General features: G+C 40.8%; 5 protein-coding genes across 10 annotated transcripts; 2 read left to right on the top strand and 3 right to left on the bottom strand.

Annotated features, from left to right (window-relative positions):
• Positions 1–836: 836 nt before the first annotated feature.
• Positions 837–16,320, bottom strand: gtpbp3 (GTP binding protein 3, mitochondrial). Of its 2 annotated transcripts, none has more exons than XM_079158077.1 (11): positions 16,183–16,320; positions 14,994–15,262; positions 13,185–13,271; positions 12,287–12,369; positions 11,449–11,568; positions 7,803–7,875; positions 6,799–6,942; positions 5,071–5,236; positions 3,576–3,706; positions 2,955–3,141; positions 837–1,547 (listed from the first exon to the last, which is right to left on the bottom strand). In XM_079158077.1, exons 2-11 carry the CDS (start codon positions 15,103–15,105, stop codon positions 1,316–1,318), a joined length of 1,335 nt encoding a protein of 444 aa, XP_079014203.1. In that variant the 5' UTR covers positions 15,106–15,262; positions 16,183–16,320; the 3' UTR covers positions 837–1,315. The 2 variants fall into 2 exon arrangements, with proteins under 2 accessions (XP_079014203.1, XP_079014202.1); XM_079158076.1 differs by having other exon boundaries at positions 16,014–16,308.
• A 2,896-nt stretch (positions 16,321–19,216) lies between these two features.
• On the top strand, positions 19,217–53,715 carry ano8b (anoctamin 8b; the record flags this gene model as incomplete). Its single annotated transcript, XM_079157515.1, has 20 exons — positions 19,217–19,388; positions 36,148–36,258; positions 36,841–36,973; positions 40,290–40,428; positions 40,526–40,622; positions 41,020–41,136; positions 41,333–41,460; positions 41,558–41,719; positions 41,805–41,957; positions 42,286–42,412; positions 42,599–42,654; positions 42,761–42,835; positions 43,010–43,144; positions 45,771–46,018; positions 46,473–46,632; positions 46,792–47,193; positions 47,987–48,178; positions 48,433–48,564; positions 49,426–49,536; positions 49,991–53,715. The coding sequence occupies 20 exons, from the start codon at positions 19,217–19,219 to the stop codon at positions 50,720–50,722; spliced, it is 3,582 nt and encodes a 1,193-aa protein (XP_079013641.1). The 3' UTR covers positions 50,723–53,715.
• Positions 53,716–53,963: 248 nt separating this feature from the next.
• dda1 (DET1 and DDB1 associated 1) lies at positions 53,964–57,638 on the bottom strand. Its single transcript, XM_079157534.1, has 5 exons — positions 57,338–57,638; positions 56,643–56,723; positions 56,408–56,459; positions 56,155–56,216; positions 53,964–56,021 (listed from the first exon to the last, which is right to left on the bottom strand). Exons 1-5 carry the CDS (start codon positions 57,344–57,346, stop codon positions 55,917–55,919), a joined length of 309 nt encoding a protein of 102 aa, XP_079013660.1. The 5' UTR covers positions 57,347–57,638; the 3' UTR covers positions 53,964–55,916.
• Positions 57,639–62,377: 4,739 nt separating this feature from the next.
• On the top strand, positions 62,378–65,522 carry abhd8b (abhydrolase domain containing 8b; the record flags this gene model as incomplete). The annotated part of the gene is made up of 4 exons (XM_079157917.1): positions 62,378–63,174; positions 63,992–64,162; positions 64,717–64,933; positions 65,244–65,522. The coding sequence occupies 4 exons, from the start codon at positions 62,378–62,380 to the stop codon at positions 65,520–65,522; spliced, it is 1,464 nt and encodes a 487-aa protein (XP_079014043.1).
• A 2,729-nt stretch (positions 65,523–68,251) lies between these two features.
• On the bottom strand, positions 68,252–87,471 carry ptprc (protein tyrosine phosphatase receptor type C). 5 transcript variants are annotated; one of them, XM_079157647.1, is made up of 32 exons: positions 87,398–87,471; positions 87,176–87,285; positions 83,788–83,808; positions 81,495–81,677; positions 81,229–81,348; positions 80,962–80,991; positions 80,539–80,793; positions 80,201–80,431; positions 79,994–80,110; positions 79,556–79,690; positions 79,289–79,432; positions 78,702–78,851; positions 77,516–77,715; positions 77,352–77,412; positions 77,090–77,198; positions 76,814–76,851; positions 76,372–76,481; positions 76,053–76,143; positions 75,540–75,616; positions 75,280–75,316; positions 75,095–75,192; positions 74,367–74,492; positions 74,013–74,170; positions 73,169–73,304; positions 72,030–72,179; positions 71,794–71,884; positions 71,513–71,649; positions 71,073–71,207; positions 70,822–70,944; positions 70,523–70,683; positions 69,408–69,543; positions 68,252–69,107 (listed from the first exon to the last, which is right to left on the bottom strand). In XM_079157647.1, exons 2-32 carry the CDS (start codon positions 87,237–87,239, stop codon positions 68,799–68,801), a joined length of 3,933 nt encoding a protein of 1,310 aa, XP_079013773.1. In that variant the 5' UTR covers positions 87,240–87,285; positions 87,398–87,471; the 3' UTR covers positions 68,252–68,798. The 5 variants fall into 5 exon arrangements, with proteins under 5 accessions (XP_079013773.1, XP_079013774.1, XP_079013775.1 ...); XM_079157648.1 differs by having other exon boundaries at positions 79,994–80,107; XM_079157649.1 differs by lacking the exon at positions 81,495–81,677.
• Positions 87,472–107,352: the final 19,881 nt, after the last annotated feature.

The following is a 107,352-nucleotide window of genomic DNA, read 5'->3' as shown; positions in this document are numbered from 1 at the left end:
CTGTCGTCAGAGACTGGGCGAGAAGAAACCAACTGGGGAAGAAGGGTGAGGAGGTCAACAAGGAAACATAAATATTTGATCGAGGCAAGATTGACATGGGAACACAAGGGCACAAAGAGCATTGCCTCCAAAAACTGTTCCTTTCCCACAGAGCAGGAGGAGAGCTGGGAAACTCTGGTTTTCTCTACATACTATACTGTATGTGTGTATTACCTGCTTTATGGCCAGAGATGGACTTAAAATGTAGTTTTCATTGCTTTAAATCAGAGCACATTCTTACTCGTACTCAATGTGACAACAGCTACAGTGTAGCAAGAAATGAAGGTGTTATGAACACATGAAGCGCATAATGTGGTATGGTACGTCATGAAAGTGCATGCAATGAGGTGCTTGATGTGCCTTTATTAAAGCCTTCATACATTCATTTCAGTTACAGTAACAACCTGATGCATCTTCACACATTTAATGACATGTAAAAACTTAAACACGATGAGAACATTGTTCCCTTTCTGGTGGATATGTAAATAGGCAACTAACTCATTAGTCGTAACAACTGTAAGTTGATGTGTTTACAGCCTGTTGCACTACCTCCTAGCTGTGAGAATAAATGAATAATGTAGGTTTAAAGGCAATCAGCCCTTATTTCTCAGATTTCTTCTGTGGTCTCTGATTCATGACGTAAATTTGATTCGGTACGAAAACACACATTATCCCAATTGTTACACATAAATGTGAACATAATACAACAAATAGTCATTTGAAATAATACAATTTATCTCACACACACACCTACACCCCCCCCCCCCCCCCACACACACACACACACAGCTGTAATGATATCTGCTCCCAAATAAAAAAAAATCGTCATTGTCCTGCAGGACAAGTAAACATCCATGACCTTGCAGAGGTCTGCAGCTGGCTGTATTTGAAATGATCTTGGCTGTTATGTTGCGACCCAAGAGCCCAATGTTCAGCTATCAAGGCTTTCCGAAGCTATTTTTAAAATAATGACTCAAGATTTGCAAAACTCTTGTCCAGCACACGGGGCCTCCGAGACACCTGTCCTCTTGTGAAAACTATTTCAGTCTTCTGAAGAGCATCAACAGAAAACAAATAAAAAAGAGTGACCCTGCAGCAAAGAACACACATTGTATTCTTTTCACTCTTGTTGGGCCTCGAAACCTGGCATAATGACGTGACGGTGCCCTTTCTTTACCGATACTGTGGGATCAAACAAGAATGCAGCCTTTCCTTTCTGAGCAGGCGAGCAGACTAATATTACATGTATTTCATGTTTTTGCTGATACTCAACTGACTATTTTCCAATGCAAAAGTCTTTGAAGATGATATCCAGGATCTCCTCTGCCCCGACATGTCCAGTGATCCGGCCTAGACTCGTGAGAGCCAACCGGACACCCTCGGCTGCCAGAGCGAGGTCAATGTCACGATATCGCTGGTACTGAGCCAGGGCTGCAAAACACTGCTGCAGGTGGGCCCTGTGGCGGGCCTGGGTCAGGGTGGGGGCACAACACAGAGGGTCGCCACACCTAGAGAGGAAGTTAAATAACAAAACGATTGAAATAGAGTTGTTATTTTGTTCTTTAGAAAGGATTACAACTTTAAATGACACCGTGGAACGATGACATTGTATTAGGACATTTTATGACATACTATAATATAACTTTTTATGACATACCATACTATGACCCTTTATGACATACTATACGTTCCCTTTTTAGGACATACTACACAATTACCTTTTTAGGACATTTTTAGGACATACTATACTATGACACTTACTATTTGATGACATTTTTTTGTACTATACATGACATTGTATGACATACTATACTATGCCTTTTTAATGAATTTTTTGACATGACATACTATGCTTTTTTTACACCATACTATACCATACTATGATATTTTTATGACAAACGTAACATTTTTGTGACATACTTTTTATACATTTGTGATTTGCTTAACTATGAAATTCTTACAAATGAATTTTTTATGACGTACAATACTATGACTTATTTATGAAATGTTCATGACATAATGTACTATGACTTTTAATGACATGTTAAACACATGCTATATTATGCCTTATTTACAACGTACTATACTATATATAGATATATACTATACTATATATATTATTGACATACTATACTATGACTTTTTATAATTTTTTTCGACATATTATACTGTCTTTTTTATGACTTTGACACACTATACTCTTTATTATAAATACTATACTATGGGTTTTCATACTATAATATTGCATTTTTTCAATATACTATACTAACACTTATTTTTTTTCGACATACAATACTATGACTTTTATGACATAACACACAATAAATTTGACGTTCTATACTGTCTTTTTCATACATTCTATACTATTTGTTTCGACATACCATAATTATGACATACTATACTATGGTTTCTTTATGACGCTTTGCTTCACAATATACTATGACTTTTTTCAACATACTACACCATAACCTTTTAATCTATTTTTTTGACACACTATACTATGGCTTTTCGACATGCTATAAGATGGCTGTCACACTATACTGACATGTTAGTCATTCTATATTATACCTTTTTTATAACTTTATTTCCACATACTAATGTGTAACTTTTTAATTTGTTTTAAAAATACTATACTATGGCTTTTTATGACCTTTTTATACACACTATGGCTTTTTTAAAACTATTTTTGACATACTACACTATAACATTTTTATGTATTGTAAATTGTTCATGTACTGTATTATGACATTTTAATGATTTACTTTTTTCACCATACTCTGACTTTTCATGGCTTTTTTCAACATACATTTTGTTACAAATAAACAAATCAATCTTTTTGATTCAATACAACATTTAAGTGAGATGTGCAGTCTTTGCTTTGGAACAAGAAAACATTAGTAACTGTAGAAACTCACAGAATCTTGACACTGCTGTGCAGCACTGCAAGGAAGTCCTGCAGTCCCTCATTAGTGTAGCAAGAAATCTGACAAACAGGAGGGAGTCCAGAGACTCGTCTCAGCTCCCCGTCCAGCTGCAGCCTCTGCTCCTCAGGCAACAGGTCAGTTTTATTTAGCACCAAAAGAAACCTGTCTGCAGGAAATACTGTGGCAATAAAGGAATGAAGAAAAAGTTGATCAATTACCAATGATTCAACTATTACTCTTTCAGGCACTGACATTTCTATTTAAATGGTCTCAATGACTATAAACTCTCTTTCAAGCCTGTACACTCTCTAGAAACCTGCTAAATTTCCACCTGCAGTAATCCAAAGTAAGTAGACGTCGAATTAATCTCTGGCACCATTTAATAATGCATGATAAGCTGAAGCTATAAGTGAACAACTGGTGTCACAATAAATGTAATACTTGTGCTTAAAAGCAAAGAACTGAGGTTGTTTGATGGAGAACATTTTAACTTTGCTAGAGTCTGTAACTATACCATGCATATCTACTTCACTGTGCTTGAAGTGACTTGAAAATATGATTCCAAACATCACTGACAGTCCAGGTGAAGCAGGTGAGGCCAAGATATCATACCTGGCTCAGGCTGCTCCTGAGTGGGCAGGACACTGCTGAGGTGCCCCTGAAGGAAGGTTACAGCTTGCTTTGCATCAGACGGTAGATGAGCACAATCCACAACCACCAGGGTCAGATCCGCCTGTTCCACTCTGGAAAAAAGGACCTCAACTTTTGATCTTGAATTATTCATATGATCACAACAGCATTTTGTCATATAGTTTTTTTTACTCGTAAATTCACATGGTTAGCAAACCATGGGCCTCTCTCTTGTTTTGTTTCAGAAACAATACAATGTGGCTCACAAATACTGTGTATATTAGCAGCAATATTTATAATTAATTCATCCAAATGGTATTCACTTTAAGTACTCCTGCATCTTAGTCCCACTGTGCAGTTAGCAGCACCAGCGGATGCTTGTACTGACCACATCCTTCCTATAGTGACCCAGGTCACAAGCCTCTGACCTGCTCCCTGCACAAAAAGTTCCCCGTAGAATACAAACTGCCCACCCTTCCTAAAGAGCCAACAAGGCGCCCAAACAACTTAAACAAACGGTTAAGGAATTACAGAATGTTTGTTTTGAAAATAGTATTTTTGTAGTCACATCTTCATCTGTATTTTCACTGATGTGCTTGGTGACTCATTTCCTGCAGCATGAGCCAACAAGTGATCTTTAGATTGTCATTTTGTAAATACATTTACTGAATGAAATACACTTTCAACAGTACTCTCTCAGAGTGACACGGTGTGGCAAGTCCCCTTAAATGTCTAACAAATTAAATTGATATTAGTCACATGTAGTGATGTAATATCTAATAGATGTGTCAGATGCTTTATCCCCCTGCCAAGAACTCCAAAATCATGTCACAAAACACGTCTGTGAATAAGAGCTGATTTAATACCGTTTGTATGTGCTAGCGTTCCCATACGTCCGATTGTCAGTTTGCCTGTTTGTATATGATAAAACAGCGATGACCCGCGCTGCAAGTACGGCCATTCTTCCCTAGTGTAAATAGTGGAAGCAGCTGTCACGAATTGCCATATATGTCCATTCTTTACACCACGCATGAAGAACCTCTTAATGGCAAATACTCTACAACACGGAAAGGAGGCTCTTCATTACGCAACCTCCTGAGAGTGTTTGTCCCATGTATTTATAACTATGGCTGAGCAATAATATAAACTCTGGAGGTTACATCCACATTACAAAAAAATATAGCACGATGTACAGGGGAAAAGCAATGACTTATTTCTTCCTTTCTTTGTTTTCAAGGACATATTCCATTGGTCCCATGGCTAAATTGTTTAGTGTTATATTAGACACAAGTGACACATTTTACACATGATGTTCTCTACGTGTGTCACTATACTGTAGTTAAAACATTCTTAATACTACAATAATATTTCTTAATATTTTTGCTCTGCCTCATCACAATTTTAAACGCAGGAAAACTGAGCAAAATTCCTTCAAAAAAAAAAAATGATATATATTAAAAGGGTTTTCTCCCCCTACCTTTCCCGAGCACGGCGGACGCCCTCTCTCTCCACCAGGTCCGAGCTCTCTCTGAGGCCGGCTGTGTCACTCAACAGGACAGGGAACCCACCGATGTCCAGTGCCGTCTCTACTATGTCCCTGGTGGTGCCAGCAATGGGAGACACAATGGCTGCAGGTCTCTGGCCTGGGGATAAAAAGGTTAAGGGATAAGGTTGGTATTATTGTTTATTTTCTTTTTGTCTACAAATCCCATGAAGAGACCAAAACTAACAATGTTAGACTTCCTTACCCTGTCTGTGTCAGCCCCAAGCCTAAAGTGTTTCTCCTAAAATATTATAAATAAAATGATTGGACAGGCTTATTACAGTCCTGCAACAATTACCAGATTTTTTTTCACAGCATTTGATTTATTAATTGCTGTCCTGCTGGGATATAATGAGAATTGGCACAAATATAACACAAATTGTTGAAGAACATTTCCAACCCTAGCATTAAGATTTTAATACCCGACAGTATAGCTGTGGTGTCTGCAATCCAGGATGAACTATTTAAAACATGACATTATTTGTAAATGTTTTTTCTACATCACACTGGATTATTCTGTAATCAAATATTTAATCAAATATATCAACAGTATTTATCGGCCTCAATTAGAAAAATCGATACCTACTAAAGTTCTGCATTACGCAAACAAAACGGAAGATATTTTGTCATAATTTCTCTTTTATCTTTTCAAGAACTTGGCAGACATCCCCAATGTATCCCATGTGAAATAACACTGCCAACTCATGAATAGTTGTCTATGCTGACTGGGGGGGGGGGGGGGGGGGGGGGGTATAGAGGGAAGACTAATCACAAGAGGAAATGATAACAAGATTTTATCTGAAGTCTGATAAATATGTCTATTCTTCTGATAGGAAGCTGTGAGGAGACCCTGCCAAGCCCCCTCTTTAGATAGTTTATATAGAGTGATTGTAAATGATTAAGGATACCATATCCTAAACAAACATAACCTTAGACCATAAACAAGGGATTCATTAGGTTGCCACCAAGTGTGGATAAACATGGGAAGAACTAATTTAGAGGGAGATAATTGAAAAGCAACAATTTAACTGTTTATCTTTATAGGTATTTCTTTATTAATCGTCTGGAGCACGGCCAGAATCTAAATTGGAAGCAATTCAATCTGTATCTGGAAAAGTTGGACTATTGTAATTCATGTGTGCCAGGAGCAGGAGCTACGGTTCACAGATTGTGTATTGTGGTGATTATGAGATTACATTCCTGCACTAAGGAGAGACTGTTATTCAAACTTTTGCGAGATCGTGGAAAAACAAGCATGACGTGATGAAAATAACAAGTTATGAATGTTTGTAGTTATTTGAAACTGAACCCTGGTTGTTGGAGTTAAAGGCCACCGTTTTCATAACGCCAACCCCAAAATCTACTTTCATGCTGCTTTATTTCAAAGTCAGAATGCACAAAATCCCGTCTCGTCAAGGAAAATTATTCTTCTCACTTTCTGTGCATGGAACACAGAATGTGTTTGTGAATGAAACACATTTCACAAAACTTTGCGCGTCCATGCTGCTTATAGGATGACAGATGTTGCCTTCTTTCCCTCCCAAACCATGGCTGACAGCGGTATGATTGAACAGTAAGGTCTGTATCTAGATGATAGTAAGTCATACTTTGTGTTAATCCCTTCGCGCTGTGTGTATGTGCTGGTTTTCTTGGTTCTCTTACAGAGTTTGTTCAGGAGGCTACTTTTCCCTGCATTGGTGGCTCCTGCGATGACCACCTGGACTCCGCTGCGTAGCCGCTCGCCCCTCCTCTCATCCTGTAGGTGGCGCTCCATCTCTGCTTGCAGATCACACACCCATTTATCCACTGTGGGAGTTGAGGAGATAAAGACAGAGTAAGAAACGGGATGTCACGAAGTTTTCGTAAACAACTTCACTTTCATGGCCTTGTGAAGGGAATTTCTGTCCTTTGAAGGACAAAGGCCTGTCTGGTGTCTGACACCATTCGTCTGGACGAAAAATGGGTCATGGACATGTCTCTTTCCACACAAAATACCTACAGTACCTACATATAATTCAAACAATTTTGATTGACTCAAGCACATTCATTCATCCAACTTGGGATGACTTGAGAAAAAACAGGAAAGAACTTCGGATATAAAGCATGTCATTTGCTGTATGTCTTCAGATGGTAAAGTACTTATGTCAGGTTTTCTATTTTTGGAAATTAGTCTATTATTATTTGCCACTCTGAGGCGCAAGTCCACATTCCGTGCCACCAAAACAAACGAGCGTTCCCAGGCTGTATTGTGTCGAAAACTCTCAACATCCGAGGCTTCTGATGAGCTTTGCCAGTGCCAGATAGCAGGAGACACACTAAGGGGGGACATCCCTTGAGAAAACACACACACGGACTGTAAGTTGCTGCTGACAGCACTATTCCTGTGAGATTGGCTTGTCAGGTTGGCTTTGAAGGTAAGACGAATGCCTCTACTGTCCCTCCGGCCTTCTCTCCACACTTCCTAAAAGGAAATCGTTTTTTAAGCAGTTTGAGGTCTACGCTTCTCCCTACAGTGCAGCAAACACACCTGATGGCCAGTTGGCGATCCAAACAGGAAAGCCAGCCGGACCCCTCTCTCTTCAGACAAACAGACCCCTCTGAAAGCCCAAGGGGTGACTGTTCTGTTATTTTTCTCCTGTAAAGAGCAGGACAAAGTGTACACATACCTTGGTTTAAGACCCCATCCTCAATGAGCTCATCCTCACTGAAGTCTATGAAGGCCTCAACATGAGCCAGACACTGTGCGACGCACAAAGGAGAGAGGAGAGAAGGGAAGAGGCCGAAATCAGTGTGTGAAATTAACACCTTGGATACCCTGAAAACATCAAAATCAGCAGTTGGGGGGGGGGGGGGCCTCAAAAGTTGAGCTAATTTTTTTTTTTTCAATGATTACGTGAGTGACGGTAAACAGGGAGCCAATGTACAGTTTATCTTGCTGGTGCTGCAGCTGCTTACATGGATATATTATTGTGCAATATGCTATTTTCATCCAAAGAAGAGAATCAAAACAATTCTTACACACCTAAACAAATAACTGAAAAATCACTCCACATATTTAAAACATTTTCAGTAACATTTGTAATTTTTCTCATGGCATATTTCATTAGTGTGGTGTTGTAGTATAGCTATGTTGATTTAGGGAAACAATTAACAGTTTAACAATTTTTCTGAATTATTTTGTTTGAAAATGTGAAGGAGCTAAACAAATGCAAAGATCTGTTAAACAGTGTTCAACCATACATTGATACAGTGTATGTATAGAAACATTAGACACTAACATTAAAAATGTAAATGGCCTCCTCTGTCTTTTTCCAGGACTAGTCTTACATCAGGTGCAGTAGGTCATGTTTCTACTTCACGTCATTGCCACAAATTTGAAATGTATTTGAAACCACGTAGAACACAGAAGGGGGGGGGGCTTCAGTGTTTCCACAACAGCACCGATCTGTATCTTGATTGACAGGCGGAACATTAACACAATAGTAGTACAGCTGCACAAAAACAGGAAGCGTCAGATTCCCATACTTTAATACATTCCATAAAGTGGGAAGCCAACGGTTAAAACAAAACGGCATTGTTTTGGTGTCAAATGAGGGTTTGACCCCTTGCATCATACAGATGGTATACGTCTGATTAACAGGATTCCCAGAGATCGGACTCCAAACTCGAGGCTCGTTCGAATTGATTCTAGGAACTGTCCTTAGAAAGATGTCGACAAGCAGCTTAACAGAGTTTCTCGAGGGAGATCACCTGGACCGGTTGGTCAGATCTGGTGCCAAAGTATTGAAAGAGCCCTGGTCTATATTCTTCGAAACAATTGACAGTAGAGGAGGGTTTGGCCCGCATCCATTAAGCTGAAGTGTTCATCTGCAGTCAATGACCTGCTGCTCTCACCCACCTCAACACGATGTGAAAGGAAAACTAAGCATCTGTCAGGATTAGATTCAAACAAGACAGACATAAGAACATATATACTACCATATCATGGTGATAAGCTTATTCGGAAGCCGTATCAATGAACGTAAAAATGTGTACTACAAGTCAGGTGTCTTTCCCAAACAACTTATAAGCAGAAACCTAACACACAATACAGACAGGGCTTTGGATGACTACAAAGCAAAAAACAAAGTTGCCATTTACTCTAACAGAAAGTTCAACTGCATGAATGTCTAAACTTTTTTACAGTTGGTTCAAATATAAAGTGGCGCATTGACTGACGATGTTTTCCTACCCTAAGCGACCGTATCACAGTCAGGAACACTGTCGGCATATATTTAACCAGTTATTGCAACAAATGGAAATACAGTTATGCTTGGCGCTGATGGCTCTGCTCTGAAGATACTCCCTGGATTAGCAAGGCAGCATGCTAAGCCAAGACAGGGAGCCCAATGCAGAACCAAAGATGTTTCAGTACACATATAAATTAATGTGTACTGAAAACCTCTAACAATGTGTCCTGGTGAAATATGACACAACCTACCATCAGCAAGGTCACTAACCCCTGTTTTTACAGCTGCATTGATTCTTCCTCCGTTACTCTACCCTTATCTGTATGATTTGGTACACAGTTCAGAATAACATTTAGATAAGAAAAATACTGCTGCCCAGAATAAATCCTGTCTTCATTGTGTGCCTGTCTTAATACATACAGCAGCTGTGCGTGGTATAATTCATCTTTAATCCATCCAAAACAATACAAAGCCAGATGTGCCGAGATGGGAAAACATAAAAAAAACACTGCTTTTCAAAAACGTCTTGTTCTTAGAAAGTCAATAATCAAAAATAGAGATGGGCCTTTGAACATAACTAGTGGTATAGTATGAATTAACAGCTCAACGAGGTCGCTCAGCGGTACTGACTCAGTTCTGGTGGCAAACAGTGCAGGATTACACGTTTGTATTAACAAAGCTTTTCTGAACAGCGAGGCGATGATATAATATTAATAATATGATCAATTACATTACCTTCCCAACTCATTTAAATGATTAGGTTGCGTGAATAGAGTATTGTACTTCACACAGGATCATATTTTGATATTGTTATGTTTCTGCATTGGGGGCGGTCGTGGCTCAATGGGTAAGGAAGGTCGTCCGGCAACCGCAAGGTCCTTGACTGCTACGAGTCCTGTGCCGAAGTGTCCCTGAGCAAGACACTGAACCCCTAACTGCTCCCCGGGTGCTTCTCAGCAGCCCACTGCTCCCAATAAGCTAGGGATGGGTTGAATGTAGAAGTTACATTTCATGTATGTGTATATCTATATGACTATTGTAATAACATTTCGGTTTGTTTTTGTTCGTTTTTTGTTTATCAGATTTTTATACACAAATATCATCAGTTATTATCCCTGTTAAACCATTAATTTATTTACCTGCATCAATAATTTAGCAATGTGTTATCTTAAATCCAGGAAGAGTTTCTCTTCCATGAAGTCAAATGAAACCCAATCTAGTCAACTAATTATTATGCAAGGTTCTCTGTTTTTTTCTATTCCTATTTACAATGAAAAATACATTTATACATGTGCCATACAGATAGTATTTAGATTCTCGGTATTGTGCTACATGTGCCACAGCAACATGAAAACAGGAAGTCTCAGATTCCCATTAATCCATCAATGGTGGTGTGTTGAAAAAGCAGCTGTGGTGATACAAAAAAAGAAAGCATTGTTTGGGTGTGAAACTATTGAGGCCTGACCTACAGCACAGTACAGACAGATTTTTTCCAAAACACTGTTTTCAGAGAAATGTCAGACATGAACATGCACAATGTCTCTCCAGGGAGGACCTCCACGAGCTTGGCTTGTTTTTGCTGGCATGCTTACTCAGAACAACAGACTTTCTAAAAGGCCCCCTGTTCACCTGTCACTTTAAATAATAGGTCTGGTTGGGTTGGTCGAGGTCCAAAGGTGGTTGAGATCAAGTCAAGTTGAAAAGCCCGTCAAATAAAAAGTCTGATTACACTATTCCAACATCCAAACTGATCTTTGTGTATAAACTAGAGGATCATTACACAAACAGGTTTCTATAGTACAAATTAATTCAAACTTAAATGAAATCTTTAATCTTCTATTATTAGGAGAAAGGAGGAGGAGCAGGAAAAACTCAACCTCACACCTTGTAGCATCGGAGACGAAGGTGAATCCAAAAAGTAAGAAAAGTGTTCAACACTGATTTGAGACCAGACTACACTTTCTGTTCCTGCCACACATACTAAACCGACACCTTTAAGCCCTGGGCTCTAGTCCAGATGGAAACATCCGTTTGTCATCCTGCTTATTTTGGAAACCACTATCTGTACCAGTGAGTGACCTACCCGTTTCAGTTTGTGGCTCCAGTCCTCATAAAGGCGTCCCAGCTCTCCTGACATCTGCCTGAGAGCCTGTCTCCTCTGAGCCTCTGTCTCAGCATGGATCAGATCCCCGAGCCCCTCCACCTGCAGGGAGCATTGCACAGTTATGATTGCCGCACATGTTTTATTTATCCATTTCTTGCACTAATGCTTTAATGCTGTTAACACTATGAATCGGACATGTTTCCCCATTATGTGATGCTGTGTGTAAGATGCACAGTATACTGCCACAGTACCCTGCTACTGTTAAGGACAGCGTTTGCATTATGTTGTGGTGTTGCAGCTTTGACGTCCAAATTCTTCTCAGGGACATCTTTTCTCATTATCACACTAAGATGAGATTTCTTTTGACCAAAGGAAGTCTTTTGTTTCCTTGATGGGACTTTAAGAGGCATTTTCATAATTTCCAAGATAAATATTACCAAATTGTGAAAAAAACATTTGCATTGCAAATTATTCAATAAATATTTTACTGTATGCTGCTGAAATTTACTCTATCATAATAGACTGTAAACAGAATATCCAGAAGAGCCCCTTTCAATATTGGAAGGCTGCATATTTGGCAGCGTTTTGAAGAAAATCACCATCTACAGAGGCCCAGTAGCTTCACCCGTACATAAACGTTTGACAGCCCAATGAAAGATGTGTTTAAAGGGAAATATATGTAAAAAACTTGAAATCCATGTTCATTTCTGACCCTGTTTATTCCACATTTACCCTGAAAATTGCTCTGAAATGCTCTTTGTATGTAAAGCTGCACATATCTGTCTCAGTGTGTTTTTAAATTCTCGTCTTGACCTACCTCCGTTAAACCCAGCTTCCCTGCTTGAAAGGCCCTCCGTGTGAACTCTCCAGCTTCAGCAGGCCTCATGCCAGGCACGCTTCCTGAGAAACACACACACACACACACACACACACACACACACACACACACACACACACACACACACACACACACACACACACACACACACACACACACACACACACACACACACACACACACACACACACACACACACACACACGAAGAAATGATTGAGGCACGAGTTGGGCATAAATCATGCACACAACTCACACACACACAAACAGGAGGATCAAACGCAAGGTCAATCTGTCACTCAGGGTTCACTTGGAGGCACAAGAGGGAAGGTTAAAGCGGTGAAACAATTTTCATTGTTTTCATGACCATTTTTCAATCTCATCAGGAGGAGACATTGATTATAAATAATTTTGTAAATGTAGGTCATGAGCAACATCATGTACAACACTGATATTCTCCTCTCTCTTACTATTCCTGATTAATGATAATCTTACATAATTGGTGACAAGCTTTCATTAACATTTTTAATTTATACAACACTGCCCCCTAGTAGAACAGTGAGAGAACTGCAGGTCATATTGTAATATTACTTGTCAGTCCCAGAGGGAATGTGCCTTGCCACGCTTGCCAATGCACATTTTATAAGTATCTTAGAAATAAGAATATTCTCCCTTTTAAGTCACAGCGATGGGCAGTCACATGACTCAACTAGTTACTGTGTTGCAGGCTTATAGCTTTGGAAGTCAAAGCTGTGGAGACACACATACCAAACACCCTGCAAAGTGACGGTGCACCACATGACACTGTATGTATGTGTGTATACTGCATTATATGAAGTTGTATGATATTGATACTCAGAAAGATAGCTGTATTTTACCTAGAGCGTGTAAGACAGCAGCAATGACAGCAGGACCGCCGTGGATGTGGAACTCCACACTGTCCTCTCCTGTGAAACTGTGTGGAGCTAAGGACATGAGCACAAGAGACACAACAACTCAATATCATTTAGTCAATTAATATGCACAGGACCAATATGTCAAGGAACACTTCATTAAACTTGGGCTAGTACAAGTGGCTGATACTGATAGAACTTCAGATATTCATAAGAATAAATACTGTGATGAGTTTGTATGTAAATGACTCCAAATGGCAGCAAGAGAAAATTGTTTAAAAGGCATACTACGCAGGAATTTAAGCTTAATGCCTAATTCACACAACACGACTTTAGCCCATATTTTCCACTCCCAGACAGTTTTTGGGGCTCCCAGACAAAATCCGCTCACACATCGGCCCCTGAGCACCATGCGTGAACTGTCCAAAGATGCGAGCCGAGAGTCTCGTTGGTGCCTCGCAGAAGTATTCCAGATACCTGGCATGCTAAATATCTGAAGGAGAGTCTTTGAGAGGGATTGTTTTTGTATGGGCCGACACATTGTGTTTTAGGAAATCCTGTATAGTATACCTTTAAAACACTCTGAACATGAGAGATGGGACTTGACATCAATATCTAGCAACCAAGAAGCTTAAAAGTGACCCTGGGTGCAGGAAGTGACCCGATTAGGGTATCTTAACCCACATCCTATGGTACTTTCCCAAATATTTATGATTGTATCCAGAGAATTGTTGGCGGGGAAGTCCCTTTTACAGTCGCTTATCTCTGTTGGGGAATCCGTCCACCCTGAAAGACACAATTCCCTCCATCCATTCTGAATGGGTCCAGACCTCTAGTATGTTGGCAAGGAGACTGCTTGACCAACAATCGAAGTCAGCTCATGCACTATCAATCACCGACTGGCATAATCTGCTTGCCAGGGTGGCTCAATATGAACAGGTATCATTCTCTCTGATGGGCAGTATAGAAAGGTATTGTTTGTAATGGGTCTCTTCACTACATTAATGGCCCTTAAAGACAATGCTTAGGTCCCTTCCATGTAGACAACTACAAGACAGCCACAATGAATGTCTTAGTCCTCTATTTTAAGTTATGTATATAACGTCCTTTAATCCTTGTTTTATGTTTGTGTATATTCCTAGGTCTTTCAAAAATTCAATAAAATGTCAATGAAAGAAAAAAAGAAATCTAGCAACCAAGCTGGTTTGTCATCACTTTACACCAAAAGATACAAAATGTAAGATATGACAGAAAAAAAAGACTGCAGAGATTTGACTGAAACAGGCGCCCATCAGTGTTGTTAGTGGAATTGGGTTTGTATGTTGCTCCAGAAGCACCATAGCACACGTTTTGGGGAATTCATTCCCTCTCTTGCAGACAGAATATTTCAAGTTTTAGCCCATTTACTAATAATCAAAAGATGCTTTATATTACTGTTACATTAAGAGTGGTATACAACTTGCAGACACTTTAACATTAATGTTTCCCTTAACAGATAAATATCTGATGCAAGACGAATTCTAATATTTGACATGTATTTTTGCACTCTTTATTAGCATTTTCTTTCCTTGTACTATATCATATACCTATATGCCTTGACAGGAGAAGGGAACCCACACATAGTGTGTAAAAAAAGACTACATCCACATTACAAATCACAGAAACGTGAAGGTGTGTGTGTGTGTGTGTGTGTGTGTGTGTGTGTGTGTGTGTGTGTGTGTGTGTGTGTGTGTGTGTGTGTGTGTGTGTGTGTGTGTGTGTGTGTGTGTGAGCATGCGGTCAAAGGGAACAGACCTGGGAACCAGAGGACAAGTCCGCGGTCCAGCACTTCTTTGGATTGGGGGTCTGTGATGCTGCGTACCAGGGCCTTGCGTGGAGGGGGCCGGCTGTGTGTGAGCCCGGTCATACACCTCAGAGCTGTGGCCGAGGCTGGACCACTGGCTCGTACCACAGCCACTCCACACCTGCCGTGGCCCGATGATAATGCAAAGATGGTCTCAGCATCAGCCAGTCCAACTGGGACTCCATCACAGGTGGACACTAATCTGCAAGCTGGAGTTCCTCTGCAGGAGATAAGTGAATAGTAAGACACCTGTACCTTCTGACTTTAATAGACTAATGAAGTCTAATAATCTAATAAGCTATTTATTTTAGTCCAAACAGACATGCTGTATATTATTTTACATCAGGACAAACATATAGCCTATATTCTGGAGCACCAAAACTGACAAAAATTAATACAAGGTCGTTACACAAGTGCAGCAAACTGAAATTGTCAGAAAATAACACTTAATTAAAGGAAACGAGAAAGCTTTGTACTTGCATGGGGAAAGGGAAGAGATAATAAATTATATTATTATAAAATTGTAAAAATTATATTATAAAAATAATAATGTTCTGTGCCATGGCAAAGAAAGTTTAAAAACTAGGGAATCGAAATTTAAATTAGCTAATAAAATATAAAAAGAGAAACTGGAATTAGGTTTTCATGTATTTAATCAAGTGGTAAAGGAAAAATACAAATCGTTTCGCTTTTTTTAACCAACTGATTGAAGGTTAAAGTAAAGGTATAAAGCTTTATATTCATTAGAATTGATTTATGTGTTCAGTTACATTTTTGCCTCATCTGAAAATATTGAATTGCCTTTTTTTGTCTTTTGTCGGTTTCACAACATGTATTGTAACATACAATAAAATAAATCCCGTTTTCAACAATTTACATAGCAAGATTCAAGGAAAAGACAGGTTACAGAGTGGCAGTTTCTGCCTGAATGAGTAAAATACAGAAAACGAGGTTGAACTTTGTTAACAAACCTTATCCTAAGATTGTGGACAGCAGCTCTCCATATCCCACGAATCATTGACGGCAGCATGATCATATTATTCTGACAACAAACATTTCATGTGCGGTTTCTGGTGTGGCTGATTTTAGAGACTGATGATGCAAAACATGCTTTATCTTTGACGAACTCATTGTGTTTACCTTATTCCACTGTTAGCTAATGTCGGAGAGACCTGTGAATGTAACGTTAACTGGCAAATGGACACATTTCATGAACAGTAACTGTTTTCAACTAAAGCTACATTAACAGGATTCTACTGCTGCTCCTCAACCGTTTACATTTACCACGATGTCTGTCGCTCCCTTTGTCGATTATGATTGGACGACGTTTTCCACAGCAACGACCGTTCTAAAATCTCATTCGTTCAAGACCTGTCAATCTGCAATAAGTCCCGCCTACTGTGCGCCATTTAATTCGGTCCGTGTAGCTACCGTTGCCCTCTACGGGTGCTCTTCACCGTACATAGCTGACTATCTATCTATCTCTTATAGCTGAAATGACTAGTTTATTAACCCGTTAGTCAGAGACAGAAAATTGATTGATTTTGTCAATCAATTCATCATTTTCAACTTTAATCATTTGGGTAAGTTTTCATGTCAAAATGCCCTATCATTTTGGAAAGTAGTTTTTCAAAATAAAACTAGGCATTCTGTCGCTATAAATTTCACACAAAGCAACTTCCCCTCATATCTTTACTTATGCAAACATGTATTTAGATTACAAACAAGAAATTGTTCCTCAACATAGTTGGAGATCTGTTCATTTCGTTGTCAAATCATAAAAAAAAAGAGAAATGAGGAAAATCCTGTGACAGATCATGACTCAACTGACTCTCTCTGAGGAAACAGTGATGATAGTTGTGGTGCTTTCTGAAACTGTCAAATAACAGGCAAATCCAGTTGGATTAAGGATTAGTATTTTAGGTGGAAAAAGGCACAAGCATGGGAAAAATATGTTTCTTCAAATACAAAATTGATCATCTACACAGCAACATGTTTGTTTCATAAAATGGTTACTTTTGGTTGATTTATTTTTGTTATTGAAGCCCATCTTCAGTAAATAAAACTGGTAGGTGTTTCTGACTGCATAACATAAAGAAGGTTTACTATATAGAGAATATTAGAAAACACCTCTGAACAATCCAACAGCACCACAGTCTCTGAAATGACCTCGAGTTGAACCAGCACCTCTCTTAAACCTAAACTAAAATTGAGCATTAATTGTATCCTCAAAGAAGGTATGAAGTTATTGTAGGGCTGTTGTAAAAGGTTGCATTAGTTCTGGCTGGATGTAACTAATAAACTCTACAGTGTAACTCATATTCTCTATCATCGTGATCATTTTCACATGGTTGAATTACCAAATGTTTCTGTATTTGGAAAGTAGGATTTATTAAAAAATATTGGTGGTGTGGTCTAGTCCTTCATCATCCATATCAAAAAATATAAACAGAGTAAAAGCTACGTGCGTGTGTGTGTGTGTGTGTGTGTGTGTGTGTGTGTGTTCCACTGCAGCTCCTTGCAGCTGTCAGCCCAGAGGGTGGTGAGTAAGCAGAATGTATGCTCGAAGACGAGGTACTTCTGAGCTGTGAGCCGTACAAGGGGGACGGCTGCCTGCCTGCCTTCTGCACAGTGAAACATGGTATCCAGGAGGGCTGGCAAAGGAAGTAGATTGTGTACATACATGCTGAAGAGACCTGGCCTGAGGCCCCGTCTTTAATCTTTCACAATTTCACAACGCAATAATTTATAGGCTGCTCTGTGTGCACAAAGCATGACAACTGCCACCTTACAGCTGTTGTGCACCATCAATGGACAAACATCTTTGTCTCTTCTGAACAAAAGGAGACATTTTCTTTTTTGGGAACATATTTCCTCTCCTGACACACCTCACACACGGTTTAATAGCTCTTCCACTAGTTGTAAAACTGCACATGACCGTTTATGATAGAAACATACTGTATATTTCACCAGTACAGAGGATCCACCAACTGAGTCTGCACCATCAGTGTTTGTTTTGAAGGATGTGTTTGGGCGTAGGCTCGCTTTGACATAGGGTGACTATTGTTTGCCCATTATAAAAAACATATAAGGCAAATGTGAGCACACATGACAACACTATTTGTTTTGTAAAGTAAACTAGTTTGTTTATGTGAATGGTGTAGAGATTAAATTATGACTTTTACAGCTGCTGATAGAGAGTATCCAGTGGATTAAAGTGAAGAGACATACTTGTCCCTACCTGAGTGTCACTAAAATTTTAATCCATGAAGATATTTTTTGCATTTATGAATAGGTCATAGTCTATCAAATCTTCCAGGACAGGGTATAGTGCATTCTCACAAGACAGCAACCTGCTGGACAGCAGGAACCACCTGCCTGATAGACCTGCTGCTGAGAGGATTATTGTGTTGAAATTAAAGGTGGCAGGTACAATTTCTTAAAGAGCATGACAGCTCAACAGCATTTTTGATTTCACATAAAAATTATCAATATAAGCCATGCATTTTGTTTGTCTGGGTTTTGCCTTAATGAACCAAGCAGATTCTATTTCTATCACCAATTTCAGGCCTAGCTGCTGGAAGACAGAGGTCACTGTAGGGCAATAACTATAAATTTATCCTGGAGAATGGCGAGGCGACACTGCAAGGACATGCGTGTATGAAAGAAAAAAATATGTTATAATAAGTTATGTTCTTAAAATATTTCTGTGGGATTATAAAGTCTTAAAGTGAGCTGTGCACGAAGTGATTTTGTAATAATAACCAGATTGCTTAACCTGACTTTATATTGGAATTTCTCATGACGAAATTTCTTAAAATTTGCCTGCTGAGACAATCTGGGACATTACTCATATAATCATAAGGCTGCTATGGTGAATTGTTGTAAATTGTGTGTGTATGTGTCTGTGTCGCCCAGCCCCCCTCCCCTCCGCCCTCCCTCTCTTTGTCCCTCCTCTATAGTCGTCGGAGGAGAGCTCTCCATCTAGCCGCGCATCCTGCTCCAGAGTACCGACAACCTTCACTTCACTTTCGCACTCATTTAACCCCTTCACTCGGACACCCGCCGGTCGCTGCGCTACACCCATGCGTTGCCCTCCTCCTGAGATGCGATACTATTGTACAATTTCCCGGAGAATATCTTCATCTTCCGTTGCTCCTCGCTGATAGAGAGCATGCCCGGCACGGGGTCGGCAGCGACAGGCGCTGCAGCCGCGGCGGCCGCCAGTGCGACCGCCGCCGGCGACGGCACCGAGAGCTCCCGACACCGACACCGAGCACAGCAGGGAGAAGCGGAGAGGCCGGAACCGGGCGCTGCCCCGTCACAAAGCTCCTCTGGTGTGCTGGGTGAGTCGAGTATTGCTTATTTCGCTTTGGACGATGCGGTTTAGGAAAGCGCATAAAGGAAGAGAGGACAGGTGGACGTGATGTTGGGGAACGAGACGAGTACCGCACCATCATACACCTCGCGGCACCGTTCTTTTGTCTCCACGAGGGCGTCCCAAAAGTACCACTTTATTAGACTACAGGCCTGTAAATAATGGTTTTGACTTGTATTGCATGTCTGTATGGAAGTGGCTTTTTAAAATAGCCAATGATATTATATCCTCTCTCCAGGAAAATGGCTACATTTGGTCACATCCTAGTGTCTGGTTTTGACCTTATTCTCGGTTACCTCTAGTCATGACATGCCTGTTCCCACATCGGTAGCCTAGGCTACTTGTAGTTATTTCTGCTATATTTTTTTCCCACTGCAGCTTTATTGGCTGCTTGCAGGCTACCATTGGCTGCTAGTTGTTTTTTATTTATGTGGTGTATGCGTCTTCCGTTTAGTTCTGTATTATGTGATCTGCCAGGTAACCACATGTTTTTGAACTTCATGATGTCATCCAGTGATTTCTAAACTACTGTAGCCTGACTAGACGGTCGCTGTCTATTTCCCCGTTATTGCCTCACTCAGTTGCCATGCTATTGGATGGGGCAGGTGCAGGTTTTGTCATTTGGGGGTTGAGCCATGAAGGCTCTCACAATGATATTGCCATAACGTGGTGCCATTGTATGTGTGGTTTATACCCCGGTGTCATTCCTGTATTTTTCTTGAGGGAGTTCTAAAATTGTAGTATTATCTACCTATTAACAGTGTAAGCATAACACACATGCTTTCTGTGTACTCTCCATGACCCTGATAGTGTGTCAGAATAGAACAGATCATAGTTGTCTTGTTGCGAGAATTGCAAGTGAGGCTATTTTTAACAGTATTAGTCGGTGTAGAGAGAGCCCCAGCTGCCGAGCCAGCGTTGTTTTCGTGTGTGGGGTGCAGACTGCCTCAGCTCCCTGCGTGTACTGCTGCAGAGTGATGCAGTGGAGCAGTGGGCTGTGAGCCGATGAGCGCCCCTTTCCACACTTGGTCAAGGTAACTTGAGCTGCCGACTGGAAGAGCAGCCTGATGCACCCAGCAGTGCCTCCTCGGGGTCCCGAATGGGTTTCAGGAGGGTCAGCAAAGTGAAATTGTGTTCAATGTTACAGCTACTTCATCAGCTTGAGGCAATACTAGAGGTAAAGAGGAAGACTGGGAGTCTAAACCTGTAAGGGTAGAGGCAGATAGCAAACATCTACTCTCACGTAAGAGTTTACTGGTTCCAAACACTTAATAAATGGGGGTCAGTAAAATGTGTAGGGTTTAGTATCAAAACTGGATACGTTATTGATACTGACCAAGATGTATCTGTAGCATCAAAACTGTCAAGTACTGAAAGCTGCATCGAATGCTAACCTTGTTTCCTTAATCTTTGATCAGATAGTTTGTGATCTGAAATCAAAAGTTTGCCAATTGTATTTAGACAACGGTCCACGCACGTTTAGACATTTGAATACACCTATTCTGTTTAAGGAGGAAAAGGGTTTATAAAAAAGAGACTTATTTAAATTTCTTAAAGTAGAGTATCAGTAAGATATTGTTTGGGTATCAGTTCCGAAAAGTCAGGGATTGTTTCATTGTAGAATTTCAAATGATAGCTTAGTCATCCCTATATACACGTTTCTTCTTGGGTTTATTTGACATCAGTAGGTTTGAGACTGTGTTATAGCCCACCACTAAAGTTAGGGAATATTATATCCGCAAGAGAGGTAATGAATCCCCCCTGAAAAATCAAGGCATGTCTGCTTTGTTAAAGTAGCCACATTATTACAAACAAGACCAATGCACTTTGACTGCAGGGTCGAACAATCTCACGCACAAACAAGGGGATATGTACAAGCTTCAGTCACTCATGTGAGAATTTACAGCCACACGCTGCTCCCTCATTATACCTGTAATCATTCAACGAGTGAACACTGTCACAAAGATGAAAGAACGCATTTAGGTTTTCTTAAAAGGGTACTTAACTAATACAAGTAAAAGAACCCCAACCAAAAAGCATAATTTGTATAAAACTGGGTACAAAATTTCCTTTTTTTGTGGACAGAATTTGCCTCCCCATGCCTCAGGACCACCTGCTTTGTGTTAAATTGCTGTAAAAAGCCTGTTTTTGCTTTTGTTTGGTGAAAATATTATGTCTGACAGCGAAAGCATGAACAACAGCCTTAGGGAAGGTAAAAAAAAAAAGTCTCAGACAATAAAAAAAATACTTTTCAGTTATGAAAAGTATCAAAGGCTGGACTGGAGGGTCTTGCCCTCTTGGAACCTCCTGCCCCCACTTGCCTGTATATTTCCTCGCATTGGTCATGAGGCAGAAGGATTGGGTTTGGGGACTTCAGTGGGATTACCGTGATATCACATAAACGCCCTCACACGTGTCAGTGTCAGTCAGCACTCAGCGAGCGCAGCCGCAAGTGAGGATGATTTCTCCAGTTGAGATTTTGGTTCCAGCCTGAAAGGATTTTCCTCGCTGGAGGCTTGGATGCTCGATTGTCTCCATGCCTGCACCATATTTTCCTAATCCCCCCTCAGTAGACTGGAATGACTTTGATCCTCTCAGCCATCTTCCTTTGTAACTCCAACACTCTCTAGCCAGCGTTTCAAAGATTAATCAAGCGCCCATCATTAGAAAACGCGACGTAAAAGTCGCACCAATTAGTTTGTGTTCCCTTTGAGGCCAGTGTTGATAAGATTCTGTGTTATGGAAATCAGGTCATGTAATTTGCGGTTGCCAAATCAGCCAGCGCAGTGCTTTAGGATTTAGGACATTTGTTAGGATATAATGTGAGATTCTCGATATGGAAATATTCAGTGTCTCTGAATATGTTCCCAAAAAGCTTTGTGATTTGAACTCTCTCTATTGTACTACAAATGCCATTTGTACTTGAATTCTGTTCTTAATCAGGTTTAAGTTTTTTGTTGTGGGCTGCTGAAACTTGGGGCTTAATAAGATGTGTAGGTGACAACTAAGTAGTTTCTCTCATCAGGACGTTGTCTAAAATACTTCAGTAATTAATGCATATAGCCACATGCATGGGCATTCACATTTTTGTCTCATTATTACAAAATATCTAAAAGTGTGCCGGTTAGTAAAGTCAATCTAAAATCTATTTTTCACCCATGTTCTGATCCGATAGTGAAGGTCTTTTCTGAGGCAGTCGAGGGAATCTGAAGGGCTGAATGTTCGTTTGTTTAACTCCATCCTTGATGCTTGGCACGATTTATGTGCACTTTACAGTCTGCAAGATGCTTGAGAAGAATGTATTAAGCAGGGATATGCAGTCGTGTATAGACCTTTAGCCAGGGGTCTGCTCTCTCGCTCTGCCTCGTAAGTCGGTAGAATACCTCAGCTTTGCTTCAGACAGATTTAGTCAAGTTCAGTGTCACACAGGTTGCTTTAAATACAGCAGTGTTGGGAGGAAAAAGCGTCACACTGAACTCCTCGAAAGAAGAGCTGTTTTTCACAGCAGCAGACAGACTGAGCCATTGGTTTTGTGCCCTCCCACAGCGTCATTAGTGATGAATGTAATGCAGTGTGATATAATGACAGCAGTGTGTTGTGCCTAATGACTCTAAACGTAATGCCTATATCGCTGCATCTCTTTGCCCGTCTCACTCGTACTCATTGCATGCTTCACAGAAATATCTTCTCCTCTCCCACTATAAAATAAGTACTGAGCTGCACATTAGCTGCATTAGCGAGTGAGGAAGATCGCCTCTATGCGGGGTGACCTTGCTGCTTGCAATGTTGGAGCGTTATTAACCTTACCTGATCGGTCAAACACACCGCTGACAGATTACTCTAGTGAACCAGCTCTTAATGGGGAAGACATTTTATGATAGAACTATAAGCAGACCATCAGGCTAACTATAAAACTAAGTGTCTGGCTCCTTACTGTGATAACACTTTATATTTATTATGGGCTTGCCTTAGAAAGGTCATTGCAGTGAAGTAGCTGCTGGTCAGATGAAGGTAAACATCTGTGCTTCAGTCATAAAGTAAATCGTTTCATTGTCTATTATAAAGCATAGTGGCTGCTTCTGCTCAAGCAAACTACCCAAACTCATCTTTCTGCTGCAGTGAACACAAAATCCATCACTTCTTGTTTCTGTGAGGATTAAGGATGCATCAATCCGATACTGACCTCATGCATTGGCCATGATGTGACCGATCCATATTAAATACAGTTTCTTCATCAATGTCAAAATTCTGTGATTCCTCCATCAGTTACAGTAATTCAGTCATGGTGGGCAGTTGACTCCGTTTTTTGTTGTCACAGGAATCCCTGCCTTCATATTACATTACATAAAAATGAGTCCAATTAGTTCCCCACTTTGTGATATTCAGATTTAGACGGCATAGTGTTCTCTGCTGGTACCCTGAGTCGAGGCATCGAAATCGGTATCTGGAGAAAACAATCGGTATTTTCTTTCTAGAAAGGCCGTCTTGAAAAGCCAGCTGGTTGATCTTTTTGTGTCCGTCTGTTTTGTCACTGAGGAGGGTATGTTTGTTGCACGGGGCCATGTGCTTATTAGCCAGTTCTGGAGATGATCAATATGCTTCAGAGTTGCCATTATGCGTTTAAAGAGTCTTTCTTGCATCAAATCAATTCTTAAACAAACTGAGAGCAGCACGATCCGTTGATTTCCATCCGTTTAGTGACAGATCAATGTGGCCGCACCATCCGACCAACAGCTCAGTGTGCTTTTTGTTATCCGAATCTTGTTTCCTGTATCCTCAGTGTATGTCCAGAGCCATAGGTATGTTTTAGGAAGTCCCTGTCCCAGAGTTGTGATAAAGCCGCAGTCTTGCCAGTGGTGATTCACTTGCCCTAGATTCTCAGGTTTTCAATGGCTTAATCATATCAGCCATAATGCATCTCTGCCTCTAGCCAACCAACTTCTAAATCCCCATCCAGGCTCTCTGAAAATGTACACTTTTTCCATTTATAGCCATGAAGATTATCAAACTGTAAGCAGAAAATGATAATGCACACTCCAGAGCTTAATGCACTCCAAGCTCAGAGAGAGAGAGAGAGAGAGAGAGAGAGAGAGAGTCGCCTAGTGTGGATGCAGTGACATGTCTCAGAGACCTTATCGGGGAGTTTAGGCTCCATTCTCTGGGATCAAAGCAGAGTCAATAACCAGCCTCCTCCTGTGAGTAACTGATATTGCATTCCTGAAGGGAAAAGTAGTGCATTTGGTCACCCTGTCCTTTATTGTCTCTGACTATACTGACAATGACTGGATTTGATTTTTTTTTTGTGGCAGTTGCTAAGCAAACAATGACAAAATACAATCACGATGGTAAAGAATGCTGTTTTTAGCCTCAGTCGTAGTAATTGCTCCACATTAGCCACTTTGCAGCCCCTAGAGAATGCTAAAGGGCCACGAAAGTGTAACATACAACACACGGGGGAGAAAAGCTCTTTCTCCTGCAGTCCATGTTCAGGTCAGAGCCAGTCAATGAGAAGCAAGGGAATCTTTAAGCACGCTCAGTCTGTATTGCAGGTCTTCATCATGTCTATCGTTCTTGTTTCCCTCTTAACTCTCTCCTGTGACTTGTGTTATTTACCAGCTATATTTTTACACTGCTAACCTTTTTTCCTGTGTGGCTCTGTATGTTTACCTTGTTCAGTAAATTTGAGGGACAGGAAGGGAGCTTGTTCAAAGCATATGAGGAACAGAATGAGTGCTCATCGGCCTCTAACGTTAATCTCCGTCTGAAGTGTTCAGAGAAACAACACTTTCTGCTCATATATTAGCATAGAGCCCACAGCTGTAGATGACAGATAAGAGCTTGGCAGAGGGTTCTCACCTCAATATTTTCCTTTTTCTGCCCTTCCTTTTAATCAGTTTTCCTTGTTGATGTGGAAGATATATATATAAGAGAATCATTTCATTTGTAGTCTTGCCAGAGGCAACATCTGTCACCAAGGCACTGCATTGAGCCAGGGACCAAGCATGCTATAGTTTGAACAATTACATCAAGTAACAATGTCAAATAAAGACCATGTAAAATGTATATCTTCTGTATATCCTTTGGTTTCTTCTCTATTGTTTAAAATACCCATTTTCAACCTACATTAATAAGTGATATAAGTGATGTTGCTAAATGATGAAATGAGTCTGTTAGATTATCCCTAATCTACAGATTTTACTTTAATAATAATAATACAATAATACATTTTATTTATATAACACTTTTCAAAATTTTCAAAGACACTTTACAAACATTCAAATCATCATAAAAAACCTAAACATTAACTTTCAGGTTATGTAACAGTATGACATATATATTCTGTATCAGCTCTTCATTGAAGCCTCTTCATATTTACACTGAATTAAGTATTTAAACACAAGACTCCATGTTTTAATGACGTGGAGAGTGGAAATATTCTTCAAGTCTTGTGCATCATTTTATGTTTCCCATTATTCACCCTGACATCTTTGGGAGCTTTGGGGTTGTCATTAGAATTTAATAGATAAAGTTCTGTCGGTTCAAACAAAGCTTTCCTGCTCAGATTGAGTTTGCACTGACTGGTCCGATGTCAGCGGGGTAGAAGAAGTTGGAGTGTGTGATTATTAGTACTGGGGTAGTTTTCACTCTTCTCCTTTTTGTTTAGTATACATTTGCATCTTTTGCTCCTCATCTGAAAAGTCCAGTCAGATTTTGGCCCCTGCCTTTAATAAGAATTTGAATGTGGTGAAAGCCTTTTCACAACCAACATGCTGTTCCTGCTCATATGTTTGCACAGTGTCAATGTTTACTGTTGAAGGCTTTCATCAGTCAAGTACAGGCTTTCATTTAGCTTCTCTCTGCCTTTACCACTCTTTTTCCTCCTTTCTCCTTATCTTTTTGTTTACTGTTCAGTCCACACCATATAAAGTAACTTGTTGGCTACATACCTCATGTGCTTGCTGCAGCTTTTACTCCTGTCATTTCCCTTAGAGAATTTCTATGAGAAGGCTGCGATTGTGCATTGTCTCTGAAGAAATTGGTTGTCAAGGAATACAGACAGCATTGCCACATCCTTATTTGCATTTGAGAGCGTAATATCTCCAGTTTTTCACTTTTCTCCAGTATTTCTATGGACGCATACGAGTCAACAGCTTGTTGTTTGTTTGTTGTTTGTATGAAGGTTTCTGAGTATAACTGTCTCCATTCACATAGAGAAGAGTAATTCATTTGCCTCTCTTTAAAGAAAAAACTGGGCCGGCTTCGCCTTAAAGATGTAGCGAATTTGAAAAACTGTAAAATTAGTTGAATGTGCTCAATCCCGCACTAGTTTTTGATAAACCAGTTATTATAGATTTTAATAAAACAACCATGTTACACTTCCTATGCTGCTCCTTCAACAGCACTACTCGTGTTACATTCCTCCAGCGCTAAATAAATTAGAATGAAATGCTGCCTAGATCTTCCTCAAGCTCTTTTTTTGAAAGGCACAAGAAGTCAAAGCATCATTCAAGATGTCTTCCTCTGCTTGTCTTTGAGTGGGAAAGGAAATGGGAGGAATGGTTTAATGTACAATAATCACTGGTTCCTCTGGGTATTGATTGGACTCGGAGCCTCCCTCCCATCTTTCCTGTCCAGGAATAGAATATCGTACCATCATAAAGATCAGTTAACCCACAGCCATCCGACTGACTGACTCACTCCTACAGTATCTTTTCTGTAAATTCACTCGTTATTATCCTTTCCTCTTCTATTGCCATAGTGCCCAGCATCATTTCTGGCATGAATAGAAATACTTAGTTTGCCTGATGCTTATTGGATTGTGTCACCACACTAGAGTGGCTGATTATCTAATGTTTGTAATTATGAATGACCTCCTGGAAACTAGATCCCCTCAATTTTAAAGAAAGCAATCTAATTTATATATTTCTTCCCATAATTCAATTAACTTTCACAAGATAGACGTACTACAACTTTCCTAGACAAAAGGTTGCCAGGTTTGAGTCCGCTACAGTCAGTCAGATGCACAGTAACAGGGCTACATCAGATGCTAATGCCCATTGTTAAAGCTCTTTAAAAATGTATGAGTCTGTTTTCTCTAAACGCCTCAGTCGTTGGGTCCTCCACATGACCCTGTGTGTGCTCTGAATAAAAAAAATGTTTGCATCATAGTGATTACATTTGCATTGCCATGCAGCAGGCCCCCCCTCCTAAAACTTTCAAGTTTAATAGTAACATATTTTGGGAAATATTTTATGTATTTTTCTTGCTCAGAGATACATGAAAAGATCCATACTACTCTCATGTCTATTCCAAATGAAGCTGCAGCCGATTAGCTTAGCAAAGCATAAAGCCTGGAAACGGGGGAACAGCTAGCATAGTCTCGCATAGCCAGACCTTTCTGCACAGAGCTGTGTCAGCACTAAAGAAAGGGCTCCGCACATTATCATTCTGGTATGGGGTGAAAAATACTTTGGCTTGTTTGTATTTCTTTAAACCAATCACAATCGTCTCGGGTGGCGCTAAGCACAGGATGCAGCAACGTAGAAAACAGAAAGCAGAAGTCAAACTACTGCTGTCGGATGGTAACCAAGCCGCCTTCCAACCCCTCTAAAGCTAAATTATTATCCCGTTATTTGTTGTTTGTTAAATATGTAAAAACACACGCACACAACGCTAGGCTAGCTGCTTCACCCTGTTTCCCATCTTTATCTTAAGCTAAGCTAACCAGCTGATGGCTCCAGCTCTATATTGAAGCCACAGATATGAGAGCAGTATTGATCTTAACATCTAACTCTCTACAGGAAAACAACAATTTCTTAAGGACTATAATATCAATTCCAATTTTTCCAGGTATTTGGCCATGCTGTGGTGCTGCAGGGATCCTTAACCCGCTCCACACAACACAGAAATGACCACTAGGACATGTTTGCATTGTTGCTGTGTGTAATCCTTGTCCCTTTGTTCTGTGTGTTAATCAGAAAACCCTTCCTTCACTTTGGCAGTTGTCCACTACTCAACAAGGAGGTCTTTTTGCTCCACAAAGGCTGCTATTCACCCCAACTATATTCATCATCACCACTCGCTTATTCATAATTCGTAATCCCCCCCCTTGACAATGCTCAATTCAGCCAGTTAGATAACCAGCCTGTGGTTGTCTGAGGGAGAAGTCTGCATCAACTGGCTTCTATTCATGATTGTTACCTGACTGAATAGACTACATCAATTTGCCCATTTAACACTACCTTCACAGCTAATATGACAGCTCATTCCCTGCTTCTTCACTGAGGTGCTGTAACTCATCCAAATTAACCAGCTATCCCAGAAAGACCCACCACAGAGAGTAGGAAATGAAGGCAGCAAATTAAGAGAAAGAGAGAAAGAAGCTGGGATGGGGGAAAAGTGATACTTCAACTATTCTGCTGTGTGAGCACTGTGGCTCTTTTCTGGTCTTCTCTTGTCCTTCTCTTGGCCTGCAGCCACGGGCGGCTCCAGTATCACATGTAATCATTGTTATTTTGAGGCCAAGGACGAGTCCCTATTATCCTCCATGCGCCTGTTAATGAGGAAACCAGAGTTCTGACATCCACCAGCATTGACATCTTCATCCCATTTGTCACAAAGGTGGAACAGACACCTCCTATCGCCCTCTGAAGAAAGACGGCTCTAATCTCAATTACATCATATACAAGTTATTTTATCTAAGAGCAGGTTTCTCTGGTGATGGTAGCAGCGTGGTTCTGGGTATGACTGAAATTATCTCAACAATGAATGGATTGCCATTCATGAGGCCTACTGATCCCCTAACCTTTTGTCTTTTCGTAAACCATGAGTTTAACATTTTAGTTTTTTAGTGAAATGTCTCGACAACTATTATGATCCCTCGACTTTTCATCGAATGCCAACATCACTTTTAATTTCTCCAATACTTTGGTTTGTGACCTAATACCTGCAAAACTATGGACATTCCCATCAACCTCAGCAGGAGAGCTGAGAGATAAAAAGAAAGCATGGAGAGAAGGAGGGACTGAGAGATTCTGCCCAGTGGGGCTAAGCAAGATGATTTGGATGAAAGAAAGAGGCAGGGATGATAGCAACAAAAAGATATAGAGAGGAGGGAGAGAGAGTGAGAGGTCCACGGTGTAGAAGACGGGAGCAGACTTAGGTGAAAGAAAGCAAAAAAAGACATGTGGAGTGCTCTGCTGCAAAGGGAAGAGGGGGCTTTCATATATTCTAAAACACATCTGTGTGTGCAGCTGCCAGTGAAAATGAGAGATGCAATGTGGAATTGGGAGTGTTTGTCAATTTGGTGCCAAAATGTATGCAGACTGTGTACCTTGCATTGGGAGGGTGCAGGTGGCCGTTGCGACAAGCTAGAGAGCGATTCAGTGTTTGGAAGTTGGAGAACGCAGGAGGGAGGGAAAAGTGGGAGAAGGAGACGGGGACAGATAAAAGGAAAGGTGAGTTATGGTCTGCTTTTTTTCTCTCAAGACATGTAGGCTGCAGTTGCAGAATCCACAGCTTGATTCACATAATCTTCACAGGTGGAACGGTCTGATTTGATATTTATTTCACACATTTTAGCTGCATGATTTGATGACTCAGTATGCACGTCGTCGTTGAACTTCTATATGTACAGTGATGTATGTGTGTGTGTGTGTGTTTTACTGTGTATTTTCCTCTCTGTGTGCTGTGTGTGTGTTTTGGGAGTTAGGAACCGGTTTAAAAGGGCGCTGTCTATCGGTGGCTGTATGACTGGGTGTGTGGACTCTGTACAGGATGGCGATATACAGAGTCAAGGCTGGAAATGATTCTAATTAGGGAAATTGTTGGGTGATTGAACTTGATTAGGCTCTCTGTCCCACTTGCTGATGCAATCGTTCTAATAGGGTCATTTGTTGCATTCACACACTCAGTGGTTGTGATAATGGAAATGTTTTCTTCCCGACTTATTTTTTATAGCTACATTCCCTCCTTGTCTCTGCGGAGTTCAGTCAGTATGTCTGGCTTTTATTACATTACGTCTGTTTGCGTCTCTCTATCTGCCTCTCTGTTAGACTGGCTCGATAACAGTCCAAATGACTCGCTGCTGAAAAGATAGAAATCCTGTTCTAGTCTCCAGCCTTCCAGGAAATACACACTGTTGTACAAATCCTCAGCATCACATCAGTGCGGTAAATTTACACTGCAGGCCTCAGAAACTGAGAAAGGGGGAACATTCTGTCTCTTAAATGATTCCAGCTGTTTGTATGCATTAAGGTGCCTGCTGGTCCATGATAGGCAGCAAAGGAAAAGTATTTTAGTTTATTTTTATATGATGTCAACCCAAATTAAAGTAAAACTCTATTCCACATTTGCTGCCCACATACTGCTTTTGTGTTCTCTTTTTTTGTTTCACGTTAATGCTATGTGTACAGTTACTAAGAAAGGCTTTTCTCAGGTGAAGTGATCACCTGATTACTCCTGTAATTATACACCATCGGTGGTGACTCAGCAAATATCTTGCATACTTGGTTAAACAAACAAGGGACCTTTATGCCCAGTCTAAATCCAAACATTGATAATAGGGTGGCTCTCAAGTATAATATTTCATAAAGAACTAGATGCATAGGATAAATTCCAATATCTTACTGTTATTATCCTATTACTGCTAATACCATGTGTGGTTCCAGGGGGAAAAAATCCTCTAATCTGTTGAAAGTCATGTGTTTTACATCTACAACAGCAGCGTGTTAGGAACAAATGTACAGTATGAAGAAGCTGCACTAAGTGTCACCGAGTGGCCCCTATGCAAAACACTAACGCAATTACTGCTTATCGCTGAAGCATCACTGCTTTTTCTATATGAAGTGGTAAGATTTATATAGAATATTTATATGATCATGAGACCCTTAAGTTTTCGCCTTAAGCTTTCCTTAAAATGTTTAATTAAGTATTGAAGTAATTAATGTATTATATTTAAGGAGTCCCTTAAATTTAGTTAAATTGTTGCACAAAAAGAAACCAACCTTAGAAACCAAAATAAGAAAAACAGATCTTAAGGTAAACGAAATATGGTTTATGGTGATACATGAAGAACGCATCCCAAGAAGAGTGTTTCACGGCCAGTAGAACCCAATGGATGCGCTTAACAATGTTGACTTCACACCATAGATTTTACAGTTAATTCAGGATTTTTTTGGCCGTCTTGGATTCCACAGCTGTGCACTTCCTGCTTGTTTGCAATTAATGATTGCTCTACTATGGTTTCATGCTAGGGTGTCTTTCCAGTCAGTAATAGGCTGGTATTTCATGTCAACGGTGTGCCGCGTCATTCACCTAGTTGCAAACGCCCGTAACCGTCTGCTGAACAACAGTTTCCATCAAAACAAGAGGAGAATGAGATAACGGCCCCACATTCACTGTTTTCTGTTTATTTGTGGATCAAACTAACTTTTTAATATATGCTTTCATTCATTGTATTCCTCCAGAAGGATAATATTTCCCTAATCTGACCATTTTGGTTTTCTTGTTTTCTTTTCTCATGCCATTTTTTTTAAAACTATCTATAGGAAAATGGTCTCCATGGAAACTGTTGACTATTATCGCTATAAAATCTCAATGCGGTGAAGTCCTTAACTAAGGAAATCTTTTAAGGGGTTCTGTGCAACACCCTTAAGTAAGAAATTCAGCCTTTAGTGTCATATTTATGGATAAAATACAAGGTGTTTTGTGCTACCAGCCGCTGAGAGTTATCCGAAAAGTCACAAAAGCAGCGAGGACAGAGTAGGCTATGCATCATAAAGTCTTTCCTTTAGTGTCTGTGACCTTCACGTCTTAGTGCTTCACCTGAGTTTCTATTAATCTAGCACTTTATACACATGCAAATAGACAAATACCTGTGTGCACACACAGATAGATAAACACCCCACAGAAATGCTTCAGAGAGCAACGCAGATCACAGAAAGACACCCTGCTTGTTATTACTGCCTGGCTGCTGTCTGATAAGTGCCAGCCCCGAAACAGTCGTTGCGCTGTGAAGGCCGTAAGTAATACAGGCTTTATATGTATCACTGCTAGTTCTGGGCCAACGTGCTCAACGGTGCCCTGGTTTCTGTTACGGGGCCAAAAGGGGTTTTCAAACTCAGAAATTATTTCATTTTGCGTAACCGCTATATTATATACAGATTACCCAACTCGGCTGTAATACAAATATTGAGAAAACTTGGTGCAATTTTTAAGGATTTTAAACTTTGTACTCAACATTAACTCTAACCATTTGAACGCGAATGTTTGTCAGTGTAAAATCTGCACGTGCACATTATCTGTAGCACTCAGTCTATTCCAGAACACTGATGAGGTAAAACCTCAATTGATTACCTGCGTTAAATCAATCGTAGAAGGGGGAGATGGGGATAATGAGAAGCAGATGAGTTGCAAAAAAAGGATTGTTAATGATGGGCTGAGACTCAAAATCAAGACGGTGAGGATATTTTGTGTATTCAGTGAACTGCATGTAGTTAAATCAATATTTTATCATCGACAATGTATCACATCACTATATTTATGTGAAAAGGTTCTCTCGCAGTTACAAACTACATGTTATCACCTGACTGCAGCTCTACAAAGCTATATAGCTTCTTTCAGCTCATTGTTTTGGTTTCCGGGACCACAGTTTACGTTACTGTTTTGGTTCAGTCCTTCTGTTCTCATCAGCATCATTTTCAGCTTCCTGCTCAGAACCAAACTGAAAGAAGAAATACATTTCCCTCAGGAGCTGGTGGAGACCAAAAACAGAGCTAAAAAGCAGAATGAATATCTGACTTTTATTAATCCGGTGGCCAGAAACGCATTATTGATTGCCAATGTTTTACTTAACAGTGACCCTGAAAACCCTTTCTGATCCTGCTAATAAACAGCCTAATGCTCTGCTCAACTGGCCATCGTTTCATGTGTGACAACAACCTTTTCCATGGCAGCTGAGAGGTGGTTTGTTTGTGTGGTGCAAAAACACACTTTTACACAGGCAGACTGTCAGACTGGCCTGGACTGAGCAGTGAAGCCGTGGTGGCTGTGTAAGAATCAATGTCTATCTTCAACCAAATACAAACACACAAATGCATGCAAACGATCTGAACACATGCTCAGTATTGGGGCTTGTAAACTGAAGCATTGTTGAAGTGGTGAGACCAATCTGTTGGCTGTACCGGGAGTGAGTGTGTGTGTGTGTGTGTGTGTCTGCTGTGTGCGTTGCCCTCAGCGATGAATACAGGACTCGATTAGAATTGCTGTCATGTCGCACCACTGCCTGCAGCATTTCATCTAAAGCACAGCGGAGCGGGCAGTCAGATTTCAGTATCTAGGAGTACCACTCCAGATTAAATAGTCAGAAATACCTTGCGCTGTTTCCTTTTCAGCCCGTTGCGATGTTTGAAAATGTTCTTCAGAGGGGAAGAGCGTTGTGGAACCAGATTAAGTTGTCACAACCTCTTTGTAAGTACTGAAGAGGGATCCTTTGAATAGTAATGCTGTCTCTAAGTCTAGGTCTGTTCAAGTTTGTAACTCTAATGTGTTTTGATTTCGAAGAAAATGTCATTTTCTGCCAAATGTGTTTTTAATGGCATCCTCTCTGTATGTCTAATGACCTTAAAAAACATTCTAGGTGACAACCAAGGTGCTTTAAGAGAAGACATGGCGAACAAAAAGAGCATCAAGATGAGGAGATAGGACCGTTAAAATAGTATTATAGCTAAGCCATGATACTAGGCTAATAAATACAATCTGAGTTAAAGCTGCAATAGTCAAAATGAATTTCCATTAAGTATGGAGGAACGCAACAGCAACATGATCACATTATAATAAAATTGTTTTGGTGAATGTGTTAGCAAACAGTTGACTATCAGCAGACACAGAGCAACATTTCTCTCCTTTTACTGTAGTTCTGGTTTGGGCTCCACAAACCCCTGAGGGAAATGTATTACTCTTAAGCTGCCAAATCCTTCATTTTATTCACCAGCTAGTTGCTAAATGTGTGTGTCTGTGGTTTGTAATAGACGGGTAGCTTACAGTGGGTTTATTACAGCTTTTTATCTGATAACAGCTGCGTACATTGGCTGGAAATGAGGTGGAGATTACGGGCCAGAAAACCAAATCATTGATCCGAAATGGATTAAAGGCTCTGTTGGAATGACAGTTACTGCTGAGTTGGGTGATAATTGGTTCTTCAATACTAGTAGTGACCCCTTTCAATTAATTATACTTAGTAAGTTGCAAAGAAAATGTATAGGGACTATGCAAGTAGACCGCATGTTGGTGCAGTGCTTCTGTTTATCCAGTACAGCAAACATGGAGAGAGTATATTCCCTGGGTTAGGGTGGTTTCTGGGAAGCTCCACTATGTATCCCTCTCTGACACCACTCTGATCCAGGAAGCAGAGGGACACACGGAGCCGCAGCACAATGATGTTTTTATGTGACAGGTGTTTATTGGCTCCACAGAGTGCGCATAGGCACTGTGTGATTTATAGCGTCATGCTAGCAGCGGTGATATCATGGTTACATTTACAGCCTGCCATGACCCCGACCTTTGTGAGGGTGTATGTCTTTGCATTCACTTTTGTAACCATGTAAGCAAAACGTGAACCAGTTCTAGGATGTACATTGACTTCGTGGTAAAGTATAGATGATATGTAGATTTTATATTTTGGTCTCTTTTTTACTGCTTTCAAATACATAAGAATAAACAAACAGTATATTATTGGATGAATTATGTGATACTTAATATATTTGCGTGTGATCTCTGGAAAGTGGCCCACTGTCCAGCTCTTCTGCTGCTCCATGCCTCAGTGATCACAGTGCTGTTGTGGGACAGGCATTCTCTCCAGGCTGCTGTCATTATTATTCAGGACCCGGGAAATGGTTTTCACAAACCGTCCTCTGCCAGCTGAGCAGGGTCTGGGGTTAAACTGGTTACAGAATCACTTGGCGCTGCTGCCCTTCGGAAGAACATATCAGTGGGAATATGAGAGTGTGTCAGTGAGAGATAAATGAGGTGTCAAAGATATGGTTCATTTGAGCCTGGATACAAAAATTCCAGTTGTTTTGAAAATGTTTCCATAACGTAACTGTATCCACCCTAGAAGAAATGTGTTATTTTCATTCAGACTGCTGCATTAAGGGCGACTGTGTCATAATGTGACACTACTGGGTGGCTACAGTGGAGCAGTTTTTGGTGTACTGTTGACCACAGGAATAGAGACAAGGTAATTAATATTAAATAACACAGGAGGCTGCATATTCATAGTCAAACCTTCTACGTATTCTTTTACTATTCAAGGCTTATATCTGGGCGTTCCTGAGACTCACAACATATGACAACACTGAGAATTAGCTTCACTTGCATGTGTTGAGTTGAGTTGAGTGTCTGTGTGTGGATGTGACAATTCAGAGAGTGTGGACAGTGTGTGGCCTCTGGTCTTGGCAGGGCAGGATTAGCTCCGTCAGTCTCATGTTGTGAGGCGAAGGGGCGTGACATTTAAATCTGTCCCTTCAAGAGGGACGATTTTGTGTGCGTCGGTGTGTTTCTTTCTGTGTGTGTGTCTTTCTGTGTGTGTCAGGGCAGCATGGGTAAGAGTTTTGGAGGAGGGGTTGCAGAAAATGTAAGAAACGTTATTGCTCCTTAAGTTTTTAAAAGGTGACTCTCTCTCTCTTTCTCTCCCGCTCTGTCTGTCTCTCTGTCTCCCTCTTTCTCAGATAAGTTGTTTGGGAAGCGGCTGCTGCAGGCTGGGAGACACATCATGTCTCATAAGTCTTGGATGAAAACGGTGCCCACGGAGAACTGTGATGTCCTCATGACATTTGCAGGTCAAGCACTTACACACACTCACATGTTTGTATTTCTATACTTGTGAGGACTCTTGTTGACATAATGCAACCCTTACCTAAACCTTAACCACCACCAAACATTCTTAAGGTCAACCCTTACCCTCACCTAAACCTATGTGCTACTAACGTATATTTTCCCTGAGCCCTGAGCCCAAAGTACTGTATTCAATACAGAGTCTTAAACCTAAAACGGCCCTTTGAAAAACTGAGGACCGGCCTTAATGTCCTAACTTTCCAGTGTCTTCCAGAGAACTTTAAAATGTACTCGTAGGGATCAATACAGTTATATACTGTTGATAATGACATTGATCACTTGACTTTCTAAGCCATAGCCTGAAGGTCAGAGAAGCCATTTTATGACTTTGTTAGAATCTCTGAACCAGCTAAGAAAGCAGAGAAGAAGAGTCATTCTCGAGTGTTTGTTAGTACGACTCTTAACCTCCTGCTGCTGCTCAGGAATAAATAGTACAAGACTGTGGGAGTACTCCCGGCAGCTCCCGTGTACAGTAATGCGTGAGTATAGTTGAAAATGTATTTTTATTTTTTCATTTCCTGTCACAGACACTACAGATGACCACACGTTGCTATGGCTACTGAACCACATCCGGCTGGGAATCCCAGAGCTCATCATCCAAATACGACATCACAAGCACACGCGGGTCTACGCGTTCTTCGTCACCGCTACATATGAAAAGTAAGGCCTCGCTCCAAAGGTTGCAAACACATTTTAGCAAGGGTGTATTTAGTCATTCATTTATATATTTGCTTATTATTGAATGTACGGCTTCAACTGAGTCGTCATTTTATTGTTGATGAATCTGTCAATCATAGTTTTTTTGATTAATCAAGTATTTGTTTTTGTCAATTGAATGTCAGAACAAAAGAGAAAGTGTTCATAACACTGACATCTTTAGATTTTGTTTTGTCTGATCAACAGTTCAAAACCCAAAGATGTTCAATTAACAATTACATAAAACAGAGAAAAGCAACAAATCCTCACATTGGGAAAGTCAGAACAATGTAAATGTAATTTTTATTGATAAATGACTCCAAACAATGGTTAATAAATCAAAACACTCTCGGCATGAAAGTAAATAAATCTCAAAGTATTCCTTCAAACTGATTAAAATATTTCCAGATTTGTAAAGACACTTTCTTTTGATAGCCCAATGCTGTTAGCATTAGCTGAAGAATATGCCAACCTTGCAGAACATCAAACCAGTGTGATTTCATCCTTGCTTACACAACCTGCTACAACACTACTGTTTAAACTGTAGCTGTGCCAATTAATCACCTTGTCACCCTAGAGAAAACACAGGGAAAACAGCTAAAGCAGCGACTTTTATGAACAGAGACAGAAATGCCAAATGAATAATATGGTATACATCACTGCTTCCTGTAGTAGGTTTAGTTATTTTTAAATGTTACTACTGGAGTTGGGATATTTTAGACACACATGTTGTGTATGTTCTTTGCTGGTGTAAAATGTGTTTATTGTGGTATTATATTTAGCTGCAGCTATATGAGGCACAGTAGCTCGTACACAGTGAATCGTTAGTGAGGCTGCCGTGATGCCTGGTTTACTGTATCAGCATTGCTGCTCTGCTTCTGGCTGCAGGTTATTTAAAGTTTTGCAAAAGGTTAGAGTCAGGCCAAACAGTATGGATTGCGTTTGCTCTGATTACACTACCCAGACATGGTCTCTTGTTTTGAAAACATCTCCAGGGAAATCGGGGAAGAGCCCAGGGTCATTTTAATCTAAGCATTGACTTTGGTATATAAATACTGAGATATACAATCCAGGGGATCTGGGTGACACTTGCTGTTTCATACTGCATTTCACCTCTTGACAAATGTAGAGTCAACCTGTTGACTGTGCATGTAATAACAGGCCTCTTGAAAAACCCTGAGTGTCTCAACCAAACCTTTTACCAATGAATGGAAATAAACAGATGGCCTGAAGGAACGAGGAAAGAGAGCCAGATAGAAACAGATGCAAAGAGAGAATAAGAGAGAAAGAGAAGGAGTGAAGCAGAAAGACAAAGAGAAAACAACAGGGAGGGTAATATGGTAGGAGGATGGAGAGAGTGCTTTCTGAAAGTGTGCCAGTGGGTTTCAGATGAAATGCTCAAGTAAAATGATTGCTGTGTGACTAGAAGACTCCTCTCCTCTCTCTCTCTCTACGCACACAAACCTGCTGTCAGATGGGTTGACCTACATTTCATGTGATAGAAGAGATAACCCAGCAAGTATTTCATCCTCCCAAACTCACCTTGAATAGTCATTCCCTTTGCATACTAAAGCGGTGAGAAAGCCTTCCTGCGTGATACCAGCAGAGGACTCTAGGCTTGTTTTTAACATTGCTTTTTTTTGTGTAGATGATCTTGGTATGAGATCAAAACAGCTGGGGTCACAGATTCAGTGTGTTAGTTTCCAGTTATTGCTTTGAAAACAACTATTAGCAGACAGTACAATTGTAGCAATTAACATCCTTAAGTGTGTTATACAGTTAATGTCTTCCTCCTTCTCTTTTCATAGCTCACATACCATCCACTACTCACGTCTCAGCTCTGACTAGGCAATTTACAGCATGCCGTCCTGTTCTGCTGAGTTTCCATATTACGTCTGATAGATATTTGCTATATTAGCATAAACCTTACGTGCAGTGCTTTCCCTCGGCAGTGTTCTGCTCTTTTACAAGGTTAGCTTTGTCCACACATTCCCTTTGACTGTGTCTCCAAAATAAGACTCCTTTTATTTGGGGAGAGAAAGTGTAAAAGGCGACAAAGTTTTAGATTAAATAAGAAACGGGAAATCTTATCCAAATTCACGGCAGCAGCAGAAGCTGCGCACCTCTCAAAGCCCTCGCAGTTATTGGCTTAGATTACTAAGCAGTTGGGTTAAATAGATACAGCCTGTTTTTTTTTTCTTAGACAAGGACTTTTGTTGTGATGGTGCTGCGCACTAAGCAGTATTCAGCGGTGATACAGAAGCTTACACCTCACATTTCTGTTGTAATCCATCATGGTGCTGATCGTACCTCACTGTGCTGCTCCTCCATGTGCCTGGAGCTGCATGATGGATGGATGTTACAGGCCCACCTAGGCTGCAATCCTGCATGTGTGTGCATAAACTTTATATACATTATGTATATGTACATGTGACAGAGAGAGGTGAGCTGACCGCCTGGAGGGTACAGAGGGCGTGGTGTTGCATTATTACCGCGATTTCAGCACAAAGCCGCTGGGAAGGACAGAAGGGGAGGAGGGGATGATGGAATAAAGTAGGAGGAGTAGGAGGGGGAGAAGGAGACAAAGGACAGGACCGTGCATGGGAGATAGAAAAGGATGAAGAGAGAAAGGTGGATTGAGAGAGGTGGGGAGAGTAGACAGAGTTGCTGTAGAAAGGAGGAGGGAGGATGAGAGGAGACATGGAGGAGGAGCTGATGGGAAATGAGATGATGAGAGAGACTGATGAGGTTAAAGCATTAGAGGAGGGATCGGGTGACTTTAACACTATGAAGGACAATCCTTCTCTGCTAATGTCATTGTTTGCTGTACTCTGCTTAAATTGATTTTCATAGACATTTGTCCAGCTATCCACAATAGGATTGCAACTGTTCTCCTTGTTATTCATAAGCTGATGATTTTTTTTAGCAAATATATTAGTAGTTAATGTGGAAAAAATGTCAATTGTCAACATTTTTCAAGAGCACAAAGTGAAATCTTCAAATTGTATCATCCAACCAACAGTCCAAAGGCCAAAAAGATAAAATGTACAATGATATAAAACAGAGAAAAGCAGATCCTCATATTTGGGTAGTTGCAACGAGAAAACGTTGGATATTTCTACTTAATAAATTACTTAATCAATTATCAAAATTGTTATTAATGAATGCCAACATTAAACTGGAAATGAGTCAAAGTCAAAGAGCAAGTGTTCAACAATCGCACTGGGAGAAGACATCTGATGCTCTATAACACCATCAGTCTCGCATTGTTGTCCCCCAGTTTGTTGCGAGGTGCTGAGGAGATGGGATTGAGGAAAGCGGTGAAGCACGAGTATGGCGGAGGAACACGAAACTTCTCCTGTGAGGAAGATTACATCTACGAGAACATCGAGATCGAGCTGTGTTTCTTTACTTCACAGGTCAGTCTCAAAACACGCAAACTCACACGCATATGCAAGTAAATATGCTGTCAAGGCATTGCCTGAATTTACTCTCCCGTCCTCTCGCTCACTGCAGGAGAGGCAGAGCATCATTAAATACTGGCTTGACAATCTACGGGCCAAACATGGGGAGGTGCTTCATAATATCAACTTCCTGGAAGGCCAGCCAATTAGTAAGTTGCATCCTTTTACAGTATACTATGTGATATTTGTCTTAAACAGATGGAACTTCTTTGGCAGCTTTTGGTAATAATCCCTCAGTTGGTTTGGTATTAAAACTATTAGAAGCATAATTATCATGGATTTGATGGTTTACTGTATTTAGATATCTACTCTTCTTCTGTAAATGGCAAATAGACTGTATTTATATAGCGCTTTCGTAGTCTTAGCGACAACTCAAAGCTTTATAGCATAAGCCAGCATTCACCCATTCATGCACTGGTAGCAGAGGCTAACCATATAAGGTGTCCCCCTGCTCATCAGGAGTGATACACATTCACACGCACACTTAGAAGCATTTTCTGGTTTAGTATCTTTTGAACTTACTTGATGCTTTATTCTTCTCTGCAGTCCCGGAGCTGAGTGCACGAGGTGTGATCCAGCAGGTATTTCCTCTCCATGAGCAGAGGATCCTCAGTCAGCTGATGAAGTCCTGGGTCCAGGCTGTTTGTGAGAAACAGCCTTTAGGTCAGCAGAACAAAATACTCATGAACACGAACATACTGTACAGTGTACATAACACTCTAGTAAAACAACAAGACAGAAGAAAGTACTTTTGGCGTACTGTGAATTACCTTCGCCGCTCATGGTTCCTTGTTCTATCCTTTAACTATTATAATAACTGTCATATCATCCTTTTAATTTCCCATACTGGTGTTTACAGATGATATCTGTGACTACTTTGGTGTGAAGATTGCCATGTATTTTGCCTGGCTGGGATTTTACACCACTTCTATGTTATATCCTGCTGTGATCGGCTTCGTGCTGTGGATGCTCACTGAGTCAGATCAGGTGAGGAGAGACGCTATCGTAGCATAACGCAACTTAAATCCCCTGCTGAAAAATGAGCACCATCCGAGTCCAAGTCTGCGTGTTTGTGTTGTTTCAGACGAGCCGGGACATCTGCTGTGTGGTGTTTGCACTGTTCAACGTGGTGTGGGCCACTCTGTTTCTGGAGCGGTGGAAGAGGAGGGGGGCTGAGCTGGCATTCAAGTGGGGAACACTGGATACGCCATCTGAATCCCTGGAGGAACCACGGCCTCAGTTCCGGGTGAGAGAAACTAAAACTCGGACTCCTATCTCCATATCTTCTCTTCTCTTTCAGGCCCTTTCATACTTTCTCTCTCTCTCGGTAGGGAGTGAAGCGCTGCAGTCCCATAACAGGTTGTGAGGAATTCCACTATCCTCAGTGGCGGCGGCGTGTATTCAGGTGGCTGGTCAGCCTGCCCATCTGTATCCTCTGTCTCTGCTTTGTCTTCCTGGTCATGCTCATCTGCTTTGAGCTGCAGGTCAGTCAGCTGTCAACATCGGTTTTCTACGTGCCCCGCTTGCATAAATGCAGCAATAATAGTTTCAATGGTAAAAAATCTTCTAACCCTGCATCTGTCCTTCTTTAGTTTCATCAAATTTATTTTAAGGGTGGATGTACTGATGCAGCAAGCCTGTTAAACATCAAAGTTGTACATGCTATGGGTAGAGCTTGATATGAATAAAGCAGGAGAAAATACCTTCTCCTTCAGAATGTTGGTCCAAGAGTGAACACAAGTGCTTTAAACGCCCCTTGATGTGTTTTTTCTCTGAGGTGACGAGTACAAACCTGTGATTGTGTCTCTGCAGGAGTTTGTGATGGGGATCAAGGAAATGCCTCGGCTGGCTCGCTTCATCCCCAAAATCATGCTAGCTATCACTGTGACTGCATGTGACGAGGTGTACAGGAAAATCGCCTGCTGGCTCAACGACATGGGTGAGAGTCAAGCTTCCAGATTTTTCAAGATCCACATAAATAAGATAATAAAAATAATCTTAATAAGATTGGTTTCATCAGAGATCTTCAGTAATCTCTTGTAAACACTAATCAGTGATTAGTTTAAATTGTACCGTATATTACATTTATGAGTGGTAAGGGATGATGTATTTTGTTTTTCCACAGAAAACTATAGACTCCAGAGTGCCTATGAGAAAAATCTCATCATCAAAATGGTTCTTGTGAGTGGCTTTTCTGCATAATATCTTGTGATTTGGAAACTTTTTAAAACAGTCCCTTTCACACACCTTTCCTCTTAATGACATCTGTTATTTCTTTCTTTCACAGTTTCAGTTTGTAAATTCTTATCTCAGCCTTTTTTACATTGGATTCTACCTCAAAGACATGGAGCGTCTGAAAGAGGTAAGAAACATTCCAGTTTTAATGTTCCTCTGTCACACATTAGCTTCAGTAATTCATTTGGCCTCCAACGTCTGTCGTTCTCCCATCCTTAAATGCTTTGCTCTCTCTGCTTTCATTCATTGATTTCCATAACCATCCATCCGCACATCTCATCCATTTGTCCATCCGTGGAAGATGCTGCTGGTGTTGTCTCTGTTAAGGAGTCTGCAGCGGCAGGTCCGGGTCAATTTGCTGCCTTCCCTCTTCCTCAAGATCCAGATGCATGTGGTCTCTGTTCCCTGGTTCTTCAGGGCTTTACTCAGGTCCAAAGTATGCTCCCCGTGCATCCACTGTCTGGGCGAGAGGTCTAAGGTTCATTTCTGACCACCTCGTTCTTAACCTTGCATGCTCCGTGACGGTCATGACATGAACTTGAACTACCAACCTGCTTTGTTTAAAATGATTGTGTGTGTTTTGATCATATTTGTCTCTTGAAAACCTTACAATTTGAAAACGATTAAAATCCAAATTGATAATTTCAAAATGTCATCGGGACAAATATATTTAGTTTTTTCTCGCTTCTTAAAAGGACAGTTCACGTTCACATGTTTTTCCTCTTACCTGTAGTGCTACTTATCAATCTAGGTTGTTTTGGTGTGAGTTGCCTGCTTTTGGAGATATCAGCAGAGATGTTTGCCTTTCCTCCAATATAATGACTCTATGGCACTTGACTTGTGGTGCTCAAAGCGTCCAAAAATAAATTTGAATAGCTCAACAGCAATCTATTTCCAGAAATCATGACCCGGTTACTTAAAATAATCCACAGACCTTGTTGTAAAGCAGGTGGCAGTTTAATGTCGGTACTATAGTTCTGCCATTGAAAACTGCCACCAAAACAATCTAGATTGAAAAATACTTCTGCAAGTAAGAGGAAGAATATGTATTTTTGATTTTGGGGTAGACTGTCCCTTTAAAATGCCATATTTTAGAGACATGTGGCTTTCACCAGACAGAGATGATAGAGAAGTGGTTTACGGCGGTACAGAATTTAAAATGTATCTGTCCAAAGATGATGTCTGACTGTTTAAATTATTGCGTTTTATTTCTGACTGATCGAGTCACAAATTGTGCCTCTTCACGCGCATTTATGAGCAACATTACTAGTTTCACTAGTTGAGTGGTTTTGTCTTTTTCTTTGTCTTGACATGGAGATGTGGTGTCAATGTGGATTTTTTTATTGGCATTTTCCTTCCGTGCAGTTTGTGTGAATTGTTTTCCCGTTACAACTCTCACCACTCATACCTCAATTCTCACTCAATTTGTCAGTTTCTGTTACACTCTCAGCCAGAGTGACGCCTCATTGAGTTTGTCATATTCTGTTAACAACGCCTGACTTCCATGTCTGATTCCCAACCAGTACAGCCCAGCTTCAGCTTAACAATCATTCCACTTAAGACTGCATTACAACACAAGAGTGAAATAACATTTCCAATATGAGCAGACAGAATTTTTCTTACTTGATTTTTAATCTGAAGTTAAATGAATAGAAACCAATAGCCTCAAAGGTAAGAAAAACCTGGCAAAACATGCACGGAAAAAACCCACTGGTGTAGTCCTTTAAGTGTCTGAAATGAAAACCATCTGGTGTTGTCAGCTTGAGTGTGCCAATGTCCGTCTCTGTGCCGACTGTTCCAGTAGGTAACAGTGTCTCCTTTTCTCGGAGGTCTCCCATCATTGACTGAAAGCAACTTTTTGTCCATGTTCTCGTCAGGAAGTCATTGTGGGTTTGTGTTTGCATTCTGTGCTGTAGCTAGGATATTGTGCGTCAGTATTATTTGACTTGGAAACAATTGTTTTCATATTAAAACCAATAACCGATAGTAAGCTTTGTGATGCTGCAAGTCTTAGTCTGCGTATCCTCTGTGTGTATATTAAATGGATGAAGACATACTTGGTTTTGAGTGTTTCAGGACAATTCTGGTTTATTACAACGTGGGTTCTTTTTTCAAGGTTTTGGCCAACATTTCTATTCGTGCTTTCTTAGTATTAACTTTCTGAGATCTGGAAACAAAGCAACATTACTACAATAAAGCTTGATGGATCAAGAGACCGGTGCAGCCAGACTATAACATAGGTTGTAAACATAAACTGTTTAACTAAATTAACTAAACAACTTTATTTTGAGGTAAAGCTGAAATCAACCCGCTCAAAATGGTGAGAATAATAGTTTGGGTTATAATAATTATACAATTTTTTCAAAATAAAGTAAGTGTTGCCATCCTGGGGGTTTGTTTAAAACCTGTATGAAGCTCTGACTGCTGAGGTTACTTCTCTTGTCAGACTTCTCTATTCTGATGTTGCTTACTCAAGTTGTAATAAACCTGAATTATCCTTCAGGTTAAGCTTTTTTTGTACTTCCTGTTGTGTGTGATTTGGATTTGTTCAGCAAGCTATGAGTATTACTGAAAGGCCTTGAGTGTCCATGTTCATCAGTCATTCACCTCAATACATCATCAGCCTTTTGAAATGTTGTTTGAGTGGTGTGTTAAAGGGCACCTCCGCAGTGAATCACATTGTCTAGAAAACTGCGGCTGCACTGCTCCCTTTTGGTTCTTTCAAACATATGGCACTTTTGGGCCCCAATTAGTGACAGATGACATTTCTAATTTATAGGGAACTGTCCAGCAGCAGTTTTCGGCCTTATATGTTTTTGTGTGGATTGAGTCTGCATACAAAATTGTGTTTTGATTGATTTATCGAATCTGTTCCATGTTTATCCTACTGCTTTATCAGCCGATTATCATGCCCTCTCTTCTGTCCTCTTTTTCTCTAACCACCTATTTCCTACCCTTTGCATCCTACGCGTGTCTTTTAAATGCTCTGATTAGTTCGACAGTATGTTCACTTAGTGTAGCAGCTAATTTTGTCTGAATGTTTCTCTCTCTGTCCTTGTCAGATGCTGGCCACTCTACTCATTATACGCCAGTTCCTTCAAAATGTGAAGGAGGTGCTGCAGCCTTACCTGTATGAGCGTCACAAGCTGGGCGAGCTCACACTGAGAGCTGTGTGGGACCTCCTGGTCTCAGTGCTGCTGAAATACGGCCGGCTGGCAGCTGGAAAAGCCCAGGTCTCTCCCACCGATCAGGCCATGCCAGGACCTGGACTGAGGGGAACCAGGCCTGGATTGGGGCAGCTAGATAGAAGGTCAAACTCATTCTTTTAACTCTCATTAAATTAATAAATGCAGTAAACATACACTTCAATACAATGTACATATAGGGTTTTCACATTTTGATAACAGATGTCAAAAAGAGATGAAATGAGAATCTTTCTCATAAGATCAGTGTGATGAACAATGACGTTCAAGTGTTAACAGTTGTCATTCCCGCCAACGCTCAACGTGTTAGTCACAACAAACAGACCTGCGCTTGACTGTCATTCTCTTTATACTCAGCTCAGGTTTCATACATGTTGTAAACAAGCCCGGCGACATTCAAATATAGAGCCACTTTATCTGCACTTGACATTGTCTGCACGCTGTGTGCAGTTATGATTAGTGCCACTCGGACACTGAGGAAATGGACAGAACACCGCTGTGAGCGGTTAACACACATGCACACGTTGTCTGATGTCTATCTGTGCTTTCAACTTCTCTCAGGGAAAAGAAGTGTTTGAACGGAGGATGCGGGGTGCCTGATGAGGAGGAGGGAGGTGAGAAGGACGAGGCTGACAGCGGGAGGTTCAGTGAAGGAGAGACGGAGGAGGAAAGTCTGATTGACTGCGGTTTGAAGCTGAGGAAAGTCAGCTTCATAGAGAAGGTATAAGCTGTGTGGTAACATACATTTATGAAGTGTTACTATGCTTGTGCTGTGGCACTTTTCATATGTTAAGACATGTTTAATGCAAATATAGTAACAACAGTTTGTATTTGCATTAATAGTGTTGTTTGGTGTTGCTAATCTGTTGTTGTTGTTAAGGTGGACAGAAGACCAGTCTGCAGTGGGGCCCACATGGACAGCAGTTTCCTGGAGGAAGGGAGCCCCACTATGGTGGAAAAAGGAATGGACCATGCCTCTGTATTTGAGATGTGTGACGACGACGACGATAATGGCATCCATGATGTGAAGGAGTCAGGTGGGGGAGCAACAGGTGTGGCTGAGGGAATTAATGCTGCTGCCGGCGCTGCTGCTGCTGCCAGCGCTGCACCGCTGCCTTCTGGGTCTGAGAACAGCACAGCACTGCGCCACAGAAGAAGAGGCAAGAGCACAGAGAGACTTGAGCCGAAGGCAAAAAGGGAATCATGGATTGACCCCCCTGAAGTGAGAGAGAGCAACACGCTCGCTCAGGCTGAGATGGAGAGCTGCATGCAGACTTATGCTGTAAGAAGGACTATATACTGAACTTATTCTATAAACTCTGCACAGAGTTTTAAGATGACCATTTGTATCCTTTGAAATATTTAAAGGCACATTTTTGAATGTATTACTCTGGGTGTTATTATTGTCATATTGTGACCAAAAGCGTTAAAGGTTAAACCAAAGTCCTCATCCTGAATAGTAGCAGTACAGTGACAGCAGGCAAAGAAACCTGCATGTGTACCATAGCCATTTTAATTCAGCAATTCAAAAACTACTACCTCTCTTGCGTGCACAAAAGCTACATTGTAAGTGAGCAACAACCTTGCACTGCTGTAAGAAAAAGCGGTGCTTGTGCATGAAGCTCACAGTAACAGCTGGAGGGATTTCCAGGGGACTTACTGTGAATAATGATGGTTGGATTCAAAAATTTGAGATGATTTCTGTGATTTGGAAAGCACCAGGTGACTCATGCTCCTTCCCCCGACTGATACAGTTATTGCAGGAATACTTTTTTCCCCAAATCTCTACAATGGTTGAGTAGAAGGTTATCGTTAAAATGAGAATAACAAACTTATTTTCATGGTTTTCCATGAAACCATGGATCTAAGATGTCCTCCGTGGAATCTGCCGCATAAAATAACCTCATAGCGCTCCTACACTATCATCATTTATGACAGCTAAACAAAGCAAACAATGTCTTTTTATATTTGGTACTATGGCACACTGATTTAGTCTACAGTCTAGGTGTCTAGTTGCATTGAGAGTGTACTTACTTGGTAGAGTTGTGGTCTAATCGTCCACTCTGCCCTCTCAGGACACCTTCCAGGACTACCAAGAGATGTTTGTCCAGTTTGGCTACGTGGTGCTCTTCTCCTCGGCCTTCCCTCTGGCTGCCATGTGCGCTCTCATCAACAACATCATTGAGATCCGCAGTGATGCCTTTAAGCTCTGCACCGGTCTGCAGAGGCCCTTCGGAATCAGAGTGGAGAGCATCGGCCAGTGGCAGGTCAGAACGACACTCTGTGAAAGTTGAAAAAGGCTCATGAGAGTTTTCTGCCATTGTTGTAAATTGAGTCAATTCACTTTCACCATTTCATATGTGACAAACACTGGCTCCATTTTGAAAGACATGCAAGTGATCAATTACCAATAATAGCCCGGAATAAGTGAACAGGACTGAACTGAGCTAAATTGAAATAATTTGTATGTATAGCACAAATGAACTGCCATGTTAAGCTTCCTCCCTTTTCTCCTTCACAGACTGCGATGGAAGCCATGGGCCTGATTGCCATCATAGTGAATTGTTACCTGATTGGTCAGTGTGGTCAGCTACAGCGTCTCTTCCCGTGGCTCAGCCCCGAGATGGCCATCGTCTCCATCGTCATCCTCGAGGTACCGCAGCTCCTTCCTGCGAGTCTGTCTGAAGTGCTTAGAGCAGTGCTTTTTCAAACTTTTTCTCAGGACACCAGCATTTTGTGACCCAGAACAAAATGTGTAGTAGTCAGAAAATGTGCCAGGTATTTAGGCTACAAACAAGTTTACAACTGTCTGTATTGTTCTACCTGCAGAGACTTGTAAGGCAGGGCTGTATGGCGGAAGATACCCAAATGGGTTCATCAAATGCTACAGATGTTAACTTACACAGACACATGTTTCTCCCTGATAATAACAGAACACATTGTAATCGTCTAGTGACCCATGGTGGGAAGATAATTTAGAGGAAGATGTGATGTATATATCATAAATCACATGTTGCGTCGTGTCTTTGTTCTACCTTGTATACTCACAAAAAGATGTCTAGCAACAACTATCTCTTATTCTATCCAAGTGACTGACAGAAGCACAACATTAACGCTTTTTACACTGATGAATGATAATGTATGAAATGGGTTTCCAGCGTGCCAATCTTTACGAAAAGCACAAATAGATGAATTGGAGCTCTCTTCATGTTTCTCCTCTTACCTGTAACATATTTAGATACAGGTTTTTGTTAGCGCTGCACTCTGTGCCTGCCTATAATTGGGAAATGGGTAAACAGCCTGCAGCTCTGCTTTGGCCTGATAAAGAAGCTGGCCTATCAGGAGGAGGATTTCACGTCCTAGATGATGTTGTGCAAGAATTAGTTCAAGTAACATACGCTTAAAGAATATTTTGAAGCATTGTGCATCTGATCGGCATTGTTCTTTCAATTAATCCTTTTTTTTTTGTTTCATCCCAAACTTTCCATTTCTACCTGCCCGTATATATTTGCAGCACTTTGCCGTCCTCCTGAAGTACGTCATCCATGTGGCCATCCCCGACATTCCTACATGGGTTCAAGAGGAGATAGCTAAACTGGATTATCAGCGCAGGGAGGCCTTTAAGGTAAGTAAAGTGACAGCAAGAGAAAAACACATTTATATTTGTCTGGGAGACGTTTTAAGAGATGGATGAAGTTCAATAATTATTCAGGTGGTTCGAACAAGCCTTCAAAAGACAACCTCATTATGTGCAGAGTTCTGTATTGTAAGACAAATCTATAGTAGTAGCTATCAGAGGTGCCAGACTTTCTGCTGCAAACAAGCTGTACTGCAACACTGCAGCTTTCTTTTTGGAACTAAATTGCTTATTTTACACTTGTGGTGATATTTTAGTGATGATGCTTTTGAAAAAGACAATTGGTAGAAAAAAGACTGGGCTGTTGTAGTGGCCCCTGCAGTGGCAATGCGGGATTCTTGGTGAGGGATTTGTTCGATGGGTAGCACTGCAGTATTGTAATGGTTAGCTGGGTTGCTGATTCTAGTAAATACATTGTGGGAATGTTTCTCTTCCTCTGCAGAAGCATGAGCGGCAGGCGCAGCAGCATTACCAGCAGTTGCAGAGGAGGAAGAGGGAGGAGGAAGAGAGGCAGAGGCAGGCGGAGCATATGGCCCGCAGGGAAAGGGAGCGGGACGACAGCAAGGGCGACTCCTCTGGGGATCACCACCACGACAAAAGTCACAGCAGCAAATCACGTGCTGGGGGTGGAGGAGGAGGGAGCAGCGGGTCGGACAAACCCAAGAGGCCCAGCTCTCTGTTGGCCAGCAATAACGTGATGAAGCTGAAACAGATCATCCCGCTGCAGAGCAAGTTCTCCTCGAGTGGCGCCCGCTCCCCTCAGTCTCCCACTGGAAGTGAGCCCAAGCTGCCCGGGTTCCTGAGCTTCAAATTCCTCAAGTCACCTGAGAATAAGAAGGAGGGTGCTGCGGCTTCTGGATCTGCCACCACAGCCGCTAACGCCACAGCTACAGCATCATCATCATCAGGTAGCAGCTCTCAGGAGCGTTCTCAGTCACCCAGCAAAGCCTTCAACCCTGGGAAACTATTCAACTTTGGGAAATCTGAGGGCGGGACGTGTGTGAACGGGGCTGCGCTGCCCAGACCCGGGGAAGGATCATCATCACAGACGTCAGACAGACAACCATCCAGGTCTGACTTGAACGGTGTTCCAGACGAGATCCCCTCGCCTGGAGGGGAAGGGTCAGAGAACGGACACGCAACAGACTTGGACCCGGCCGGCTCTAAAGTCTAGTAGCTCCATAAAGAACAAACTTGCCGTTGGTTACATCTCAACAGAGGAAGTGATGTGTTTACTGTGACGAGAGGCATGACCTACCTTCTGTGCTATCACAGGCTATGTGTAGAAGTACTTGAAGAAGAGAGAGGAGAAGATGAAACTGATGAGAGGTGACTGTTGTTTTGGTTAGCTTTTTGGATGAGAGACAAAAAAAACAGGCTCTAAAGACGTAAGCCCTCTTATCATGACCGAATAAACACACACACGCACACACAAATCCTTCCTTTTCTGCAATACATAAAGAAATGCATGAGCTGCGTTTCTAATATTTTCAAGCCTTTAAAGCAGAGAGCTGTTTCTTGATTTCTTCTAGTCATAAATTGTAAGCATCTCGTTGGCCTCCAACTAGGACATAACAGCCTGTTGTGGAGGAAAAAGATTAAAAAAAAGCTTAAACAGTATGAAAGGATCACAGATTGTACATCAAATACCTTTGGAGAATGATTTTAGCCATCACCACACAAGTGATCAATAGATATTGTCTAATTTTAACTGTGAGGAATTCTTGGGCCCTTCACTTATATATTGAAGTGGAAAAAATGGAAAAGCAATATCAATCAGTTTGAATTATTCTCATCAATCATCACACAAACCCTCCCTTAATAAGCGTCCCTGATGTATCACCAGCTTTATTTTCAAAGCAGAGGTGATGTCTGAGCTTTGATCCCTTCTTCCCATCCTGTGAAAGTAGCAGATTTGCTCGAAAAGGAAGTAAAGAGCTTAGTAAGTTGAGCTTTCATGTACCAGTATTTTTTCCAAGAGTTTAAGTGGAAGACAGACAAAAAAAAAGAGCAAAAAAATGAAAATGAGCAGAAGTCGATGAAGGTGATTTTGAGAAAATGGTGCATGGAAGGCTGCTGTCCTCCATCCAAGCCTGTAGAGCGCCTTGTAAACACAGATGGTGCTTCACAAACTCTAACCAGACTTGGCAAACGAGCGCAGAGTTAAAGAAGTAACATTTGCACTACACCCTTACGCCCAGCATAGAAACCTATCTCGCTCTGCAGGAGAGAGGACCGACACCAGCCTGCCTCATACCATTATGCAAACGCTGGGTTGTTTAGCTTTTCTCCTTTCACACAGTCCATGCTATCTACTCACCTGCCCCTGCTCTCAGCAACTACGGCATTCCCTAAATATTGAGATGTTTTCTGTCATTTTACAATAGTTGCTCTTATCTGTGTTGCGCTCCATATCTTTTGTATACGCACCGTTTGCTGCATTGCTTTATCACAGTGCTGATGATGGGAATTTACTTTTTTAACCAGAGCGGTATTTTTGGGATTATACTGTTCATCCAAGATGTACGTGTACTCTATGTTCTGTTGATCATGTACATCAACACTGTTTATGGTATGCATTACGCAACTCTAGCAAGCAAACCCACCATCGAACATTAACAGGTATTTCATTTCTGCAGGGTCTCCAGAAGGTGGCGCCAGAGTATATTTGCATAGCGAAATGTGTTGGTGAACAGCTTGTTGTGACCCATCACACCAGTGTCTAGTCATCAGTGTGCAGCAGGGACCGCAACAGTGGGGCGTCAGGCTGCAGTGTAAGAACACTTTGAAAGGAAAATGTATTATGGTGACATTAGATAAGGCCATCACACTGTCGGTTGAGAGTCAGAAACATTAACTATGCATTTCCATCACCTTTGGCAAGGATTTTGGCAATAACACTTGAGTTGTTGTAGACTTGCATGATTTACTATACTGTAAGTCTACACTAACTCCCCCACTCGCAGCACACGTCCTACTGCATTATCCCCACCCACTCTATGCATCTTTTCTTTGTGTCCCTTCAATTTACGTTGTCAGCTCTCTCAGCTCCCACCTGTCTCATATTTAATGTGAGGAATCCCCTCCTGACTCACAATTAATATAATAACAATTCTCATCCATCTACCGCTTTGTGTTGACATCATTTGTCTAATCGAGGGGTGATGATGGCATTGAACTTCAAACTGCTTTTTACATTTTGTTGCTGCTTCCATGTGTCTGTAACAACTTCATAATTAAAGTCCAGTCACATGCCTAAAGAAAACACAAAAATGTACTTCCGCTGACAGGCAAAAAGATCTTAGTGACATTAAATGCAATAAGGAGATAGACAGGACATCAATTTGTATGGTCACAGTATCATTTTACTGTCAATCTAAACTATGTTCTTTTTTTATATTTGGAACACATTGTCCATTACAGAAGTGCAAGGCTGAGCGAAATGTAATATCTTCAGTGTCTTTGTGTATCACAGGCTGGTCATTGTTAAAGGGACACTTGATAGAGAACAGGATGGTAAGCGTAGCTGAGCATCGTCTCATCAAATCCTTTATTCCTGCAGCAATTGGATTTCAGGGATGAGTAACACCATGATGCAATAGAGTCCAGGTATTAATCATTTGAAAGTTTGCGTAAAAAATCAGAAGGCAGTGTCAACGTAGAGGTGGCTAAAGCGAGCAACGGTTTAGGTCAGACCTTCATGTATGTAGTTCCTTCTTAGTCAGGGACAACTTACACTTAAACTTTGTAGGATAGAAATGGATAGCATTAGCCAACTTATCCCTTCTTTCATCCTCGCACTCTTTGCAGCAACGTCTGCATGTTGTTAATATGAAGGTCTTTAAATAAGTCATGGTTGAAGTAAATTACCAGATCTTGGGCATCACTGAAAGCTTCAAGAGATGAGACAGCACCGGGCCATGCACAGGCGTCCCTCGCTAAAGGACAGCAGCTCAGACAGCTGAGACCCATCAGCAACAGCAGTTCTTTAAAAGATTTGGGCTAATCTAGAAAGGACGGAATTTAGTCAATTCTCTTCTGGATTTTAAGAGTGGACGTTAGCAGTCGCCACAGCTACATTAAAACCTGACCCTAACCTCAACAGTCTAAGATAAGACATCTTAATGGAAGCCTCACTGACTGAACATCATATGCTCTTCCAATGTACAGCCGTACAAAATACTGGGAAATGGGATTATTTATTTATTTTAATTTATTTTGTCATATTTTTGTAAGACCTGAAAAATAGTTAATAAAACTATTTCAAATGCATTTCATGTGTTGTGACCATCTTGCTCCCTGAAAAAATATCCTGACTGCACATTTCTTTATTGACTCTCAAATGCTGATTTCAACACTGGGTATAAGAATCAAGTACGTAAAACGATCTATTAGAAGTACCACAGGACAAAACCCCAGTTTCAATCCAGTTTTATTTCAGCAAAGCTAAAAAGAACATGTCTGATCTAACACACATGAGATGGGGCAAGGCTTAGGGTGTTATAGAACAGTCTATCTGAGCAGAAGCATAATGTGGTTTTACACTTCAGACACAGACAGCATTTACACTGCAAGTAGGAAGATGACTGACCACAATGTCAACCCACATTACAGCATCCACTGAAAAAAGGACAGGAAGAACAGGAGGCTTTGATGCGACTCTACTGGGCAGTGATATTATTTAAAAAAAACAAAAACCAAGCTTTATTCAGTATTGTACAGTATATGACACCAATACAAACTGAAGCTCAGGAACAAGGCAGGATGGCGACTGCACTTTGCTGTGCATGCTTATTGTGCATTCTATGGCTGAAAATATAACACCTCTTTCAACAGCCCGGTGTACATCTAAGCCAGCTCTCAGAAAAAAAACATCCAGGGCTGTCACAAGGACAGGACGAACTGCACAGCTATCCCGGGCCCTGAGCTGGGGGAGCTAAAAGGTCCGAACCACGATGACAGGTCGCAAGGCCTCTAGGCTGATACCTTCCACAGTCACACAGGAGAACGCCACAACCTCAACACCCCTCAAGTTGTATTACTGGTCCAGAAGTAAAATACCCAGCTGTGAAAACATCAACATGCAAGGGAAGGTAACTTCCACTGGGCACCGGGGCTCTTTTCTTCCTTTCTATTGTATCCATAAGCATGTATTATTTTACAAAAGAAAAAGGCAGACACAAAGATACTCCATTAGATAAACTAATTCTGGTCCTGGAAATTATTTACACGCATCATAATGTATTCTTTTCTCCCTGTTCCAGGGATTATTTGAGATGTTTTTCTCTCCAATATCTTTGCGGTTTACCGGGTTGCACAACTGAAAATCCAATGTCACAAATCCATATTTGAGCTCTACTTTTTCTTTTACATCTTTTGATGAAAGAACAGCTAAAACTCACAGAAAATCCCATTCTTACTAGCCTCAATTAGCCAGAAGGTGGTGCTGGATGTAAAACATTTCTCAGAAACACCAACACGACATTTATCCTACGAGCACAAGTCCCAGACTAGAATGAAGATATGCATATTCACCATAAACACACATCTACGGGGGATTCTGGAAGAGTTGCTTCTACTTTGTGCTGTTCTGTTCACAGTGCAGTCTTGGTTCTGTTGATTCAAACAGTGTGAAGAAATGTCGAATTGCCCCCGTGTGGCTGCAGAGTGGGCAGTGAAACCGAGAGGGTGGGCACTGTGGCTGGCAGGAAGCTCATTGCCATACATAAACAATAATAGTAATAATAAAATTAAAACAGTAACAAAAAGTTATCTTTGCACAAATCAGGACAGACTCTCCAGGTGACAGATGGCTACAAGTCATGTGCCAGTAATGAGACTGTTTTTAAGGATAGTGTCTGACTCCTGTCAAGTCCCTCTCTGATCTTAAAATCTACTCTGACATTTGTTTCAACTGTTCATTCACGTCACACATACAGTACAATACACACTCACAGCTCAGCATGCATACAAACATATACTACTACACAGAGAATAGCCAGCAAAGATTTAAACAAAAAAACATCAGTATAAAGTTCGCTCCCTAACAGCAGCACTGTTCCGTCAGTGACCCACAGTGACTTTCAGATCTTATCTGGTTATTTTCACTCACACACTCTTTACACTATGAATGGCTGCTTTGTTGACTTGAATTCTCTGAGAGTGACTCTTAATTTAATACCAGAAAAGGCATCCTGCCATAGTGCAGAATGGCCAGAAATATTTACACTGGTGGGATTATCCTTTGTTATCGTTAGTTTGTACTGGCTATACTCTGTATACGCAAACACACACACACACACGCACGCACGCACACATTCTCTCATGCACGCACACACACACACACACACACACACACACACACACACTTATGAGTCCTCGTTCATCTCTTGGCTATCTGTCCTGGCGATCTTCCTTGGGGGTGCCGGACTGTCACCCTCACCTTGCTCCTGTTCCCTTTTCTTTGCTGCATTCTGTGAGACACAAATGATTAAACAGCAGTCGGTTAAATCACACAGTTTATAATCAACAATCCAACTACCAAAGATGAATCAATAAGAGAAGCCAGATTAATAAACCTATCTCCAAAGGAAGGCACACGCTCACCTTTTTGTCCCACTGCTGATGGAGGTAGCGCAGGAGGATGTTGGTTTTCTCTGTTACAATAACTGTCGAACAAACACAGTCAGCACATTACTGGAAAAATATGTTGAAAATCTATTAATTTAGAGCTCTTAGTGAAAACAAATCATTGACCAACTACTGTACAAAAACCTTCTGTTAATACAGCCTTACTTAAAATGTATGGTTTTAAGTTTAAGTATGTTTCCTCCCGTTTTGCTATGAGTTTAGTACTTACTCTGTTCAGAAGGGTAATCTCGTGTTGGAAGGTACACAGAGGGCCTCCGATTCTGAAAAACAGGACAGCAAAAGGTTACAAATTACAGATTATATGATGTTTTGTGAGTAATTCTCATTTATCTTGAGAATTAGCAAATATTTTAGACAATTGTCAAGCATTTCATCCATAGCAAATATTCCTGAGGATTAAGAATAACAGTCTGGTGATATAAATATTATCAGAGGCTACTTACAGATGCTTTACAAACGGAGTCTGCATGAAATCTGCTGAAGTTGCTCTTATTGTAGACAGGAAGTCCTTTCAAGAAATCCGCCTGTGGGAAGAGGAGGGGGGAGATTAATATACAACCCTGAGCTGGTTTCTTTCATTTAGCATTTCATCTGACCCTAAACACTAAAAGTCCCAAATCATCCGTCTATCTGCTCTACACAAATATGCTACTGCTTCAGCAAACATGCTAATTCTCCTGTGGCACTTTATAACAGCAGTCCAAATTATCGCCTGGCATCCGGATCAATAGTTTTCTACTACAGATCATGTTAGATAAAGACACAGTTGAGGACTCCATGCAAATGACTAACGTTACAGACAACAACATACCAGTCACTGAGTCAGTGCTGGGCGTTCCCTCTTCCAGCAGCCCATGCACGCTACCGGGCCTGCTACTCTCCCTGTAACCCCCCAACTGGACATGATATCAGACACAGTGTACACAACGTGGTTTCAAATGAGCAAGTCAACGCTGAGCAGCTCAGAGCACAAACCGATGCCCCGGCGTGGCCTCGGTGAGTGAATGCCGACAGGAGAAGCAGGTGTGGCTAGCAGCTATCCGTTACCCACAGTTGGCTAGCTCAGTATTACCATATGCCCTCGGGGTACTGTGGGATTAAGCTAACGTTACACGCCTGGTGTATGTGGACTACATACCTTCTCCATGATGATGGTAGAAATTCCCAACGTCGCAACTCCGGCTTTGGCTTGGTGTCTGATGTGCTGGTCGTGATGGCAGGCAATATGTTAAGGTTAGCCGCGCTAGCTTACAAGCTAGTTAACCGAAACAACTGCCCTATCGGACCCTCTTGTCAAAGAAAACGAGGATCTTCACACACGAGTAGTTGTTTCCATTCTATATCCCAGTGTCCGTGAAAAAAAATGATGTACACGCAGAGAAATGAACCCAGTATGTCATTGCATGAGTTAGCAACGCTAGTTGCACAGGACTTCTTCACCTAGCATGATGGCTGAAAGGTAGCGATGCTACATTGACCACGCCCCGAAAGCGCCCGTTGGTCTAGACTTGCTCCCACGTGCTAGTAGCTTCACCCGACAGCCAATCATTAAACACGACATATCATTATATCATTATAAATATTGACTGGGGAATCTTGCTCTCCCACATGATGGCCATCATTATGAAAAAATAAAAACAACATCACCAGCTTCTCACCATACAAAGTTCACCCAATTAAGAGATGTTTCAACTGTGCATTAGTGCTGGACATCTTGTGAGGGAGTGTCGAGAAGAATCAAAAGCTTGATAGTACTTGAACCCAAAGATTTACTGATATTTAAAACGTTTATTCGAATATTTGTTCATACCCAGGTATAGGTGTATGCTCTTTTCAGCTATCTCACTCTCTATGGTACTGAAGTATTATCAATATCAACATGTGTTATGTTCATATCTGTATAAAGAGATACACTTTGAATTAACCTTAATGTGTTACAGTTGGAAGGAGAGCTATAACTATCTCAGTGGGTTTGCTACGTCTTCATTTCTGTGGTCTTCCTCACACCTCACTGGCACCTGCAACTGGACTTTTTACAAATAGTTACCTAGCAACAACAGCCATGGCAACTGCCACAGCACCAGCTCCTTATGGTGCTGGAGAATGGGATGCTGATGAGATGGAGCAGCTACGGTGGAATATTTCAATGGTATCTTAAGGAAATGTGTGTAACAGATATGACAACATGTTCTTTTTAAATAGTGACATATTACTAAGAGAGGAAATTCAAAACAGCGAAATGTGTAAATGTAGAGTTGAAGCAACTTTGGAGCATTCAAGTCATGAAATTTGTTATTTAACAAACCAACACATTAAGTAACAGTTATGATGGCAAGATGTGTGCAAACAATGTGGCTTTATTTGCATGAAAGTTTCAGGAATAAACAATGTTGCATTAAAATTAAAAAGTACACAATAATATGAATATGAATATCAACGTCACAATAATGCCTCTATAGAGAAAGATCATATTTTACATGTGGCTTGTTGTTGCTAATCAATTAATACACAATTCAATGAGGCTATCTTTGGTAATAATACCTTTATTTACTTTGTATACTAAACAGACGTTTTTTATGTTTAAAAAAAAATATCCATTAGTTGTCTCGCGCCAGATAGCAGCAGGGGCAGCTCTTCACATCCTTTAACTGATCAAGGATGTTTCACTTTGATGGATTAAATAAACGCGAAGCCATCAGACCGGCGGAGCTCCGGCGCGTCTCCAAGCGCATTCACGAGCATTCCAACGTGGAAATGGGGTGCTGGCACACGCATATATTTTGGATCTACCTCTGAACCGCACAGAGAGATCGCCTGTCAGTAGGCTAGTGCTGGCAGCCATGTGGAGGCTACCTACAGGACAACAGAATCCAGATAAATTAGATTATTGGATTGCCTGCAACAGATTATAGCTCGCCTACTTCCTCGATGCCTCATAAGAAAACCACATTAATCTGATCATATTTCACGCGGAGCTGTTCGACATATACAGGTAAGCATTTTTTCTTTCATGCCACCTCTTTTTACTTGCCTTGTGTGGTTTTGTTTTGTTATAGTATCCTGTGGATTATTGGCAACAGATAAGAGGTCGCTTCAAGTTGCGTTGCGGTTAAAGGAGGCAGACGGGTTATTGAGTGCTATAAAAATGTGAAATTCAATTGAATGTATCAACAGGGTAGACTTAAAGGGAAAACATTCTAGCACTTGCCTCATTTTCTGCATCAGACGGCAGTGAGTGGCCTTTTAACTCGCTTTATTGTTATCAGTGAATGTGGACCGCTAGCTTCACCAGATCAACAAGTTTTATTCTACTAAAATCAGCAACACAGTTTATTTAGTATGCAATGAAGCCCTCACGTTGTTTCATGTGTGAACATTTATTTTTATTGTTGCTCGAATTGGTATCTAATTATTAAATGAATCTGCTTAACGTTTCTGTTTATAACTGTCCAATTTGAAAATGCACAAATGACTCAAAATCTGTTTATTTTTGAATAAATTCCTTTTTGCTGAACATTGTAAATGATTTTCTCAACGGTTGTGTTTGGAGCATTTGTCTACATACAAAGCAGCATGCAGATAGTGATGGTATATTTGTCTTAAGGGCATTACACAATACTATAACACAGTCCATAACAAAAGATAAACAGCATTATTTATTTATTTGATTTAAATTGTGGCGTACAACAGCAAGCAAGTGTAATACATGATCAGGATTCAATGATTTGTGACCCATTATTTAGCAAGCCAGTTAACCTACTGTCGTTGTTTTTAATCCCCACGACAGCGTCTACTCTTTTCTGGGCATCAGTCCCCACTGTGATTGTGTCTGACCTGCGCGAATCGTTATATAACAGCCTCTTGCAGTCACTGTCAACAGAAGCTATAACGTTACAGTTGTAACCACAAGACGAATCAAACTTACTGCAGTGCTTCAGCACAGTGTCCAAATGTAAAACATCAAGCACAAGGAAGCAGACTCACACAATAATGAGACACTGCGCTGGGATATTGTTGAAGAGAACAGTGTTTTCGCTACATAACATTCAGTTAGGGAAGCAGTGTTGTGACTGTGAGGTAGACAGTTCAATCCTTGGACCAGCTTGATAATTGGGGTCTAAAAATGAACTTGTGGTCCTTGCCTTTACCTCATTACCATCCGTCATGATTTGCTCTTTATTCAAGCAGTTAACACCTGACATGCTTCACTACAGTGGTAGTACTGGGCAGGTATTTGCAGGTCTGATTGTGCTTAAGGAGCACAGAAGCAGTGTCCTCCTGTCTTCTGGTTCGTAAGGGTGAGGGCTAATCATTTGCATCACAGATATATTTAACGATTGTGTATTCTACCAAACGGAATTAATTAAGATATGCAATACATGTGAGAGTTGAATCAACATGCACTTGCAGTCAGTTTGCACACAGCACTGTACAACACTGCTGTTTGGATAAAAAGTATGTGCAAGTGTAAGCAGAAAGGGTCTAAGAATCGCCAGCGAAGCAGGAATGCTGTATTACATTGTGTCCATAATCCCCAAATGAAAGTAGCTGATGGGGTTGCAAGTGCAGAAAAAGATGCAACAAGTCCTGCAGAAGGTAAAACTGTTGTCGCACAGTGTCACTGTTGTCATCGAGAGAGAAGATAGACAGATTGTGTTGTGTGGACTTAGACAGAGCGTATAATCCCCTCTAGCAGGGAGGGGAGTGACAGGAAGGTAGGATAATGACACCAGCAGAGAGACTTGCAGACCCTGCTCGGCTGCTGTACTGTTGCCATGGTTGATAATCAACTGACAACCTAACACATACTGTACACTGTACCTGAAGTGTGCATGAGTATGTATTATACAGAGTCTCATCCATTCTTCGGATATTTACCTCTCTTCACGTCCACGTCTTTTCAAAATTAGCAGTTTGGAGCTCATCAAGAAGCCAATCTGGTATTGTGGGTGGGTGTAATAAGTAAATATGAAATCCTTATCTTCAACGTGATCCTACAGTTTTTCAAAATCATCATGTGAAGACTGCCATGACTTAGATCAACTGAATGTGCGTGTCATTCTTCAAATTTGTGTGTTCTCTATATGAGCCTACTTGAACAAACTCCTTTATTTTCTAGCATGATTAACTTACTAAGCTATTTAAAAAAAAAGTACCATTAATTATATTGGTTGTTTGGTGGTTTTGACAGACGGTATGTGCCACTGCAGCGTGATCACATGGCAGACAGCTTTAACTCAAGGAGCTATTACTGGTCCCGTCTATTTATACCCTCAGAGTCTGCGCGGAGGGAAGATGCTGCTCAGTTACGTCCGACAGAAAGTCTCAAGGGTGTGAGTTGTAATTAGATGCTAGATTGTAAAGGCAAAACAACTTGTTTGCTTCGTTGAATGGTACATTTAAGGTTCCCAAATGCTCATTTATTAAAAATGGCACGACAAAACAATGCAAAACTGTAGTAATAGGGCGATATTGGGGCAGATGCTTAGACTGATATTTGGGAGTAAGTAGAGCATATTATGGTAATGTTATGATGATTGATGTTTAGTACACATAAATGTGCAATTTTTAGAGCTTAACATTTTAATTTATTGTCGATGTGGTTTTTTTAAGACCACATTTGTCTAATTTTTGTTATAGTATACAGAGTGTTTGTTTTCCATTTTACAGTTCTCTTGGTTGTCGTCTCCCTTTTTTAATCTAAATGTGCTTTAACTTTTAAAATACATATACGTTTATTTGTTTTGATAGAATGCATGCAAACAACAAAAGTAAAAAAAAAGTACATTTGGATATTTTTATGTTCGTGATAAGCAGTACCGGCCAATAATAACAGACCTTTGATGTATTATCTAGTATCTAGTGAGGCTCTAATAGACAGAAAATACACTTCACCACTGAATGATGTTCAGATGATTCTTCAAACTTAATAATGAACAGAAATAGAGTTCATTAATAAAGTTAATTTAGATTGTTAGGCTTCACTCAAAGATATTTTACCAGTTTTTACTGACCATATAGTTTAAATAGCTTCAAGATAAACGGAGTACTTGCTTGTAAACATGGTTCATTTATTATAATTCATGTGCCTTAGGTTTTCTGTGATATTTCTGTTTCATTTACGTGTGTTGATTTATGTGTGTTTTTACATGAATTTGTTCCCTACAGACTGCTAGCCATGTTGACCGGCTTTATGGAAGGTCTTCTCTGCTGCCTCACCTCAAAGTCGGCTAACGTTGTGGTTCCTGCAGAAAGCTCAGAATCCACGGATGGCTATGAGTTTGTGGAGGTGAAACCAGGCCGCGTCCTGCGGGTTCGACATATCATCCCCGACCGGCCGGTGGTGGAGGAGCCCACTGGGCCCGGTGGGACTGTCAGTTGCAAACGAAAGATCACGGTATATCGTAATGGACAGCTTTTCATTGAGAACTTGGGTGACAGGGCGAGTGCAGAGCTGAAAAACTGCCAGAATGGAGAGGCAGAACCAAACAGCACTGTAGAGGTTGAACTGACTGACTGTGGTAAGTCCTCGGCACCCGTCAGCATCCCAGAGGCCGGGTCTGAGCCTGTACCAGCTGGAAAAGATGGGACAGCTGAAACAGGAGCAGGAGGAGAGGCACCTGCTGCTGAGCAGACTGACCAGTCGCAGCAACCCAGGAAGCGCAAGAGGAAGCCCAAGCGCACTGTGGTGATCGACTGTGAGAGGAAGATATCGGCCTGTAAAGGGACACATGCAGACGTGGCTGTGTTCTTCATCCATGGAGTGGGAGGCTCACTGGACATCTGGAAAAGCCAGGTGGACTTCTTTTCCAGGCTGGGCTATGAGGTGATCTCGCCGGACCTGGCAGGTCACGGAGCCAGCTCAGCACCGCAGATAGCTGCTGCATACACTTTCTATGCCCTAGCTGAGGATATGAGACTTATCTTCAAGAGATATGCACGCAAGAGGAATATTCTCATAGGACATTCTTACGGGTAAATTTAAGATCACAAAATTCATGTGGCACATAGTATTGACAGAGAGGATTTGGAAGACTTCGGGATATGCCGAAAAATAGTTAAACATCACAATTAAAGTGAGAAAGTGGAAGACACTTAACTGCATATTTATTAGTTTTGTTGCCATTAATATTAAGCCCAAACATGCAATGTAAGAATGTTGCTCATTTACATATTGTGTTTTTATATCAACATTGACATAGTTTGATTTTACACTTAATCATTTCATTAATTTCTGAAAAATGAATTCATAAGCATAAGATGCACCATTGCGCAATTCGATATGTGCAGCTGCTCTTGGTACCTTAAGGTGGTTAATATAAGCGTGTGTTCGAAAACTTTAGATAGATATTGCAGTGTATCAGATTACGCTTTAGCGTCCGTGTTGTAAGTACCACTTGCAGCCACAATGATTATTAATTTAGCAACAATTTCAGAGTTGCTTTAGGTTTTGGAGAGTTGGTCACATAAAACAAGGAATTTGGAGAAGTTGCTTTGGGCTCTGGGAGATAGTGTATTTTCCACTATGTTCTGACAAATTTGTGATAAGTAACTGACACTGTCCCTTACTACATTACTCACTGTTTATTTTACTGCTGCAGCTATCCAATAATATAATGTTACAGAGCTTTCATTTCTTATTCAGTATTTGCTTCATATTCTCCGAATACTTACATCCAAACACTTTCCAGATATGCACAATCAAAAAAGGCAACCACCACAAAAGGAAAAGCATGGTTACCTTGACTCTTCTATCCTGTCCTGTAACCAGTCTTCTGCTTTGCTCTCCTAGTGTGTCGTTCTGTACCTTCCTGGCCCACGAGTATCCGGAGCAGATACACAAGATGGTGATGATCAACGGAGGTGGTCCCACAGCTCTGGAGCCCAGCCTCTGCTCCATCTTCAACCTGCCCACGTGTGTGCTTCACTGCCTCTCGCCGCTGCTAGCCTGGAGCTTTCTCAAGTAAGACACACAGCAACGCAACAGTAACAATTTTACCAGCCAAAACGGTTACCACGCATCAACATATAATCGCTCTCCTATAACTGATTGTTATAAGGTATTATGAAATACAATAAAATGAGGCTTAAAGCTGCAGCAGGTAGCTCAAATTGGTTAACATTTGTTTAGAAGTAATGACAAAAATAAACAAAAACAATGAGCATCATAAACATTCTCTATTGTAATCATGTCAAGGTAAAATATGAGAAAGCTCATCTAATGAGCAGAGGTCGAAGGCTGACAGCGTCTCTTCCTGTCCATCAGTCCAAAGATCTGATCTTTAATCAACAAAACCTGTAAAAGCTGTAATTAAGTGAACAACAACTGTTCCAACTGAGATACCCAAACATTTATGTTGCTGGTTACGTGCAAGTGCCATATTTATGCAAATTTTACCTTAATGTGGCACTGTGTTGTGTTCATTTCACCCACAGTTTATTGTCGTCAGAATCCTGATTTTTGTCTTTTAAGCCATTTGTAATTCAGGTAAATCTCCTCCGCTCTGCCCCCGACAGGGCTGGCTTTGCTCAGCAGGGTGCCAAGGAGAAGCAGCTGCTGAAAGACAACAATGCCTTCAACGTGTCGTCTTTTGTGCTGCGCGCCATGATGAGTGGGCAGTACTGGCCTGAGGGGGATGAGGTCTACCACGCTGAACTCACGGTGCCCATCCTGCTGGTTCACGGCATGCATGACAAGTTTGTCCCCATTGAAGAGGACCAGCGCATGGCGGAGGTGAATGCACTTCTTCAACCCCCAAAGCCTGAGATTCAAACTGCAGGGATACTGATGCTACTAAAGACACTGCTGTCATATTGTGAACCAGATGTTTAGTTAGAGTGAACTGAGAGAACTAAATTAGTCATGTCTTTCATCCGGATCACAATAATTACAAATGTATTTGTTTTGGGCATTCTGATAATTACACTGAACTGTCCTTTTGTTTCATTTTGTTTGTTCCTGTCTGGAAGCAGGACAGCGCCGCAAAACATCTTGATGATACCTAAGAATCTGACCTGTTCTTTTGCTTTAAACTGTCTGTCAGATCCTCCTAATGGCCTTCCTGAAAGTCCTGGAGGACGGCAGTCACATGGTCATGATGGAGTGTCCTGAGGCTGTCAACACACTGCTGCATGAGTTCATCCTGTGGGAGCCGACCACCCCTCCACCGCAGAAGAAAGAGTCCAAAACACGTCCAGAAACTGCCAAAGCACAATCTGACAACACCAAGGCTGACCCTTCCGAGGTCCGACCTGCAACTGCAAGGCAGACCTCATCAAACATCAACACAGAGGAGAAGCCAAACAGCAAGGCCAAGAAATGATTAAAGCTGAATCTTCAAATGGTTGTTACACCATATCATGGCTAGTCATGCTCTTTGCAGGTCCCGATAAATGTGAGCTGGTTTTAGCCGGTGAACCTGACGCTGAGCCAAAAGAGTCAGTTTATCTGAAATGGTCCAGCTGTATGCGACACAATGCAGGGAATTCAAGTTTGGGTCCAGTTATGTCAGCTGCTGAGCTGAAGGAAAGAGGATGCTGGTGGTCCATTCTTCAGCTGACAGCTGTCTGTCCTCGACATACATCAGGGAAGATGGAGCTGTGCCTTGAAGTGGAGGGCGGTGATGATGCCAGGGTAATTAGAGACAGAAACAGTAGCCTAACACACTGCCACGAGGCCGAGGGTGGAAATTAACAGTTGTCAAGTGGCAAAAGTGATACAATTTGACTTTTTTGGACAAATCAAAAAGTGTCCCCTGCCACGCTGACAGCTACATTTTAGAGAGGATAACACTTGATGGCCTGGTCAGTAAAGTAAAATCAATGATTTGTATGAAACGTGCTCCTGGTTGGCTACCTGTGACGCTGCCCCACGACTGCAAAGCTGCAGCAAAGCCAAAAACCTTATGGAAAAGTTGGACGCTGAACTAGCCTCATGTGTTTGCCTACTTGACGTGTAATCACGTGACATGTTGAGCTAGCTGTTAAATGTCTTTGAGTGTGAGTGTGTGTGTAGCTCAATTATTCCATCACACATAACGATAGATTTCAAACCTAACTTCTTGTTGAGGTGAGAGTTTTAAGTGGACACACAGTGTTTTACACTGAATGGCACTGAAAATAAATTGGAAGGCATTTCTCATTTAGAAATGTACATTTAGTATTTTGGGAATTTGTTTTTGTTATTCGGCATCTAAGAGGTGAACCAGAATAATATGTGTGCACAATACAATAGAAGGTCAAAGATCAGAAGTAGCCTTACCTACATACTCACACGACTTATGGGATTCAGCTGCTTCTGTTTTGTGTGACTAAATTGTGACGTGTGAAGCTGAACAAATGAAGAATGATGAAGACAGAAGTGAAAGTACATTCGATGCTTCCAAGAATTCTGAGAAATGTGCGTTCAGTCAAGTGTTTCCTGCTTAATGTTGCAACAGTTGAGGCTCAGCAATGAATCATAAGCAGAGAATGGGTCAGACGATTTAGCACAAATCTCTTGGGAGGCATCAGGGGAAGTGAGACAGCAGAGTTTAACAGACAACAGATATACATCCCAATCTGTAGCACACTAGTTTGTTCAAAATAGTACATTATATAGCCATGTGCTGTTACTGTAGCATCTTTGATCATTAAAATACACTGTAAAAATAAGTGAACCAAAGTTGCTGACATAATTATCAACTTCTATGTGGTATAAGATGGTTCCTCTATTTCCTGCAAAAAAACATTGTGTAGGCCGTTGTTTGATATATTATACTTATTTCAAAAAAACGTTTTTTTTTACTGTAACGGCCTGTCAGTGCTAGAAGATTTTAATTAATTAATTTATTGTTATAAATAAATATTAAGCATTTATTTCTCCCCAAAACTGCTATTCTGCAATAAATAAAGTTAAGCGCTAATAAATTAGAATTAAATGTGTGCAAAAACGGTTTTATAGTTGAGTCTGATGTATGGACGGTACATTGAACTCCACAGGGCAGACAGCTATCACATCCTCTGTGACTGTTTCGTGACCACAGCAATAACGTGTGTATGTCTGAACATTAGCCGAAATGTTCTCAGTGCTGCGATAGTTGTAGAATTTATAATGTTCACAAACTTCTGAGCCTCTAACAGAGAATCAGATGTTTCATTTGGAAAAAGTGTGAATGAAGCAAAGATGTTCTTTCTGATTCAACAGTGTTGATGGTTTTTATTTCCATTATTATTTTTATACATTGTATTTCTATTTATGTTGGGTATTTAGAGATTTAAAAGACAGTGTAGCAGGGATTCCAATGAATCAATTGAAATGTATTTCTTATGTCAGAGAAATGTGACAGATTTGTATTCAGACTCGAGCTAACAAAAGATCATCATTTCCATGTGGAATATACGGATACTTTGTTTTTATGATTGTGCTGAATTTGAGGAAACTGTTCATTTTGTATCTTGTGCGTCTTAACATGTGTAACTGATTGCCTTTGAAAATGATTACACAAACAGCTGATTTAAAATTGTATCAAGGTAAAGTATTGTGAGTTTTCCACAGTTGTATCCTTTTATATTATATTTTATAATCTTTCAACTTTATTTGTATTTTAGTGACTTTTGTGCCCTTTATGTTGTAACTTAACTAAAGAACTGAACACCTGGTTACCAGTTGATCCACAGTCTATTAAGCAGTTGGGTGTTAAGTGCCTTGCTCAAAGGCAACCCATTAGTGAGTTTTTGGGAGCGTTATTCACGAATAATCTTTCAGTCAGAAGACCTCCTTTTTAATCTCTAGGGCACTGTTTCCACCTGTCACATCTTTTGATGAGCACTAGCTAGCTAACAACTCCACAACTGTCATCAGATTTTGATTTAAATATTGCTTAATCATGATTGGTGAACGTAAATATGTGACACTGTCTTTCCAACCGAGCCCTGCCAACGTGAGAAGAGCACTTACATCTCTCATGGGAGATCATCTAAACTGTTTTAACTTTTGCAGAAAATGTTCATGTAGATGATTGATTACAGAAAGAAGCTGATTTATTTGGGGAAACCAACAAAATAAAGTTAATCTATGCAGAAAAATGAAACTTTATTGTTAATATGCATGTAATCAACATAAAAAGCACTTTTTTGTGTCTTTTTTATGAAATGACACAGTGTCATATGACACATTTTGAACTGAATGGCTATATGTGTGTGTGTGTGTGTGTGTGTGTGTGTGTGTGTGTGTGTGTGTGTGTGTGTGTGTGTGTGTGTGTGTGTGTGTGTGTATAACTGTAGATGATAAAATCTGTTTATTTAGGGGGAACAAAATACAGAAACTAACTTTCTCACCAAGGCCCCTAGTTTGATCACAGCATTTCTGGTGAACGTTGCTCACAGAAATTATTATTTGCATCCTTACACTTTTCTGCTAAACATATTTATAACTTAGAAAAATTATATTTTTGGAAATTGACATAATATTTGATCAAATTCTTTAACAGGTGTCAACACAACACTGTGTGAAAGCTTTACAATGTTTATACATTCATACTGTTAGGTAATTAAAAGAAAGCATTCAACTAAAGCGCTTATTCCCAAAAGTAAAAAGGCACAACCACCAGCCAGCCCTCTCAGACCTCCACTGTGACAGTGGCACCGTTGCTGGTGTCCTCTCGTGGTACTGTCTCTGTTTCAGGTTCCTCTCTTTTGTCTTCCTTCCCTCCATCAGCCACGAGAGGAGTGCTCTCTGCTGCCGCCTGCTGGTTGTTGCTGGTAGTGCTGGTTGGCTGCTCAACCTTCTCCTCTGCTGGCGGCGCTGCTGCTTTGGTTTCATTGACAACCTGGACGGAGTCGCCTGCAGAGGCCTGTATTGCTTTCACTTCCCCGTTCTGGACAGGGAAGACCCCCTCCAGGGCCTCGTACAAGAACTGGTACTGCTCCTGTAAGAGACGCAGACAGATATTAGCAGAAGCATAATCATGCGGTGTTGTGCTGTAGAGTAAACCTTTTTTACTTTTCTATGAAATACATTAACAATACATTAAACCTTTGGTAAAACCTACCACAGTATGTAAGAGGTACACAAAAACTCATCTACCTTGGCAGAACATCATCTGTCAATTATTGACAATATTGAGTCCCTGACCAGCCAAGTGCTGTAATACTTTACACTCTCTACACTGTTTGAAGTTAAAGCTGGGACACTGTGTGCTGACAGTTGTTGGGTTCCTCTTTCTTACCAGGTGGGAGAGCATGCCTTGTCTCTCCTTGCGTAGGGTTTTGGCCACCTGGAAAACATCCACCAGCTTCTCAGTCTCAGCGCTGTCCAGCAGGTTCCACAGAGCACAGAAAATCCCTGTACGGGACGAGCCATCACTGACACACACACACACACACACACACACACACACACACACACACACACACACACACACACACACACACACACAGAAGGTTTAGATCAGATTTTCGCCTCTATTATATTATTTGTTCCTAATAATCCCCTTAACTTTACCTTTTCCAGGTTGTAGCGGGCTGCAGCAAATATATAGCATATCTAGATTGCTGTTGTTAATTGCTACTGGTTATATTAAGGATTTCAGACAAATAAAATAGACTTGAATAAACAATGTTTTTGCAGAAAAACACATAACTGATTGATATGTTGATTGGTTATTCCTGTTTATACATGTGATTAATCATGAGAGCTGTTCATAAATGTTGCTCTTCCACTTTGTTGTACTTAGCTTAATGAAAATATATTTTTTCACACCAGACAGCTAAATTGTCTCTTAAGAGCATCCTTAATTGTAATTATTAGAAGCTTGAGAAATATGGGCCCAATTATATGTTCAAACCTATGGCTGATTTAATTTTTCTTTCTGGAGACAAGAAACTCCGCAGAGAAGAGAATTATATACACGTCTTCTTTGTAATAAGGTGACACTCCAACTCTGATTTACTGCCTCTCTGATCAAACACATTTTAGTATGATATATACCGTTACTTTATAAAGAAGATTATTCTTAAATGATTGGTGATTTGTTAAAATGTAACAAGCCTAGTGTCCCCCAAAATGTTCTGACAAATTTGAGGTGCTAAAATTAGAATCTGCTGATATTTTTCTACAAATACCAAAGATGTGTAACTGTATAGTTTAATTTGGTGTCAACTGATCTGTGACCTTTATCAAACTCTATAAGCTGACTTCGTGGAAGCCACAACTTGGATCTGCCCAGAAACTAAAGTCGGTGTGGAGGATTTGTCTTCCAAAAGAGATTAAAGGCCTGAAATTGAGCTTTGAAAGCTCCTAATAAAAAAACTGGATGTGTCATTTTCTGTGAGGTTGTCTTACTTGCAGTGGACCACAATGGGCATGCTCCTCTGTGATTTGCTGCCGCCACAGCTGTGCTTGATGTCCTTGATCATGTCCGTGAGATCTTGAGCTTTCCCCGGCAGCTCGCCGCTCGGCCACTTCAGCAACTGGAACTGTTTCACTGGCCGACTCTCTTTCCTCTGTTGACAGAAGTGTGGGGTTTAATTAAAACAGCTTGTTACATTGAAATGACCGGTCAGATAAACAGGCTGATGCTGATAAATATGGAAATAGAGCCAGGCAGGTTGTTAGCTGTTAGTAGGCTGCTGTTGTGTTACCTTGACGTGACGTATCAGCATGTTGCGGCTGATGAAAGCTGGGGAGGTGTCCGTGCTTGCCAGTTCCACCTCAATGTCCCCGAATGTTTTCTTGTCTTTATCCCAGTAGACACAGTCCGACTCCTGTGAACAAGAAGACACATAAGAAAACAATTGTACCTCCAATACAGTAAATGCACCGAGAGCATCGAGTATTCCGTATGTAAGGTACATACAACGTTATATATCATGATATGTGCATGATATTATACCTTATCTCCCTCACTGCAGTCTGAGAGCATGACAATAGCAGATGCTTTCTTCTGGTAAACCATCAACCAGAACTCAGCCATGGTGTCTGGCAGCGGAGTCTGCGCTGCGAGGAAGGCGCGTGGACCCCAGTATCCCTGTGTGGGCAAGAAAACACATCGCACATCTATTGTTGTACTCACTCATAACAAATAGGATGTGGGAAATTCAATTAGATTTGTCTTGAAATTCAACTGGCTGCATGTAAGATGGGAATTCATTCAGAGTTAATGAGATAACACCTGCTACAACAGGAAAGATGGTAACAGGAAAACAGTTTGTCTTGCTGCAATTAAACAAAACACTGTTATTCCTTTGTCCTGGCATCCAGGTCAATGTCGGAGGTACAGTATGCCGAAAACATGTCAGTAAATAAGCTGAAAGTGCCAGTAAAAAGACATACATCTATGTGGGAGGCATTGATGTATATAGTGGACTCCTCATTCTCCTCATCTGATGAGTCTTCTTCATCCTCCTCACTGGGGGCACTATCATGACTGCGTCCTTCATCTAGCTTCAGCAGCACTCGGTTGTAGTCATCTGAGTGAAGTGAAATTGAAGATAATTACTCTGGTATATGATTGCATGTACACGGTAATGCACATTATAAACACAGTGCATATATTACGGTTGTTATTCGAGAGTTTAACTTGTCATTTCTCCTTGTGTTGAGCTGATACTTACATGGGATGACAGATGAAGAGCGATTCTTCTTCTTGTTCTCTTCTGCGATCCCTGTGTTGAATGTCCTCCAGTTTTTATAGATGGGGAGTCTCTGAATTACAAGACAAAGACGTTTTACCAGTGATATATGAAGGTCCGTAATTTCTTCCATATTAAATAATAAGAAAGGGTATAGGACTACATTTTTGCATAGTTTTTAAAGGGATCAGAAACACTAATGTTGTGGAGTGTCATACCTCAAACTCGTCCTCCATTAAGGTGGGTTCATTTCCTGAGCTGTCTTGTCTTAGCGTGCTCATTGTGCTGTGGAGCTCAGACACAGTGATCTCAGTCTCTCCAAACTGATTGTGCTCCAGCAGCGCCTGGTGAATCAGGATGTACTGGGCCTGCGTGCAGACAAATGTATTTAAAAAACAAAGGACATACACTTTGGGGACACAAACTGCTATTGAGCTACACAATCCCCCATCTGTGTAATCACAGATCACTATCTAACAACTTGTTACCTCTGCCTCCTTCTCTGTGACGTTTGAGATTTAATAAACAGACCCTTCTCCTCATCTACAAGGCTTTGAATAATATTGCTCCAGAGTACAATAAACTACTAATGCTGTATACCTCTGCTCGGCCACTCAAGTCCTCTGAATAACACTTAAGTCGGGTCACAGATGAAGATCTTTTTTGCTGCATTTCTTGACTCATGTACCTTATTTTGAGCTGTGATGCTTCAATTGTTTTGCTGTTATTGTGCTATATTCTATATTCTCCTGTTAACATATGTTTTGAAAGGTGCAACAAAAAAAATATCTTTCGTACTTAATTACTGTGCACAACTATCTTTTAGCTTCTGCCCACTGGTGGGCGCTAGAGAGCACTGTTTCACTCCACATCACCATCACACTCATTACACCAGGCACGCATAGTGTAACACATTCAAAATGTACATTGACAAAAGATAAAGTCGAGATCCAGAAGTGCTCCATAAAAATTATTCTAGACTTTCAACAGTGTGCCATTATAAACAAAAAATAAATAAAAGGTATTGGAAATGAATTCATGATATATACCTGCTTTTAAATAATGCATTAATAAGCTCAGAATAAAAAGCTCTGGATAGTGTCGTTACTAATCAGACCATAATCTTGTACAACAGTGTAAAGTAACACCGTATTAACCTCTATGTATACAGTGTATGTTTGTTTGTCTATCTACATAACGACCGTATCTATGCTTGTGTATACTTTTTTGCTTAATTATCTTTGTTTAGCTGTTTGTTCATGTGGCTTTACTTCCTGTCAACATACTCAGCCAATTAACGTAACTCTATAATGAGACACACACTGTGCCTAAAATATGACCTAAATTGATATCTCACCTCGACTTGAACCATGAGACATCTCTGCCTGCGGAGTCTAACTACGTAGCCGTAGATGTCCACTCTGCCCTCCGCCTCCAGACCCTCCATCATGGCATCGATGCCAATGTAGGTGCCTGTCCTGCCGACTCCGGCGCTACACATGAATAACAGTGTGTTAATACATGTTGGTACACACATCTACCAGTGGCAAGTAAAGATGAAGTCAAGCATCAGTTTTAAAGCAAATAGGCCTGATGAGTCCCCCCGAAACCCAATGACAGCTTTTTTATATGCAATGAAGCAAGTTCAGCGGTGTGCCTGAAAAAACTCTTGAAGTTATCTACCGTGTGCAAAACACTGTCTAAGGACTGGTCATTATTACAAAGAAGGTGAATTAGGAGCCTAGTTTGTAATTACTTGGCTATGAAAGCGGACTTTACTGCCACTCAGTCAGTATAGGTACTACTAAATGCAGTTTAACAGCAGCACACGTTTCTAAAGACGTATATACAAGGGGGTGACAATAGGAAGTTATATGACTGCGATATATACAAATTGAACAAAACACGATACAGAATGTAAGGTACAAATGAGTGCAGCTGAGTCAGTAATGCACTAAAAACTGGAAAAATGATCACAGAATGTATTCTCAGGTTTGGCATGCCTAGAAGAAAAATGGAAATAATGGGAAATGGGAAGATAATGGTGTACTCTGTGCCAACCAACTACTAAAAGAAGAAGGAATCACATCCAGTTTAGCAAAAGCACAGCTACGATTAGCAAATTAAAATGTTGTTCGTGTCGATATTTGGAACAAAGAGGAGTGAATGTTAGCTGATCTAGAATGGGAGCTTGAACTTACCTGCAGTGAACGACGATGGGGCCGCTGAAGAAATTCTTGAAAGCATTGACACGCCTTCTCAGTTTCAGGAGGAGATGTGGCTCCCCGGGGACGCCGTGGTCCGGCCAGCTCATGAACTGGATGTGGGTCACCTCCCTCTCTGAGTTCTTCTCCCTCTTCTGCAGACACACACGGTCATGCAAATATGCACAAAGACATATAATGACACGGAACAAGAAATATTCAATCGAGTGTATTAAGATAAAGATGGACAGAAATACTGGCCTTTTCTTCTACACATACTCACATGCGTACACACACAATTTAAAAAGCGAGAACATACATTTCCATATTAAACGTTTGATGGAGACTCACATTAGTTAGGCTGAGATGGCGAATGGTGTAATCCGGACAGTGGTCCTCTGAGTTCAGCTTCACTATAAACTCCTCAAAGATCTCTGTCTCCCGGTTTGGAGACGGCCAGTACTGCGCACACTTGACCTGCAACACAACATGTGAGAGGTGAGAAAGAGAGTGACGAACTAATTTTACACATCAGTACCACATCAGTACCACTGTTGCACTTTAACCCGAAAGTCAAATATGCAGTTGATGCATGTTAAAAGCAGATAAGTTCAAACAGTCTCCAAGAAATGAGAACACAGTGTGCGAATTTTGGGCTTGTCTATATCTGATTCAGTAGCCTAATGTTTTTTTTTTTGCTTTGCGCTGTGTTTGCAATTCTGCAACACACGTCTTACAAAACACTATACATTGTTTCCTACATTAGACACAAAAAGGCAAAACATACCTGGAACTGGCAACACACACACACACTCACACACACACACACACACACACACACACACACGCACACACACACACACACACACACGGACATACTGTCTGAGCCATACAAAATAGGTGAGCTTACCTGAGGTCCTTTAGTGGACCAGTACAAACAGACCTTTGATAAGCTCACCTCTTTTTGGGAACTTTTGAAACATGGAGGAAGTGTGAGCGAGGGGACACGAGGAGGAGGATGAGAGGAGGAGGCAGGATAGTATTTAAAGTCAACAACAAGTTTAAACTCCTGTTCTTACCCTGTTTCCCTCTTCACAGCGTGTTACCATGACAATGATGGAGGACTGCTGCTCCCAGACCATCCTCCAGAAGTCACTCACAGTCTCATCCTTCGGGCCTGCGGCACATACAGAATATCTTCATAGTCTCATCCAGAAACACAGCGCTGACTGAGTGTGTGAAGAATATGAGAACTTTACTTTACCTTGAGCTGCAATGTACTTTTTGGATTCCTTGTACCCCTGCAGGAGGAAAACAAATGATGCTTAATAAGGTGTGTAATATCAGAAAAGGGGTTATGAACCATGTGTCTATTTAGCTCCCTAAAACTGTGCCGTTAGGCCAAAAAGTAGACCTTTAACATGGCTATCCTGGCTATTATTTTTCTATGTTTAAATGTGTATGTTGTTTGATCATTCTTATGTTGTAAAAGCTGGAGTAGTGTGATGTGGGTGTTTTTCATACATCAATGAAGCTGGCATTGATGTAGTCACATCCTGTCTCTCCATTTCCGGTGGTCAGCTGGACACGGTTATAGTCATCTGGTTCAAAACAGGAAATGAATAAATAGATTTTTTTTTTTTTTAATCACAGAAGACACCTTAACAACCCTTAATGAACGAGGAGTGTGTGTACATTCTCTGGAAATGAAGAAGCTGCTTATGGAGACATAACATGAAATGTAATAGGTATATCTCACATTGATTCAAATATTGGAATAAAACCAACCTGCTCACTTATTTGAAACATTTCCCAAAATAGTTGAAAACACTTAGAAATATTAGAGAAATAGCTGCCACATTAAGTAAGCAAAATCTATGAGTGTAGACAATCCTAGTTGCAACCGATGGTGTGATTTACTGTTTTGTTGGTGAAGTTTAATGGTAAAAACAGCAAATATTAAAACACATTACACATCTGGCTGGTGCATTCATCTCTTTTATCTAAAAAGCCTCAGGTGTTGTTGGACAGACTCACATGGCAGGATGTCCACGTAGCGGTTCTTGGAGACATTACAGGGTTTCTTGGCCTCTTTCACGGTGTACCTCGAGAAGATTCTGGGGATGCTCTGAAAGCAGAAACAAGTTATGTAATTTGCCAAACACCAAGCAGCAATTCTAAAGTACCATCCACACTTCTAATCTATGAGTGGACAAGACCCTTAGCATGCACAACTTCATTGGTTCAAGTCCAGCCTTTGACTTTTACTAGGCTATTGACCATCTCCCACTTTGCCACTCCAATAAAGACCAATAAATACCAAAAGCAATGCTCCAAAAAAAGATATAAAATGAACCTGAAACTCTGCCAGGAAAAGTCTTCCCTCATCAGCAAGCTTCCTCTTGTAAGCTTCCAGCAGGACCTCGGCTGCAATTGGCTCGACAGGCATTAGGTTCTCCTCGTCATCTACAACAGCAGACCAGCCAGCAGATAAGATACAGAAACAACGTAATGCCAAAAGTAATTCATTACGAGCCATTACTCTAAATTACAGTATAGTAACTATTTGAAAATATTTCTGTGTTTTTATGAATTATTTCTCTTGAAACATGCTTCTATATTTTCTAACAAGGAATAAAGGAATACTTCTGTATACTCCGATTTTTACAAACATCATAAATCATCTGAAAACAGTAGCTGCTACACGTGATTGCCATTCATCACGTACTGCGTAATGCTTTAATCATCTGGTTCAAGACAAAATCCAGGATCCTGAAAAAGATCTAAAATCTACTCACTTGCTGTAGAAATAAGCCTCATGTCTTCACCCAGGTCACTGCAAATTACAAACAAAATTGTGATGATTGGCCCCAAATAATTTTAATTATACAGACATTATATATAGAGAATGGAAAAAAAAGGCATTCATACAGAGCTTTATAACAGTGATGATGTTTATGTCTGCAATGCAATGATAGTTCTCTTTGTGTACCGTAAAGGAAAACACATGTATTGGATATGTGTATATGTATAAAACAAAACAATCACAGTCAAACTGAGAGAATAACACTTACTGGGACTTTCTGCGCTTCAGAATGTATATCTTGTAGACGACCAAAAGCAGAGCCACAGATGTCAGGATGATGAGGAAGACCAGAAACCCAATGACAGCTTTGTCATTATCTGTAAAATGATGGAGAACAAATATCAAAGTGGTGGCATAAAGGTGCAATGTATAGAAATGGATGTGTGTACCGTCTGTCAAAGCAAAACATGTTAAATGATTCAACTGAACAATGTGAGATAATTTTGGGCATTAATTAGAACAGCACATACAGTGAGTGGTAGCAGATTTTGTCTCGTGCTTGCTGCAAAGTTCTGTATTGCAAACTTTCACCTGGAAACAAAAAAATCCCTCAATCAGGAATTATGGCATTTGAACAAAACGATGAATAAAGATATAATAATCTTGTGAAACCAAAAATTAGGATCATGCAAACCTCCACTGTATATTCCGTTGAGTAACTTAGGTCTTTGAATTCAAATTCACATTTACTTTTGTTAAACGAGACACCACGAAAAAGTGCCATGAATTGCTTGGGCTTGTGAGGCCCATTCAATGATCCTTTATAAGAACAAGATACTCTTATCACGTTATGGTCTGTAACTTCCATCTTCAGTGAAAGGATTCCTTTTGGTGCTAAGAGAGTGAAGAAAAACAAGATATTTTCCTTTAGCTACAACACTCACAGTTCTCTTTAATAGCCGTTAACACTGATGAGCATCATTATGTGTCGCTGTATTGGTTGTCCTGGGTGACAGTAGTGATATAAAGACAAAATGTGCAACGAAAGATAATCTAATTTACTTTAAAAACAATAATCATAAACGCAAAGTAAAACAATAATAATCAGAAAATGTATTATTATTTAGTTATTATTCTGTATTCTTGTATTCACACAGCTGTTATGTTCAGGAAGTTGTGTGAAGGATCTGTAGGTCTCACTTTACATGCGTCATATTTTTTAAATAAAGCTGTCCTGAAATGTAAACTGTAGATGTTAAAGCAGGAAACAAATACATTAAGATATGCTATATGATTGGCAGACACATAAGTATATTACATAAAAAAGGATGGATTCCACTTCAAAGTTGTAGCTTGTTTAAAATGCATTACTTAATGACAGGATTTACAGTGAATGCAAATGTAATGACGTAACGTTAATGTTTTTTGTTTCTTATATTTGCACTAATTAATTGGAATGTATCTGTCTATATTCTAGTCAATAATTACTCCGGCACCAAACTCCAGACTCTACTCACCACCTGTGATAAATAAACAGGTCAGAACTGACTGAAGCTGGTAGATTTCTAGTCCAGTAACAGAGAATAAGACGTAGAGTAACCGCTGTACTTCACTGATGATTGGAGCGGCATTGTAATGTTCATTATCATGGAAGCGTGGCGTTCTTATACTCTAGGCCTACATGCTGTTATGTGTGTTGGTATCAGGGATTGATTTGCTGTCTGGTTATCATCATTTAATGTCACATGTTTAAAAAAGACAGACAGAATAAGGAACCAGATAAATTACATAAATTCATTTAAATTAATGGATCTAACAATTTGCTTTCAGAAATATTAATACTAAAACCGTAATGAATACATCTTTTTTTAGACACTTACTTCCAGCCTCAGTTGTGTATTCTGGTGGTTTAGTGAGTACGGTAACTTCCGTGTTGTTGTATTTGGGTTGGACTTTACAGAAATAGTTGGTGTATACTTCCAGTCCTGAAATATCACACGTTCCTCCTGATGGATTTGGTTTAGCTGGAACTGCAACATAGTATCATTAGTTTGGTTGTGTTTGACTTTACAACAAGGTGACAAAAACAGAATAACAGAAATATACAACAGCAGATTGTTTTGTTGGTCAAGTTACATTTGAGTATACATTTTGTACTATTAGGCAAACAAAAAAACAACGTTGAGCTAAGTTGTTTTTCTATGTTTCAATGTTATTTCTGTATCAAACTTCATGTCCATTTGTGAATCTTCACCAAACTGTGATTTGTTTTATCATCTTAGATTATTCACACCTACGACCACTCAGCATGCTAAAGTGTTAGCATGAAGCACTGATTCAAATGTCCACAGTATGTTTCACTATTTAGGTTAACTGACAAGTCAAATGATCTCCAAAGACTTCCAAAAGTGCATTCCTGTAAAATGAATCCAATGATAATATGGTTACTCCAAATACTTTTACTTACTACTGTGTTTCTGACCACAACTGCAGTCATAAGAAAGCTTCTTAAGATCATGAAGGACATCTCCACACTTCTCACTGGTCGTTTTCCAACTCCACTGAATGGAGCTATTGGTGGCATCTGGATTTGTGTAGTCTATTGTGAGATCTGTTGGAACACATCAGACATCTGTAACACTGAACTGAACATCTGGAGCTGTTCTTTTCTCCAAAGTCATCTTAAAATACAAGTTCTTATCGTTGCATGGAGGAGAAGTGAACATTAACATACCATCACAGTCAATCCTGAACTTGACAATAGTCGTGTTTTTTATGGCAACATCGTTGTCTTTGATCTGACCAGTACAGCTGTAGTCTGTGAAGGGCTCCAGCTCAGTCAGCTTGGTGTTATTGAGTTCACCGGCTTCTGTGGAGACACAAGGATGACAGCTTTTCTTCAGCTGGTATTTGTATCTTGGTGAAAATGAGTGCTTGGTCTCAAATGTGAACACATTCACAGTAAATGAATAAATATTCTATTTACAGAGTGCACAAAGCAATACCTCGACTTTCTCTTACCCCAAAAGACAATTTAGACTCTGTTTTAAGTAAAACTGTTACTACAGTGTGAGCATCTACTCTGGCAAATGGTCTCTATTTATTTCCCCATGAATCCATTGATAATGTTGCTGACAGACAAAGTCTCTTTATCTCTAGTCTTTCTACTTACCATGACAGGTGTAATCAATGGTGAGATTTTTGCAGTTTGGAGGTAATGTTGGTTTAATTTGACCAGGAAGTTTAGTTGGAGCACTCTGAATTACTTCACTTGGATCTAAGAAACCTGCTGAAAAAAAGGAACCAGCACACTAAACATGATGACACAACGTCTACACCACATGCAATTCCAAACACACGAGGACTCTACTGTACATACCAACAGTGATGTTTTTGTTGAAGTTAAAGGTAGCCCCACACTTTGTTATGGTGAAGGTTAAATCTGTGCATATGTCATTGTAATCAGGTTTGAAGCAGGACATCTTATTGACACTTTCCCATGGCTCAAATGAAATCTTCTTTGATGTTGACAGTGAAGAACCGATGTCCCAGTCACTCTGGTAACAAACATATCCAGACTTCGTCTTGGTCTCCTTAATGTCACTTTTATCTGAAATATACAAGTGAAATGATCTGCACACATCCGTCTGTTCGTCTCATTTCATAGATTAAAAGAAGAAACAATTAAATTCAGCCATATCAATTATTTGTACTCACTCATGTCCATTGTCTTGTTATTTTCAGATCCACAAGGTGTTCCTTTGCCAGCGCTATCGATAAACGTCACATTAAGCTCATATTCAGTACAGGGCTTCAGGTGTTTGATTTCATGAGGGCTTTGGTTGAAGGACTGAACGATAGGTTTGCCTGAAGAGTTCACTTCTTTAACGTTGATGGTGTAGTTGGGAGTGGTAGAGTTCATTGACATGGTAACCCGGAAGCCAAACTTGATGGGTTCGACTGTGTAAGAACCTGAACACAAAATCAACACAGTTAAAAAATATCCTACTGTGGTGAATACAAACCACCTGATGACATCTTTTAATCTCAGACAGTTTGTTCATGTCGATGTTGGAAAAATAATATAATTAGTGGTTTGTTAAAATGAGTGTAAAGATGAAAAATAATACTGATACTCACACTTGTGAGTTGAGTCGGCTTGTCTGGAGGCTGGAGAACGCATTCAAAAGAGATTAGAAAAGGAAACATTTTAATAAATGATTATAAAACTTTGAAACCTTCAAAGCCACTTTCAAGTGAAACAAGTTTAAGTATTTCATGAACTTCTAGTAATCCATTCCTTAGCAGTGCTAGTGTTAGTAACTGTTGTCTATACTTATATAAATAACTGTCTTATCACAGTCCTCGACAAGACATATGGAGGGCATGTAAGGAGAAAAATCCAACCTTTGGTTGTAGAAGTGATTGGAGGTGAAGTCTGGTTTATTTGCTTGGTGGTTGTGGGAGAGGGTGAGAATGAGGGTGAGGGTGAGGGTGGGGATGAGGTGCTTGCAGGAGAAGCACTGGCTGTAAGATGGAGAGCATGCTTGAGGTCACCTTCAAGTAGAAATACTGACAGTCTAACAGTCTTACCTGATATAATGCAGATAGCAGCAGTATCATGGTGATTGCAACACAAATCTTCCCAATAAAACTGAGGGGGAATACATTACCAGTCGTGTGGGTTAAATTGAACGTTGGACTTGAGGAGTTTGAGGTGATGGTTGGTGAGGTGTCTGAAGGCGTGACAGTAGTTGCTGTCACGGTGCGTGGAGGTGAGGTGGTGACAGATAAGCTCGTCATTGTCGGTAAAGTGGAATTTGTGGTGTTGCGTGGAGGTAAGAGGGCTGAAACATCTGCGTTCCAAGAAAACCAAGATCAGGCCAAACACAGTATCTTAATGCTCGCTCCTACTTCATCAAAAGGTGCTACCATTTTCCCTCCAATGACGATGACTACATAAATCCTGTTGCCCCTTGTTACAAATATGGTGTTGCTGCGTGTCTATCCTTCACTCACATTTGTTTTAACAAGAAGAGAAGAGGTGAAAAAAAAAACACAGTAGCACTGGGCAAGGGCAAATTTATATTCAGAGAAGGAAAGGCAGTGTTCAGCCGGATGTGCTCAGTTAGAATTGCAGAAATGGAATCGGCATGGCGTTACCTGTAGCTGTGAGATCAAATACTTCCTGTTTTTGGACTTAATGCTGTCTTTCTTTGATAGAACACTCGCCAAGTTGCTAAAGGTTGCCAACCTCAACAGGATTGTGTCAACAGAGGTACAGTGATGGCATAACGTTGCATCAATAGCTACCTAAATAAGTGTATTTTCAGAGTTAGTAAACGTACTAGTATTTAACCAGACTTGATGAGACTCAGCCTGATTTAAAAGACAAATTTGACGTCAACCTTTTCTGAGAGAAACTGTAGAATAAACTCTCGGTATATTTACATAGACAGGATCAGTGGATAAGATGGAAGTTTTTCGAATTTTCCAGAAAATGTCATATTCATACAGATTTATTTTCCTATTCCTGTTTCAGACAGAACATAACTCGACATACAACCTAGAAAGTAACCTCAGAATAGCAATCTGGCTTTTTCTTAAATTACAGTAGACTCACTTTGCAGGCATTTTAGACATGTATTGGGGTGAGCAAGCATGGGATCATTACTGTATATAACTTAATCAGTATAATAAGCACAAACACCATGTACCCTCACTGGAGTATTTTTCCATAATAAGGGTCTAAATTTACACTCCAAAATGTATATACGTTGCAGTCAGTAATTGTTAGTTAGCTTTAGCACAGCTTAAAAGCAGGCCAGTTAAGGAGAGACACAGCAGGTGAAAAGGCTAAAAATAATTAACTACTAGATACCAACTTGGAATTTCTCTATTTGATTACTTACATTAAGACAATTATTTAGAAATACAGCTTTTCTGAAATGTTATGTTTGAATCTGCAAATGCTGTATTGTGTTATTAAATGATATGATAATCTGCATACATTTCCAGAACAGTAATCTGAACATTGGATGAAGCCAGGCTAAAGATTCTTGTTTCATTCTTTCAACATGTTAGAGTCAAAAGTTTTTACAAGGGGAATTTTGGATAGATCTTTTTATCACCCCATATCAAGTTTTCTAAAATGATGCAATGGGGCATTATCTAAATGATACATTTTGATAAATGTAGAAGACATCTACAGACAAAAATAGACAAATTGTAGTAAAATAAACACCTCAATGTGTATTTTGGCTGTTTTCTTTCCACTAGTCTGAAAGAGAACATGAAAGCAAAATAGCCCAGAATGTAAAAATTAAAGAGTGCATGAAAAACAATGTGAAGGACACCTGAAGACAAATTAGACCTGAAGAGAGACTTTTCTTTCCAGTGCACCACTGTAAGCATTCTGAATGTCACACTACTTCCTGCACTGGGTTTAAATGAACATCGCCATTGCAGATTAGTTGCACACTGTATTAACATAAGCGTTTCATACTGCTTTGGCAAAGCAAAATGTTCTGACACGAACACAGACTGGAACATACTTACATCTTTTGTACATAAATAACTGTCTCGGTAACTGTGGCCTCACATTCGTCCAATAACAGGTTGCTATCTGATTCTGATACTTTACTTTGGAACTGTTTATCGGTGCCATTAAAACCTTGGGTGAGTCAGGTCACTTAAACTGAGGCGAATGTCAAGCAAACTACTTAAAAAGAGTGAGAAGATATATTTCGGCCACACATTATGCATAGAGCACATTATTTCCATTATCAGACCAAATTAATTTACTACAATTCTCCTGGCTTTGGTGCTGAAGAGATAAGACAGACTAAAGAGAGTGTGAGGTGAAGGTATCGCACAAGGTAAAGCACAGCTGGTGGCATAATTAGAATTAAACATTTTATTAATTATAATAATAATTGAATGTTATATAGTGTGTTGCCCACTCACCTGTTGGGCTTGTATCTTGACCTGCAAAGAGAAAAAAAAGTAAATCATAAGAGCTTTTTTGTCGTGAAAGAGTACAGTGTAGTGCATAGAATATGCACAAAATGAAAGAGACAAATAACTTCAAAACTGTGATTTCTTCTTTATGTTGAGTCTTATTAAAGTGTCCACTTTATCAGACAGATAAAACTCTTCCTGCAGGGCCAAAAGCGTTGTCAGGTCAAACAGAGGAAAACAACCATTTTCATCTGAAGTTCTGCATGAGGTTGCTATAACAATGCTGCAAGGAGCCACACTTGCTATTTCAAAAAACAGCAAACCACAATTTCCTGCTTTGCACTGAAACCTAGAACCTCTCCATACTTGCACAATTACTTTCAGTTTGCACAGATCACTAGCTCAAAGCTTAAAGCACAAATGGACTTTCTCTCTTGAATCCTCGTTCTTAGTTATTAGAAATGACAGCGTCACCTAATATTATTTCTAATAATATTTCTGCATTTTTATCAAACTGTATTCTGATACTACATTCGTGTTGAATAAGTATTGTAACATGGAATAAAAAAGGCTTGTAAATATACTTTGGCTGTTTGCTCACTACAGCCCTGATTTTAGGACTGGATTCACTGTAAAAACTTCTTGGCTGCTTTGTCCATTTGCTCTTTATAATAATCGCAATGAGTGTGAGGTGGCAGTCAGACAATGAGTCTCAGGATGTGGTTTTGTGCGCTCTTGTTTCACTATATCGAGCAGAGATGCTTGCTCTCTGCAGTGGCATTTCCCACTTCATACTTTGCAGTGACTCATTTGAATTGTTTCAGTGAAAGGTTTGAGAGACGCACTTGTGCTTTATGAATATTTCAAGCTATCCAAACATGCGTTTTTATCATAACTGAGTTCTTAAAATAGTTTTAAGTGAAGCCTACTTGCTCCATTTTTCTCATTCAGTGTCTTCATGGCCAAGTGTGAAACAACACTGTGATACTGGAACTTCAGCCTGTTCAAGGTGCGAAGCGGTTTTGTCCAAGTTTGAGAAAGAAGCAGAAGTAGAAAAAGGAAGACAGGGCGACCATGGAGAAGGTATTCAATAATCACAATTTAGTGACACCAAGAGACCAAATGCCTGATTTGCTTGACATTTAGCAAAGGATGTGTGGATCAGTTTTCTCTCTATCAGTTACCACCATCAGGTTTTTTTAATCTGCGTCTACTTTCTTCTCATATTTTGCATTAACAAGCCCCTCACTTCTTCATTTTACGCACTGCACTTCCCTTTTTTTGACAAATTCTCAAGTAAATGACTTGTGCTGTGTCTCAGCCTGCTTGGTGCTCTGCGCTGCTCTGCTCTGCCAGGAAATGAAGAAAACTCAGAATGGAACACGGAAGTGGTCAACATTTTGACAACTCTGTCCTGCTACAGCTAAATAAAGCTTGCAACTATTTTGCATCTAGACCTGTTTGTGTGAACAGAGAAAGCGCTTCTCATATTTTCTGCTATTTAACATCATGGTAACAACATAATATGCATACTTGTGATACATATGTGATAGTATTTACTGTTTAATAATTATCTTCCTTCACAGGGGAACTTTTCTTCAGAAACATGACCTGATTTTGATACTTTTAAGTAGATTTACCTGATAATACTTCTATACTTATAGTTAAGTAGGATGTAGAATGTAGGACTTGTAATAAAGTATTTTCACACTGAGGCGTGTCCAGTGTTACTTAAGTAAAGCATTGCATAAAAGTAGCATTACCACTTTGTAAAAACACCATTACAAGCCTTACATTCAAAAGTGTAGATGTATTTTCTATTTAAGTATCTATATATCTTTAAGAGATATATTCTTATGCAGTATTTCACACCGTTGGAGCTGATTCTAGTTGTTTTTTTTATACTGGTAATACATGTTGTATTTACTGTATATCTATGCATTGCTGTTTTTGCATATTCTCATTATAGATTTTTTAAATCTTAATCTGCAAAGAAACCATAGAAAATGTGCAAATGTTCCCTCTGAAATGTAGCGGCAGATAGTATAAAATACCACAAAGAAAACTACATCAGAATCGTACTGATGTACAGTATTTGAGTAATACTAATACTAATTGAAAGAAAATGAATAAAACACAGTGTCATTGCTATTATAAAATATTGCTACTTCACAGTACAGTGTTTTAATTATAAAAAAAGATGCTCGATCAATGGAAAAGAGAAGACATATATAAATAAAAATGTCTGTTGATGCGGTGTACCATGATGACTCACCTCGCTAACTATAGCTGAGAAATACTGTATGTTAGACATAAAGGACACATGCTGACCCTGATTGACGTTAAAGACAGCAGAGTGAAATAAATAGATTGAAGGGTTCATTCAGCTCATGAATACAGACGTCTCTGCTGAAAATAGCAGAAATGATTTGATGTGCTGAAAAGTAGCAGAACTCTGAGTGATGCAAGAGGCAGCAAGGTGGGTCTGACTTAACACACACACACACACACACACACACACACACACACACACACACACACACACACACACACACACACACACACACACACACACACACACACACACACACACACACACACACACACAGATATGTACAACACCTACAGCCACTAGGGTTGAAGTGAAGAGCTTGCAGGGACACACCCAGAAAAATAATCTCTGACAGACACACACACACACACACACACACATACACACACACACGCAAACACATTAACACAAACGCACACTCGCACTATCACACACACACACACTGTCAAAGCAGAACAGAAACATGATTGCAAAAATTCCCATAGCTTTGTACCGAATGAAAGAACACGTTTTAAAGAGGCTTCTTATTAACAGCTCTCTTTGAATGAACATAACTGTTTATTCTTTTGCCAAAGGGGCTCACAAAGCTGTCACTTATCAGCTTCTCACATCACAACTGTGTGCTGTAATGTCTTGTGTTCCTGGTTTTGGAAAGTTAAAGAAACGTGAAGTAGCACAAACGGAGGCGCAACTCAAAGACTTGATATACTGTAGCTTGTCATTTCTGCCCTCGTTTTTTAGTTAAAATGATTATATTTTGTGCAGGGATGTTTTCCAGTTTCAAAAAAAAAAAAGAGCAAATTGTCAAGCGTTTGCGCTGACTGATTCATCTCTCTATCTGAGGCATGGAAAGTGTTTCACCTTTTCTCATAAACACAATCAACAATATGCTACAATTTCAAAAGCAACTAAATTAGGAGTTTAGAATAAGAGACCTCATCACCGAAAGCTGGATTTTGTAGTCTTCCAGAAGATTTTCAGATGTCAGCCACAAGGACACAACATATTATAACACCAATGCTTTTCCTTTCCTTCATGAAGAAGATGAAGACGGATACTTACAGTTGGCTAAATTGATGATCCCAGCCCAGAGCAGCAGGATCTTCAGACCACAGAGACCTGCCATGTCCAGGACTTAGGGCGTGTACGGCTTCTCACCATACAGTACAGTCCTAGAGGGGACCAACAGGCAGATATTCACAAGCCAAACCGAAGCCGTATTTCCACTTCTTAAGTAAATTCTAACAGACAATAAGCAAAATTACGTTATTGTAAGCTACATACGTTTTCTGTGTTATCAGTGGACGCAGCTTCCTGGACTTGTTCCCCAAACCCGAAACCTCGCCTCTGGTTTCAAGTCAAGCAAGTGATGTCACACCAAAAGAGCCTGCCTTTACCTTAACGTTTGGTGACAGGAAGTCTCATTTCAGCTACGCCACCAAGAACAGGAAGTCTTCTCTCATCTAATCTTCACTTGCTTCTGCTCAAGTATGAAATCCTTCTGACTTATGAAAAGACAGAGTGAAGTTTAGCTTTAGTTTAAAGCCTTTCTTTTACTCAATTAGTGTTTTTTGACACATTAGGCTTTTAGATTCATGTCTGTTATTAAATTCACAGTTTAACTCCCGATCAACAGACAGAGAAATGAAAGGAAATGTTGATGTTAACACACATTGAGGCTTTCCGGTTACAGTTTTCTGTCTATTTGAAAATCAGACTTGATGAGAACATTTGACTTCTGAGACACGAGACGTACACGAGTGAAACTTCTCTGAGCTCCTCTTCTTTCTCGCTGACTCCTCCCTGAGCTTGAGCTTACAGGCCTACAGTCGCTCAGCCATGTAATAAAAAACTCACGAGGAGCTAGCACTGCAATGTGAAAGGAAAAAGATGGCGTCTTTCCTTTCTTCAACTTTGCGCTCCGTTTCTTTTTTTTTTCCTCTCTCTCAGTCCAAACAGAGAAAACATGTGGCCATTGGCTCCAGAAGTGAATTTCTTCATTTTTGCTGTTCCTTCTGTGTGAAATACATTTATAAGGGATGTTAGATCTCTTCAAAGTCATTGATCGTGCATGGTGTTTGATCATCATGCTCTGCCTTGGAGCCCAAAATGCTTACTTCTGTTTACATACACAAGAAAATAGGGGATAAAAGAGGAAGGAGAGGAGTAGAGAAACTCTCCGGGGAGCGAAACTCACACACTGGGTGGTGAGTTGATATGAATCTGGATGAAACACAGTCAGCTATTTCATGCAGTATATGAAAATAATACATGCAACCAAGCAGACCCATTTCTGAGTTTAGACAGTTAGATACTGAGCTGGTAGAGGCTTTCACTTGAACCTGCAGTTATACAGTGGATGAAGCTCAGCGAGGATGATATGAATCTCTATCGTATATACTGACTAGAAAGTAAAGACCAGAACACAATAGATTGCGTCAAACCTCTGAATAATATTTGTGTTTATTCTGAAGAGATTCAAGTGTTTACACAACAGTTGCTTTCTTTTTAAGTCATGGTATATTTCTGTGGAAATAAGTGTGAACCTGAAACCAAATAGGCACGTCTTGAGTTTCCGACAATGATCTCACATTTTTTGTATGAAAATCTAAATATGGATTTCCTCCTAGACCACTGAAACACATGGTATTTGGTTATTTCCAAGGCTGAGAGTATAGATTCTTGTAATCAGGAAGTGGCTCTTAAGCAAGCAGCATCAACTCAATGCAATCTAAAGAAAACTGTTGTCACTGTGATTTAGGTTTGGTGTGTGTGAGTCCTTAGATGCAGACCAGTCACGCAACCATGTAACTTATCTTTTAATCATGTCAAATTACCAGATTTGACATCATTGTAATCAACATTACAAATATACTTCCTTACGGCAAAAACCTATGAGATATATTGACATTCGTGACAAGAAATGACAGAGTCTTAACCTCAAGAACCACACAGACATTGAACCAACAGTGGAGCACAGAGCTTCATTTTCCTTGGAGGGAGAAGTCAGGTTGCCTGCAAGAACCTGCTGTTGACCAATCAGTGACACGGCTCCTTCCTCATAGTCACGTCTTTGCTCCTTCACTAGAAATTTGTATTTAATATATATATACATATATATCAATATATAGGAGTATACAGTGTATGTATATATATATATATATATATACTGTATATGCTACTGCAGACTGATTACTGACTACTCCGTTGGACTTGATTTGCAAACACATACTATAGTAATATATTATACTACATTTATTATTATTAATATTGATAATAATGTTATTATTATTATTGTTGTTGTTGTTGTTATTATTATTATTATTATTATTTATATATTATATTATATATTATACAATACTATGCTCTGGATTTAGTGTCAGGAAATGAAGTAAAGAGAAACGTGGCACTAATAAACAGAGAAACTGGTTGGTTTGTTTGTTTTTTTCCTCTTAATATAGCATTTTAGCATTATTTATGTTGAAACATTTCATTTCATTTCATTACATTACATTACAGTCATTTAGCAGACGCTTTTATCCAAGGCGACTTACAATAAGTGTGTTCAACATCGGTTTTCGAGAGCACTACTAGTCACCAGAAGGTAAATCAACTTTTTTGTCGAAAAGCTTAAATAGCAAGTGCTGAATGTAGTAAAATATCATGAATGAAGTGTTATTAATAGCAGAGTTATGATGAGCTGCCATTCATTTGTTTGAGCAGAGGCAGAGTGGTCGGGAGGCGTGGTTAAAGGGAACTCTAGTGCGCTTGCTCTATGGGCCCACGTACCATGCTGGAAGATGGAGGGGAAAGCTAGTCTGGCTCTGCCGAAATGTAAAAATCTTACATCTACATCGTACAATATTTCCATAACAGTCCTAAAACTACAGTATATTTTGGTTTAATGTGGGGGTAGATGAAAACAAATGATTTCATTGTACATCATGATACACAGAGGGAATCACAGCCTCGACATCAGATGAAACAAGCTCTTAAACTAAGACTATTTTCATTTGGCTAGACTAGCCTTAGATGAGCTCTTTTTTTAGCAGTTCCCTGTTTCACATCCATCAGAGAGAAACCTGTGAGGTGAAGGGAATCTTTCTTTGGTTGGTAAGATGTGGGGGAATACTGATTTTACCTTAGATTGGGTGCATTACTGGTGCTATTACAAGTGGGTAATGAATTGAAAAGTATCAGTCTAAAAGTATGGAAACGCCCTCAGCTAATGTAAACATCGCATGTAAACCAAATGAGGGAGTTTTCATTGATTTCCGGCAACTGTGCGATGAGAATTAATTGTTAATGTTACCAGTAAAAGCATCTCTGGCCTCTATTTTAAGTTCTGGATGTTTATATAGGGGTTGAGGAAGGGGGTGTGGTTTTTGATGAGAAACAGCTTCCCCAATTTGTTTTTTCGTCTCTTCAATTTCTACAATCTCGTTGCTTAAAAGTTTTATCTAGCTTCCTCCCCTGCCTCTTTCTCTCGCGTCGTCTCCTCTCCCCTCGTAATTATGGTAAATGTCTAAAGCTCCTCACAAATAACAGCGAGGACAGCGGAGGAGGGAGGCCCCAGACTATCTGTTCAGGTTTGTGCTGTTAGTTCCTCTGTGCAGTCACAGCTGTGACCACAGGGAGGTGTGATAAAAATGGATCGCAAAGCGTGTGTAGGCCTGTGTGTGCACTACACCCAAATGCACGCAAGTTTCCCTCCACTTTTTGCACGATGCACCAACACTTGTATGTGGGTTACAGGTTTCGGATATCACCATTCTGCTTTTCACCCTTTTCAACATGTGCCCGTTGATCTCTTAACAGAAGTTTTAACCAACTTAAGTATTGTTTAAAGGTGCTTTTAAGGGCAATATGAAGATGGTGGCCATGATGGTAACAAGTGTATGCAAAACATTAACAATGTATTGAAGGGCAATCCTGCTGTTTTAATTATCGACAACATTTTGTAATAAAACCTTCTTTTTACAAAGAAAACTAATTTTGAGTAAACTTGAAAAAGAGAGATACATTTTTTATCACAAGTTTCAATCTCAAGTCTTCAGGAAGTACAGACAGGAAAAACAATATGTGTTTTTGTTCAACATTTAGCCACAGAATTATAAAGAAAAATAAATGTATTAGAAATATAACTGTGGTAGACTCTGAGTGACAGCTTAAAGGCTGCACATGAATAGTTGGCTCCTCTTACTGATTACCAAAAAGACAACAGTAACAACCACAGTTTGAAGTTAACAAGAACAGTACCATCCCAGTACGGTTATACAGTTAAAACACTGCTCATACTTAAAAATGTAGCATATAATAACACATAATAATCAAACGTATCCACTATAACATACATAAACTTCAACACACAAGCTTTTAATCTCTGCTATACAAGATTCTTAGTTAAACTAAATGGAGACTTATATTATGTATGTATCAGAAGGCTAGAGAGGAGTTTTCACAGCAACCTCTTTTACACTTCCTCTTTTTCCTTCCTGTCTGCATTTTTAGTGCACAGTGTCACCATTGCACACTGCTATGGTGTCAAGCTTTATTTAAGCATCCTCTCTATTGGATGTACTGTTTACATGTTAGTTATGGTTCTAGAAAAATATTTGACATTACACTCCAATTTTCAAATCCCCACAGTGAACTAGCAGTCCTCGTGTTGTGTTACTTAATCAACAAAGTCAGCCTCCGCTACCAGAGTGTCACAACGCGTCCGTGATGGTGAAGCAACTGAAAACCACTGGAGGGCAGTGTGGTTTCATGTTGCACCACAACCGTCCCCCTTTTCACACATATTTCTCCCCTCACTTGTTTTTTGGAATAGCCAAGTGGCTGAATGCATTTTATACACACACAAACACGTGTACACACACACACATACACACGCTCAGTGTTGCGATTTGGACTTCTTTTGGTTCCTCTCTGCCGATGACTGACAGTTTCTTAACGAGAGCAGCCTAGAGCGTTTGCCCTCCAGGCCTGTACATCAACCATCAACATACAACGCACGCACAAACTCACGCGCATACACGCTCACGCCCATATTTATACACACACACACACACACACACACAAACACACACACACACACTTCATACATGTTCTCTATCTGCAGACATTCTCTGTCCCATTTGCTAGGCTCAATCAGTTCGGCCATTGTTCAGAGAGTGTTTGACAGTCACTAAGAGACGGTTTGAGTTTAGCAGCATTATTATGTTTCTATGAGGCAGCCTTAGCCAACACAGAAGGAATGTCAGCTGCACCATTGTTCAATCAGGCTCAATACAAACACGTTACAACACCACCGAGGGCTAGCTGGAGTGCATGTGCCTGGATGTGTGTGTTGGTGTGTAGTCATTGTGAGGGCCACAATGGTGAGACGGCATAGCTGGGGAGGTGAGGATGGAAACCCAGAGCAGCATGTTTTCTCCCCCCCCCCCCCCCCCCCTTCATGATTCATTCCACCTCTCACCTCTGTTCCCTCTTTTTTTTTTTTCTGCGGAGGAGAGAAAACCCAATTAAAATACTATGTGGATGGATACGATGAAGAAAGACATACCTCCTCCATGACATTCTCTCTACCCCCCGTGTAGTGACAGATCTGGTGCATTCAAACCGAGGTGAAAAAATGTGGTGGATCCCGCCCTCCTGCTGCCATTAAATGTTGATGTATAATATCATATATATATATATACACACACACACAGCATGACGATTAATGTATAAATCAAAATCTACCACGGATTCACTTCACATACATGCATATGCTATATGCATGTATGTGACTGAGTGAGAGATTCCCATATGCCAAACAAATACCTGATGCAGCAGGAGTGGGAGGATGCATCCATTTTTTACACTTCACATACACACACATAAACACATACACACACACAGATGCATGTATATCTCTCTCTCCAACCCTTCTTCTCTTCCTCCGCTCTTGTTTTCCTCTCTTCCTGACCAAACATCCGGCCATCCCAGGAGATCCTGCTTTCTGCTGCCAGACTGGGCCTGTATAATACACACACACACACACATGCGCAAAGAGACACACACACACCCCGACTCTGTCTCTCTGTGGACATATGAACTGCCAGTCAAATCCAGCAGCAGCTCAGTACAGACCTCATTGCCTCTCCGTTGTGGGGGTCAGGGGCTGGGGATAAGTGTGTGTGTGTGTGTGTGTGTGTGTGTGTGTGTGTGTGTGTGTGTGTGTGTGTGTGTGTGTGTGTGTGTGTGTGTGTGTCTGTGTTCACAGAGAAAGACACAGGGTCAAGGGGCTGGAAGAGTTTGAGGACTCCTCTATTCAGGCCTGCTAAATACTGTATGCCACTGATATTTACCTGCTTCAATTATACAACAAAGCCCCTCAGGAGCGTGTGTGTGCTTTCCCAGCAGAAGGGGAAAAAACTCAGCAGCCCAACTCTAATCTCAAGTCAGCAACAGTACAGGTATACAACCCCCCCCCCCCCCCCCCCCCCCCCCTACAAAGACACACGGAGGGGACGTGGCTAACTGCGGTAAACAGTGAGCCTTCAGTGAGGAAGTCCAGAGAGACAGCAGTAACACTGGTCTCTCTTTCTCTCTCTCTCTCACACATACACACACACACACACACACACAAATCCAGTTCTGGGATTTGAGTGGCCATTTAGAAATCTGGACGGCAGTTCACTGACCCAGCACTAACGAGGCAGCTAGCCCATCCTTCGAGGAGTAGCGCCTCTTATCTAGTGACCACACAGCGCCGGCTATCTCCTGACCGTGTTTGACCACTGGTTAAACTGATTAGACAATCGTCCAGTCAAGTTACGGTAAGCAAAGATACACTGACGCCCATACAAAACACTTTTTTGGCCCTGGATGGGATTTTGTTTTACTAATTGCGTAATGTGAGGTATTTTTTTTGGTGTATGCTTGCAGCAGCTTAAAAGTGCGTGCTTGCCAGTATGATATAATAGCAGAGAAGAAATGCCACCCTGGCACTCTGAGCGGCAAACAATAGCGCAGTCGCTCCACTACTATCTGTCCAGTTGGATCAGACAAATGGTCAGTGGTGGAGAGATGGCAGAGTGGACATGTGATGGCCAAAGTGTCAGGGACTGAGGATTCACTCGTTTAATGAGAATCTATGGCCTGGACTGATAAAGGGCCTGACTGAGAGGCTGTGACAAGTCCTAATGCTCACATGTATAAATGATGTGGGTGGTTGAAGGGGGGGTGTCCTGGTACGATGTGTGGCTGCGTGGAATCAATCCTTCAGAGAGCACGAGGGTTTAAGAACAGCCCAGAGACTGAAAAATGGTCGAGGGCAGAAACTCACGGAATCTACTCCGAGAAAAGTGAGAGGAGCAAAAACAATGAACAAAGAATGGTTAAAGAAGCATTGAAAATGTAAAACAAAAAAAATCATATCATTGCGCAGTAAAAATGGGTCAAACTTAAAAGGAGAAACGTGTCCGGAAAGTAGCCGATCGGATGGGTGCTGAAAGTTTGTGGAAGAGCCTGGTGCTCAAAACATTAAAGGAAACATTTTAGGAACTAAGCTTGTTTGCTTCTTGGTGGAGCGTCATCTAGATCAGAGGACCGATACCACTCTCATATCAAATGTAAGGCTTCCTCTTGTAGCACAAAGAGTGGAAACAGGGGCAACAGCTAGTCTGGGTCTGTCCAGCAGATCTAAAGCTCACTATTTAACATGCTGTATCTTGTTTCTTTAATTAGCGGCAGAGTACAAATTATATTCTGTGCTGGACTATTTCTTGGCCAGGACCAGTTGCCAGGCAGCAAGACTCCAGAAAGTTTCTGCTCCCTCTCAAGAAATAGTCCGACAAACCCCGGCCGGCTGCATTCATTGTTTCTATATTTTGTGCTAAGCTAAGCTAAGCTAACTGGCTGCTGGCTGTAGCCATATATTAGACAATTATGAGCGTGGTATCAATCTTCTCATAAAAAAAACATTTTGTCAGCAAGCAAATGAGCATATTTCCCAAATTGTTAAACCATTCCTTTGAGGAATGAGCGGATCTCAAGGTGTAAAAATGAAGATTGTAGTTTTATTTTGATTTAAATTGACGGAAGTGGCATTTTTGTAATCCCGTGTGGCGGCTATTCAAAGCACTACACATCTCTAACAGCAATCCCAAAAGTACACACACAGGCATAACACACACACACACACACACACACACACACACACACACACACACACACACACACACACACACACACACACACACTCACACTCACACTCACACACAGCCTTTGTTATGTTGAGAGCGTTTGTCTCTGTACGGCTCCAGCAGAGAGGGGTTAAAATCCGATTGAGTCGATATCACTGGAGAATAACACATTCAACGCGCAGTTTGTGTTTCTGCTAGTGTGTGTGTGTGTGTGTGCGTGCGTGTGTGTTTGTGTGTGAGCAACATGGAGCCTATAGGGACTTCCTCCCTCTCCGTCTGCAGCCCTCAGTTGAAATAGAATTGAATAGTCTGAATCCTCAATAGTAAATGTTCACAAAGTCAATACCAACTGTTAAGTCTTCCCTGCATTGGGGTTAAGGGCATTACCATTTCTGAGACTTCAGGAAAACACACACACATATACACACACACACACATAGACAGACAGTGAAGGCAAACTCACCAGATGCCCCATGAGATGCAAAAATATTTTTGAGTCTTTTGCAAAATGCTTACTATACATTCTGCTTAAAAATTCCCTTTTAGTGTAACATATTCATTGAAGGCTTGTTTTCATTTTTGTTCACTAATCTCTGAACAATGAAGCTGGTAGGCGTGTGGCATTTTAAAGTGACATCAGTGCCTGAGGGACAGTGGTTTCACTGATCTGACTAAGCATCAAATTCAGTTCAATTCAAGAATGTTTAAGCACACAAAGGCAAAAAGGAATTGTATCAATATTAACTGCATAAAATACAATTCAATACAGAATACTGGAACATGGCTGATAGTGTTTCACTTCCCACAGAATAAAACAACACATTTTGTACAATTTATAGGTTGTGCTAATATTGTAGTTTAGGGATAGTTTGGGGACTTACAGGCCAACATGAATGTTAAAGGAAAACTGTGATATTCCTTATTTTTCGTATTGCCAATAAAACTAATGAAAAGAGCAAATACTACGAATGTGTTTGTCCACCTTTTTACTGGTTCCTCCTGAAAGCGTTAATCTTCAAAAAATGGGTCACAAATAGACCCCTCTTTAAAGGCTAAATAATGTTTTAAAACAGCTGGGCACTGCACTCAATCGGAGTAAATCGTGCATTTGCTTGGGATTATTTTCAGTAGTGGATAAATACACATTTGGTAGTCTAGTAAGAATTTCTGGCAGCAGGGCATTTGCCCATGTTCACCATAAATAATGACAAAAGTGTGTTAGTTTTTGGACAACAATGGTGATCTATGGCACAGAGGAATATCAGGCTTTGGCTACACAATACTTCAATCATTGTTCGTTCTTTCAGTGAGATTTGTTCACCATCGGAACAAAATGTAACGTATTCTTTGACTGCAGCGGTGTGTGCGGACTTGGTAAAGAAAATGCATGAAAACACATTCTCAAATAGCATAAATAGTCTGATAAATGAAAACGGCAACATAAATTAAAGGCCCTCATTGCAGGCCTTCAAAATGTATCCAGATGCTCTTTAGCTGAGGTCATGTTCAGGTTAGTAGAGTATGTGGTAGTGTTCACACAGCGCTGCCGTGTCGAACCATGATAAGTTTAGTTTGGTTGAATTTGCTACCCAGTGTGGGAGCTAGCTTTACGAGCGGTGCAGCCTCTAATACGTCCTGCTGGTCATTAACAGCGGGCCAGTGTGGACCTTTTACCACGGCGCAGTGTCTCATTTGAACAGCGAGCCATAAAACCCCAGGCTCTGCCACTCAGTGTCATTTAAACCAGGACTGATTGGAACTATCTCTGGCCTTTGCTTTCCCACCTTCCTCCCCGCTTGCGTTCTTTCCTGGTCGGTTCATGAATAATGAATGAGGATATATGCAGGCTGGAGCTCAGATATTAATGGAGCTGAAAAACATAAGGAGAATCATTCTTTGTGCTGCCAGCCATTGCTTCCCTACTCTGCCCCTTCCCGGTCGGGTTTTTTTTCCGCCCTTTTCCTCCCTTTTTCTTCCCTTTCCTTCCTTCTGCTGCCGGTGGGCCCAGATGAGATAATGCTCAGTCTGTCTTTCTCTCTTGCCTAGAGATATTCGCTTCTCTCCTGGCTGTCACAGCGGGGGCAAAGGGTGGACAGTGACTTTGAAATGAGAGGGGCTAACTTTCAAATTATAAAAAAAAGGCAGACAAAACCAGGGAACATAAATGAAGAGTTGGCTTGACTGGATATGCAAGGTGGCTATTGTCTGTCTGTTAGAGCAGCTCTCTGTCATTCAAGGGCATGGCAGTGAGCTTCCTCCTTTGTTTGCCCCTGTCCTGTCTTTCTTCCAGCCCTTCCATGATCTGTCAACTCTGGCCAGAGAAGCCCCCGGCCAAACTGTGGCAGTCAAGGGTGAGAGGTACAGTAGGGTGGAGGGCAGCCTGAACACTGGCCTCAGCAAACTATTGTGCTCAAGTCATAACCCAGTATTTCATACTTTTTAAACAATTTAATTAAAATGAATTGATACTAATGATTGCATTTGATTTTTCGATTGGTAAAAAAAGCTTTTTGCACTCTATACAACCAACAAAGGCTTGCTGACATTGTGCATGCGGCACGAGGGGGCTGGCAGTCAGCGAAGTCTGGCCCCGGGGCTGGCAGAGTCGCTGCCCATCCTTGGATGACTCGCCCAACTAGGCCAGAGGGCACAGATAATGGGCAGCGTCTTCTAACCCTTCCTTTGTGCCAGAACGGTTCCACATTCAACGCTGCTACATCCACACCTTATGTGGTCAGACACAGACAGAGAATCCCTATTCTGTGGTGCGGAGAACTGTGAATTGGCTACTGATGGAGAGGTGTGGTAGGCGGGCGAGGCCGGGTCGCCCTCAACCTCCGACCCACAACGTCCTCGTCTTTCGTGGACCAAATCTCATCCCTCACTCATCCAACGATCCTTTCATCTGAGTTCATTTATTATATAAACTCATTTTATTGTTGAGCTGCTGGAAGTTCCAATAAATTCAATCATTTTTAAGTAAGATGAGGATTTTTTTTTCTTTCAGAAAGTATTGTTCTGCACACCTAACTGAGCAAAACAATATCCCTCAGGCTTTCATGTGGCCCAAACTCTTCACAAAAACAGTACATTTGAACATTTTGTCTCAGTGGCGTCACTGAGCTTCTTTGTCAAACCAACAGCCAAAAGAGCTTCTGTAGAAGCAGCAACATCATGGACAGGGTGGGATTACACAATTTCAAAACAGTGGTCAGTGCATCCAATTATTCTGTCTATCACTCTGTTAACATTTCATCAATACATTCGTGTATTCTCAGTCATGACTTTTTGTCATGCACACACTTGGCACAGTTTTAAGTTTGCACAACTTGTTAATGGGACTTGCAAGTTGGCAGCGCTGTTTTGCTGTCCACGTACTCCAAAGACTCAAATAAAATATATTTCCACCATGAAGCAAGGTTTTGATCTTGGAAGAGAAGCAGAGTGTCAGTGAAATACCGTTAAAAAGGAGCACAGTTCAAAAAGTTTAAAATTTAACTTTTGTGCTTGCTTGGGTGAGCGTTTCAGCTAATTACGCACAAATCCCTCACGCTCACAGCTCCAATCCACCAGCACCGCTGTCTCGGCAGAGGACAAAGAAAACAAAGGAGACTGACAAACAAACAGTGAGTGAAAAAAAAATATATAAAAGAGAGGAAGCTTTCTTTCCATATAGCAGCTGAGCTGAGGCGACAGTGGCGTTTAATCAGTTGGTTTTTCCAGCGCCGTCAGCGTGAGCAGCCTCGGCGGTGCAGCCCTCTGATCAGCACTGGGAGAGGAGCTCCCCGCCGAGCTGCTGCCGCCCCTGAACCGCAGGTCAGTCCTTGGTGAGTAGGTTTCATTCTGCTGTCGCCTTCACAGCGCCATCTCCTTCTCTCATTAAGATATAGCGTGTGTCTGTGTGTGTGTGTGCACTTGCATGTATTTATAGGCTTGTGTTTGTTTCTGTGCGTGCATTTGTGTGTGTGTGTGTGTGTGTGTGTGTGTGTGTGTGTGTGTGTGTGTATGTGTGGAGTAGATGCACCCCAGGACTAGCCTAAAGGGGATGTGGATTCCCGGCCTCTGCTGAGATCCGGCAGCACAACTAGGATTTCTACCAGCGGGGGGGTTGTGTGGGTGTGTGTGTATGTGTGTGCGTGTGAATGTTTGTTAGAGAGAGATGCAAGACGCATCAAGTGACTCGGTGCCTCGGGGTCAGACACACACACATGCAGAGAAGGAGCTGGTGCTGCGGCGGGGTAAACAAGAGCAGACTGTTAGATCTCATCAGCCTCATCACACGCTGTATTATGCTGATTTGGGAGTATACTGTAAACTAATCAGGAATCCAGGAGTCACAGGGGGGCACTCGGCTTAAAGGTTAGGCGTATAGAGAGAGAGAAAAACTTGCTCTGCCTCTGAGTTCTTAACTTTTCTTATCTTCTTATTTCCCTTTTTTGCTCACCAAGGCCCCTCCGCTACCACAATACAGGAAGAGCTATACCGGCTGAAAGGTTACAACCTTTCACCCAAGTGTGAAAGGTTCACTTTATCATGTCTGCCTCCGTTCAATTTCAGAGGTGTGGGGTGATTGACTGGCACTAGAGAGCCCAGTGTGGACCGGGGATTTTAAATGGAAGTCAGGACTCAGGCCTGTCTGTCGCTATATGCTAATTTTGGCCTTTAAACAAATTCACAAAACACACTTTCAGCTTCATGTTTGTTCACTTGCATAAATGCATATGATTCTTATTCTGGCCGAACATCTACTCTGACTAACACAACAACGCAACAAAGGAATGTTATAAAGTTCACGACGTCTATTAATTTTGAGGCATCTGAATAACATCTCAGTGTTTATTAGACCTGGCGGCACGCTTCATAAATAATGTATAAAAACAGTCCCTTCTTGCTTTGTGGACGTGACTTTCGAAACATTTCTGTTGATTTCTTTGATATGTCATTTGATTCCACCTTTTCTAAAGCAGGTTGTGAGAGAAAACCTACACAATTATAATTTGGCTTCCCGTCCATTTGTGCTCTCCAGTCCTCAGTGGCAGCACATTTATGAAGCATAGAAAACATAGAAACACACAGGAATGTGGCAGGTGAGCAAGTTTGACAACAAGTAGCAAACAAGCAGCCAGAATGGTGGAAGTTACCTTTTCTGGTAATTGTGACGGAGCGAACAAAAGGGTGTTTAATTAAGAGTTTCAGGTAATCTCATGTCATGTGGTTTGCAGTGAAACAGCACAGTAACCGAGACAGTAAGCAGCGGTGGAAAGGGACGATGTACATTCACTATAGTTCCGAATTTAAGCCCAATTTTAAGATATTTATACTTTACTTGAGTATTTCCATATTGCTTTATACCTCTATTCAACTCCACTACATTTCAGACCGCTACATTTATTTGACAGTTTTAGTTACCAGTAACATTTCACAGTAAGATTTTACATCGAAAACATATAATAGGCCTATGTTTAACTAATAATAGCTTTTGTGCTTTTACTTAATTAGGATTTAAAATAAGGGACTTTTACTTAATAGAGTATTTTTACAACTTATCCTTATAAGATGTGTACATCTTCCACCACTGAAAAAAACACATATATATATGGACTTCCAACGTATCCTCAAAAAACAGTCAATTGGGTTGAAATAAGTATGTTTGTTACATAACTTACATACGTGACATTAGTTAAATACGTATCTTGTGTAACAAAAGTAAGTTAAAAAAGGTCATCGTTGACTTTTGGTTTCGCATTGGGACGCAAACAAGGGTCTCCAGGGGGAGAGACATCCATCCACCCAACCGCCTCCATACGTGGACTCTGTCGGTCTTTGAACTACGTCACCTGACTTCCTTAGAGGCAGCGCTGCACGTCCTGGTTCACGATTACGTGGGTTTTATACACATCTTAGTGCATTACTTTACAAAAGCACAAGTACAAACAGTAAATGAGACCAGCCTGGAACACCTGAATTCCCCTGCACCTCACCTCGAGATGAACATATTGCGCTTGTAATCACTCAGAGAGTGTCAACATGTACAGCGTGCCTCTACTCTGTGGCAATGCACTCCTGCGGCGAGATGGAGAAGGCATCCGCTTTAATCTGCACCTGTGCGCACTGGTGCACCTTGATATAATAATCTCATTTGGGGTGTGCTGTGTGGGCTGTCATCATACGATTGTGTTTGTGTCCAACCCAAGCAGATCCTCTGCTCCCCTCCTCTGACACAGGAGGCTCCAGCAGGGCTGTCTGTCGTTTAGTCGAAGGGTCCTGCTGTTTGGGTGTCTCCTCTGAGCTGTCAGAGAACACAGAGCACAGTAGAGTGGCAGAGAAGAGATGGGGGCAAGACAGAAAGAGTCATATCAGAAGAGGAAGGGACCAGAGACAGCAAAACAGATGGGGGAATGACAAGAGCAAGGAGACAAAACAGAGGAGGGAAGAGGAAAGATAAGAAAGACAAGGACAAACAAGAGAACAGGACAGGAGAGGACAAAAGGACAGGCAACCAATCGGAAGAGGACCGTATAGAACAAAATAAACGTTAAGTCTTAGAGGACATAAGAGAACAAAAAACAATGGGACACAACCCAAGCAAGGAGACAGAAAAAGGAGAAAAGGATGAGTGATAAATAGATAAATAGTTCTCTAAATCAATTCATCCTGAAAATTGTCCATCACAATTTCCTGAGTGTAAGAGGAATACAGAAAAGGACAAAAAAGAGAACAGAACAGACAGAAGATAACAACAGAGAAGACGGGGCAAGATGGCAACAAAACAAAAACAACAAGACCAAAGTGGAGAGGAGGGGTAGGAGACCGATAGAGGACAAACAGAAGAGGACAAGAGAGAACAGGACAGAACACAACAAAATAGAAGAGGACCCGTCCAATAAGAAGTGCTTTTGTTTTTGTCTGTGTGCGAAAACCATGTTGGTTAGCCTGCACACACACACACACACACACACACACACACACACACACACACTGCTCACCTGGAGGTGGTGGGTGGGAGTGGGAGGATGGGGTCTGTGTTTAGCTGTGGGCCCTGCAGACAGGGCGATCAAAGGCTCCTCAGTCTTTGTCTGCTAACGTTGAATAGACAATAGTAAAGAGGGCCCGCTTTGATTTCAGCTCACTTTTATTGATCACAGAAGAGCAGGGATTGAAATATGAGAGACAACCCTGAACTGGATTCTTCTTTAGCTATTGATTATATCCAGAACTGACGGCATTTCACTATGATCCAAGTTTTCATTTTATCCTCTTTTTTTTATTTTATTTGAACCATGAAAAAGTGTGTCTGGCTCCTCGCCTCTCATTCAGGTGCAGCTAGTAATACACCAACTACGGTTATTTTATCAGACAATGTCTCGTCTTGAGTCTCATTTTTGAGCTTCTTCTTAAAGTTGACATCCAAAACTTATCTAGGATATGCTGACAGCAACCCCCACTCTCCGTGTTCTCTTTCATCCACCCTCTCCTCCCTTGTCAGCAACCTTGAAACCTTAGTTTTAGGATGACTTTTTGTTTCCATAATTTCAGAGGAGGTACAGTCAGTGTGCTCAGGAGGTGGAGGGGTTAAATGTGCAGCACAGAGAGGACCGTGGGAACAAAGAAACACAGCATGGCCAGGTACAACAACACCCTTTCTCTTCCCTTTCACAGTACAAATCTCTCCTCCCCTGCGTACAGGGTCTCAGCTTATCTCACGCCAGCTGCGTTTAAATCGCTCCTGAGACACAAACTGCATGCCTAAATTTGAGACCAGCAATCAGTTTATAGTCCCGGGCTTTACTGTTATGAGGTGAGACGCAGAACTGCTCAAGAGCTCAAGGTGTGTGCAAGTGTGTGATGGTTTAAATTGAACTCGGCTGGTAATAAAAGTCATTTCTAATACCAGGATAATTAGAGAGAACGTGCAGTATTACATAATGTTGCATGCATGTATAGTTTAGAAAGCACCTTAAATTATTTTTTTATTAACAATTATTTTTAGTTAAAGAAGTAAGTAAAAAAAAAATATATGAATAATTTGTATCTATCTAGAATCAGTGTCCCAATCTTGAGCAGCACGCGAATGTTCTCATATCTATTTTTCTTAATTTCATGCCAGAGATAAGAATTGTCTCGATGTATCTGTGCAGCCGGCGTGGTCCCTTCATCTTTAAAAGTGACTCTTAAGGGCCTGTTTAAGTTGAGCTGACAGATGTGGTTATTTGGGGACAGCTCATTGGCAAGTTTATGGCCAGAGTGCTTATTTTACTAGAGCCGAGCACATGTGCCTGTGACAGTGAGGGAAATCCTTTCGGAAGTCTGGCATACGGTTGAAATATAGGAGACTTAAGAGGACATAAAACCCTCTAGATGTTTATCACCAAAAAAAAAAAAAAATCTCAAGAGAGTTTCGTCCAAGAACACAAGATGATAAAGTTTGACTGAATCAGCGTTCATCTAAAAATAAAACCTGGATTTAATTCAGCATGTTGTCAGCTGGATTTAAATATTTGATTTGCACTTGTCCTTAAATGTTCAGATGACCACATGTGTATTATGCAAATTAGCTCCTTGAGCACAGTGTTAATGCCTAAATTAATTGGGTTTTATTGGATTTGGTTGAGCCGATTGCTGTTATCAATGCAGTAGGGAAACAAAATAAATGTAGTGATATTAAGCCGTATTAAACGTCTTTTATCTTTATGTTGATGCATCTATGTTTGCATACATTATCATCAGAGTAAACAATTGTATTGGATGTGACATTAATGCACAGGTAGTGTTTTGGACCATTGTATTCCCACTGTCAATATGTTCAAATACACTGTGGCAGATACACACACTGTGCAAACACACCAACACCAGCCTGACATTATCCTCTGTTTACAGGCAGTAGTCTGGTCAACACAGAGGGGAGAAGATGGGGTGACTAAAGTCTCACATAGGAAGCAAAAAACAGCAACGGGGTGTGTGTGTGTGTGTGTGTGTGTGTGTGTGTGTGTGTGTGTCTGTGTGTTGGGGAGGGTTGTCTACATGTGACACACCACCTGTAAAGTGTCTATGAGGATCAGGTTTCTTTTGAACACATTTAAGACGACATTTGTTTCCAATAGTTTACAGTTTGTGAAAACGCCTGTTCCGGAAGGCTGGACCGATGCATCCGAGTTTGGTTTTGCAGGGCGGCGTTTTATAAACCTCCCGTAGGGCTGCTGGACGGACGAGGGAGAAGCAGTGCGTGCTTTTTAAGAGCCCCTGACGGCTTTAGTGAGCCACTTGGCTTTTTATTTTGGCTCAGCTCACTGCAGGCTGCTTGTACTTTACTGTGCCCCCTCTGTGCTGGCCTGGTGGTTGCAGATTAAGGACATGCAGAGCAAGAGTCCCTCATTACACCAGCGTACACATGCTTATTATGTGTGGTGTTTACTGTGTGTGTGTGTGTGTGTGCCTGCTTCCACATATGTTAGTGTGTCAGGAACAGTGTTGATGAGTGACGCCAGTTGCGGCCTGCTGGGTGTAGCTTCCAACTGATAAATGACTGCAGGGACCATCTTTCTGTACCTGAACCTCACATCGTTTTCCCTGGAGAGCAGCTGCTGACAAATATTCTAACCTGAAAACCGAGCAGGCCTGCAAGACAACCGTTTCATTCTAAATATGAGTTTAACCTGTTTAAAGTTACTCAAGTTCAAACAATAGCAGCTTTCAAATGATGAACAGGACTGTGCTGCTGTTCCCGCTTGTGTTTGGAGACTGTCCCTGGTGATTCTTCTCTCCCAGCAAACTAATATGTTTGAAGCTCAGGCTGCCATTGCCAAGCCTGCGCCACAAGCTATTTCAAATGTGCAAAAAATATTGATATTCCAAAAACAAAACAAACAAACGAAAAAAGAAGAAAAAAATCTAAGTCAATGTCCTCTGGAACGGCCCCGTTTTTCTGCCTCAGAACACTCAGAGATCACCTGGGACAAATGATGAGCCGAGAGATTATTCTGCTATTTCTTCCATGCTCTCTCCTTAACGTACACATAAACACAGCATGCATGATTCTATTGAGGGAATGCACGCAGGCCTTGTTTTTAAGAACAGTAAGTACAAGCGCCCTCAAATTCACTCTTTCCGCTGCACTTTTACGAATATTAGTTGGTCAACTAAATTATCTGTACAAAGCCTTGAGGATGCATTTTCCCATGAGCTCGTCCCATTTTTTTTTTAATTGACATATTTAATTAGAAAGGTTAGATAAATCTGAAAAAGCAAAGGTTTTGGACCCTGGAATATCTTTCTTTGTAATATATAGTATGTAATAGCACATAAAAGTATCTACTGGATAGGCTATATTCAGATGTATTAAGATCATTTCTAGGGCTATTAAATAACTTCAAGCTAGAACACTATTGGACAATAGTTTTAAGTGTACATATACAAAGCTCCTGTCTGCCACAGAGTATATGTACATACATTATATATTAAAAGGACTCGCAAGTAAAAGCAAACTGCAGTGAAGATGTTTCACCACAAGATGGACTTAGGGATGCATGGATTTGGGACGTATGGCAAACAGCAGGAATAAACTGCATGCTCCCTAACTTTTTCCAGAAATGTTTTACTACTCCCACAATGCAAAGCCAGTTTCGAGTAATGTATCAATATTTCTCTATACTATATAAGAAAAGCAGTCCGTGAGGGGGGGAGCTATCGATGCTGGGAAGCGCCAAACAACTTGTGTATTAATTCCAGATATTTACTTCTGTTTGTTTTGACTGTGTTCAGAGCTCCATGGGAGCAATTTTTGCTGTGATGAAACTGAACAGCAGTCCCTGTGGAGTTCATTACAGGGAAAGAGCTAGTGCACTCCCCCACTGCTCCCTGGCCAAGAGGGATTTGGAAGACCCAGAGGGATGGGTTAACTTGGGTGGGTGGAGTGGAGGGAACCTACAGAATAGGGTGAGGATGTGGAGGGAAGGGGGGACTCAAGGGAGGCAAGAAGGAAGGAGACCATAAACACTCAGCTAATGACCTCAAACACACTAACAACACAGCAGAAATTAATGAAACTGCACAAATGACGACATTCACTCCAGGAGCAAATGGCAGAATGTTTTCTTTCTTTAGAATGGGAGAAAAAAGGCGAGAAAAGAGAGACAGCATGTGGCCGGGCTACTGTTGACCTGTAAGCTTCAGAGAGAGAGAGAGAGAGAGAGAGAGAGAGAGAGAGAGAGAGAGAGAGAGAGAGAGAGAGAGAGCATTTGCTCTTTGCTTGTTTAATGTTTCATGTCTCAAATTGGAAGTACTTGTGAAATTGTGCAGCTACTCAATCCCAGAGCAAACTTTACATACCAGAGCAGGGCTGTAATCGCCTGTATGAAACATTAGGGGACCATTTTAAATGTACGGCTCCTGCGCCCCAACCCTCGGTGGTCTCGGTGGTCTGGTCTCCCTTATAGACAAATGCAGACAGCTAAACTGACCGCATTAAAACATTTTGAAACAACAATGATGATTTAAGTAAAGGTCACCAAAGATGAATTTGTTTTTTTCATAGACTTAATTGATAAAGGTTTAAGCTCCTTCTTCGAGCCGTCGCCTCAACATTGCAGGTAGATAACGATGGCTAGCGTTAGCTACACAGCTGCAGGCTATATGCAGTGTTGGCTATACAGCAAGCTATCCAATACAGAGCTACGACACAACAATGTGTCAAATTAAAGTTCTTTAAACAGGATTGTGTATCCAAGTTGAGTTTATTTGCTTGCTGGTTTTGGGAGAGGTGCTTGCAGGAGGAGTAATGGCTGTAAGAACAGTCTAACAGTCTTACCTGATGTAATACCAGCAATATCATGCTGAACGCAACACACATTTTCCCAATAAAACTGAGGCGGAATTCATTACCAGTAGCGTGGGTTAAATTGAGCGTTGGACTTGGGGAGTTTGAGGTGATGGTTGGTGAGGTGAGTGGAGGTTTGTGGGCAGTCGTTGAGGTGTCTGAAGGCGGGACAGTAGCTGTTGTCACGGTGCGTGGAGGTGAGGTGGTGACAGATAAGCTCGTCATTGCAGGTA

The sequence above is a fragment of the Pholis gunnellus genome, assembly GCF_910591455.1.
Source record: "Pholis gunnellus genome assembly, chromosome: 4".
Classification (NCBI taxonomy): domain Eukaryota; kingdom Metazoa; phylum Chordata; class Actinopteri; order Perciformes; family Pholidae; genus Pholis; species Pholis gunnellus.
The sequence above is the reverse complement of the archived record's forward strand: the minus strand, read 5'-3'. Positions and strand labels throughout refer to the sequence as shown.

Excerpts from the sequence above, each read along its gene's own strand:
- gtpbp3 (XM_079158076.1), bottom strand. The coding sequence starts at position 16,078 with ATGATCATGCTGCCGTCAATGATTCGTGGGATATGGAGAGCTGCTGTC. Across the intron at positions 13,272-14,993 it reads ACTTGTCCTCTGGTTCCCAG|CTCCACACAGTTTCACAGGA; the intron begins GTCTGTTCCCTT and ends TCATGTCCTTAG. Across the intron at positions 1,548-2,954 it reads CACAGCAGTGTCAAGATTCT|GTGTGGCGACCCTCTGTGTT; the intron begins GTGAGTTTCTAC and ends CTTCCTCTCTAG.
- dda1 (XM_079157534.1), bottom strand. Across the intron at positions 56,460-56,642 it reads ACTCCGTTTGTAAAGCATCT|AATCGGAGGCCCTCTGTGTA; the intron begins GTAAGTAGCCTC and ends CCTGTTTTTCAG. Across the intron at positions 56,022-56,154 it reads ATCAGCAGTGGGACAAAAAG|AATGCAGCAAAGAAAAGGGA; the intron begins GTGAGCGTGTGC and ends TGTGTCTCACAG.
- ptprc (XM_079157647.1), bottom strand. The coding sequence starts at position 87,239 with ATGGCAGGTCTCTGTGGTCTGAAGATCCTGCTGCTCTGGGCTGGGATC. Across the intron at positions 80,992-81,228 it reads AATCACTTCTACAACCAAAG|CCTCCAGACAAGCCGACTCA; the intron begins GTTGGATTTTTC and ends TGCGTTCTCCAG. Across the intron at positions 76,852-77,089 it reads CTGAAGCGCAGAAAGTCCCA|TGACCTGGGTGAAGACATGA; the intron begins GTAAGTGTTATT and ends TGTAATTTGCAG.